Below are 112,227 nucleotides of genomic sequence, written 5' to 3' on the forward strand. Positions count from 1 at the left end.
CAGGAAGATTTGAGCTCTCTTTGGAGGAACCAGGTTGACATTAAAGCCAAAGGGACATTAGGTCAACCTGGGCACATTTTAGCCAAATAATTCTCTTTAATGCCCTCAGGGCGGCGCTATCTCACGCCTCCAAAGAGATTAAACAAATATACAAACTCTCTCATTCCTTCTGCTATCAGACTGCTAAATGCTGACAACTGTTCTTGACAGATTGTTCCTGTAAACGTTTTTATTTGTAAACTGTATTTTTAGAATTTATTTCCTTGCAGTTGTGCAAATTAATTCACTCTTCTTTTCTTTTTATGACAAGCTCCTTTCTTTTGTCACTGACATGTTGAGTGCTGTGACTGTTGTTAGTTTTGTTTGCTTGAGTAGCTGTAAACCAAATTGATCTTCTGGGATTAATAAAGTCTGCTGAAATATGATAAAAGGCATCAAGGATCTGAATAATGCGAAGAAATTGCTGCAAAAAGTTTGTTTCAAATAAGATTGACCAGAGTTTGTCATTTATGCATCTGGTATTTCTTCCATTGTAGTAGAGTATAGGGAATCTAGCAAAGTAAAAATTATAACAGTGAGTTAATCCCAGTAAAATACATGTCATATTTGTGGTGGAATTCATCAATAAACTGGACACTAGACACAGAAGATTCAGGAGACTCTGACGGCTTACGTTGAAATAGTTTATGTAGAACTTGGCCAAGGAGAAATATCATAACAGTACACAGGCAGGAGAGTGCAGTGTAATGCCAAGTCAGTTCTACCAGACAAATCCTCAGGCATGTACCTTTATTCCCCCAAAGATGACACTAAAGTTAGATACACATATTTTGACAATAGGAAACAGTACAATTGGGAACAAGAGCAGTGCTGTAGTCTTGAGACACTACGTCAGTCTAAACATACAGATAAAGACAGGAACAGGGAGAAAGACCTTGATTACTACAGTGACCCTGTCTTGCCTATCACCCAGTAGTCTCTGCTGACATTGGAAGGAAGTTACTCTGCACCTGAGACTTAGACTGGAAAAATACAAGTGTTAAACATTCCTACATACATATATATTAGAATATGAAAAATATCATCTGTGGAGGAATTAACTGATCTAAAAAGTCAATTTCCAATTCCCATTGTGTTTCTATTTGCTCTTCCTGATATATGTCTCTATGTTTCTTCACTCCTTGGTCCTCTGCCAACCCGGAAGTAACCATAGAGACACTTACCTACTTGTTAGAGAGCCTCTCAAAACTCAAACTGCAACTCATGTGAATTCTGGCTCTTTTTAGTGAACCAGATTATTTGGCTCAGCTCAGTAATAAGAACTCTTTCAGTTCCCAAATGGCTCCATCATAGCTTTTAATAAAATTGGCCAATTGTAGCAACATTTTGACCTGTGGTTGATGTGTGTGCATGTAGTTAAATGACTCACTGTACTTAGAATAATACTATTTTAAATTATGTTTGGTAACATTAATATTGTACCATCAAGCACTGGTCCTCATGTCTGTCGAACTTGTTTTGAAGGCTGAACATTACTGTTTCACATCAAACACCAAACACAGTGCAATAGGTCAACTGTAATATCTATGTCTACAGCCTACTGCTCCTGTTGTGACTCTCAATCTGACATGTTTTTTACGTCGGCTCAGGGTGTTTGGTGTAAATCAGCAGGCTATGTTTTTGTTTTATTAGGCTGTACTGGAGAGTATTATTAGGTATGGGATGACAGCATGGTATGGTAACCTCTCTGTTTAGCTCAAAACCAAGCTCTCTCGCCTGGTGCAGACTGCCATGAAGGTCATAGGGAAGACTGGCAACCCTTCCCTACAGGCCACTTATGAGCAGTGTGTTATTGGGCAGGCTCAGAGAATACTTGTAGATCCACTGCACAACCTTTACTCTGAGTATGAACTTTTACCATCTGGAAGAAGGTGCAGAGTCCACAAGTGTAAATTGAATCATTTTAAAAACTCCTTTGTGCCGATCTCTATTAGAGTTTTAAATACTAAATAGCCTGTTAGGGTTTGGACAGTGTTATGGTGCTCTCTCTCTTCAGATTATGCTTTGTGTTGTATGAATGTGTACTATTTATTGTATTTTTTCCTATTTATTTATGTGTTCTTGTGTCATTGTGGTGATTTTTGAAAGAGCAGGTAACGTGTGCAGCACTGATGTCAAAGACAAATTTCCCTACGGAGACAATAAAGTACATCGTATTGTATTGTATCATATCGTATCATATCAATCATCTCTTCAGCCTCATCTGATTGGTTGCATGGCACACACTTTGAGACAGCTGCGTAGTATACAGTACCTGTGGCTGAGCGGTGTGTAGAGAAGATCGTCCCTTTAGTCTGTCCTACAAAATAGGGAAAGAGGGAAACTCACACAGTTTACGTACAAAAGCCGGCTATTAGAGCAGAGTCGCAACTGACACATTACTAGTAACTTAGAGGAAGGAGGATAGAAGAGAGGGGAGGTAAAATAGGAGGAGCGATGCATGAGGATACAGATATGCCTTCATGGAAGTCTTTTGACTGACATGCTCGCCGCATTGGACTTCACTTAAACTTTACATCTCCTGAGTTAGAAACAAAGATGGAATTCATAGTTACTTTGAAAAAGATCATAAACACACATTGGTTTCTTTGTAGTTGGTATGCGATGAACTTGAATAAAAAAGGGCTTGACATGAATATTGAAAACGAAATATTGATCATAACTTTTATAAAATCAGTAAAATAGAAGATCCCTTCTGAGTTGTATATCTGTGATAATTAACAGTTCAAACGAAAAGGAAGATAAAAATAAGAAAACAAGGTAAATAAACTATAATAAATGATAATATTAGATATTTTTAGATAATTTCAAAGAAAAAAACATTCTGGAAGATGTCTCGCGACCCCCATTTGTGTCTCGTGACCCCCCCAGCGGGTCCCAACCCACACTTTGGGAACCCCTGCTGTACAGCAATATAATTTTGCTTGGATGCTTATATCCAGTAAAATATACCAGTGATACCTTCTGTTTATGAATCAGAACATCTGATGTCTTGAGTGTATCAGTTTATCCATATACCATTTACCTTATTAGCAGTCATATCATAGAAGAAAAAGCATCAATTGATTTACACTTCTAAAAACGTAACTATTATTATTATTGTTGTTGTTGTTGTTGTTATTGTTGTTGTTGTTATTTTTCGTTATCATTCATATCTGACCTTCACAAATAGCTTGTTATAGTAACAACCAGAAGTTCACTGTGCTGTTCATGTATTATCCACCAGGGGTCTCCTGTGACTTCTCCTGTGAGGGTTTTCCCCTCAGACTAAACTGCAGTCTGTCTCCCATTCATCGGTCGTCTTTTATTCATGGTGACAAAAGAGACATCAAACAGGGAGGAGTGGGAAAACACAACAATACATTTCACAGCACAGACACTGACTAATATATGCAAAGTGGGAATAAAGAGTCCAGCCCCCCAGTGTGTGTTTGTGTGTGGATAACTAAGCTTTTGTAATTTCATTGCCCTTATATATATATATTTTAAGATTAACACAATTTCACCCCCAAATTTCCCAAAGTAAATAGATTTAAACACAAAATATTTGAACCTTTCGGCAAAATGCATTTCATCTTTTAAGAAATTCGTGACTTGTAAAACTTGGGCAAAGACTTTAACATTGAAACACAACTTTCAGACCACTTTTGATCCAAAATATAAACCCATTTCTTTCTCTTCTTTCTATGTGACACAGGCTCTGCAGACACAGTCCAAAATCTGACACTGAAGTGTTGTCCCTCTCTCTCCTGGCTGCTGCTCCCTGTTTCCCACCCAAATCAAAAGCAGGGAGTCGTGGGGGGTCATGTCTGGCCACCCCTCAGGAGAATAACGGGGTCTCTGTCTGCCCCCCAAAACCACCAACGGCTCTCCACCGTCCCTATGGCAACAGCCAAGGGCCCTGGAAGGCCCCCAGACTGGGGCGTCCGAGCAGATGCCCATAATTAACGCTGCTATACGGAGGTGTCAGTCCTGCCAGTCTGCAGAGCCGCTCCCAGACCTGTCAGAGGCCCACAGGCCGGTGACAAATGACTGCCCTGAGGTGTGTGTCTTTGACTGTGTGTGTTTGTGTGTGTGTGTGTGGTATGTGGTGTGTGTGTCTGGTGGGTTGGAGTTGATTGCCTACCAGTTTCTGCCCAGTCCTGTTTAAGACTATCATCCTTGGGCAAAAAAATAGAAAGGATTATTTAACTCAAGGCCACCTGCACGAAAAAATTACATCTTAATGTGTCGGTTACACAAAAGTTTGACTGTAACAAAACACAAAAGACAAATAAAAAATAATAAAAACACTTTTTCACCATAAAGCTTGAATAAAATAATTTACATATCTGTAATAATAAAAAAGTGACCATGGTAGTATATGTATAATATAATATATGTATAAATCTGTATTTGGACATGCTGTTGTTACACTGACTGGTTGTCTGGATCACATGGTCTACTGAGGATGAGATTGTGTCTCAGACGTCTGACCTAAAGATATTGGGGGGCCTCGTCAGACATCTCTGTACGTCCTGAAACAAGCAGACCTTGGTGATACACATCAGACTATGATGTGAATCATTTCACAAGCAATATTACCAAAGATCGTCAATGCAGCTTAAAACAGAAACACTTCTGCCCACTTAAAGATGGAACGCCTGCTTAAATAATGATAATGAATATAGAATTTCAATTAAATATTTATTTTAGACAATGTGAATGAATTGAATATCTGTAACACAATATAATGTATGTCTTTTATAATCAAAACATTTCCTAAGGGTTTCATAAATGTATGTGTCAACTTTAGAATGCCAGTCAAATACCAGTTACCTTTGTGCATGCACATATAAATCATTTATAACAACAACTTTACACGTGTTGTTTCATCTGTTATGATCCGTCTTTGAACCCTATACTACTAAAGACTTATGAAAGCAATGAGCTGAGGCTGGAAGCTCTGGAATAAATATATTCCTATGTCAAAAAACATCTGAAAACACTGCCACAACACCCTTAAAACTGTATTTACTGTCAATGAAACACACCATGGATTTGTCCATTTGTTCTCAATATTGTGTTACAGTTTGTGAACATTGATACATTTGATATTTACTGTTTATACCAGATTTGAATGCTTCAGGATTTGCTTAACCTACATTGGTAAATGATGAAGTATTGATTTGTTATATGTGCTCATAACATATGCTTGTTGGTCTCAAGCAAATTAATATATATATGGTGTTTGCAATAAAAGTGTGTGAGTGTGCTCTTGCATATGTAGTGTCCTATATAGAGAAATTTCCTGCTGGTTTCCGGACATCAGTAACCAGATCAGAAGATCAATGATCCTCTGCATCACCACCGTCCCTCACCTGATCAGTGCTGATCGAGATAATAACACGTCCGTCTTCTGTCCACACTGTGACACCAAAGGTCACTAAATGTACTGTCCACCAGTCCTCTAGTTCATCAACCTCCCTGTGGTCAGCGGCACACTCCTCCGCTCAGAGGGGGGTCAGAGGTTCAGCTCACCTCTGACCTGTCCGGCCCTCCTTGTCGTCATTACATAATGAGATGTTTCCCAACACGCTGATCAATCTGATTCTGTTTCAGGACCACAGAGAGGGAAACTTTTATAGGGCTGTTCAGCCATTAAAACTAGAGAGGTCTGTAAAAAGAGCAGTAGTTAAATGGTGTATAGCTGTTAAATGGTATATGGGCTTGTAAATGTGGAACAAAAACTGAGTGCTGCATACAGGCTCTATGAGATTCAGATATTTGCTTAATTTTGTTTGTTATTAGCTGAAATTAAAGGTTGCAGTTTTAGTAGATAAAATTTAAAATGTAGCTGTTAATCTTTAAGATATTGTAAAAGTAAGTTACTGAATAAAACAGGAAAGAGGGCACATTTTAAAACAAAACCGTGGAGTACAAATCTGAAACAGGAGGATAACTGTGCAGTAACTACCTCAAGTGTGAAACTCTTCACTTCCTGATCACAGACAGATCTACAAAATCATGAGTGAGGGATCTTTTCCCTCGGGAGTCGTGGGATCAGCGAGCCAGACTCTGTTTTTATGGGATGTCTAATGCAGGAACATGGGGAGGTGGGACAGGGGCTGTCTGAGACCGAGCCAGCCAATTATACTCTGGCCAGACACATCATCACACATGCATGTCATACATGTGGGAACATTTTTTCCTCTGACATAAGACTTGCACTGAGCTGCTGCTGCTTATGCAAAGTGCCAGTCTGGACTTGGCTGGAGTTTTATTGGAATGATGACATTTTTTAGTTAGTAAATTAAAGTACAGATCAGCAGAATTTTAAGGCTTGTCCTGCAATTTGAACTTTGACAAAAACTTGCCTTTTAGAGAGTTTTGTACACACAACACACTAAGGCATTTTACTTACATTTTACTGTCGCATCATACATATTAATTTGATTAAGCCCATGAGAAGTCTTAGGAGGCCATTCTCTGTCTGTGAGCTCTGATGTGTGAGCACTAGTTAGTGATAGACATTCAAAAACATTTATGTAGCATATATATTTGGATTTTCTCAGCTCAAAAGCTCCCCAGACAGAGTTAGTGTCTTCTACAAAAAGTGTGACCATAAAAGTTGAACACATACAAATTTATGACATCCATAAAATATGATTTAACACGTAACACATACTGAATGTTAAGACCTTCAACATACAAAAAATACAGCACTTTAGATATTCTACTGTTTATGTGATCATTTTTTCTTATACAGTAATAAACAAATGTGAGATCCCAAGTCAATCAACAACCCATACAAATATTACTATAGGTTTCTTTTTTGAATAAATATACAAGTATCATTATCATACGTACTTGAGTAGTAATTAAGAGCCCAATGTCTTGCAGCACAAGCCCTCTTGAAAACTAGTACAGGACTTTTTAAAATCCAAAAAAGTCCTTACTACTTTATTTTCTGTAACACTTTCAAGGGTTCTAAATTTTTGTTTTTCAATTGAAACCAAATATAATTTATTTTTAATTGCAATAAAGATTTTATATTACTGTCTTTGTAGTCTGAGACACATATGAACAACAAAAACACCTGAGACAACAATTCATGGACATTATATGGGCATGATTCAGGACTCAAGATTTTGAAGACTCAATTGTTTATTGTCACTGTGAAGACGTGAAACACTGGGGCCTCTTTCTGAGCAGTTTAAGTGCAAAAGAGAATAAAAGCAGTATCAGAAATAGAATAAATAAGACAAAAAGTAGCTATTGTGTATGGGTCATGTGAATCGTGTTTTCCAGACTGACTTCTGTTATTACATGTTGCAAATTTGCATTACCTCTTTGTAAATTGCAGCTCAGCATTTTAATATTAAAAAAAAAGACATTTGTGTGTTTTTTTATGCTTGTTTTTTCTGGAAATGTTGCTTTGTTTTTAAATGTATTTGCCTTTTATCATAAGTCTATTTTGCTTGCACATGTACTTTACAAGAGCTGCTTAAAATATTGTAATTCTTCTGAAAATAAAAAACGAAATTAAGTATTGCTCAATTCTATTCTTGTGTTTTTAATTAGCCACGATTTTACTCAAGAATCATCTGTCTGCTACAAACGTTATGCCTGCTTGAAAAAATATAGAATAGACTTTTAAGAAATTAAATTAGAAAAGGGGGCAAAATCATTAAAAAATCTGTATTTTGAGGGCACAAACAGTTATTTCAACAAAATTGTATTTTTTCGTTTGAAGAAACTGTTAAAAATGACACCGAGTGTTTTTGTGTTCATAACAGCATTTCAACCTTTCTGAGTTGTTTGTTTCACATTGTTGTTGACAGCAGCAGCAAAGTGGCTCTATCTATCTGCTGCTGCATCTGAATACATGTGACAAACTCTCCCACGGCGGGGAGCGCGCGCCTTTCTCTGAATTAGCCACGCGGCACGCCTTGCATAGTAATAGGGGCTCGCGCTTTGAGCTTGAACTTGACCGGAGGAATGCGGCTCGTGGGAACGCCAGCTCTGTGGTGCCCTCCTCTATTCACCGAGCACAGGTCGGTGTCAACTCGGATTAGCATAAAACCCAGCCTGCTTCAAATTAAGGCACGAGGACGGAGGCTCGCGGTCCTCCTTTCACACCAGGCAGAGGAGGAATGAACAGGTCTCTGCTGCACGAGCCTGCCGGTAAGAACTTTATCTGTCTACTGCATGCAGACTTAAAGCTTATTGCTAAATGTTTGTTGTGCAGCACATGTTATATCCAATATCATAACAAAATATCTGCAAAACGTCTGACTTACCATTTGGTTTATTGTTCGGGAGAAAGTTAGGAGTTCAAGTTTTTTTCTGCAGACATTTTACAGCCTCACAAAGAGCTGGCTTTTTTATTTCTATTTATTTATTTCTATTTATTTATTTATTTCTATTTATTTATAACCTTTATTCAACCAGGAAATGCTCATTAAGATTAAAAATCTCTTTTCCAAAAGAGTCCTGGTCAAGATAGGCAGCAGCAGCATGTTACAGAGTTACAAATAGACAATACACAAATAGCAGATGCATACAACAGTTACACAACAAATACCTCAAGAAAAATAGCATGTTTAGTTTAGTTTAGCATGAGTGACATTTAAAGAAAACATCTGCAGACAGATGCATCAGCCTCCAAGTCATTTAAGGATCGCTTAAAAGCATTCAAAGTTATCCGACCACAAAGTTTCAGATCCTGTTATTGGAGTAGACTACATCATTACATAATTTTAACTCGTCTTAAAAATAAATGCTGTTGACTATTTTTGCAATATAAAATGCTACAGGTAATTGAACACTGACTGAGCATTGTCACGGTGTTTCAAACGATAATGAGAATTTGAGGAAAAACTTTCTCCTGTTCTTAGAGGACATTTACAATTTTATTTTATAAACTACATTATCTGTTGAAGTTAATACGTTATTATCAAAAAATGTGCTATTTTATGTTATATAAGTGTTAATTGATTTGTTGGCATCTCTACAGTGTAAATGTGCACAAATGGGTCAAGCTCTACAGGCCATGAGTTGAACTATTATTAACATTAGCTCTTAAAAAACCTGAAGAACAATGGAACACATACATTTACAATTTTAAATTAACATTTTATTATTATACATTTTTAAAGTATGGCTTATATTCAGAAATATGTTAATCCTATAGTTCCTTATCTGCAATTTAAAAATACAGAAACACAAACTTATGTAACACAACAAATCCAACTGGGTTGTGTTCACTTCAGTTTTCCACAAAAATGTTGATTCAAGATTTTTAATAAAATAAATCATTCTCAAAAAGATAAAATATAGTTTTATAAACACATCCTCATGTATCTCACACGTCTTCACTGAATTGTTCTCACACAGGCCAACTTTGAGCCTAATTCTGTATGTCTAGTCTCATAAGAGGCCTACGAAAGATGTTATAAATATTAACATTAAAACTGTCTGCCAACGATTCATAAAAAATAAACGAGCCTTTAAGGAATAAAGAAATAATTATTCACATATATACACATTTTTTACGTTTCAACATATCAGTAAAGGAGTGTTTTCAGTTTTTCTTGGAACAAATTGGCAGAAAAACAAGACATTTATTGGCATAAATGGCATAAATGAGGAAAAATGTTTAAGGAGAAATATTACGCTTGTCAATATTTTCTGTACCAATAAAGGCTCATCTAATTTAAGACCTTACTGTTGCATGACTTTTAGAGAATAACAGAATAGCACACAACTAAAAGCTGGAAAAATACTAAATCCCTTATGTTTGTCAGCTTTCTTTCCTTTGATCAAAGTTACAGTCATTCTGAAAATGAAAAAAATACTTTCCATTTATGGATCAATCCCTAAACAGACCTCAAACTTCAACAGCTTCAACATATATGAAACACTTCAGTCAGATGAATAGTATTCTTCAGAAATAGAGTTAAACAAATGACACACACAGTGTCAAATATTCTTAAAAACCCTCTTGGACACCAAATTAAATCAAAGTGGACTGTCCTAACAGTTAAAAAAAAGTGTATAATCAGAATCTACAGCATTTTGTATTGACATCTGATATAGAGATTTAATCTTGATCAGATATCAATACAAAACAAAGAAGAAACTAAAATAATGAACCAAGACTTTTGTAAAATAAAATAACAGTTTGTCATAGAAATCATAGAAGGAGATGCTAACTTAGTTCAGTTTTAATTAGATTAGATTAACATATATCTGAGGCTTGAAGTATTGTTTTACATAAAAGTATAGGTATAAATGGAAATATGAGGATGTATCTTCAAACTTTTATTATAGAGTAATCTGCACGCTCTGTGTTCAATATATAGTAATAATAATAATAATAATGATAATAATAACAATAATAATGATAATAATAATAATTATAAAATAATAATGGACATTGAAATCCTAAGTATTTAAACTTATGTCTCAGTCAGACATTTAAACTACTTTATTCAGGATTTAAAAGGTAGGTTTGTCTAACAACTAAATTAGAAAGTCAGAAAACAGTTTATTTTTCTGTTCCTAAACTTTCTTAACTTCTGCACACACACTTCATGCAACATACTGCATGGTTACATTCACTTCACAATAAAGATGGTCTCTGAATGTCTAAATGGGTCAATTTATTTTCAAAATGGTCATCAAATTTTCTATTCGTTACATTTTACAACCTAAATGTATGGTTTGGTTATCAGGAGGTTATTCTATCAAACTTGATTAAAAAAAAAAGATTAAATTAAATTGAGTATTTTGTTTGCAAGAGAGCACCTTTAAGGTCCAGCTCTTCTTTTATTTAATTCTACTTATATTTCCGTGCACACACACCAACACTAACACCCACACACACACGAGCTTCATTAACTGAATCCTTATCAAACAGATTGAATGTGCAATAGGTTGACGAGCCTCACCGACGTGTGGCGCTGTTTCGCATGATCATGGATTCATTTTATTGTACAGTCTACTGTATTTCTTTACGTCGCCTCGTGCATATTGGCAGATTGTCTCTTTTTTATGTATGTGTCTTACCTGCTACTTTATGATTTGCTCCTCACATAACCTGTGTGTGTCTATTGCGTTGAGGCTGAGAGAGGGACAGTAACACCAATGACTGCATTTACATACACTATAAAAAAACTATAACAATTCAACGAGTCAGAAACAGACTGGGAATACCTGATTACCCAGCATGCATCACTGTAAAGCAGCCATATCCATACGTCATATTGAGCCTTATGTGCATTTCATTCTTATTGTTGCCTGAGTGGTATTTTTCTAAAACAGAGAAAAGGCCAAAAACACTTGTGAGGTCGTTCTTTTTCTTAAATTGGCAGAGTCTATTTGTTATTTAGAATATATTATCAATTAATAATCTAAGTTCATGAAGGACCAAATTAAGAGTGTGTTTTCTGATTTAATCTGACATGTTGCTGGTCAGATAATCTGTCTGTAGCTACATTGTGTCATTATGTCAGTGGAGGATATAAAAACAGACATGTTAAGGTGCAGCATGGGGAATACAAGAAATGTTAAAAACCGTAATGATGCTAATAGCTTTCATTAGAACATACACAGGTGGTTATTAGTCTATATTGCTGACCCTTGAGTAGTACACATACATTAAACAACATCTTTCTGGAGTGTTCGTGGAGCTGTGGGTTTATTCTCGGTCTAATTCTGACTTTATAACAGTAACCTACTTTCAGCTTATTTTACATTCCCGTTTATTCCTCACAAATATCCCAAGGCCTGTTTGGCAATTTGATAGGCCGCGAGCCGGCTTTATTCCCTCCCCCTCCTTCCCCTCTTCCTCACCGTCATCATCCCCATCCCTCCTCTCACCTCTTTCTCTCTGTCTGCTGCCGCTGCTCTCAAATCACACTGACGCGCTTTGCATCCGGTAAGAAAGGATTTTTATGCACAATAATGGAGCCAGTTTGTCGTGAATGTGGCAGGGAAAACACGCAAAGATCTCAAGGGCAAGAAAGCAGCTGACAGCAAGAGCAGGAGCTGGAATGCAACTCTGAACGTATAGGATACGAGGTACATCTCTATCTCTCTCTATCTCCCTCTAATTGAGACTACTGTATTTGCATGGCGTATAGCCTACTACAAGTAAGCATTTGGAGAGGTGTGATTAACATTTCTTAGATCATTTCTGTCAACAAGAGTCAAGCTGGATTTATCATTTGTGGACTAAACTCAGTAGTTTAAGGGTTTTCTAACACTAATAGGTGCAACCTTGTGCATGTAATCTTAGCTTGTTGCAGTTTAATTATAAGTTTCCCCAGGATAGTATGATTTTATCACTATAACTGAATGGCATATAAATGTGCATGTAATCTCAAAAACTGAAGATATATTAATCTGAAAAACAAGCCAAAGTCCTAGCCTTATCTCCCCTTCCAAAAAAATCTATTTGCTATTCTTTTATCACTGATGAATTATTACTAATGTCATTTTCACCCATAAGCTAATTATAACTGAGATGTTATAGTAACAATAATATTGTAAAAAAAATCCTATAAAGTGTTATAAGGCCTTTTGAGAACCAAATACTCCAGACACGTGTTTTCTCATCCAGGCAATAATCAACGTTAAAGTTTCTGCAAACTGGAATATTTAATGGGACCATGTGCTCATGTCAGAGATATTCGTGTAGTAAGAAAAAAAGGAGGAGAGGAGAAGAAGGAGGAGGAGGAGGAGGAGGAGGAGGAGGAAAAGGAGGAGGAGGAGGAGGAGGAGGAGGCCCGGGCTCCGCTGCAGTGCAGAGTTCAGCAGAGATATTGTTGTGAGCCTGGGAAAGTGTAGCGGGGCTGACGCCAGACTCTGTCAGGCAGGGAGGGGTCGCCTCGAGGATCCCAGACCGGATTGTAATGCTAATGTCTCCCCGGCACGTTGTTGAACTTGATGTTGACTTCTTTCTTTACTGGGGTGAGACAGAAGGGGAGGAGCGGGGGGGGTTAAATTTTCCCTGTCACTTGTTTGTGGGAAAATCCAACTGAGGACACACACACAGACACACAGACACACACACACACACACACACACACACACACACACACACACACACACACACACACACACACACAGAGAGAGGGGGGGGGGGGGTTCAAAAGATTTTTTGAATCATTTGACCTGATGCAGTTCATTGGTCAGAAGTATTAAAGTGTAACTAACATTTTTTTATATATTGAGATATAGCAAGCAGCACGAGGTTTAACTTCTGAGGAAGGAAAAAATGTAGACTAGTCAAAGTAGTTGAAGATTTTCTTTTTATGGTTTTAAATTGATGGCCTATAGGTGCTAAGATTTTATAAACCGTATAAAACAATTAACATATTTATAGGAAACAAAATATGATCAGAATGGAGTTGAATGCCTGTTTTACATTTTAAAATGTAATTTTAGATGTTATTTGAATTTGTTGGCTTGATTTTATTCAATATTCACTGCACCTCTTTATAATGTTAGTCGGTAAGGCTTTAGTTTGCAAGCAGAACGGCTACACTGGTTTCGCATGCTCATGGCAAATGAGACATGTACATCCAATCTAAATGAATACTGCTCTAATGCTAGTGCACCAACAATGTGTTCCTCCAAAGGTTTGTGTGAAGGTCTTTTTAAAGCGTGCACAGGATAGTTTGAGTTCAATTACATGACGACAGCAGGTGAGTCACATGCTGATTACATCTGCCTAGAAATGATGAAGAGTAGAGATGCTTACAAATGATGAAGAGTTGAACAGCATTGATACAGTATATAGAGGGTGAGGTCCATGTGCGGCCCCTCCATGATACTAACAGATTGCTCATGCGCATTAATCAGATATGTAGCTGCTATCTGATGCAAGCTTCGTTTGGAAACCCGGACTGTAGCTCCCTGCTCTGTTATTGGCTTACCTGCGCGCGCGCGCACACACACACACACACACACACACACACACACACACACACACACACACACACACACACACACACACATACCTTTTTAAATATCCTTTCAAACTTTGAAAGATATTACAAGTTGCTATTCTCGTCTCTGTTTGGCTTCTTTTATCGAACTTTGTGATTACTATCGCGCGCACTATCTCATCTCCTCAGCACAGATATATTTCATATCATAACATCACTATCGATAAGGCTGCATATTGCCTGAATATGTTATCAGGGTTTGCTAGCAGAAGGGTCTTTTCTGCACCAAGGACAGAAACCAGGAATTCCTCCACTCAGTGTGAATTTATAGGCTACATTTTATAATGCTGTACCACTAACAGTGCCCTTATTGCAGCATCTTTCCATCCTTCTCTGCATCTTAGAAACACCACAGACCGGAAAATAGCCCACTCCAACAAGGCCATTAAAGGTGCATATATTTGGAATCATAATGTAAAATGGTGGGAAAGTATGAAAAAGCAGCTTGAATTAGGTAACATGGAGAGGTAAGGCGACTTGCCTTAGTATGTATTTGATCACATGTTTACAATTTCATAACATACAACAACAACAACAACTTATAGGACCTGACATTTTAATTTAAAGTCATTTTCGTTAGAGTTGATTTTTTTTCTTTGCTTTTGATATTATCTTTGTTAAGCTTCCTAAAATGATCTAAAATATTCTTAACTATATTAAACATTAAACATAACGAAACTTCAAGGCTATATTACCAGTCAATAAAACACAATTCATTCATGCACTTTAAAGATTACTTTTTGTTGCTGAACAATACACATTGTAATTTGTCCTGAATTAGCAGGATATCTCAAGATCTAAAGTTTGTACTCCCACTCACTAGAATTATGAAGTAAAGGTGGAAATAAAGGAGCCACACATGCAGGTGCCAGTGACATTTTTCCCATATATCTAAACTTTTTTAATGCCAAATTAATTTATCAAATAATACTCTTAAAATTTAAAATTTGACGTTGCTTCACATCGTTCCCCCTTAGTTTTTGATCACTTCACGCACATCTCTGTGGCCTCTTCCACGGCCTGACTAATAAGGATAATTGGTGGAATAAACTCCTGATTGACGCACACCTGCTTTCATTTTCAAATTGGCTCTAATGATTTCAGTTAAATCCCCCCTCCTACCCTGCCTCCCCCCGCCGGTGCCTCTCTCTCTCTCTCTCTCTCTCTCTCTCTCTCTCTCTCTCTCTCTCTCTCTCTCTCTCTCTCACTCTCTCTGAGGCGGAGTTTCTACCCTCTCTGCTCACCGTGTGCACGCTCTGCACTTGTCAGTCAGTCGCAGCTCTCGCGTGTGAGGGAGAGGACACATCTTAAGGAAGCTCCTACGACAATTCAAACCTTCATACTTCTCCTCTTTGCGCAGTTTTCTCTCATTGGATGCTTTCTGACCAGGGATTGAAATAGTTGGAGGATATTGACTGAAGTGGAGTGAAGTTATAGCTTAATATACAAGTAAGTGGCATGCTACCTTTATGTGATTGGTATAGAGTTGCTGTTGGAACAACCTATTATTCTACATATAACCTGCTTTTATTAGATGATCGAATTCATCCTCCAAATAATGCTGAATTATGGTGTTTCTAGATGTAGCCTACTGAAGCTGTGACATTATCATTGAAGGCTGTTTAATGGGAACTTAGTTGTCTCTGAGGCCTGATGCTGTGTGCGTAAAGATACCCTGACTCCTTCAAACTGGTTTATTTATCACTACACGTTTAGGGAGTTTCAAATGAAGGGGTCGTGTGTCTGACATGAAGCTTAATGTGTTTTTAAGAAAAAAAAAAGAAGCTACTTCACGACTTTTGTTGGGCATGCTTACTTTGGCATCACCGTGTTTCTTAATAGCCTATGAAGCTGGAGTTGAACTTCATGGTGGGCCTACTCCGTCAGTGAAGCGTGAGAGAGAGAGAGTGTGTGTGTGTGTGTGTGTGTGTGTGTGTGTGTGTGTGTGTGTGTGTGTGTGTGTGTGTGATAGAAACTAATACAACATGCGTTTTATCTTATCTCCCCTCCTTATAAGGATTTGTATCTTTTCCATCATTTTTTGTGTGTGCGTGTGAGAGAGTGTGTATGACGAGCTCAATGAGAGCACAGGCAGTCTCTCTCTCTCTCTCTCTCTCTCTCTCTCTCTCTCTCTCTCTCTCTCTCTCTCTCTCCCCCCTCTCTCTCTCCCTCTCTCCTCCTTCATCCTCTCCTCTGTGTTGGTGTCGGAGGGGCGGCCCCTTTAAGAGACGACGGGTGTTAGTTTGTGTCTTTGGTTATCTAGCTGTATGAGTTTTAATTTCATAAAGCTAGAGAACCGAAAGTACGAACTGACGCCGAGCACTTCGGAGCCCAGGTGATGGGGGGTCCTCTCGCTCGCTCCGGCATGGAGGAGGAAGAGGAGGAGGAGGAGGAAGCAGCGGCAGGAGGAAGCAGCAGCAGGGACGGATGCTGAGGGAGGCTGCACGAGGCATGCCGATCAGGAGTGGAGGTGGTGGGGGATTCTGGTTTAGCCCATTTAAAAGACCGGTACGATTGCGATGTCGTGCGTCCACCTCAGGTTCAAGAGAGCCACCCCGCGTGTCTGTCAGCGCGTGGATGTTGCCGTGTTTAAGGGCTCGTGTTTTGGGGGAATCGCGGGGATCCTATAGGGCCTATTGAAGATCAAGATAAATTGCCATTTCGTTCAACTTTGTGACACAAAAACGTGTTGTATGTGGACAAAACACACTGAAATCCCTGTTGTTGTCATAACTGTGTGGGTGCTGTTACATTAATATCTGGAGGGGTTAGACAGAAATAGTTAAAAGATTCCTGTGATTGGTCCAACCTGGAATCACGTGATAGTGTTGGCAGCAGCAGTAGCACGGTGTTAAAGATCTCACATGTTGGTTATTATTGTGATTTTGTTTCAGGTTGAGAAGTTGGCATTGAGCTGCCAGGCCTAATTACTTAAATGAATTGATTCAATAGAGTTGGTTCCAGACTCCCTGTCTCCTCTGATACTGAGTGTGTTTCCTTATAGGTTCTAAGTGATGTCTCCTGGCTGTAATTAGGAGTGTTTATTAGTGTATTAGCCGATTAGATTGGATGTTTGTAACTTGGTGCAAGATGAAGCCTTAGAAGAGTCTGATCAGGTTGTTTATCATTGTAAATTAAAATAGATTTGTGTGTTTCAGTGATTTCAGGGTCACTTAATGCGGGTTGTTTGGATCTTAGCTTCCAAATCAAAACATGCAGCAAACAACACATCCATATCATACGGCATTAGTCATTCAGTGCAAATGATGTACCAGGCCGTATACGCGACCATCTTTGTCCTATTTCAAACCTGCTCTCATCACTGCAGCTGAATCCGGGTTAGACATGGCAGATGCGTTCAAATTTGTGTTTTGCAGGGTGGATTATTTTCGTGTTTGCCTGCTAGATAAGAACAAAATAGGACATGGGCTTAGAGTTTGATCTATTCTTGGAGCGGAATCAGCGAGCCTCGGAGATGACTGAATATCCCTGAAGTCCCAGCATGCTCTATTTAGACCATGACTGACAATATTTGATGTGCGCCGTTAGACAAGAGAGCCTGGATGGTGTGTGAATGTGTGTGTCTGTGTGAGAGTTGTTGATTCTTGGATATGAGAACCAGTATGTCAGCTTATGATTTGACCACCATGTCCTCCATCTTGGAGTGATGCAAAGAAAATCTGCATCGTTTGCTGGTTAAGGATTCCACTTTAATGGCGATAGTTTTTTTGCAAATACGCTGCTTAACAAGTATGCTCCCACTGTTAACTGGTATAGTTTCCTTTCAACCGGGAAGCCTCTTGCCTAACTTAACTATTTTGCTTTCTTTACACTCTTGACTCATTGTTGAAGCAAGTGAAAATATATATATACTTGCTCATAAGCAAAATAATTAAAAAGGCACAGGGAAAAAATAAACAAATTTGGTGAAGTGCTTTCAACTGCAAGGTCAACAACGCTTCATTCATCTCCTCATTTTTTCCACTGCACTGAAAACCTCTGCTTATTTCTTAAAAGACATCATACCCTCATCTTCTTCTTTTCTTCTCTTTCAGAAGGAAAATGGCAACATCACCAGCTGTTCAGTTGGCATCAACTCACATTGAAGACAAACTGCCACCGGACAGGATGAGCCTCGACAGAGATCCTACAGGTAAAAATTTTACATAATACAACATGCATGACGAGACATTAATCACATGTTGAAGCAACATCGATGATGCTGCAAAAAGCAGATCTTTCTGTCAGCCTTGTATTTTTTGTTTTCAGAATAAATCAGTATTATCCAGAGCCAGATTCAGATAAAGATTGTTTGCTTTTAGGGGCTTTCAGATGGTTCAGGTTCAGCAGAGTCTTGTCTGAGTGATGGTGCAACATTTCCGGTGCTTGATTTTCTTCCATACTTGTTGAGCTGTGAGGAAGGAACTGGTTGTGTGAGTGTGTAGGTGTTGGGTGTGGAAAATCTTCAATATTTCAAAATTTAGGTTCAGACATTTTTTATGATGCATCAAGATTGACCTAATGTGCATAGCTGTGAAAATCTTAACCATCTCATTCAAGCCAGAGGGAGCATTAAGAGGATATTTACAGCTAGTTTTATTTTCCCACAGTCTAAATGTTGGTTTGATATCATTCATATTTGTATCAAAAATACTGTGTGGAGCTACAGTAGCTTACAGCCACAGAGAGTAAAAGCTCTGATTTGAGCGAATGAAGTAAGACCTCCATGTTGAATCCCATCATTCCTTTGAAGTATTAACATTTTTTACATTGTACATCACCTCCATCTTCCTCCACACACACACACACACACACACACACACACACACACACGCACACGCACACGCACACACACACACGTCTCTCTTTCATTCTCACACGTCCAGCATTTTATCCCTTTAAACACTGTGATCCTATTTGTCAGGTAGAGTGTGTGGTAGGTGCAGGGGAGGTGGCCGTGTAATCTTTGCTGCGGTTCTTTATCCCGTTAGGAGAACGCGGGCAACGTTTGGAGCTGCTCATGTGGAAAGAGCATTTGGGTGGCTCTGTCCTTTTCGGCCCTAATGCCTCCACGAGTCACCCTCCCCTCACACAAAGTCTCCTGATTATAGCGAGAGAAGTGATGGGGTGCACAAAGGTATGCACGGTTTAGCAAAGGAAGCGTTACGTCAAACTTGAAATATTGTAAATTGCAAGGCAAAGATATTGTAAGAAGAGAGGTATTGTGAGATGTTTTGTTTTCACTTTGACGTCAAAATTAAATTCCTAAGTTGTGAGGGTCCTTAGGAATAAATATGTTATTTTCGGTTATTTTAGCAAAGATTGAAACAAACATTCCTCGCTTTTCGGTTCTTTCTCTTTCCTATCCAATTCGTTCTTAAAAACAGTCCCGCGTTAGGAATTAAACAATAAGTACACATTGTTAGCAAGGTCAAATCTTCATGGTTCCACAACCTTGATGCTCAATCTAAAGCTCAGTTATTCAAATTTAGTGTGGAGTTCTTTGAGGCGCCCAGATTTTCCCAAGCTTTCGATTAGCATATGCAAGGACCGGCCTGTGCTGCTGTTTTCTAAAGTGGATGTAAATTATAACCTCAGTATTATACAGGCTGATGGGAGATAAATCTCTGCAGTAATGCATTGCAGGGAGTGGGGGTAGTGTGTGTGTGTGTGTGTGTGTGTGTGTGTGTGTGTGTGTGTGTGTGTGTGTGTGTGTGTGTGTGAGAGGTACTGTACAATAGCTGGTGGCAGATGGAATACAGACTAGCAAAGCGCTGGCTAATAGCATGCTAAACTCCCTTTTCACCGGCTTTAGTTTTTTCAGATTTTCCTAGATTCTGGGGGAAAAAAAGGCAGATTTTCAGATTTACCTTTCGAAATACAAATTTTAAATCAGCTACATTACTGGTGAGATGGATTTGCAAGTGTGTACACATCGTTTTAAAACAAATATTAACACAGGGAGATTACTAAGTCGAAATCTGCACTTGTGCGGTCCAAAAGGCTGAGAGGCTTCAGGCCTCACGAGCCGAGTGCAGATCTCTTTGGAATCTCTATGCAAACTAGGGCTTGAATAATGAGATGTATTTATGAAGGGCTGGGAAGGGGGTCCCTGCTTTTGAAAGCAAGTAGGCCGGAGCCTGAATGGGATGGAGGGAGGTGGGGTTGAAGGAGAAGGAGGGGGAGAGATGGGGTGTGTGTGTGTGTGTAAGAAGAGGGGGTACAGGGGGGCCCCCGGCAGCCCGGGCCTCGGCTGAGGCAGCTGTGAAAAGGGGTCCCGTCTTTTTCCCACGCCCAGCAAGACGCGAAACACTGCCGCGGCTCGCTAGGGTCAAGTCCCATCGCTAATATATACACGCATACATACACACGCAGGGAAAGCGAGGGAGAGATGTGTGTGTGTGTGTGTGTGTGTGTGTGTGTGTAAAAAAAGTTGTGCAAATTAACAAGCTGTCTGGGAAGCTCTGTGACATGGGGACACCTGCTATACTCCCAGAGTGCTTTGCAGGCTCATCAGGGGCCATTAGGACAACAATTAGGTCATATCTTCAACTTGAACTTAAAATTCAGTTTGGATTGAAAAGAGTCGGGATTATGTTTCCTTTGTTTTCTCTTTTTTTTCTTTTGTTAAATGTTAAAACCGCTGAATTGATTCTGCTCTCACTAAAATTAAAAAAAATACTTCAAAAATTGTGGAAATTGTAAACAGTTTTAAAGGAAATTCTGCTTATTCCTTTCTTGCAACCATGATGCAAAAAAAAATTGGATAGATAGGGTGATATTAACTTGTGCAATTGTTGCTGTGTCCTTTCTCTCAGAAACAAACTTGGCCTTGTGCTTGATCCGAGACCCCAACTGTCAACTTGGCATTGTCTGCCTGCACACCCACACACACACACACACACAACTTTTTTCAGAGACACACAAAGGAACAATTTAAACATGAAGTGGAGGAGGGTTGGAGGAAGATATGGAGGAATGTTTTAGAGCTAAACTCTCAGTGTGACCCTTTGTGCCTCCTTTAAATAAAAAGTGCATGAAACTGAAAGACAGGGGCCATGTTTTAGACCGACAATACTAATCACCATCTCTTTTACTGGAAACAATAATGAGAAGAAAAGAGAGGCAAAAGCTTCATCAAAGAATTAGCTGCTCTGTTGCAAGCCTCGTGCTCAATCGTATCTTTTTGTTTAAATATCAGCTCGTCTCTGTGATCGCCCGTTCTTGTTTACGGGCGGCGTTTCTCACTCTGCTTTACCGCACCATGCTCTTTTATTCTCCCTGAAGCTGCTGTCACACCCATTCCTTCCCTCTAGATACTGGCACACCAATCAAATCGGTGCATCACTCTTTTCTCTCCCCCGCTCCCCACCATAGCTGCATCAGAGCGGTGTCACACTAATTCTGTTCCCCCTGCCTGCTCATGCCCCTTCCTTTAATTCCACACAGAGACTCTCCTGCTATCTCTTTGAGAATATTAGCAAAAGCGTCCAATTTTTCTTTTTCAGTCTCCCACCTTTCACCTCTTTCTGTCCCTCCATCTCCATCTTCTTCCCCGCCTCCTCCTCCTCCTCGTCATCATTTTCCCTCCTATTCAGATGAGTCTGAAATAGAGAGGGGGCTCCTTCTAATTAGCTCTGTAAAGATGCTTTGTGGCGGTCAGTGTGGCCACCAGTGTGTGCAGGGAGAGGGGATGTGTGACAGCTAGTGTTAGCATTAAGAACGTGTGTATGGGCCCTTAATGAGGTTTGTTAGCTGAGTGTGTATCCTGCCGTTTGAATGCACCCTCGGTAGCCTTTGAAGGAACGGAGATGAAGAGAGCGAGGAGGAGGAGGTGGTGGAGGAGGAGGAGAGAGGAGTCTTTCAGCGTGGCAGGTTGCAGAATACAGATTATGCATTATACTCAGTGTGGTTTCCATTTGAACAGCAGATGAGGGGAGGATAATGCTTCACTTGCATGCTGTCTTGCAAAAAATGTGGGGAATATATGCGGGTCATCTTGCTCATCAGACGTTAAGGGGGTTATTTTCCTCGCCTTGGAAATTTGCAGTGACTCCAATAAGACCAAAAAGAATGAGAGATGAGAAAAACAGGAGGTCGAAAATGCTGTTTTCCTGGAAATATAAGATCAAAATTCATCCACATGATGAGAAAACCATCCTACAGAGGTATTTTAGTTAGCTTTTCAAGTTTAGGTGTACTAACATACAGTAACGTAAAACATTGGAGAACAATAAATGACTATTTAACATTAACTAGAAAACAGATGATGAAAATATTCAAATTAAAGTGGGATCCGATGCACAAATATGCAGATACACCACATTTAAGTTACCAAACAAACATCTAAGGGGACAAAGGTCTTAGTCTCTCCTTAAGGGTCATATAACTGCACATCTTCAAAACAGATAGACCAGATTATGTGGAAATATAATCCAGAAAGCTTTGTCATATATTGTGAAATTGTTCATTACTATCACTCAACCATCTTACTGTTTTCTGGTTGATGAGAGGCTTAATGCGGATTCACTTATTCAATTCAATTCAAAACCTTTACTTATTCTGGAAAGGACATCATTTCCAATGTCGTCAAGATCACAGGCACATTACAAACAGCAAACAAACACACACAATCATTCACAAAATAATATATTAATTAAAACTGATACAATTTGAAACACAGTGGTCAGAGATCCAAGTAGTAAATTCTGCAGGAGAGGGAATGGATGTCAGCTTTAAAGTCTGTTGGAGGGTATTCCATGATTTAAGGGCATCAATGGAAAATGCTGATCGACCCTGCTCAGTGTTAACTCGAGGGACTTTCAGAATGAGCCAATCAGAAGAGCGAGTCCCGTAGGATACATAATTCCATTCCAACAAGTCTGTAAGGTAGGTTATACATTTACATATACAAAAGACAGGTACCAGCTCACTCGAGAGGAAAGAGCCTGTCAGAAATCTGAAGTGTTAGGTAACCAGATTCTTCTTAGTTTTATTTTCAACATCTTTACGACGAGGAAACACACACTGTGTTCATCCACGACAAGACAATCAACAATAACGGGTGTTCTACTGAGGAAGATGAGTGGGAAAAAAAACATTAGAGACAAAATGCAGAGGAGATTTGGTGGTTGTCCTGGAGATTAGAGATGTCTGGCAGCAGATGAGAGCCAGAGGTGGAAGGTAGACGCAGAGAAAAAACAGGTTGGGAAATGAGGGATTGTATGGAGGCAAAGAGGCGACCTGCTGGGCCTGCCTGCTGCCTCACAGATTGTAAACTGTCACTCAGGATGCACACAGACAAGCAGACAGACATCATTTGCCCACATCACCCTCTACTACTGAAACTGTCGCCCTGCAGCCCCCTACTGCTCCCCTTCTTTTCCTTTCCTTCACTCCATTTCCAGGCCCTTTTTTCTCTTCGGCGCATGCACATGCATTTATATAAACTCTCTGATCTATTTCCTCTGTTTTCCAGCTCCTCTCCTCTACTTTTCCCTCTGTCTCCAGGTCTGTTTTCCGTTGATGAAATGAGTCAGCTAGCAGCATACTCTCCCCTCTCATTGTTCGCTGGTTCGTTGCCTCTCCATAGGAGGTAGAGAGTGTTTGGGCTCTTTCCCCTGTTTTACCAGTTTACCAGTGTAATCCTTTACAGCGGCACAATGAGCTCTCACTCCAGCCGCAGGATTCTATTAGGCTCCCAGAGAGACACGGGATCTCCATAAACATTTTCCATCTGCCCCCAAGCCACCCCCATACACAACCTATACCGCCTCAACCACAGCCAAACTGATTCTTTCCTTTTATACATTTAAAGCAGAACCCCTTTTTTTTACCTGTCTGCAAAAAAGGAGGTAGAGTAAAAGCTTTACACACTTACATTACAAACGGCTTGTTAACGCTGTCAGCTTCACTCCCAAAACAGTGTTCTTTTACAACCGCAGAGCGAATAACAAGCAGCCGGGAACAAGCAAATGCTTGTTATACGGTCTTTGGAGGAACACAGAAGATGTTTAAAAAATGCTGGAGTCATTGGAGGATGTGATTCGTGCTCTGTGCTGCAAACACGATGCCATTAAAGTCTGCAGATAAACTCCTCAATCTGTCATCTCATGCTTGTGGTGCAGATCAGAGTAACAGCTGGATGTGTGTTTCAGTGAAGCCGTATAAAAATGCACTCAAGAACACCCCACTATATTTAATCGGTAAGAGAGGATAACAGGTCAATAAGTAGGGAGGCACCTCCTTACATCTACGCACAGAAATCAGGCAACCCTTTGGACAAAGCTTTATTTGCTAATGTTGTCCAGTTCACGTGTCAGCGGTGTTTTCATCCTTTAAGTCATTGTGAATCTTCCTTGTTGAAAATGTAACAAAAGCATGCTGTTTAGGCAGTGTAGCGTTAATCACTTTGTTTGTTGTCTGTCCCACAGCAGCAGTTTTTATCCATCCTTAATAACAATGTTAGAAATTACCTTGTTGCTGATGCTCTTGTTTGCTTTTGTAGATCATAAAGAGGCATCAGTGTTACTCTCAGAGTATAAAACTCCCCAGAGGAGCTTTAAGATGTGCTTTTTGTTATGATTCGATTAGAATAGAACAGCTTAGAAATAACTACAGCATACCTTGCAAGCAAAAGGTAAAACTTATGTCTTTGACTTGCTTAGGGAAATGTATGCCATTAGAAAAAACACATCAGAAAACACATCACACAAGTACAAGGTTTTATTAAATCTGTTATAATTTTCCCCAAAATATTTTTTCATAGATTTCTTCTGCATTCTGTGTTTTAAATTTTAATAATGCGACAGGAAAATATCCTGAATGTATTTATTAATTTCAACACAGTGATATAGGACAACTCTCAATTATTTAGAAGTATGATATAGACATTGGTGATTGGTGTCCTTGACTCACTCAGGAAGATCCAATCTCTCATGTCAGTCTTGTTTGTGGCAAACCACTGACATTTTTTCCCACGGACGATATCCTCCATAAGCGGGTCTAAGACCTACTTGTACTCTCATGCTCTGGCAAAGCTCCTCCTTGTTTACAATTTGTCACCAGAAACAAACGTAGCTTCTTAATTTTTTTTTTACAGTGTAATGTCTGAGTGCTCACATACAGCCACAACATATTTGATTGTGGTCATAACATATATTCATGCGGGTCCAGTCAGACGTATGTTGACAAAAATTACAGAAAAGTTGCTCCCCCGATTTATAGAAGTCGTTCAGATATTGCTCGGCTTTAAACTTAGCATTTTGTGTCCCATTTCTTCATTTTCTATGACTTTGACGTCTCATATTGCCTCTTCACCATGGTTGTCCATGTGGGGAAGACTTGAGCCCCACCTGAGGTGAAAACAGGTCACACTCACAGGTTGATGGGAGCTGTAGTTGCCAAAATAGGGTAGAGGCTCTCAACAGTTTTTATTGGTTCATTATAAAGCACACCCACATTTCAGAAAGTTCCAGGATATTCCATGTTTTACAGCGGATTCCATTTTCGTTGTCAACTTAAGTGACTGTCCATGTTTTTCACATGGGACATGTTTTATACCTACTTGAAAAACACAACATATTCCTCATTAAAACAGACATAAAATACGACTTAAAAGACGTAACAAAGTAACAATGTGAAGTAGCAATCAGAGGCAGGAGCAGACCCAGGCCATGACTAGCTATTACGATTTTGTAAACTATAAAACAATGAATCTGTTACCTTGAAGTAAACAACATGTCTTTATGTTCATACTGACCCCTGTGAATAAGAGTTACTACATTTATCATCTTTATTTCATCTTATTTTGTGCATGAGTTAACACGTCGAAATAAATATGCCACTATAAGCTAAAAGGTTTGTTTTAGATCTTGTTTATATGAAGAATGAATCCTAAAATCTAACTTGAGTAAAATCCTAAAGAATAATGATCGTAATAATGCTTCTCTAAAACTCTGTAAATATTGAAGTCTGCATGCAGCCTGTTGCTGCTGCTGTGTTTTCTCAACGTCTCCCTGTTTTGTTCAAGTCCAAAGCCACGGGTCACAGCGCTCCTTTCTCCCTCCCTCCCTCCCTCCTCATACACAAACATATCCCTCCATCTCCTGTCCGTCTCCCTCCTCCTTCCCCCTCCGTCCTTCCCTCTCCTCCCATCTTGATAATGCAGCTCTTTTCTCTCTCTCTTGGGGTGGAGGGCTGCCCTGAACCAACATTGTCCCCTACGCCGGCTCTAGTGGGGGGCCCTATTGTGTGTGGAGGAATGGGGAGTTAACACCCATGTCTGAACCCGCTCAATGGGTGCATTGTGTCTGAATCTTCCTTCGGCTCACCCAATCTCACCCCGCACCCCCCCCCCCCCCCCACCCACACAGGCCGAGGCAGGGTCTACTCTATGTACTCAACCATTATATAAAGAAAACTTCTGCATTATTCAAAATTCACAAACACCACAACTAGTAGCTTCAAGCCAATACTTTGTGTGTCTGGTTGTGTTTCCAGCAAACTGCAATGAGCTGAACATATTACTGCACAAAAATGGGGGTCAGTGGATGCACAGTCACTAAAGGAGGCCCCTGCATTTCGTTTTGCTTATAGAAAAGAACAGAAGGAGGCATAAAGGACGATATGGTATTATCATGATAACAAGATTCACATGCTTTTAGAATGTTTTGTGAAGGAATCCACGCAAATCATTTCATTACATTGAGAAAAGTCGTGAAGCAAATTATTTGGATTAATATGACCCATGGTTAAATAAGTCACTGCACAATATTGCATCATACATTTCTTCAGGTTTTACTGGTAATTATTTATATTTCAGGTTAAACATTTAAAACAATGAGCAGAAATGGATGCATCTGTTTCATACAGTATTCAGAACAGTTATTTGTTTCTGTAGCAGCGAGCGCCTTGGGGCAGGTTACAAAAGAGCAAGTTGGCGTTTTCTTCCCACATATTTTTAATCAAAGTGTTAGTGTTTACATTTGCATTTGCATTGAGCACAGGGAGGCTGAATGCCAAAGGTGAGATTTTGAAAAACACTCTATTTTCCTTTTTTTGCAGATGGAAACAAGGGTGGGTGGTTGGAAGGCTGCATAAAGGCTGCTGGATGACTGAACTCAGAGACCCGGCACAGCTCATCATCATTGCCACGGGCTCTCGTCTTCCTCGTCTTCCTCCCATGGCCCCGTACCTTTCCATCCAGGGGTCCAGCGGAGCCAGCGAAGCCCGGGCGGGGAGCTTGTGAGTGGGCCGGGAAACATGGAGAAGCTCCCTGAAGGCCCGGAGCACCTCTGGAGCTAGCGGCGTGCAGGAGAAATCAATATAAAACACAGAGCGCTGCACAGCTCTGAGTGGGGTTTCCTGTGTTAGTCTGTGGCCTCGGGCCCGCAGACCTCCAAAGGACAGGCCCTGCGTGGCCCCTCTCAGCTGCAGAACTGGACCTCAGTCCCGATCTCCGCTGGCTGTGTGTGGTTCTGCTGAAGGGGATCGCTCCCCAAATAATACCCAGAATGTGGAGAGACCGCCAGGAGGGCTATTTCCTTTTCTCTTGATTTTCATTCCTTCATAAGATTGACATATCCCCCACCTCCTGCCTCCGGCTGCTCCAAAACCAGTTTGGGAGTTCTGCTTTGGACTCGCTCTCCATTCTCGACTCACCCGCTGTTTATTCCCCAACCAGTTTTTAAATTTGACAAAGAGACAGTACGATCTTTATTTTCTCCTCCACTTTCTCCTGACTTGCTGTTACCATGGTGAGCCGTAGACATGTGTCTGTTAAAACCAGAAACACTGGCACATGAAGTTTGAGCATGTTTCTTTTTTTTTCTCCATGATGTCTGTTATTCAATGCCAGACTGTAAAAAAATTTACTAAAACTCCAGAGAGGGAGGAAGATCACAGAACGGAGAGACCCTGACACCCAGTAGAGGAGATGGTGAAATGGCAAGTATCTCTCTTTAGCACTTCACATTTTCCACTCTATGAACAGCTCTCAATGTCCTCTCATTAAGTCATACCCTGCCTCATATAGTGCAAGTGTGTGTGTGTGCGTGCGTGTGTGTATGTGTGTGTGTGTGTGTGTGTGTGTGTGTGTGTGTGTGTGTATAACCATGTGCTTGCTGGAACCCTGTATGGTTCAGAGGGGATCATTTTTCGATGTCAATTACAGCTTCAAAGGGAAGCTTCTTAAACTCTCAGAAATGTTTAAAAGTTTTAAAAGTTAATTGATCAAATTTGTTGCAAACCTTTTTGATTCAGAAGTTAAATCTGAACGGTCTGTAACTTCCCTCAACACAGATCTCTGTTTTGTGTATGAGTGGTCGGTATATGCTCGGCCTTGAAGGTGTTTGCCAGTGTGCAGCAGCAGCAGCACCCACAGCTCGTCGTCACAGCAATGCAGTGCGTGTGTTTCCATCCAGATGGGCACAGATTCAGACAAAATGGCTGCCAGTCTTCCCCCTCTGCCAAAGATGGCGGGCGCATCTCTGTCGCCTGCCATCTGTGCATCCGTTAGCTGTTGTCGAATGCAAATCGGGGCTAATTGCATTTGCATAACCTCCAACCATCAGGTCGTTTGCATGCGCTTATAATTGCTCATATGAAAATGGCGAAGCAGCGATCAAACAGAAGCGAGTTAATGTTTTGAAGCAGGTTTGGTTGCATTTTATTTTTTCTTAAAGGTTGTAGGTTTGTGCACCCTGAAACATGTCTGATAGGTGTTTGATTGCTCCCAAGAACAGAAGTGTGATCGTTATGTTCCATATGGCGTGTTTGCATGTGATTCCCCAGCATGCAAATGTGACACTATACAAAAAGATTAATCCAAGGCTGTTTTGCAATCAGATAGGGCTCTGTCACGCACACACATCATTTTTTACACACACACACACACACACACACACACACACACACACACACACACACACACACACACACACACACACACACACACACACACACATACACAAGTACATAATGCACTGATGAAAGCATTAAGCAAACAGAGCAGCTCAGACATGCACACAGGCTCTAATTAAAAAGGGAACCATAGGCCCAGTAAACTCCAGACACACAGCCCATAATAGTCTCATTTTCATGCATGTTGGTGTCTGGTTACCATGGTGCTGAACAAATGGTGGAGATGGCTGAATTAGCCACACATGAGACAATAAATAGGTGATAAAATTTAACAATTACGTCCATGTGAGGATTCATATCAGTGTTTTTACCTAAGAATACACGGTTCAACAAAAATCAAAGATCTGTTTAATGAAAATATTCAACATACAGACCTAATGACTCTGTATGATACTGATCACATCTGTTTATGTAGTCAGATTGAAGCGCTGTATAAATGGATATCTCACACTTCTGTGTTTTCACCAACGTGTCGTTGCAGTAGTCATTTGATTGAGCCGGTCTTGTTTTTGGGGAGCGATAATTCATGAGTCGTTTTCGTAACAATGTGGCTCTCGTATTTGCATTTGCCCATCAGGGCAGCTGCTGTGCTGTACAGTTATGTCTACTGTGGGCAGCAAAATGGCGGTCACGCAAATCACAGGGTCTGTCTGCTGGTCCAGGGAGCTGAGGAGAAGAGGAGGGGGGGAGGAGGAGGGGGAGGAGGAGGAGGATTTCGGGGCGTCTGGTTCCAGAGAGAGAGAGAGAGAGGGTTGCAGGGTCTAGACTGAGGGGTTGGGGGGGGTCGTGCATGAGGGGAAGATGGAGTGGGGGGGTGTTTGTAGAGAGGTTATTATTTGAGAAGAGGACGGGGGTGTCTGGTTTTAGGAGAAACAATTAATGACGGAGTGAAGAGGAGGGGGTAGTTTGTCTGCATTTGTGAACATGTGTCTGCGTTTCAGACATTTGCATACAGCGAGGAGGGCGTCCATATGCTGCGCGGCGGGGCAATGCTGGTCTGTCCTCTCAGGGTCTCTCTCAAATCTGAAGAAAGACCTTGACAAACGTTGAACCCCCAAAAACACACATCACCACATTTCTCACAATAACTCTCAAACGCTCCCACTAAAGCCTCGTGTCAGCTGCATCACTGTTTCTGTCCTTTACACTGGCCAATAAGGAGATGTGAGGCTGCTTCTAGCCAATGACAGTGTGTAAAGAATCAGGAAGAGGAAGGGGAAGGCGAGGAGAGTTTACCCTTCATGTGCCGGGCGAGGGAGAATCAACAACGAAACGCAGGGAGGAACCAAAGAGCAGAGAGCAGAAGTGAGAAAGATAATACGCTTTATTCTCTTAATGTAAGTCAGTTGGGAAGCACAAAAATAGAAAATAGAGCAGTAAATTAGAGGAAAAAATAATAATTAATGTTGATTTTGTTTTTCTTTGTACACCAGACACATGATCATAGACTGACTATACATCAATATTAGGTGTACAAAGATAAAGGAAGAAAGAATGAAGGCAAAATAAGAGTGGTAAGATTTTGCTCAAACAAACAAACAAAATTCTCAAAGAAAGCAGAGAAGAGAAGTTTCGTTTTGGCTCCAAAGCAACGCTGTTAGAAAGAACAAATATTGGAAATGAAGCAGTTTACAGTAAGAAAAACGATAATGGCTGTTTTGCAAAATCAGACAGATTTGTGCACTTATGATTCCATTTGTTCCCACACTAACAACCACACAATGTACAATTTTCAACCTTAAAAAAAAGAACCAAAAGAAAAACTCAAGATTAACAAATATGAATAGCATCTCTACATTCACAGTGTCACACCAGTAAACAGTGAAAGGACTTGAAGAAGTTAACAGCCCTTTAAATATACGTTCATACAAAAACACTATTGTAGTTCAAACTGCATTATTTTTAACAATTGTTCTTAATCTGATTTTGAGATTGATCTTACAAGCAATCCAGGTTTAATGTAGTCTATTTTTATCTCAACGATAAACACTGCTTAATTAATTTAAGGCGGAAGAAAGGGAAGAAAAGCCTCTCCCCGACTCATAAGAAATGAAGTCACATGTAGACGAGTCATGGCCGTCAAGAGGCCTTAAACATGCAGACATCCAGACACAGACACAATGCAGATCTCCATAATGTGGTGTATGAATACAGCCATGTTTGAATCCTGATCGTCTCGAGGTCTGAGCGGAGCGTGGGAATGTGAGGGAAACATATGCAGATCAGTCCGGCGCTGGCGAGACAACCCTGCTAGCATGAATGCTGGCGTAGCAGGTGAAAAGAGGACCCTAGAGTTCAGGGGTCAAGGCCAGTGCAGGGGCTGTCTGGCTCGTGTGTGTGTGTGTGTGTGTGTGTGTGTGTGTGTGTGTGTGTGTGTGTGTGTGTGTGTGTGTGTGTGTGTGTGTGTGTGTGTGTGTGTGTGTAGGGCCACTCTGGTTGTCGTCTGGGTCTTGTAGGATGCTAATGAAGCAGCCCGGCTGTTTGATAAGCACTGCTGTCTATTGTTAGCTCAGTCGGGTGCTTCAGAGAGGACTAGACTGTGTGTAGACTCGGACAAGAGCTCCTTCATCATGTTAAAGTCGCAGCAGAGCAGCAGACAGGCGGATCGACAGGCAGCCTGAAGTCAGGCCTCCCCTGCTGAAACTGTGATTGTGTTGTCTGGTAGACTTCTATGCCTTCTCTGACATTTCTTCTCTGAGTGACATGCCGGTGTTGAGCTCAGCAGTGTGGTGCTGCTCTTTCTTTCTGCCTGGGTTGATGGCAGATTTGTACGACAACTCTGCGTTTCAGCAACTGCAGAAAATTGTCACGATCAAACAAGCTTATAGCAGATATTCAAATATAACAGATATGCAGTTTTTCTGCAGCTGTGGTTTCTGTCAAATCAAACCTTGAATACCCTCCGACTTCAGAACTTTGAAATTGTCCCAGCATCAACTAATCCCACAAAAGCACCACACCAACAAAAATTATTAGTCCTCGGATTAGCAAAGCTATAAACAGGACTATTTAAAGCAGAACTATAGACGTTTTTCCACCGCAGGAACTTTACCCCGAAACTAGGGACTTTACCACTGAAATGCGTGCATTTCGACCGGAGGAACCAAGGTCTAAATTTAGTTCAGGGGTAGATAATCACCCCCCTGAAAAGCCCCTGCTTGGGGGGTAGTACTTTTCAAAGGTCCTGGGACTTTTGGTTGAACGTAACGGTGTTTGTGGAGTTTACACAATTGTTGAAACACAGAGGGAAATCTATACTAGTTTATTTTTTTATTAAGGTTTCAAAATATGGGGCGCTGGTGGCCTAGCGGTCTAAGCGCCCCACATACAGAGGCTACAGTCCTCGTTGCAGGGGTCGCCGGTTGATTCCTGGCCGGTCGACCATTTCCTGCATGTCTTCCCCCACTCTCTACTCCCCACGTTTCCTGTCTCTCTTCAGCTGTCCTGTTAATTAAAGGCAAATAAAATAAAAAAAGTATAAAAAAAAAATTAAAAAAAGAGATTTCAAATTATTATTTAATAAAATGTTTTTTCCTCCTTCCGTCACTGGCCTGATTTGCACAATCTACCCGGGACTCCAGCTCCCGTTCGAAATGCAGACAACAATGGGGGCACAGGAACCTTTTAGTTCTGGGGAAAGTAGTTCTGGGGGCTAAAAGACCCTGGAACTCTTGGTGGAAATGCACCTCATGAGCCAAACAGTAACACTGATGCTGGCTCCTCCATTGCCATCAACCTGGGCACTGAAGTTTAGTTTTTTTTAACGCACTGTCTGAAATTAATTCCTATCACACATTAAATGTGTACTGATCCACTGCTGAAAATAGTCCCGGACAAATGCCCAGGTTGTTCCTGTTTGAGCAAGGTTTGCATGAAACTATAGTGCTTAGCTGTTTTAGGAAATAACCTTTAACTTGTATATAAAATATAATTTTGATTTAAAAAAACACTTACTTTTAAAGAGGTATATTTTCTAAGGGTGAGTAAATTGTGTTGAGGGCTAAGTGTAACAGAGTGAAAGTAAAGTCAGAAACTATCCTCCACACTTTAGTTTTGTGTCATTTTAAGGGATTTGTTAATAAGAAGATAATGATAGAGCAGAGGAAGCCTTATACTTTTACAGCTGTATCATAGTCCTGTCACATGATCACATCCAGTCGTCGGAGCAGAATCGTGTCTAACAAATGTATTTCTGACACCTCCTGTAGTTGTAAAGGTGCGTTACCCCTGGTGTCTCCCTAAGAGTTAAAGCATTACCTCATCAGGAGCCGTGGAAAAGCAGGAAGTGAGTGAATGGGTGAGGGAGCGCCGTGCTAACTCTCTCTCTCCTTTATGCCTGTGGCTGCAGGCTTCATTAGCTCGACAGAAAGGCACTGCTCGCTCCCCGTCCCCTCAATAGACCCATAGACCTGTCTCACTGGCACAGGCTCGCCTCAGCGTGCAATGCATGCTTGTGTGTTTGAGTGTGTGTTCCTGAACCATTCACACACCTCCAGGCTTCATACTTTTTCACTCATGCCTAAAGGAAGCTCGGCATTGACACTTTTTTGAGACTCAAATCTTTGTTCCTCGTTCTCTTGTTTTCTGTCACTTGCTCTCCATTATTCTCCGTTTCACTTTTTTACTTATTGTGTTTCTTCTTTCAGCTTCTGTTTCTTCAGAATGTCTCAGATCTCTAACAGAACTTAACATCTAGTAAAGGACCATATGCTGTACTCGACTCAGACTGTAGTTTCCCTGCAGCAGTCTGTTTTAGACGTTTTTAACTGGACTCATGTTACTTTAGTATTAACTATAAGTCTGCGTTCATTTCACATTATATTGAATGTTAAAGAGGCTCTCAGACACAACACTCCCTTAAACAAAAACTCTCATGGCATGGTCAAAATGCTTTAAAGCAGTCAGGAAATAAATCAACCATCACCCTAATGAGATGGGAACATATCATTACAGGTCTTATGGATGCGTATTCCTCAAAACTCCACCATGGCGCCTCTGTTTCCCATCAGGCACTGTGCTAAGGCAGCTACTCGAGGTAGGGGAGGAGACACAGGGTGTGTCTCAAAGCTCTTAAATTCAGTCTCCTCTCTCCTCGCTCCTTGGCCGAACCAGAAGTAGTTACTGACCCGCCATATTAAGTGGCATCCCAAAGCTCTGAGATCGGTTGGAGGAGAGAGGAAAGAGGACGGAGGAGACTGATCAGGGGAACAATACTCGAGGAAACAGAAGAGCAGACTTTGCAGAAAGTCTTTTCTCTGACAGACACGCCCCCTTATTGAATACCTCAAACTGATTGGATGCTGCAGTGGCTCAGACTTCTCTGTAACTTCACATCACATGAGTTTAGTAACAGAAAAAAGACAGACCTTAAAACAGTCGCTAAGGGTGCCCTGAAACAGACCTTAAAACAGTCACTAAGGGTGCCCTGAAACAGACCTTAAAACAGTCACTAAGGGTGCCCTGAGACAGACCTTAAAATAGTCACTAAGGGTGCCCTGAAACAGACCTTAAAACAGTCGCTAAGGGTGTCCTGAAATAGACCTTAAAACAGTCACTAAGGGTACCCTGAGACAGACCTTAAAACAGTCACTAAGGGTGCCCTGAGACAGACCTTTAAAACAGTCACTAAGGATGCCCTGAGACAGACCTTAAAACAGTCACTAAGGGTGCCCTGAAACAGACCTTGAAACAGTCACTAAGGGTGCCCTGAAACAGACCTTAAAACAGTCACTAAGGGTGCCCTGAAACAGACCTTGAAACAGTCACTAAGGGTGCCCTGAAACAGACCTTTAAACAGTTACTAAGGGTGCCCTGAAACAGACCTTAAACATACGTTGGTTTCTAAACAGTCTGTATGTGATGAGATTAAAAAGTGTTTGAAGTGAGTTTTAAACACAAAATACTGAACATGAAAGCAAAATCCTAAATTCAGTATATTAGAGGATAGATTATGTTATATCTGATTGTTTTGTCAGATTCACTGTCTAATGAAATAGAGTAATAGAGTCTAATATCATAGATAGAAAATATATTAATGATCAGTTATTTCTCCTGTTAGTTTCCCCGTTTGTTCTTGTTTTCTTCATGAAGAGAATTAAAGTCTGACAGGAAAGTTTGTCTGTTAGTAAAAACACTTGTTATATTTCCTGTCAGGTTAATAAAGTTTCATATGAGGCTGATCATTAATGAGCACGGGGTTGGAAAAGAGTTGCATGGTTTATATTTTCCCTTGAAGTAATAAATAATTTAATAATGAGGCATTTTAAAGGTAAATCGTTCCTTGATGCTTCAGGACAGAATGAACAGAGAGCAGATTCTCTTCTTCTGCTGGTGTTTTTTAAACAGAGTTATTACTGTGAACATGTGTGCAGACACAAACAGCTGTTAAAGCTGTCATCACAAACTGACGTCGCTTCACGTGATGCTCTGGAGGAGAGGACATCTCATTTCTCTAAATACAAATCTCCTCGTTTCCTCTCTCCTCTCGTTTCATTTTGTTCTCTCTGGTGGGCGGGACTAAGACGAGAGTGAACGATATGAGAAAAGGTGCTAGCATTCATGGTTAGCATGAGCAGCCGCCATCATGTGCTCTGCTCATTGTTGTTGGTGTTGAATTAATGAGCCCAGTTTGAATCAGACAGTCTGTTCGTGAAACACACACGCATGCACACACACATGAACAAACCAGACAGCCTGTGAAGAACACACAACAGCGTGCTCTCAGTCCCCCTGCTTTTAGACTACACATGAATCAGCACTTCACACACATATGCTAAATAATTTCAGAGCTATTTTTTTGTGTTCAACAATTACATTTTGAATAAAGTTATAAACGAAAAACGACGAGGTGGACATTTAGACATCTGCTAGTGATGAACTGTTATTCAGTTATTGATCTTCGGCTGACTCTGTCATAGCTCTGCAGTAAAGAAACTCTGATGAAAGTACAGTGAGGGAAAGTTTGTTATACCCGTGGAGAGCTGCACGCTTTTACTCAGAAATAGAAGCCTCGATAGAGAGAGAGAGAGAGAGAGAGGGAGAGAGAGAGAGAGTACAGCACTGTGGCCTGGTTTGTGGTTCCAGAGGGAGAGAGACACTGCTGCTTTCCCCCTGCAAAACGAGATAGGACGAGCTCTTTTAACACACACACACAAATACATACACATTCACACACACACACACACACACACCTTGTTCCCTCTTTCTAAGTGAGCCCGGTCTACATTCGTACAGCTTTGTTGTCGAGGCAGCAGGAAACTTATTGCCCCAGATTTAAGCAAGCCTCGTGCACACATGCAGCAGTTAGCTGTCGACTCTTAGAATGACTCCAATCATCTTTTTTTTTTCTTGACGTTTTCTGCATCACTTCTTTTTGCAAGGGTGTGGACTGTTTGTGTGTAACAGACAGCCTGACCTCTGACCCCGCCCTGCTGGGAAGCTATCATTCCCATAGGTTGGGGGGCTGTGGTCATCTCTCTATCTTTCTCTCTCTCTCTCTCTCTCTCAAACACACACAACACACACACACACACACACGCACGCACACACACACACACACACACACACACACACACACACACACACACACACACACACACACACACTGCCGGCTCTATTGGTGAAGCGGTCCCTCGGCCACCCATTCAGGGCTCAGTCACGGCCACTTAGAGCGCAGCAGACTCAGGGATTCAGACGAGCTGTGATCCAATGACATGTATTTATAATGAGGGGGCTGCGGGGACGTCTTTGTTTGACAGACACAATGTCAGAACAAGAGTGTGTGAGTGTGTGTATTTGGAGGGAAGGAGTACATTTCTGTGTCTTTTTTACACCTTTCCTACTTTTCCAACTCTTTCACACACTGTCACACTTCTCCTGTCTTGCCGTTTTTAGATCAGCAGAAAGAACTGACTTCGGCGTTTAGCATGAAAATATAATCTGTAGACTGACCTTGTAGAGTGGAAGAAAGCAGGATGTTGGTGGACAAGTTGCTGGTTAAAAGAAAGTATTTGCCATAACTCAAATTTCTTGACATATGAATAATGTCTTCATTCAAAAAAAGTACATTTTTTATACTTTCAGATTTTTACACAAGAAAAGCAACCGTGGTCGTATTCTTGGCTTGTAATATCTTGAAACAAGTCATTTATCTGGACTTATCACTAGAATATAGTTCAGTCTAATGAGATGTTTTTTTAAATTAGAAATAAAATGAAAACACTTGCTTAGTGTTGAAGTTTTGTATTGTGACCGTCTGATGTCTACATTTTCTTCCAAGTTTAAGGGCCTGTGTCCACTTGCAGTGGGTTTTTTTGTGTGTGTGTGGGGTGGGGGTGGGGGGGGGGGGGGGGTTGCCCTGGCAGCACCTTTTTTTGTGGAGTGGGACTTAGGGAAAGTGATGGTGCTGGACAAATTTCTAATTTGACAATGCTGGTGAGAAGCACTGCCAGCTGCCAGCACAAAAAATACCATTAGTGGACACAGGCCCTAAAACTTAAAGTCTGTATATATCTGCTAAGTAGTGTAAAGTGACTCAATCCTTGCTACAGTCGAAATCTAAAAAATAATCAGTTCAGAAAACAAAACATGTTGAGGACATCAAAAATAGGATATGTTTCTGAACAACCACTCTCCATGGGGATGTTAAAAACAGAGTTCAACATCATCTTAATTATCCTTTTCAAACAGCTAAAAACAGAGGCAATAAGATTGTAACTGTTCAGTGAATAAAGTATTTAATTTGATTTTCTAGCTATACTTGTATTAAAGCTCACACTGGTCTGCGCCTTGTTGTGTGTATAAGGCAGTATAAGAGAGAAGATTGATAAAGTGATGTTAGAAATGTTCACTCCACTTCCTCTGACTTCCTGTACCTGCATCATCATACTCTTATTTCTGACACAGATACAGCATTAAGAGTCACAGTCATCTCGCTGAAACTTTAACTTTCTCTGCTGCTCATATTGAAATAACAAAATCATTCACATTACACGTATTGCAATTTAGTCTGGATGTGCTGAAGGTGTGGAGTGGAGTGTGTAGTAGTCTGCTCTCTGCCTACATTAGTCAGTGGTTGGGACAGCGTGGGCAGAGGAAGAGGAGCCCTGGAGGGTTCTGTAGGCTGAGGAAGGCCCCTCATAATGACCAGTGTCTGAAACGCTGCAGTTACCTAGGGACTGATGTCTGATTCTGATCTACTCTATCACACCCACAATCACAACCCCTGTCTCTCTGTCACACCCCACACACACCTTCATCTCTACTGTCCACCAGTCTCTGAACTGTTGGAGTATGTCGGAAATTTTAAAAGGTATGATTTAATATAACACAAAGAAGTTTGTATTTATTAGGTCATCACCAAAAACCTTCCATAAAATCTCAAATTGTATTGTTTTTAGGATCAAAATTAAAAGTCTAGCCAAATTAGGATTAACTCCATAATCTCTGCTTTTGAGTCCTTATCTTCTCAGTCATGACGGTGCAAAACCAGACATTTGAAGTGTGTCTGCTGTGTGTGTGTGTGTGTGTGTGTGTGTGTGTGTGTGTGTGTGTGTGTGTGTGTGTGTGTGTGTGTGTGTGTGTGTGTGTGTGTGTGTGTGTGTCTTTTCCCCGGCGTAATCATTGGGTTCCCTGCTGACTGTGTGTCCCGCCGTTGCTCCAGACTTCAGAGGTCAGAGGTCAGAGGTCGTTCAGTGTGGGCTCAAGCATAGACACGTATTGTAGTCATGACGAGGGACCCCCTCCTGTATCAGCAGCACAGCCTCTCCAAAATGAACTAGCACTGTCTCTGTGATGGGACACACAGACATCAGTTTTCATTGAGAGCTGATTATTATTTTATTAATGTAAAAAAAAAAAGGAGCTCTGTATACATTTATGTCATCTGCGCTCTCTAATATCCTCTGTCATTTTTTTTTCCTGCAGATTCAATGATGTGGTGAGAAACATCCCTGATTGGCTGAAGAACATCCGACTCACAGGAAAAGGTTTCAGGATGGACTGGATTGCACAACTGAACTATTTTGATTTTTATCGGTTCAGTTATGGACTCTGATTGGATGGGGGTTTTTTATTGAACATAAACTTCTTCATGTACCTGTAAAAAATAAACTACTGAATCTGGACTGAATCATAAAAGACAAAGAGCAACCTTTAACACCTGATACTATTTTATTTTTCCACCAGCTGTGCCTTCTTTTGAACGTTTAGACAGTAAATAAAAATGTTTGAGCTAATGATCAATGTATAAAATGTATGATGATCAATGTAAAAAAATAATATATTTTTACACTGTATTAATGATGCTGTAACGTCATGTAAAGTACTGTTACTTTATTAATTGCATCTGTTCAGGTCACACTGCTGTAATTGATCCTGTTGTGTCTGCTTTTCAGAGTCTAAAAAAAGACACTTCCTATAATTGTATTTTGATTTCAAAGTAAAAGTCAGAAGAGCTATCACTCTTCTTACTCTGTCAAAATTGAGTGCACTGAAAAATCTTTGAGACATGATCATTCGCTAATATCTAAATGAGTGTCTTTTGATTTATTTGAGTGAATGTAAAAGTTTGTCGGCGTGACTTTGTGTTTTATGTGATCAATAAAGAGAAGATTGACTTTGACTTTTTTCTCCCTGTTAATTTCTTCAAATTTTTAAGCTAAATAAATGTTGTATAAGCTTTGACACACCTCCACAGATACAATGAAAAGATCAGATTTGTATCAACTTTATCAACAAACTTGAGGTCATTTTAAAATCAAGATCCATTGTGTTGTAAGGTGGTAGGAATTATTAAAAGAAAAATATTTATAGATATAGAAAAATGTACTACTAAGACCTCTGCTTTCATCTACTATTTTAAAGATAGGTTTTTTTTCTGCTGTTATAGAAATTTCTGATGATGAAAAAACCTTTCTTTTTTCACACTTTTTGTTAAAACAATGAAATATAGTCTTTAAGTTCATAGGCCCAACATCAGCTAACTGCCTCTGTACAGGCCCCAATCCTTCACATGGCTCATTAGTGCTAAATGCTAGCTAGCCCTTACACTTTTAAGGTGTTACGAAAAATTTGAAAAAGCTGAACTTAACTTTATCTCAAGTATTTTTTACATGAGAATTTTGAGTTGAGAACAATTCTGAATAAGACCAAATTAGGCCTACATGAACCTAGCTGACTCACTAGTGAACTGCATGTGTGCAGAGTAAGATTCTTTGTATCATTTATTAAATAAGAAAATACATTGTTAGGTTTGTCCTTAAAATAAAGGAAATATAAAAGCCTGGATTTAAAGACTAAATCCTTAAAATTAAATAACCAAACATGGTTTAAAAAATTAAAAAGAAGCCAGTTGTATCTCAGTCAGAATAGCCCTTTTTAATATCATGTTTAAGTAAGTTTATGTTCTATTTTGTTATTTTTATTGGTGTACACTAACATTAGAGTCTTAATCATATTTGTTGTAGGAGGAAATAATTTGAGTTGAGACTTCATTTGAAAAAATTAAATAAAATTAGTGATTTCACTTCAGACAAAAAGAAGGAAAGAGAGCAACCATCATCTGAATATATGCAAATTGCCTTTGCCTCCACTTGGCATCATGCCAAGTATCTATAGCAACCACATCCTTTGACAGCCTCTCTCCATCCCTCCCTCCTTTACTCTCTAATTACTCCTCTATCTTGCCTGTCGTTCTTTTCTTCTGCTTTTTCCCCCCAGAAATGTGTGCAAAGAGGCGGGACTGAGCTCACTGCCCAGTTCAAGAACCAAAAAATAATACCTGATACTACTCAGACAAAATGTGGGTATATTTTACTTCTAAGGAATTGTATTATTTTAATGCATTATCAAATATTCTGTGTGGTTTTATTAATTCAGAAATATTTATTAAGAACATCTGATTTGAGTTCATTCAGAGTCTTCTCTCTAGGATTTCTGTGATGCTGTGTTGCGTTCACGGTCAAGTTCAAATCCTCCAGCGGGGCCTCGGGCAGAGACGCAGCACCATCTGACCCAGCTCACCTCCCTCGCCTTAAAGCGCTGTGCTGCAGCGCTGCCTACCGGCTGTCAGGTGAACTACAACCACAGAGGTTCACTGATGTGTCATTCATGTTGATTGAGCCCCCTCTAGCGGTCACTGCTTGTCATTACCAAAGGCTATGGTCACTCCAAATGTCATGTCTTGTATCCAAAAGGAGACGACTGAATTGAATTGAAAATTGAAATGTTGTTTTGAAGATTAAAAAAAAAAAGCAAAAACAAAGTGATTATACAAATGCAGACAGACATAAAAAAAAAATACATATGAAGGAGAGCAAACAACAAGAACACTTAATGCTTTGGTTTACAGTGGTGGACAGTAACAAAGTAAATTTACTTGAGTACTGTACTTAAGTACATTTTTTGAGTATCTGTACTTAACTTGAGTATTATTTTTTGAAGAAACTTATTACTTTTACTCCACTACATTCAGAAGACAATTATAGTACTTTTAACTCCACTACATTTATATCAGTGCTCTAGTTACTCACTACTTAGCTTTGAAGTCAGCTCATGAATTTGTGGAGCAAACACAGAGCAGATTTCACTCAGATCAGACAGTTCATGTAGAGGTGGTAATGATGGCTATAATTCTCCACCTGAGCACCCATGGTCATATCTTCAGCCCGTGTTAGAGGTTTTTGAAATGAAGAATGATACGTATCATTTGAAATGTTCTCCCTGTTTCCCACTCTGCCCAAACATACAAACATTCACTGTCCAACCTGAGAAAGCGTGTTGAGCTACATAATATTTGTTCCATTCCAGATGAACATTTCAAACTAAGTTGTCTGTGCTTGGAGTAACTTAGTTTCTGTTTTTGTTACATGGTATAGTTTTTAGAGATTTCAAGTAATGGTTTCTAAATAAACAGAATGTAACCGAATGTACTCCTATGTATTCTTGACTACACTCATGCTTTGTGAAAATGCAAAGTTTTGAGATATTTTAAGAATTGCTTTGAATACTTAACTATTTCTAAAAGCAAGTATTTCAGTAATTAAACTTAAGTAATAATTTGACGGAACAACTTTCACTTGTATTGGAGTAATATTTGACCAGGAGTATCTATACTTTGACTTAAGTAATGAAGCTGTGTACTTTGTCCACCAATGTTGGTTTACATATTCGAAATAAGGGACGGAGGAAATACATCTTGTTTAATCTCACCCATTCTCTATACATTAATACTAGTTAATTATTTAGCTTCCTTGCTGATATAAACCCAAACCTGATTTCTTTATCCTTGGCTGTTATCAGTTACCCTAAATACATTTTCAAAAAACATATTTCTTTGTAATATAGATTTTTAATAAAGTTACATATTTAAGATACCTCTTATTAGTAATGTAATGTTGACTCACTCAAAGCCACCCAACTTCAATTGATTGATAATACCTAAAGCTAGTAATAGAAAGAATATGTTTTCTGAAACATTTCTTAAATTTTCTAAAAGTGAGTTATCTGTTTTTGCAAATGAACTCTTCAATATATCCAAATGTATGATTATTTACAACATAAATAAATCATTTTATAAAGATTTCATATAATGTGAAATGTATGATAAATAATACATTAAACAGTACAGAATATGCCAAATATGGTCATACATTTCCATTTTAAATCTGTACATATTTACACTGACGTACCAAAAGACAATCTCAATGATGTCAGTAAAACACCTTTTTCGTCCTCGAGAAAATCCTCTCTTCATACATCTTTTTAAACTGATACCTGTTTGACAGTCCTTCAGATTCACATTCAGACTGTTCTTTAGTTTAACTCCTCAAATAGAAATTACAGAAGTTAAATATATTCTGTTCTCTCTTATGCATGCAATGAATGTAATGTACTTTTGTAATTTGTGCCCTAAACCTCTGCACAGTAACTTAAATATGGCAGAAGTAATGCACAGTAGTGAAAGAGCGATATAGTGTTTATAACCTGCTGTGCTCTGTTTAATACTGCCATGCTTTGATTCGTTTTGTTCAAGTTTAACAATAATATGTTTCGTTCAAAATGTGCTTTTACTATGTTACTTAAATTCTGTAGTGACTCCAGCAGTTACTCCTTGAACAATAGATATTTGGATCATCAGCAAATAATACCAGTTTCAATACCTTTGACATTGATATAAAGAATAGGGAATGTAGGGCCAGACACTGACCCCTAGAGGACACCTTAAGTAATAACATAACATGCTGAGTAATGATCTCTCAACTTCACAAGCTGCTTTCTATTACTTATAAAACGTCTTACCCAGTCAAACACTACCCATGATGCAATGCTGCTCTAGCTCATTGAGCAATATGTAATGACTGATTGTAATCAATGAAAACTCAACTGCATATTCTCTTTAGTCTGGAGTTTATGATTCCCATAATTGAATCTATCTGTCAGTGACATTGATCTGTTTGCTCTGACTCCGTGTTGACTTTCAAGGATTCAATTCAAGGATTCAAGGTTTTTTATTGTCATACCAAAAAAAAAAAAAACCCAAAAAAACCTTGAATCCTTTCAATGAATAGTTAGTGTTTGTCTATAAATGTCCCTTCAGTTATTGAAAAGTTTTTGTAGAACTTTTGATAATCGTGTTTCTATACTGAGTACATGATTTTTTTTCACGTTTTTTAACAGCTGTTATCATTTCTCTCTCATCCACTGCTGTAATTAACACTGAACTCAGATTTCTATCAGCAACATTACCATCCCACTCTCCAGAACTCTGATCTCTACTGAATCTGGGATTTCCCCACTAGATCAGGTCCAAACTTGAATCACAGTGTATAACCCGACCAGGATCCTTAGGTCAGCAGGTGGAAGTCCTTTAAATGTGCCCAGAGTCAAATCAAAGTCTGGTGAAGGGGCCTTTAGTTACTGTGGTCCATCTTTTTGGAACAAACTGCCTGCTGACCTCAGATCCATCACTACTGTATTTTCTCAAGCGTATGAAATATATAATGACTGTTGTGACTGGATGCATGTGCAGCAACACTTGCTGTTTGTTCGATTGCTGTGTCTGATGTATGTTGGGTGTATCTATTGTTTTTATGTTTTTATTTTTTCTATTTGGAAAAATGTTTTAATGTTTTTAATTCTCCATGTAAAGCAATGTAATGAAATGTGCTTTATAAATAAAATTGCTATTGCTATTGCTATTAGTCATATGTACTTCCCATTGTTGTTCTACAATAAACGACATCATAACATGTTCCATATTACTTTAACCCTCCTGTTATGTTTGTTTCTCTGTAACAGCAATAATGTTCCTGGGTCAATTTGACAATATTCAATTATCCAAACGTGTCAGAACCCCAAAAAATCCCAATACACATTTTTTTAAATCTAATTTTTAACTCCATTATTAACCATATAAATCAAGATTTAGTCCATTGTTGTTCTTTCATTTTCACAGATCATGGTTCAATGAAGATAACTCACTCGTTTTTCATTCAAATTATTATTAAAACTTTTTTTAATGTACATGAAAAGACCTAAATATAAATGCAATAGTTTTACATGACAGATTTTTGTTTGTTTTGTTTTAATTTTTGAATCTTTGTATTTTAATGAAGTGATGTTGATAAATTATCACGACTTCTCTTCCATCACATTCTGCCCAGATTTTGATGCTGGATTAAACTGGTTTGGAAGGCATATATTGCCTAAAATAGACTTTTAAAAGGGTCAATTTGACCCGCAACATAACAGGAGGGTTAATGTTGTTTATGTCATCATCAAATATTTTATTGTAGTACTCTGTCCTTCTTGTCCTTAAAATATTAGTTCACTTATTTGTATATCCAAAGACATTTAATAATTTCACAAATTAGGACAATAAATTGAAAGTAAATATTTCATGTTGTCTTCCCTCATGGTTTATTTATTTAGTGAGAGGAATAAAGAATGTGAAATCATTTTTTTAACCCTCCTGTTATGTTCGTTTCTCAGGGACAACAATAATGTTCCTGGATCAACTTGACCCGGGGCATATTTAATGATCCAAAAGTGTCAGAACCCAAAAAATCCCAATAAATTATAAATTATAAATTTTAAATCTCATTATTAACTCCATTACTAACCATTTAAATCAATATTTAGTGCAATGGTGTTCTTTAATTCTCACAGATCTTGGTTCAATGAAGATAACTCACTCATTTTTTTATGAACACAGTTGCAAAGAAACATTTAGTATTTGACACTTCACAATGATTCACTGTCATTTTTTTTTTCTGACCACTTTTAGCCTCCACTTTAACTGCAGGGTCAAATTGACCCACAACCAGTATCAATGTAATATATACATGCAGGGGGTGTGTGCAAATGTGTGAAATGAACAGTTTTCATTTTAAATTTTAATTGTTAAGCTAATTAAGCCAAGCAGAAGAAGTTTCATAGCGAAAAAATACATTTACTTTTAGATTTTTGAACTATAAAAAGGGTCAATTTGACCCACAACATAACAGGAGGGTTAAAGTATGAAAAAAACACCCCATCAATCTTTTTCCAACACAGTTTTATTTGAGAATTTGATATTTCAAAACATTCCTGCAGGAACACCATCATCACTAGAGACAGGACACAGGGTCTGATGTTAGTTGGTACATTTACATTCAGTTGGCACAAATCACTCCAAATCACAAAGCAGCCGTCTCACTAGTGCTGCACTGAAACACAAAAAACACGAGTTGATCTGTTGTTGCATGCAAACACAGTAGCATTAAATGTCTGCACATTGATGTAGTATTACCCCAAAAACAAGGCGAGAACAATTCGACTTGCTTTAACAAGAGCAAATAAAAATCACATTTTCACCAGTTTTTCGTTAGTGTTTCACTCTTTAAGCCACTGTCAGGTTCTCAACAACAACAACAACAACACAATCTTTCAAAAGAAAACACAGAATTGTTTGGCATTTTATGATTGTCTGGGTTTTCATCAATTCTCCTTTTATTGTGTTCAACATTTATTTACCAATCTGCTTTGATTTGTAGGTAGGCCAACAGGATGATTTAAACATCACAGTATTGTTAATGTTCTTACTCTAATCAAAATCTGGTACAAATAAGCATTAAACATACTTTCAATAGCTTCTCCTACAATAATCAGATTAGTCCTCATCTGGTTGGAATGGATCGATAAAGTCTGCTAGGGAGCTAAGGAGCACGTCTCTCACCTACGCAACAATACCCCGCAAGGCGGTTTTAGTTTTATAAAATTCAAATACAAAAACTGAACCTGAAGTTCTACATTCAGACACAGAGGTTCCTCACATCCACAAACTTCAAAACCACCTTCTGTCCTGTGAATATTCAAAACTTCAACCAGAGCAAGGCTAGAAAATGGAAGCAACCTTCAAACAGGTTAGTAGAAGTAGCTGAGTCATAGTAAGATCATTACTACTCCTCGCTAGGCACTTATGAGTCAGAAACTAGCCTTGGCTCAGCTTTCAGTCAGCGTGTACACCTCACTGCACAGCATACCTCAGCAGACTTCAGGCTGTCAACACCTCAGCTGCACATTATTCCATCCTGCTACCTAAGGCGAGATATCACATGTTAGATTGATATTAAAACACTCATCTTGTTTTGTTAACCACACTACATTGTGGTTTACTTGTTTGATGATTAAAATGATACTACAGCGACTATGTTTAGGTATCAGTCAACAGAGCACTGCTAAAACTCTCCTGGTTCACACGACAAAGAAAAAACAACCACATCTGCAATCATCTGCAGACAGACAGCAGTCACATTACATGGTGATGAGACTGGGGCACGGCAGAGGGGAGTTACCTCAGATAAGTGTTGTAGCAGTCTGACTTCACTTCTTCTCTGATTAGTTATAATTTAAAACATGATTACATTACATTAATCAGCCACAGAGTCCATGTGCTTAACGTTTGAGATGTTTGGGCTGTTTTGCAAAAATGTGTATTGCTTATGAGGAATAAAAAACACACAGTAAATTGTTTTTAATTACTAATGTGAATTTTGAAAAGAATGTAAGAGAATATTTTAAATATTTTATACTGAAAAAAAGTACAGAGTTTGAATTTATAGGAAGATAAATGTTTTTTTTTTGTTTTTAACATTTACAGGCAAATATGACTTATTTAACTCAGATTGCAGAGTAAGATGTTACTGGGACTGACTGCATACAGAATATTTAAAGTATAACGACTTTACCCAGATTCCATGCATATGGTGGTTTTATATGACTTGATATTGTTTAAAAAAAATATATCTGATATATTGCCTTTCTAAGAGCATCACAATTAGGGTTGCAAAATTCCAGGAATTTTCAAAGTTGGAAACTTTCCATGGGAATTAACAGGAATTGATGGGAATAAACCAGCAACCTCAATTGAAGTTTGGCTCCTAATAGGGAACTTAAATATAGTTGGGGAAAATATATTTTAGCATAATCCTGACTAAAACAACCAGATTTCATGTAAGTACAGTTGAATATCTGTGCTATTCCTCAATCACATGCACACAGCACACTGCTTGCTGCAGGGCTATTGAGACCATGCCCCCTACATGCACTGTGCATTCCTCCATCACATGTACAGATGATTTCTATTTTTGATGTCTGCTTATAACAAATCAAATATTTATACTTGGATATGATACCTTTTCCATTTAATTGCCATCAATCCCTATAAATTCCCATAGTTCTCATGGGAAGTTTCCAATTTGGAATATTTCCAAAATTCCCAAGCTTAACTTCCCATGGAACTTTACTGGAAATGTCCCACACATTTGCAACCCTAATCACAATACATCGCAATATATTAAAGCAGAACTTCTGTGTCATGGTCCACTTTGTAATGTAATGTAATCCTAGCCAACACAAGTTGAATCAATATTGTACCTTTGAATAAAAATTACTAATTATTTTAGAAGTGGACAAAAATGTTCTCAACTCTAATTTTAATGATCTGTAAGACTCACACAATGTCTATTTGTGATAAAAAAAAAATGTGGTTCTATTGCAGACACTTTGTCTGATGATATTAAAAAATATAGAGATCAATCAATAATAATTAATAGGTGATAAATCTCATTTCTGGAGTCTGAAAAGTTCCTGTTTTATTTTGATAAAGGTGACACTGGTCTCCTGCCCTCTGCTCCACTTGGCTCTGCAGCAGCTGCTCCCTCAGCTCAGTCCCCTGCCTCAGTATGTGCGCTCTAACTATAGAAACTATGACTCTCTTTGTAGACTTTGTGCCTGCATCAATGCTGCTGACACCGTCTCAGATAGTGTTAAATCAAAACTAAACAACTCGCCTCACGCTTGAAACTCCTACACATACAAAAACAACATGTTAGATCATCATGGACATTTGATTATGTGCTGAGGTAAAGAACAATACTGAGAACACTTTCAATAATGCCTCTAAAAAAAAAAGAAATCCGATGACTTCTTCAGCAGGTGTGTGCATATTTCCAGTCAAGTCAGACCATTGGCATGAAATGCTACAGCTCTACAACAGGAGTGTCTCAAAGAAAAATCTATAGTTTGTTTTTAAAGGAACAGTCGAACTCTCGCAGTAACACTTGCAGCAAAATGGAAGACGACATCTGTAAACTGTAAATGTGGATATGTGATGGTGCAGTGACATGAATCGGACAGATCAACAGAAACACCTGTAGATAAACTGGAATCCAAAATCCCTCAAAGAGGGCTTAATCAACACTTTGCCCACAACAGCAGCAGCAGCAACACAAAGCTGTAAATGTAAAGGTGGCATTCACTGCAGGGCGGCTGTTGGATTACATTAGATCTCAGACTGAAGGTGTTTCTATCCAAGCTGTCGAATCAGTGAGTGTATGATCTCACATAAGATAAATAAATTTAGCTTTATGAAGGGAAGGTGTGTGTGTCTCTCAAGAGGAATTAAAATTGGAGCTTTAAGATTCTCCATATACTGAAATCTGTTTGATCACCTGTACTAATACTTGCAGCTTTGTCGAGAGCGTTATACTGTAGAACTACAGCGTACACAAACAAGAGAATCGGGGAACTCTTAACACTACTCATCACTTGGCACTGGCATCAAACAGAGTGTGTGTGTCTGCTGTCAGCACAGTCGCTAAACAACAACTAAAACTAAAACTAAAAGAACCTGAACTTTATATTCCACTCAAACAAAAACTGACCATGTGATCACATGTGCTGGGCAAGAGTTTTCCTCTACGGTTATCCTTTGTCCTTAAATATTCTGACATTATATAATCTGATACTAGCTTATTTACTAACCTTTGGTAAAGCTGCTTAAAATGTGCTCACTCTAAACTAAACAAATCTCAAAAGGATCTTATTTTACTCCTTTTTTTAATCCAATGCTTCTTAAAAGCCAAGGAGTGGCAACCTCCATTGCATTGTCAGTGTTAGGCAGACACACAAGGCAGTTGGGAGGCCTGCACGTGCGTGTGTGTGTGTGTGTGTGGGTGTGTGTGTGTGTGTGTTTGTGTTTGTGTGGTTTTTTTGTGTGTGTGTGTGTTTGATGTGAAATTCTCTGATTGACAAAGACACTCACAGGCCCGTCCCACTAGGACAGGAGTGTTATCATGTATTTGTACACACATAAAATCACATATTGCACTTAGATGTTCATGAAAACAGCGTGTACATGTACTCGGTACCATCCAACACACCTCACGCCAGCAGGGACTGTTGCACCCCATGTTGCACACAAATAAAGCAAGAGAATACAACTACTATATTACCCTTGCATCCTGAGCCTGTGTGTGTGTATTTGCTTCAATCCAACACACACTAATCACTCTCCATTTTCCTTTGTTTCTGTTCAGGGGATGATGAAGAACTTGTCATCCCAATGCCCCCCCTTTTCTCCTCTCTCAGAGTATCAGAATTATCGGTTGGTGTAGCCCATCTGATGCAGCTTCCTCAGGAGGATCTGAGTGAGGTCAAATGTGGTGAAGCTGATCCCCACTGCAATGGGTCCTTTGACCCAGTTCATGCTGAGACCTTTGTAGAGTCCACGGATGACACCCTCCTCAGACACTATCTCTCTCATGGTGCCCAAGATCGTACCGTAAGTGTGACCCGTGACTCCTGCGGTCTGCATACGGCGTCGGACCACATCCAGAGGGTACGAAGACGACTGGCCGATGAGACCCGCACAGGCTCCGAATGCAAGACGTTCATAGGAATAGGGCTGTGGACGCCCACTGCGCTCTAGGTGGGAGAAAGAAGTAACGATTAAAGCACACTGAACATATGCAAAATAAAGAACGGGTGTGAGAGAGATGGCTTTAAGATCACTACACATTCTCTACTGTTCACTTGTTTCCCAATATCTCAGTTACTGTACTGGGGTTTAAGGAAACACTTATAAAAGCTCACTGTAACCACTGTGAGTACTACAGAAAGAACCATCAGAATAGTTCACTATGTTGATTTCCGTGAACACACAAATTCACTGTTCCTCAAATCCAAAATATTGAAATTATTTGACCTTGTGGATTTTAAAACTGCACAAATTGTGTAAAAGGCAATGAAAAGTCTCCTGCCAGGAAATATTCAAAGATTGTTCTTTGAAAGAGAGGGGGGTTATAATATAAGATTAAAGATGATGAGTGTTCAGACCACAAGAGAAGTTTTTGTATTTCAATCTGTGGAGTAAAACTGTGGAACAGACTCAATGTGGAGCTACAGCAATGTTTGAACATAATCCAGTTCAGGAAGAGGTTTAAAGAAGTAATTTTCATGAGGTACAAGGAGGAAGACAAGTGTTGAGAATCACAAAGGGTTTGCTTTTGATTGTAGGTACTAATATGAAGAGTGCACTAGTATAATGCCAGATAATAGTGGATAAAGGGGTAGGATTAGATAAGTTTAACTTCTTCCTAGTCCTTTTCTCACATGTAAAGTAAAATGTTTCAGTGTTTGCTAATGGAACTGATTGATTTTGTTTCTTTTCTATAACTATTTCTTCTTTTTTACTTGTATGTTTTCTTCTATTTTACTTTTTCATGATCAAAATAAAGACATCAAATCAAATCAAGATAAATGCACTGATTAGCTTTAAACTCACCAGCATGTACTTTCTTCAGTGTCTCATAGGTGAAAAAGCTGAGACCAGCATAGGGCATAACACCCAGTATGGTGGGAGTAAAGCCTCGGTATAAAGTCTTCAGACCCTCTTCTCTGGATATCCGCACAAACACGTGAAGAATGTTACCGTACCTAAAGAGAATCCATCATCAGACATCATATCAGTGAGAAACTGATCGAGCAGACATGCAAAAAAAAAAACATCCTGCTCATAATACCAGCCTGCTAGAATGGATTAAACTATGTGCTTATCAATTATTCATAGTCAAGTCTGTTGTTAATCAGACAATCCTACTGTCCCTCCACAATCCACCTCACAACAAAGACCCAACTATTAAGACCCCAAGCTTCAAGAACAGGACTGCCAACCAGCTTACAGGCATGAGATGTGGACACAGACTTGTTTACTATAACTGTTGTAAACACCTTGTTTACTTGCTTTAGCAGCTATAGATGAGCTTACATTTCCTTTGGAGTTACAGCCATCCTAGCTCGTACCATGTCCAGTGGATAAGTCAACATGGCGGCTGTGATACCTGCCAGCGACCCTGCAAGTATCCTTGGAACTGGAGGTAGAGCTCTGGAACACAGAGACAAGTAAACATTTCTTAGCCTTTTACTTTTTCATTGCTGCGCAAGAAATGAAATTCAAACTAAAAAAAGACAAGACAGATAAACAAACTGACACCTACTTTCCCTGAAAGCCATAGTAACCTCCCAGCAGCCCCTTGTACTGCTCGTGTGCACAGAACTGGATGGCAGCGTACGGGATGACTCGCACCATAGTGGCAGAGTTCCCCCTCCACAGACTGAGGAAGCCATCCTTCAGGTAGGTGCGGTAGATCAACCGGTAGGCCTCCTGTGATTCAGTGTGAACACACAGACACAAACACATGCTCAACCTCAATTTGCAATGATGTTTGTATAAATGAGAAGTCAACATCAACAATAAATACAGGATCAAACTTACCTTGGCTGAGAATCGGGCTGAAGACACTGAAAAACAAAGTGTGAAAAATAAACAACATGTGGGCAGTTGTTTGTTTTAGTCATCACATGTTTCTCATGGCTATGAATTCAGTAGAATGTTCCATTTAATTAAATTACATCCATGTGGGTCGTTCCTATTCTAAAACTGGATTGACAGAGATTACCTTGAAAGATAATTTTGGTTCTGTCCAGTGGGGCAACAGCTGTTTTGGCCACAGCTCCTGCTAAAGCCCCCGAGAAGAGCGAGTTGAGGACAGAGCGAGTGGATTTCAGTCCCTGAAAAGGGAGAGGAACTATAATTAGGTTCACCAACACTAACAGAGAGGATCCTGTAAAACATGAGTCCTTACAACAACAAAGTTGTGTTTGAGATGCTGTTGATCATTAAACTGGAGTTATACAAGAGCACATCAGCGTAACCAGCTCAAAGCGCAATACAAAGGAGAGCAGCTGCCTTAAATGAACCACAGAAAAAAGCTCCATGAAACCACAAAGGTCAGCTCAGTTCAGCTCTTTCACTCACACTACAGCAGAGCAGAACAGTTTGACAAAGTGAACATTTATACTGATGTCCCTATACAACGTACAAAAACAAAAGTGATCATCAGCCAAAAAACTGGTCATTACATGATGTTCTTATTAATGTTTGAATCCAAAGGGTAGGTGTCAGAAAAACAGATACTGCTGAATGAGACCTTGTTTTTAATATTATCCAAAGTAGGGATCATAGACTGTATAAAATATGGACGTAGTATCCGTGACGTCACCCATCTGTTCCTGAGAGCTGTTTTGAAGCAAATCGACGGCAGCAGCCATATTGGTAATGCGGAACTCAACCAGGCAGAGTGTGACGTAGTGTGAGCCTCTTAGCCAATGGCTGTGTGTTCCCGACCGGGAGTCACGTCAGTCATGTCCTTATTTGGGCAAAACTCGTAATCCTAATATCTTCTGAACCGTCACGTTAGAAAAAAATTCACTCCCCGTACAGTGTGTACCATTAGAGAGATTAGCTTCATAGGGCCAAGCCGTTTTTTGAACCAGGCTGTAAACATGTTTATTAATGCTGCAAAGATCGTCTTTTTCCCATTCATATCTATGTGGTTTCCGGTGTTTCTGCAGCCAGCCTCAAGCGGATTTTCGATGTACTGCAGTTTATAGCACTTCCGCATTGGCTTCATCGTTTGAGACCGGAGTTTGCCGCTTGGTAGGGATGCACCGAAATGAAAATTGTTGTCCGAAACCGAAACCGAAAATGAGGAAACCAAGGCCGAAAACTGAAAACCGCAACACCCAAATCAATTATTATACCAATTATTAGTACCATTGCATTTATGGCTGTGACTGTGTACTAGGGATGTCATGTCACTAAAGGTGTTGCGCACAGCAAAGACGCGCAGCTGGGGCCTGCGGCTGACTGACAGGTCTCCACGTGCGCTTTTTTTCTCCACCGTTGGACTGATTATGACCCGGTTGCACTCCCAGCTGCATCCCTACGGTGTTCTAACCTCAGTAAAATCAAGGCAAGCGGGTTCTCCAAATCCATCGCGACCTGGATAATTTCTTGTGCGCGCTGCTTTATCCCCACATCCAAGTAATAATCTTTATAACGCAGATCAAGTACAGTCGCAATGAAGTGCAGAGGATCCGAATAAATCGCAGTGAAACGTGTGCTGACAGACTCTAAGAGTGTACTTTTCATAGTTTTCACTCCGTGGTCTGTCTCAACCTCTTTGCTTAGAAGACACTTTAGTGCTGCAGTTAAAGGAAGAACAGATGCATGTTGGCTCTTATCCAGACAAGCTGGTACTGGCCACGGTTTTTGATCGGCCGTGTTGTTTCGGTAATAAAAGGATTTTGGCAAAAAAACAAAAATGGACTTTTGAGCCATTTTTGGCCGAAAATTTTCAGTGGCCGAATTTCGGTGCATCCCTAATCCAAAGCATTAATTCTTCAGACTGTGAGAGGACAGCAGGATGAGAGTTTTTGTTTGTTTAAAACTGTTCCAGCATTCACCATCACAACAGCAGCTCTGTCATTTGTGTTATAACATGAAAAAGTGTTAATATTCACAGGTTAATAGAGTATAAATGACACTGTCCAATGTTTTACCTCATAGCTGGATTCTGTCTGAGTTGTGGAGGCCAGTGGCAGCACTTCTCCCTTTGTGAGTGATGCCCGTTGTTCCTGGACTCCATTCCCCATTCCCAAGGACTAAGCACGGCTGTCACTAAGAGCACTCATGAATTCAAACAGCAGGGTGGGGTGGGCAGCACCAGGCGCTGAGAGCTACGGAGGAGAGAGAGAGAGAGAGAGAGAGATAGACAGAGGTCAGAAGGAGAAATTGAGGTCAGTTTAAGGTTCAAATTTGTCCTAAATTTAAAACAACTGACAGGACATATAGGTGGCTCTTCTCTCGTTTCTCTCAGGGTCAAAGGACAAACAAGACTCTGACTGAATGAGGACCAGACATATAAACACATTTAAGATTTCTGAGTGTGATTTTGACAATCATTAAAAGGTAATCAAAGTATTTAAATGTAGCACTGTGTACACCTGAGAACAAAAGTCGTCTGCCTAGTTCTAGGAGTGTCAGGTCACGTGACGAAGGCTGTTTACCTTTAAACAAGAAACTATAAATACAACGTCCACCAATAGTTAACAGTTGCCTGAAGGATAATCCAGTTACCTTCAATCAACTGCTGCACCTTTGAGAGCTGAATAAAGACACCGAGCAAAGTAGAACTACAGTAAGTTACACCCACACAGACACAGCACCTCTCTGTAAGGACGGCAGAGGTGAGGAGTTGTAGGTGAAAGGTGTCTGTCTAGGCCCAACCCTCACTTACATACAAGGTTACCACTCCTGTGTCAGGACACTGTTCCCTCTGTATTCAGTTAAGACTCTCCTGATATGAAGTTTAGAGGGAGGAAATTATCAGCGGTAGTTTGATCGCATTTACAAACAATGATGTCTGCATGTTTTTCCAAAGAGCTAATCATTTTACAAGACTAACCATCCGTTCATGCTACCTTCAACCTTTCACAGAACCAGCAGTCTGCTAGGTAAACTTCCACAGCAAAGCAATGGCTGAACCAACATTACCTTTATACAGTCTCAATGCCAAAGCAGTCAGGTATGTACACCTTGAACTAAAGGAGAACAATTTACGCTCTTTTTTTTAGCCTTAAAGGCGTTTTTTGTCCGCAGGAACTTTACCACGGAACTAGGAACTTTACCCCTGAAATACGTGCATTTCGACCGGAGGAACCAGGGTCTAAATTCAGTTCAGGGGTAGATAATCTCCCCCCTGAAAAGCCCCTGCTTGGGGGGTAGTACTTTTCAAAGGTCCTGGGACTTCAGGTTGAACGTAACGGACGTAACGTAAGAGGAACCTTTTAGTTCAGGGTAAAGTAGTTCTGGGGGCTAAAAGACCCAGGAAATCTTGGTCGAAATGCACCTAAAGTCTTTGATTTGAGGTCAGGAATATTTATACTTAGTTTAGGTTTTAGATTTGTTTCCAGAAAGATATTGTTGACATTAAACAGTAAGTTCTCGGTTATAAACATGCTTGTTGTAACACAACACATTACATACACTTATATGTTTGATACATGTGGTTGTAAAATTGTGCTTTCAGGTTGTTACAGCAAACAAAGGATATCTAGAAAGACGTTTAAACGTGGATTTACACATTTAAACGTCTTGCCAGATATCTCTGTCACACGTTTGTTGTAACCACCTGAAAGCACAATTTTACAACCCATGTATAAGGATAGCCACTCGCACTAGTTCCACAGTAACTGAAGTATAAATTTGCCGTTTCTGTTCTGATTTTATTTACCTACTTTGAAACCAATATATCTGCTAAGAGCTGAGAATGAATGAGGCAGAAAACAGAGACACTTGAAGTAGCAAATATTGTTTTTAGTTCAATCACTGAAATAATCCATAAATTGTTGCACATGAATTGATTTGACGTCCACTCAGCTGAGGTTTTAGATTCTTTAGCACTATTTTTATCCACTGCATGATTCCCTGTCCCTTTGAAGGACAGGAGAGAGCACACAGAGGCTCTGCTGAAAAGCCGGGCAGTCATGGGCAACCAATACTGGCATCAGTACAACAAGGCTCAAAGCCAGATCCCCAAATGAGCACTGAGACCCCTAGACGATTCCTCCTTTCACTTCACACACTGTCCTCACCAACAAGCCTTCCCTTATCCTCCCCAGCAGCCTCCTTCCCAGTATGTATCATTTTACATTTCCTTGTTCCTGAGTGAAAACGGTGTCTGTTTGATGTGCTGCAGACTTGGCTTCAGATACAAGATTTTCTCCAATAGATCCCATTCTCAAATGTCATTTTACATACACAACAATCTGTCCCTCTGCATTGCCTTATGTCCACTGAGCTGACTCGTCTACTGAGTAACCTACGTTATCCTTTAGTAAATATATTTAACGGCATATATAGTATTGATTAAGTATTGATAATTATATAGAATTGATGGCACTGATGGAGTGCGTGTCAAATGAAGTGGACAGTCTAGGAAGACTACTTAATGATCCGATTCCCTCAGTTAGAACTGCCAAGCAGAAAGAATAATCTCTGTGAAACATAGAATGCCAACCATTTAGAGCTAGAGCTAACAATTGGCTTGTGTGCAAATGCTATATTGATTATTTGATTCCACTAATAGCTTCCACAGTGGGGTATAAAAAACTGACAAATTTAAGAGTGGATGGAGATTTTCAAACACACAAAAAGAAATTTAGTGGCTGGTGGCTTGGTACTTTAATCTTCAGTGTCAGTGATCAAAAAGTCAGTTTTGAACTTGATTTCAGTTGATAAAATGTTAAAGAATAGCAAGCAGAAAAACACCCTGAGAAAAATAAGTTATTTAGGCATACATTTTTAAACACAAAGCTATTGTTTTTGCAATAATATTGAAGAAGACAAATCTTCCCATCAGCCTTCATGCTTTAGAAACATAATCAATATAATACATGCTCTGTTATCTTCGTTTCTTAGGGACAGCAATAATGTACCTGGGTCAACTTGACCCGGGGCATATGTAATGATCCAAAAGTGTCGGAACCCCAAAAAATTCCCAATGAACATTTTATTTTTATTTTTATTTTTTTTAAGTTATATTTTTGGGTCTTTTTCACCTTTATTTTATAGGACAGCTGAAGAGAGAAAGGAAATATGGGGAGTAAAGAGAGGGGGAAGTCATGCAGGAAATGGTTGTAGTGGAATCGAACCAGCGACCCCTGAAACAAGGACTGCAGCCTATGTATGTGGGGCGCTTAGACCACCAACGCCCCCAATAAACATATTTTTAATCTCGTTTTTAACCATTACTAACCATTTAAATCAATATTTCGTGCATTGGTGTTCTTTAATCCTCACAGATCATGATTCAATCAGGATAACTTAGAGACACCTCTTCTGTCACATGCTGCCCAGATTTTGATGCTGTAGTTAGCTAGTTTGGAAGGTATATATTGACTAAAATGGAAGGAACCTCTGAATGCCTCTAGCCTTTCATCCACTGTGACATTAGGGCCTGGGTTACAGAGCAGTAGAAGTTACTCTACCCACTTGTCCCTCACTGTTCTAAGGGCTGCCAGCTTGACTCTCTTCGATCCTAGCTCCTGCAGTCCAATGGCAAAGTGTCCTTGGGCATTTTTATTTTATATGTTTTATATATTATTTATGCTATTTAAGCCAAGCAGAAGAAGTTTCATAGCAAAAAAAAAATACTTTTTGGAACTTTAAACTGGGTCACAGGTCAAAGAGTTGTAACGAATTCATGTCATGTCTTTGTGTTTTTTTGTGTTTTCAAATACAGGTCTGCACTTTGCATTTAGCATTTTTTGGAAGAATCTTGTGTTTTTTAAAAAAGGGTTCCTACACTGCATTATATGCATTATTGGGTGTTACTGCTGTTTTGTTCTAGCTTCAGATTTTGTAACACAAGCCTATAATAGCTTTTGTAACAGCCTAGTGTCCCATATGCTACCACTGAACATATGAAATGATCTTCATCAAACACAATAATGATTCATTAACACTACACAACCCCAACCAGGACGTGTTTTCAAAACAGTTATGATTGGAAATTGTAGATAAAAATAATAATTATGCTTCTCTCTTTATATTACGAGCTTCTGGTTCTCTCTACAGTTTGGCTGAAACTTGTCCACCTAAAAACACACACTGCCACCCTTTGCAGACAGCCAGTCAGCTGTCACTGGGTAAAAACATGTCATTTCTTACCTTATGAATGTAGCACCGACTCAGAGCCTCCCCGAGCTTTGGTGTCCCTCACTTGTTCTGTTACAAGCTCCACAGAAGCTGTTTCCAAGTTAGCCACAAACAGCAGGTCAAGTAACGATAGCCAGCTAGCTGTTAGCTTACTGCTACATAACGTTTTTGTTAGCGTTACGAGGATTCCGATGAGATAAATCTAGATATAAATATGTCTTCTGTTATTAAAGGCACTGTCTTTCACGCAGTTCCTTGACTCATGGGCCCTGCACTGACTTTAAGTGATTGGCAGTGTCCATGCTGTATTTCTACTACTCCTGTCAAGTCAACGGCGATAGCCTGACCACTGTAAGGTTTGACAAGGACGAGCGCAAAGCATTGTGGGAAATGAAGTTTCCACGAAGAGGGGCATGTTGGGATAGGTCCGTTTGAGGGGCGTGAGTATCTCTGTATACAGTTTAAGGGAGTGGGCAGAAGATATACTGTAACAAGGAGTGAGCCCACTGTTTTATCTTAGATGTGTTTACTTCAGTGGTGGACAGGAACAAAGCAAATTTACTTGAGTACATTTTTTGAATATCTGTACTTTACTTGAGTATTATTTGTGGGAGGAACTCATGACTTTTACTCCACTACATTCAGAAGACAATTATTGTACTTTTTACTCCACTACATTTCTATCAATGCTCTAGTTACTCACTACTTTTGCTTTGAATACAGCTCATGAATGTCCTTCTCTTTTTGAAATCTGATCCCTAAGACAGTAAAATGTGTTTGTGTAGTTCTGTTTGTCTCAGTGGTTTAGTCATACCTGTATGTCGTGCGTCTCCACGGTTGAACATGGAGCAAACACAGAGCAGATTTCACTCAGATCAGGCAGTTCATGTAGAGGTGGTAATGATGGCTATAATTCTCCACCTGAGCACCCATGGTCATATCTTCAGCCCGTGTTAGAGGTTTTTGAAATAAAGAATGATCATTTGAAATGTTCTCCCTGTTTCCCACTCTACCCAAACATACAAACATTCACTGTCCAACCTGAGAAAGTGTGTTGAGCTACATAACGTTTGTTTAATTACAGATGAACATTTCAAACTAAGTTGTCTGTGCTTGGAGTAACTTAGTTTCTGTTTTTATTCCATGGTATAGATTTTAGAGATTTCAAGTAATGGTTTCTAGATACGCATAATGTAACAGAATGTACTCCTATGTATTCTTGACTGCATTCATGTATTGTGAAAATACAATGTTTGAAGATTTTTTAAGAAGTACTTTGAATACTTAAAGCTGCTGTGAGGAACTTTTGTTTTGTATCGATTCTGGCGCCCCCTTGTGGACAAAGCGATACCTCTTATCTCTTGTCCTATACATGCAAAAGTAGTGTTTTCAACAAAAACCTCATTCTATTGTCTTTTAACAGTCAACTTTATCAGGCAATGTGATTATTTTCCATGAAAACAGCCAAATAAAGGCTGTTTCTGAAGCGAGATATCCATCATCTGGTCTGACAACCTACCCCCTCAGGGCAGTTTCAGGCATTAAAAATGACAACAGAGGAGGTGTCAGTGTTGTTGCTGATGGTCTTGTTTGCTATTGAAGGTCATAAAGAGGCATCTGTATCATTTTCAGGCTGTTTCTCAGCCAGTTCAAAACTCCTCACAGGGCCTTTAAGTATTTTTAAAAGCAAGTACTTCAGTACTTTAACTCAAGTAATTATTTGACAGAGCAACTTTCACTTGTATTGGAGTAATATTTGACCCGGAGTATCTGTACTTTGACTTAAGTAATGAAGCTGTGTGCTTTGTCCACCACTGGTTTACTTGTCCTGAAAAGTATACTTGGAGTATTTCAAAAGATTATTCTCAGTGTGAGCAGATACAGTGTTTGATTATAACTACACAGCCACACAAAGGGATAGCAGTGAAGAAAAGAGAGTTTTATCGTAATCATGCAGGGTATAGTGTATCAGTGGTATGCCTTTATATTATATTTTCCAGTTGTACATAATAATAGGGCATAAATTAACTTAAAAAAAAGTTGAATATGAATAGGTGCTGATTAAGGCATTCTATACATGATGAAATTGGGATCAGAGACTAGACAAGGAACATAAATCTGAAAATAAAAGTGCTGTTAAAAAGTATATGCATAGCAGTAAATATATTTATATTTACCTATGGCACATAACCAAAATACACAAAAATAAAAATTTACATCTGATAGTATTGAGAACAAAATAGTAACAGATAGCAAAACAAATATGCTTCATTACATTGAAACTTTTGTACTGGTGGAAAAAAGGAAAAGTATATTCAGCCTCTTAAAGGGGTTGTGTCAGACTGATGGCTTGCTCACATGCCCTTTCTACATCAACTACTTCTTACATATACGTCTGGCCGGGGAGTTGCATCTGCTCAAACTCTTAGCTATGTATCTCAGAATTATAATATTTCTTCTTGTGTAACTCTTCATGTTAGGAACACCCATGGTATGAGTAAACACTTGTAGGCGATGCTCTCTTCTTTCAGTTTGTAAGGCTGCCATGTTTGCCAGTCCACAGCTCTCTGAGCTCCACCTGGCATCCCAGATCTCGGAGGGCTGCTTTACCCACATCCCCACAGTCTTCGTGGGTGTGCAGTGCTTGGGTTATCAGGGGCTCCGCTCCCATCTCAAGGATTAGCTGACTGTAGTTTTGCATTCGTGCAACCAGGTTTCTCATCAGCATACATGCCTGTTTCTGTTCATAAAATAAGAAAACATGGACATGGGTAATTATCTTGCTGGCACTGGGCCTGCTTTTAAAAGTGACTCATTAATTATAAATAACCTTATATTACCTGCACATTGACCACATCAGCGTGCGTCTTCATTGCCTGCACAGCTGCCAGGGCTCCTCCATTCTCCATGATGACTTTGCAGTTGTTTGGTTTGCGCAGAGCAAGGACAGAGAGGCAAGCACAGCCCTGCTCACATACCTAGAGCAGAACAGCATGACAGTCTCAGGACATCTGCAGCATTTGCTTATTGCTCAAATATATTTTTTATAACAAAAATCTTTGTGTGATCAAATGTCTATGCCTCTGGTGAATGATCAAACCCTATTTACAGTCAATACATGTGTAGGAATGACATTAAACTCACAGCTGGGTTGCTAATGTGTCTATTCATGGCAATGACAATAAGCTGGACCCCACCAGCATTAACAACAGCATCTTTCACATCATCATTTCCTGCCACAGCTCGTATTGCACTGAGGACCTGCCGCAACAACTCCTGTGAGGAACAGAAGATTTAATACGCACAGATAAAACATGGATGTTGAATGTTGAACCAGTTTGTATCAAAATACTTTGCTTTTAAAGTTTCCTACCGGTCTCTCGTAGCCGTCTGAAAGGAGGGTCATAATGAGTTTCAACCCTCCCAGATCACAGATGTCTTGACAAAACTCATTCCTTACTGCCAGACGGGACAGAGTGGCACACAGCTCACTCAGAACAGAAGTATCACCGAGGTGAGCTGTGAGGGGAGAACAAAAAAGGACAGCAAATTCATGGATTAAATCAGAAAGTGGTTGAAAAAACATCAAAGAAGCTGAAGTTTGTTGCCCACTAACTTACCTTTTGCAGCCTCAATTAAAACTTTTAGTCCGTTATGCTCCAGGACAATCATCTTTGCATGCTCATGGGCATGCCCAAACGTAACTCGCACATCATCGTCAAAGGTCATGACTCTGAGAGCTCCAGAGGCCTCTTTAATCACCTCAGGACATCCACTGTGTTGTGTAGTGGCTCTGGTCAGCAGAGGGAGTATACCACCCTTCACTAAATCCTGCCTGTTCTGTTCATGTTTTAAACAGCAGTGACGAACAGCAAGGATGGCCGCACATGTCACAGAGGAGTCTGCCTGGTACTTCTTAAGGACATCTAAAAGGAACTGTCGGCCCTCTGCATCCAACAGATCCGGCTGTCCATCTGTCAGTGCAACTAGAGCGGACAGGGCGGTCAACACAGCTTCCTTCTTCTCCATACTCTTTGTGCAATAGGAGAGGATGACGGGGTAGGCATCTTTCTGGGCAGCCAGGTACCTTTGGGCGAATCCAAGTGAGCAATGCTCAGTGAAGCGTTTTAAGTCTGCCATCGTATCGGTAACACCAGCAGAGTCTTTCCCAATCTGGAGGGATTCTAAAACCTGCAGGAGAAGAACGGCATGTACAGAATCAGAGCGGTCTACGTTTACAAAGCAGATACCTCTCTCAGAACAGCTCAAGATTTACCTGAAGCACTTCATGTGTTTGCTCCTCTTGTTTATCCTCAGATGATACAGCTGGGACAGCTTTCACTATACAACTGAGGTCCACACCTGCATCCACACAGAAGATCAGGGTTAATGCTTTGAAGATAAGAAAATAGAAGGTGAAAAAAGGAAATGGTAAAAGACATTCATTAAAGGATAAATGATATGGATAGGTTTTGTGTACTATATCCTATCAAGTTCATTAATGATATAAAGATATTTATGCAGCATTCTGTATGGCTATTGAGTGCAGTTTCATAGATTAACAGGTTCAAGATAAAATGAAAAATATCAACATAGCAAAAAAACAGATTGTGAGTAATGGTATAAGATTGCTGCACATTATTCCAATATGAATACCAACGATGTGGCTCCAGTGAGAGTCAGGAGAGGAGGAGCTTCAAAACTTCCCAAGGGGAATTTTTGCACTTTGAGGGGGATTTTATTTGTAAAATAATCCATAATAGGGTGACTTATAGGCTGGTTGTAACTGACTCAAATTTATACTTCTGCCCCTATATGATCTATTGATCAGACCGACATGTATAACAATGCAGTAAGGTAAAGAAACTTCTTTTCAACAGGCAGAAACCTCGAGCAGAACCAGACTCATGTGGAACAGCCATCTGTCGCGGCTGTGTCAGACTTGAAAAGTTGGACAAAGGGAGATACAGAGAGAGGGATGGACAGAAACAAACATAGAGCAACAACATCAACAACGAGGACAACAGTCGCAGTTGCGAAAATAGGTTTATGGTTACAATGCAAATAGTTATGCTTCAAGTATGTAGCAAACAACACTACCACACTTTCAAATCAGCAAAACACAGGGGTGGACAGTAACAAAGTAAATTTACTTGAGTACAGTACTACTTAAGTACATTTTTTGAGTATCTGTACTTTACTTGAGTATTATTTTTTGAGGAAACTTGTTACTTTTACTCCACTACATTCAGAAGACAATTATTGTACTTTTTACTCCACTAAATTTCTATCAATGCTCTAGTTACTCACTACTTTTGCTTTGAATACAGCTCATGAATTTCTTTCTCTTTTCTGAAATATGATCCCTAAGACAGTACAATGTGTTTGTGTAGTTCTGTTTGTCTCAGTGGTTTAGTGATACCTGTATGTCGTGTGTCTCCACGGTTGAACATGGAGTAAACACAGAGCAGATTTCACTCAGATCAGGCAGTTTATGTAGAGGTGGTAATGATGGCTATAATTCTCCACCTGAGCACCCATGGCCATATCTTCAGCCCGTGTTAGAGGTTTTTGAAATAAAGAATGATCATTTGAAATGTTCTCCCTGTTTCCCACTCTGCTCAAACATACAAACATTCACTGTCCAACCGAGGAAAGAGTGTTGAGCTACGTAATGTTTGTTTCATTCCAGATGAACATTTCAAACTTAGTTGTCTGTGCTTGGAGTAACTTAGTTTCTGTTTTTATTCCATGGTATAGTTTTAGAGATTTCAAGTAATGGTTTCTAAATAACAGAATGTAACAGAATGTACTCCTATGTATTCTTGACTGCACTCGTGCTTTGTGAAAATACAACGTTTAGAGATATTTTAAGATTTACTTCCTTAAGTATTTTTAAAAGCAAGTACTTCAGTACTGTAACTCAAGTAATTATTTGACAGAGCAACTTCCACATGTTTTGGAGTAATATTTGACCTGGAGTATCTTTACTTTGACTCAAGTAATGAAGCTGTGTACTTTGTCCACCTCTTGCCAAACAACACACGAGGACAGGTATAACAACTGTGCGGAAGTACCAGAATAAGGCTAATTTAGTGTTTTGCGCACAGTTAGAGAACATCTATAGCTTTCCATTCATTTGTTCATTAAGCTACATTACCTTGAGACTCAAACTGCTCCACAGCCTCCCTCAGAGCCTCCCCAGGCTCCATCTCAAATTCATCCATGTTTTCTTTGACAGCAGCATCAAAGGTTTCCTGTGTGATCCTCCGCTTTGCCATTTTCGACATAGTACTTTCTCCAGTCTAAAATAAGATTGTGGTAATCATAAAAAAAACACCAACAGCGTTATTGATCTGTGATATCTGGTAACTGAGTGGCTTTTGTTAGCCACGCGATGATCTGTTTCTGCTCTTGTTGATCACATCAGCAGTTCAAAAAGTCCAATTTCAAATAAAGCTAACCTTGTGCGGGATTTGTCCAACTTGATAATAAAATCAGTTTGAAAATGATAGAATATCACTTAACTGATACCACCGCCCAGAGACAATCAGTCTGCTCATCTGTTATGAATGAACCGACCAACCCTGTCGTTTTACGCACTTTACGCATAAACTTTACGTCGTCGGCCAAGCAGGTGTCAGGTCAGATTCTATACAGTCTATGGTCAGAAACGAGCGCGGGGCGTGAAACATGCGCATCAATTTATGTGAATAGCAAAGTGCGCAACTCGGTCCCACCAATAAATAATCTCGGTCGGGTCATAGACTGCATAGACATTAGTTCCACTCTTATAGTTTTTCATCTGGAGCCAAAGAGGCATTATCGCCTGGGGGGAAAAAAAGTTGTGAGAAGCAATACAAAGTGAGAAGCTAGAATGTTTCTTATCAGGACGTGATTAACAGTTATATGGGACAAACATATGCACCTGAGAGTGAAAGTTTTATTTTGACGACTTTACCTTCAAAATAAAGGAAGAATTTGGGGACTATATCACAAAGAATCAGAAAGAACTTTAAACACAATGTATCTCAAGAATACAAGGAATTTGATACCGGTATTTTTGCGTACTCCCTGTACAAACATAAATAGACAGACACTAAAAATCAAGTACTAATAAAAAAATATATAAAATATATATATAAGTACAAAAGGCACGAGTGCAATAAAAGAAACAATAGACAAACATGATAACGTGCAATAGTGCAAGGATGAAGGTGGCTCTGTTCATGAGGTAGCTATTTCTGGTTATATATTCTCTCTAGTGTGAAAATATTGTTTAATGCCCCATAACATATGGGGAATATATGTTGTTGTTACTACCGATATGTTACAAAGACCACTTTTATTTTTATTTTATATTTCTTTACTTTATTTTAGATGTACATAACAAACAATGCGTACATTGTAGTTGAAGTAGCATCATACATAAACAATCATTAAGGACACAGAAACAATACAGCTTCAGTTGTTAATTTAAGGCAAATGAGAAAATTATACATACATAGAAAATAAATAATAAAATAAGTTGAGTAAGGAGAGGGAATAATTTTACAAGTCAGTGGGGAATTCTTTAAGGGAATTGTATATTTTAAGTGCTTTAGGTCCTTTCATTATTTTCAATGATTTTAGGTATAACTGGAATTCATTTAGAAAAACAACAAATTTGGGGGGAGATTTTATAGTTCTGTTTTTATGAATAAAGAATTTTGAGAGGAACAGGATTATGTTACAGTAGATTTCATCACTTTTATTTTTGAATATCAAACTGAAAGTTATGTAATTTATTGAAACGGAATTTGGAATGGATTTAATTTTTATTTTTAACCATTCATGGATTTCAGTCCAGAATTTTTTTTTTTTTTTTTTTTTACAAAGACCACTTGACATACACGTAAAAGTTATGTAGCCTATGTGACCTGTGCTTTTATGTTGAAAAGAAAAACCGGAAGTTGTTCTTCCCCCTGCTGCCTCGGGGGTGTGGTAATGATGTACACAAATGTTTAGAGCTCGCTAGTGGACAGTTGTATCCTGATTGTACCCTACAAGTACTTGTCCGTGTACTTGTAAACATTGTGGTTAGAATTAGGATGGAGGCGAGCACAGAGGACCAGGAGCCCTGGTACTTAGCCCTGCTGGGCTTTGCAGAACATTTCCGCACGTCGAGCCCACCAAAGATACGTCTGTGCGTCCACTGCCTGCAGGCGGTGTTTCAGTTCAAGCCACCACCCAGAGTCGAGGCCCGGACTCACCTGCAGCTGGGCTCGGTCCTCTACAGACACACAAAGAATAGCGAGCTGGCCCAGACTCACCTGGAAAAAGCGGTAATAAATTATTACACTTTAAAAATATATATTAATAATAAGCATTATAGCTCCACCAGAGTGTAGTTTGTTTTGTGCCAGCTTTCTGTCTAAATTAATCCTCAGTGTGATCCTTAAACTAACTTCATCTTTTTTTTTTTCTACAGTGGTTCACATCACAGGAAGTATCCTTTTTTATGATGTGAATTTAAATAGCAAGGGTGTTACCAGTGCAGAAATGAGACTCTGAAATGCTTTATATCTTTGATTTATACATTTTATCTGGCTTTTTTTTAGCATTCAAATATTTATCAAAAGATTAACTACCAATCCTTAATGACTCACATCAGATTCCTCAGTTTGAAGATGTGACATTTGAAGCAGGGAGCATCCTCTCAGAGTTTTACTGCCAGCAGGTACGTGCACACGGTCATGCTGTCAGAATGGGATAACTTTGAATAATGCTTCAATAGGTTTGAGTACATATAAGACTTAACTTTAAAAAGAACTGTCAGTAGCGGGTACTGCTTGGTTGTTTTGCTGTTTCAGTGACTCTTGTTGTTTTCTGTTCTAGATGTTGGTAGACTCAGCGAAGCCAGTGCTGAGGAAAGCCATCCAGACTTCTCAGCAAACTCCCTACTGGCACTGCAGGCTACTTTTTCAACTTGCAGTATGAACAAATCATGTATTTTAAACAACTTTATAACTGAAAAACTGATAAAAACATGTAGTATTTACTTCTAAAATGTATTTTCTTTCATTTACAATACTAAGTAAATGCTATATTTTGCCTACACTCTATTGATGCCTAGTTTCCTATAAATAAAGGTCACAATGGCTTGTATCTTCTGTCTCTCAGCAACTCCATGCTCTGGAGAAGGACTTGGTATCTGCTTGTGATCTCCTTGGAGTTGGGGCTGAGTATGCAAGAGTGATGGGCTCAGAATACACAAGGTACAAACATCAGATTCATATTGAACACATTGATCTGTTGGTTTGTGCTTCATGACTCTTGTCCTTTTCTTTTTCTTACAGAGCTTTATTTTTACTCAGTAAAGGAATGGTATGTATGATAATTATCTCTGCTTTAGTGGCTTTTCACACACCAACTATGCCATTGTGACAGTGTACACCTCTTAATACTGCATTTGTGGCTCTGCAGCTGCTTCTGATGGAGCGGAAGCTGAGCGAGGTTCACCCTCTGCTGACACTTTGCGGGACCATAGTAGAAAACTGGCAGGGAAACCCGATCCAGAAGGAGTCGCTGAGGGTGTTTTTCCTTGTGCTGCAGGTTACACACTACCTGGATGCTGGACAGGTACACGTGTATGTGTATGTCTCTGTAGATCATTCTTCAGCCCATAACTTTAACTCATATCATATAAAGGTTGTTTCAGTTTCATCTTTAGATTGCAATTACTCACCTTCAAAGTACACAATGATCAGACTGAGTCCTGGTTTTTATGTTGGTTTCAGGTAAAGAGTGTGAAGCCGTGTCTGAAGCAGCTCCAGCAGTGTATCCAGACCATCTCCACTCTTAATGACGATGAGATCCTTCCCACTAATCCAGCCGATCTCTTCCACTGGTTGCCCAAAGAGCACATGTGTGTGCTTGTGTACTTGGTGAGATTTTATCACATGTGTTATTATACATCATTTCTGAATGAGCGTATTCTATTCAACATATTCCATGTTTTTGTATGTGTGTAAAAGGTGACAGTGATGCACTCCATGCAGGCAGGCTACTTGGAGAAGGCACAGAAGTACACAGACAAAGCTCTCATGCAGCTAGAAAAGCTGAAGAGTACGTTTTTTTTAAATTATGCCACCTATCACTTCTATGTGTCTTGGTGACTGTGATCAATAGTTATCTTTCTGTGTTCAAAGTGCTGGACAGCAATCCCATCCTGTCCACCTTTCAAGTCATTCTGCTGGAGCATATCATCATGTGCCGCCTTGTCACTGGACACAAGGCCACAGCTTTACAAGAGGTGTGTACATCAGCTGTAGACCTCATCTACATTTACCTTTTGAAGAATAGCATGGATACAGTAACACTGTTTTGCTCAGGAGGTTTTCTTAACCTTTTAAACGTAGTCTAAGATTGTGACAAGTCTTTCTGTGTTTAGATTTCTCAGGTTTGTCAGCTTTGCCAGCAGTCTCCACGGCTGTTTACAAATCATGCTGCTCAGCTTCACACACTACTGGTAAGTCTTCAGGCAGAAATAACCCTTTTAAGTGTTTATCATTATACTGCCATATTTCCTTTTTTTTGTCTAAGTGACTTTTAAGTTCAGTTGCTGCAGAAGTGCTCCAGATGCATCGTCCCAAATAACAAGAAACTCACATCTGCTTCTTTTTTTCCTCTGCCAGGGCCTCTACTGCATCTCAGTGAACTGTATGGACAATGCTGAGGCTCAGTTCACTGCTGCTCTACAGGTGAGTTCATATATGTGCTGTTGAATCAAAACGTTTATGTGTTGATTGCAATCTCCTACTATCAAAAGAACCCATTTGCATATGAAAAAAATTTGTTTATACATCAACAAGTCTGTTCAGATTGGTTCCTGGAACCTTTTTGAAGAAGTCTGACTACAGTATTTATTTATTTATTTAAAGGGACAGTGCATATTAATGAACATTTCAGTGTTTTCATCAATGTAAATATGCCAGAGTTAGCCATACGGCTAATTTTCATCCGTAGTCCCCGGCAGGTCAAAACAGAGTTCATGAAAACAGTACATCATGGTAGCATGACAAAGAAAACAATAATACATCACAAGAGCATAATAAGTTATACTAAAGTGCAAGTTAGTGCATTAAAGTGCCATAGAGCATAATCACGCTAATGTCCGGAACTGGACCAGGTAAAATATGGACCAATAAATCAGAATATCACACAAGTAAAAATACATACCTTAAACCCGTAAAATAACACACGCACGCACGCACGCACGCACGCACGCACGCACGCACGCACGCACGCACACACCTACACGCACACACGCACACACACGCGAACAGCAGAAGAGAGGGACAGGGAGAGACAGCAATGGATATAGATTATCTAAGTGAATGTGATATTTAAACAGAAAACAGTTTGGGGTTTAAAATCTATGGCTGTGTGAAGTTTTGTAAATATTATTTTTATCTTTCTGATAGCTGACCTCCCACCAGGAGCTGTGGACATTTATAGTGACAAACCTGGCCAGTGTGTACATCCGGGAAGGCAACAGATATCAAGAGGTCAGGCAGCTGTTTGTTCCCTCAGCATCTACACAAATAGAAACACACTTTCACTGTTTTTTTCTTTACTTTCCATTCTTATTTTTTGACAGCTGTACAGCCTTCTGGAAAGGATTAATCCTGATCAAAACTTCCCTGTGAGGTACATTTTTTAGTTATGACCTAACTTAGTTGGAGTTTGTTTTGAGTTTTTTCAAACTTTTAAAATCCTATTTCATCTTCTTCAGCTCTCATTGTCTTCGAGCTGCAGCGTTTTACATCAGAGGACTCCTCTCTTTCTTCCAGGGACGGTACAACGAGGCCAAGTAATAACATTCTGCGTTTAGTAACTAACTTCAAAATAGTTTCCATTCTGTCAGTTCTGGCGTTATGCTCAAAGCAAAAGGGATTTCACAGTGTAAACTTACACCAACAGGAGGTTTCTACGGGAGACTCTGAAGATGTCTAATGCTGAGGATCTAAACAGGCTGACTGCCTGCTCACTGGTACTGCTGGGCCACATCTTCTTTGTCCTGGGGAACCACAGGGTGAGCGCCGCACATCTTAGTGAATATTTTCTCTGTCCCACCGCAAACAGTAGTGTCTGTCTTTGGGCTCAGTTTTTAAACTTGATCACTTTCTGGGTCCATGGTTTCTTTTCAGGAAAGTAACAACATGGTGGTTCCTGCCATGCAGCTGGCCAGCAAGATACCCGACATGTCTGTGCAGCTGTGGTCCTCTGCACTCCTCAAAGGTACAGTGTTTACCTAGCTTTAACTTGCATTGAGGTCTTTGTTTGGTATCGTGTTAAGGGCAAGTATTGTCTCAGATACGGTCAAAGATGTTATAGCTGAGGTCACAGTTTGGCCTGATGGGGGCGCAATTGTAAAACTTATGGAACACTGTACCTGTTCTTGGATGAAGACATAGCATTATGCACTGATCAGCCATAGCATTATGACCACCTGCCAAATATTGTGTAGGCCCCGTCTCGACTTGTTGAGACCAAAACAGCCCTGACCTGATGAGAGATGGACTCCACTGGACCTCTAAAGGTTTGCTGTGGTATACGGCACCAAGTTATTAGCAGAAGATCCTTTAAATCCTGTAATTTAGAACTAAGATCAGAAAGTCACTGTCTGTCTTTGCTTTTTCAAGTCAACTATACAGTAGTTACCAGATCCTGTGTACTCTATTCCTGTCTTCCTCTTTTCTTTTGGTTACAAGCTAGGCAAGCTAGTTAGCGAAGAAGAGTGCGCAATTAGAAAGATAGGAAGTTGAACATTTCAGCAGTATGTGATTGATTCATAATTACAACAATTTTGTTTCTGTGCTGGCTAATAGGATTATTTTTGTAGCAGCTGCAAACTAGCGGATGATAAAAAGGCTGAAAGGATGAAATAACATCAAAATAACATAATGCTGAATCCTCTGAACTCAGGATTCTCAGGTCTATTTGCAAGACCAGAAGGAAACAACTTTAAAAATGTTTCTTTTTTTAATGGAGTTTGGTTTGAATTTAGTCATTACTGCCAAATAATAAAATGCTTCTTTATTTTTGGGGGAAAATACCTCCAGTGTTTTTGTTTTAACCTGAACTAAGGCTGTAAACAATAGGTAGCTAGCTGGAATGTGATTTGCTGAAATATGAGGGGGGAAAGAAAAAGAAAGAACAAGAAATACAACTAGATATGAAGCGTGTTATTAGTAAATTGACATCCTTTTTTGTGCGGGGGGTTTCACTTTGGATAGCTGGTCACACAAAAAAAGACTTGGTATGTTTCTAGTGGATAAAAAAAATCTCGGTTTGAATCAAACCCTTCATCTTTCTGTCTGTCCATTTAGCACCAATATACAGGGAAAAATTTCTTGTGGAGGAGGAGGAGACACCCATTTTCTCATTTAGTTAAAACATCAATGCATCACAGAGTAACAAAGCCACAACTGAATTAGCAGTGAAGATCGCTAAGGGAGAACTACAAAGTGGTTGGAGGAGCACTTTATCACTCTGCATTGACATGATTGGTCGGAGCATATTCAGAGGTGGTTCTGACGTTAGGAAGATTGATTATAAGGATAACATCACAGGTGTGGTCATCAGAACTCACTTCTTTTCCCTGCAGATCTGAACAAGGCTTGTGGAAACACCATGGAGGCCCATGAGGCAGCTCAGATGCACCAAAACTTTTCCCAGCAGCTTCTACAGGACCACATCGCAGCCTGCAGCCTCCCTGAACACAACCTCATCAGTGTAAGCACAGCTTATATCAGGCATTTGTGAACAATAAGCTAATGCACCTCATTTAGAGGAAGAACTTTTGTATGATGTGTTTGTGTCTGTCTCAGTGGACAGATGGCGTTCCTCCAGTGCAGTTTCAGCCTCAAAATGGACCTACTACCAGCCTGGCCAGTCTGCTATGAGGACACAACCCCTCTGTGGTGGAGAACAATGAGACACAGGAGAACAATTGCTGAGGAAATGACAAAAGAAGATGCAGCTTATTTTGGGGTAGGATGAAGACAAGGCAGGACAACAAACCAGGAGCTGCTGCTGCTGCTGCAGTGAGTCATCTGGCAGGTTTCCACTTGGTGCATTCTCTCACTGGGGATTGTGACTAGATTTTAAGCACATTTTCTAAAAAAGCATAACAAGTCAAGGGCACACTTTGTATTCCACTGACACACTCTGGAGGTAATGTAATGCTGTGTTCTACCTGCTCAAAAACAAATCAGAGTAAAACTGAGACATCTTGGGGAATACACTATCTACTTTGCTGCTAAGAGTTATATAAGATGACTATCATCTTATATATCACTTTCTGTCTGCAAGGTAAATATGAAACTACAGCCAGTTAGCTAGCTTAGCACAAAGACTGGAGGCAGAGGGAGAGCCTAGGAGGTGCTGGTTTACAAATATTGTTTGGTGTTGATAGAGTAAGCAGCCTACAGTGTTGAAAAATGAAGCAAACGCCAAAGTGCAGCAAACAGCAGTTCCTTGAGTCTCCACTTGAGGCTGGTTTAAAAAGCCAACAATACCTGATGGAGCCGATATTCAAATATCAATTTTTGTACAGCAGAATTAAACATAATTGGTCTCTTTATCTAATTCCTTTCTCCATAGCCATTATTAGACACAATTAGGGTGGGTGCATTGTAGCTGTAGGGAGACCAACAGGTGATGTCACTGAGACCATGTCCATGCTTTATACAGCCGATAGAACAGGTTGAGGCTCATGCTTGCACCATGTTTCCATTTTTGTCTTCAGCTACGTCTTGTTGGAGTTTTATATTTGCAGTGCAGACTTAAACGTAAAAAGACATGGACACAGCCCACATTTGTTTTGCACATATCCTATTTAGAGTGAAGGTGATCAGAAAGTAGAGAATGGCTACCTGTGGTCTGTTTAAAAACTTGCTATTACAGTGACTTATCACTAAGGATAGAGGTGTAACGATGGATATCCACCCTCATGTTTTAACATAGTCACTCCTGACTTTTAGAAAAAAAGACGGGAATGCCAAAATGCTTGATTGATGGCTTCAAAACTGTAGTTCATTTATAGTGGGGCAAAAAAGTATTTAGTCAGCCACTGATTTTGCAAGTTCTCACGCTTAGAAAGATGAGAGAGGTCTGTAATTTTCATCAGAGGTACACTTTAACTATGAGAGACAAAATGAGAAAAAAATCCAGATAATCACATTGTAGGATTTTTAAAGAATTTATTTGTAAATTATGGTGGAAAATAAGTATTTGGTCACCCACAAACAAGCAAGATTCCTGGCTCTCACAGACCTGTAACTTCTTCTTTAAGAAGCTCTTCTGTCCTCCACTCGTTACCTGTATTAATGGCACCTGTTTGAACTGGTTATCTGTATAAAAGACACCTGTCCACAGCCTCAAACAGTCAGACTCCAAACTCAACCATGGCCAAGACCAAAGAGCTGTCGAAGGACACCAGGAAGAAAATTGTGGCCCTGCACCAGGCTGGGAAGAGTGAATCCACAATAGGCAAGCAGGTTGGTGTGAATAAATCAACTGTGGGAGCAATTGTAAGAAAATGGAAGACATACAAGACCATTGATAATCTCCCTCGATCTGGGGCCCCACGCAAGATCTCATCCTGTGGGGTCAAAATGATCATGAGAACGGTGAGCAAAAATCCCAGAACTACACAGAGGGACCTGATGAATGACTTGCAGAGAGCTGGGACCAAAGTAACAAAGGCTACCATCAGTAACACACTACATCGAGAGGGACTCAAATCCTGCAGGGCCAGGCGTGTCCCCCTGCTTAAGCCAGTACATGTCCAGGCCCGTCTGAAGTTTGCCAGAGAGCATATGGACGATCCAGAAGAGGATTGGAAGAATATCATGTGGTCAGATGAAACCAAAATAGAACTTTTTGGTAAAAACTCAACTCGTTGTGTTTGGAGGAAGAAGAATGCTGAGTTGCATCCCAAGAACACCATACCTACTGTGAAGCATGGGGGTGGAAACCTCATGCTTTGGGGCTGTTTTTCTGCAAAGGGGACAGGACGACTGATCCGTGTTAAGGGAAAAATGAACGGGGCCATGTATCGTGAGATTTTAAGCCAAAACCTCCTTCCATCAGTGAGAGCATTGAAGATGGAACATGGCTGGGTCTTCCAGCATGACAATGATCCCAAACACACCACTCGGGCAACGAAGGAGTGGCTCCGTAAAAAGCATTTCAAGGTCCTGGAGTGGCCTAGCCAGTCTCCAGACCTCAACCCCATAGAAAATTTGTGGAGGGAGTTGAAAGTCTGTGTTGCCCAGCAAATATTTCCATAAATGTGGAAATGTGTCTTTAATGAGGCCCTGAGTATTTGTACCAAGAATACATCATGTTTATCCTTGAGCGCTAACAAAAATGCTTTTAATTCATCATAAAACATTTGAAAAGTAGATTTTTTTAAAGTATTTTAAATCTGGTACATTTTAAATCCAGGCTCCAGAGCCTGTAGTCCTCCTCTTCCTCTTATTTTCCGTCTTACCATCTTTTTATCAGTTGAATAATGTGACACTATTAGCATGACTGTATATCCTACCACCTGTATTCCAACAGTATCCCAACAGGGACTCACAGCTTCATAAGTCTACTATGGGAACCTCCTAACAGAACATTCATATATTTAAATGCAGCTAATGTGACCAACACATCAAGCTCACTCTTTTCCCCTCTCTTTCAAACTGTGCTCTTCCTTTAGCCAAACAGACAAATGCAACTCAGACTGTTGTGCATGGACTGAATATTTGTACCTTTCAAGCACTGGTTGTAAAGTTCTAATACACAATATTTCACAGAATGCACTTAAATATTCAATACACTGAATATGAGTAATAATTCAATGTAATACTGCATATGTTTGATTTGTACTTGGGGGGTGGTATTTCAGTTATTCACTAATGATGAAAGGTGAGTGTTTATTTGGTAAAGACACATTTTATCAGATCAAGTGGTAATCACTGGTCAGTTTTATATAAATACACACACTGGCCTGCTTGACTGTTAATTATATTTTTATAATTGTAAGTTTTAATGTGTCCCTTCACATGTTTTGAGATCGTGAGGCACCAAAAAAATGTTTGATTTTTTTTTTTCCCCAATTCAGTTGGCTTGTACTTGGGTTTAACATTTCACTGCTTCACTCCGCTGTGGTGAGTGTTTCTATGGTGTAAACATTTTGCCTGAAGATAAGAACGAGTAATAATAATATTGACTGTTACCTGTTTGCACATATTATATAGTTGTTTTCATGTTTGCATTTTAGAGAAAATGTTTTCTTACTCACACTTTTCTCATTTGCTGTTCTTACTCAAACCTTCCAGATGGTGGCAGTGTAAATCTTTCTTTGAATAGTTATTTATTTCATGTTGCATATCAAAACACCAGATTCATATGTTGCCTGCCATTGTCACTGATACCCATTCAATGTATAGCGAATAAATGGCAGGACTATTTTCAGGTTACATAATGCAGAAATGGTACACTTCAATTTTATCTATATAGTAAAAAACATTTTGTTACATTTCCTGCTGTGAGTGTTTTTATTTTTTCAAAAGAAAATTCTGAAATATTAAAAATAAGGTTTTTATGCTATTTGTTGTGTTGGCATTTCACAGTATATTATATTAATAAAAGTTTGATGTATTTCCTCCATAGTCATTTAAACTTTTACGCGTGTATTGCTTTTTATGTAGAGAAAAAATCTAAAGTTGAGTCACTTCATTATCTTAATACTTCTTTAAGTAAGCTGCATCTCAGTGAAACATTAACAGAGCAGGCCCTGGTCATGAATACAGAGAGGAGCTGATGCTCTGTGTTCTGCAGAGTCACTCATTGTCACCAATGACAGACACTGCATGGTAAAACAAAGATTCACCACTGATGATGGATAGCATGATTATCATAAATTACAGAAGGTTGAAGAACTAAAATTGAGGGTTCTAAAACGCCAACTCTGTTTACTATTTGATTTGAACTAAAAAAAAAAAAAAAAAAAAACTCTAAAACAAAAGTGCTGACCTGGAAAAAAATGTTCCAGAGTTTATGCAAGCTGTAGCACATTTTGGGCGAAACCTGTGTTGTATTTTAAATCATAGGCAACTTTTGTTAACTCTAAAAGAGTTATTATTAAAAAATGTAACTAAGATTTAAGCAAGACCTTCAATACTTGCTTATAGGCACTCATAGTGAAGTTGGCAGTAATCAATGTGAGAGTTGATATATACAGTATATTGATGATGCTTGCAGGCTCCAGTTTACAAATACAGAACCACACTACAGAGTCATTTTTCCTTCAAGTGTTTTTGCATTCAGAAATGAATGGAAAGCAGAGTGTACTGTTAAGGATGTAGAAAAACATTTTTATTAATTCTTGATCTGATTGGAATTTATTCACTAAGGGTAAAAACTGTCTTGCTAGACAACAGTTACTTGCATATTATTATTGTCATCTTATATGCAGGATATAGAACCAAAGGGACAAGAAATCATATCTCTTTTAAAACTCTTGAGCCCGCCCTGTGGATGTGGACACCAATGCAAACCACCAAGGAGTAGCAATAAGCTGTGAAGGGCATGACACATGTCACTGAAAGGCTTTTTTCAGATCTCAACTGCTTGCATCAAACTCTGTCTTCTCAAATCTTCAAAGCTTAGATGTTTTGTAATTACTGTGATTTGAATAAGAGAGGTACAGAGAAAAAAAATAGCAGAAAACACCAGGGCTAAAGAGTGAATGACTTGTCGTTTGTCACCGCATATTCAAACATCAATATTCTGTATGGAAAACAAGAAATTGTGTTTGAACACAAGATAAACCATCAGGTCAGAGTACAATGTTAAAGATAATTTGGGTGATGTATTTGCCCATGTATTGCACCATATTTTGGAGGAATCGATTATAAAATCTGTTATTTGCCTTGTCCACCGTGCAGGACAGGCAGGTAGGGTGAATAAAAGGAACCAGGGACTGAGATGACCCTGCTGAGCTGACAGAGCATTTCACTCCTCAGTAAGTAGAATGCAAAGTCCTACCATAGAGGTAGACAGACGGACACATTGGCAGTGACTTTTACATGTATATCTAATTATCTGTTTATCTTTGACATGTAACTACACCAGAGTAAACTGATCAGAAGAGTTTTTACTATGATCTATAATAAGAGCCCAAGTCTTAGAAAAGTTCACTTTAAATAGGCACCACTTACATCCAGCCTCATTGCACGTGTTTCATTGTCTTGTTCTGTCTACCAATAACACTGTATCTGTACACTGAAAGGAATGCAATACCATAAGTCACTCCTTCTTATAAAGCTGATTCTGATAAAAGAAAGACAAACATTTATATCACTTGTAAAGCTACCAACAATTTGAAAAATGCTGTTTCAGAGTTGTTCTAAGGCTTACATTTTTTATTTGATTTGATGTCTTAATTTCAAACATGTAAAAGACAAATAGAATAAAAAAAATACAAGTGCAAAAGAAGAAATAGTTATACAAAAAAAAACAAAATAAATAAGTTCCATTAGAAGTCACTGAAACATTTTTACTTTACATGTGTTAAAAGGAGTAGGAAGAAGTTAAATCTTATCTAATCCTACCCCTTTATTCACTATTGCCTCACATATACAGTGGTACAAAATAAGTATTTGGTCACCCACAAACAAGCAAGATTTTTGGCTCTCACAGACCTGTAACTTCTTCTTTAAGAAGCTCTTCTGTCCTCCACTCATTACCTGTATTAATGGCACCTGTTTGAACTCGTTATCTGTATAAAAGACACCTGTCCACAGCCTCAAACAGCCAGACTCCAAACTCAACCATGGCCAAGACCAAAGAGCTGTCGAAGGACACCAGGAAGAAAATTGTGGCCCTGCACCAGGCTGGGAAGAGTGAATCTACAATAGGCAAGCAGGTTGGTGTGAATAAATCCACTGTGGGAGCAATTGTAAGAAAATGGAAGACATACAAGACCATTGATAATCTCCCTCGATCTGGGGCCCCACGCAAGATCTCATTCTGTGGGGTCAAAATGATCATGAGAACGGTGAGGAAAATCCCAGAACTACACGGAGGGACCTGATGAATGACCAGCAGAGAGCTGGGACCAAAGTAACAAAGGCTACCATCAGTAACACACTACGCCGAGAGGGACTCAAATCCTGCAGGGCCAGGCGTGTCCCCCTGCTTAAGCCAGTACATGTCCAGGCCCGTCTGAAGTTTGCCAGAGAGCATATGGATGATCCAGAAGAGGATTGGGAGAATATCATGCGGTCAGATGAAACCAAAATAGAACTTTTTGGTAAAAACTGAACTCGTTGTGTTTGGAGGAAGAAGAATGCTGAGTTGCATCCCAAGAACACCATACCTACTGTGAAGCATGGGGGTGGAACCCTCATGCTTTGGGGCTGTTTTTCTGCAAAGGGGACAGGACGACTGATCCGTGTTAAGGGAAGAATGAACGGGGCCATGTATCGTGAGATTTTAAGCCAAAACCTCCTTCCATCAGTGAGATCATTGAAGATGGAACGTGGCTGGGTCTTCCAGCATGACAATGATCCCAAACACACCACTCGGGCAACGAAGGAGTGGCTCCGTAAAAAGCATTTCAAGGTCCTGGAGTGGCCTAGCCAGTCTCCAGACCTCAAACCCATAGAAAATTTGTGGCGGGAGTTGAAAGTCTGTGTTGCCCAGTGACAGCCCCAAAACATCCCTGCTCTAGAGGAGATCTGCATGGAGGAATGGGCCAAAATACCAGCTACAGTGTGTGCAAACCTGGTGAAGACTTACAGGAAACGTTTGACCTCTGTCATTGCCAACAAAGGTTATGTTACAAAGTATTGAGGTTGAACTTTTGTTACTAACCAAATACTTATTTTCCACCATAATTTACAAATAAATTCTTTAAAAATCCTACAATGTGATTTCCTGGATTTTTTTTTTCTCATTTTGTCTCTCATAGTTGAAGTGTACCTCTAATGAAAATTACAGACCTCTCATATTTCTAAGTGGGAGAACTTGCAAAATCAGTGGCTGACTAAATACTTTTTGCCCCACTGTACATGGTATAAGAAGTTGTGGAGACAGCATGGATTAAAGTAGGAAGTCACATTTACTTACTTTGCAAGTATATCTTAAACTTAACATTGCATCAAAGCAACTTTAATTTATTTTGATATTGAATGGATAATTTTACTATAACAAGATGTAAATTGTATTTTTCATCAGTCTGCTGAAAGATGTACAGTAAGATATTAAACAGTGACTTGATCTTTTTTTTAAAGATCTTAGAGTGTACATTTGAGAAAACACAAATTAAACATGCAGATTACTGAGATATCAACTGACAAGACCCTGGAAAAACAAACTCACAACATGAAACTCGATATTGTACGATTAAAAACAATACAATTCAATCATGATTTGAAAGTGAACACAGCTAAATTGGAACTTAAGTTGTTTTTTGCATGACTCATATTTAAAAAACAAACCTGAATCATGATATTTTAAACATAAATGTCTGCACTAAAGTTTGAACCCGAGGATGCGCAGCCTATAAACACCGGTAGGCTACTCGATGAAGCTCCTAGGAGGAGGGATCGATTTTTCAATAAAAAATTAAGCACACTGTCCTGCCAAATTACGGCGTTTCTTCTTCTGTATACTTTCCATCACGTCCTGCAGTCAAGAAACAATCCTCGCCAAAGTAGGGATGAGAAAAATGAAAACTTTTAGGGCCCTCGCGTTGTCTTGGACGCAGCTGAAAGGAGCCACTTCCTGCCAAATCGTGAGCCCGTCCAATCGTGACTGCAGCAACCACTTCCTGCATTGATACAGCTCTTAATGAGGATTAAGTTGAAGCTGTCATGTTGCAAGAGGCGGCCATTACGCCTCCTCAACATGTAGAAAGAGGATGGCGAGGCTGCATGAAGACTCACCTTACCTCTGGTTGATGTAGAGCGGGTTCCCTCATCAACAACACTGCAAAGTTCAGCCCATTCAGCCCTTAAACAATAACCAGTCTCATTACCTAGTTTTTATTATAATCATGTCCTTTGTTGTTGTTCTAGCTAAGTGTTCCTGGCACCATTTGTTCAATTTCTTTAAATAATACCATATATTCAGGATTATTTGCAGGGCCGTAGTCAGTATTTTAGACACATTGAGTCCATGCCCCTTCCACCCCTGCATTTTTATGTTCAATACATTAAACGGTGAATTCATTCTTTTCAAAACATTTTTCAACATGAAGTTTCAAACCATATTTCTCTACAAAGCAAGAAAAAGTATTCTTAAAGGGAATTAAATTTGCAGGCTCTCTATCACTCAGCTTAGTAATGGTTATATAAATAGTAATAATTTGTTATTTTTTCCGACCAATAATTCCAAAATACTTCGAACACTTCAGTCACCTGATGAATTCTATTCTATTCTATTCTTTATTCAGATCCCAATTAGCTGCCACTAACGCAGCAGCTACTCTTCCTTGGGTCCACATAAAACAAACATAACATACAAAATATACATGAAATACAAAACTAAAAATGCTACAAATATAACAAAGAAAAACTGTGAATGCTATATAGAAATAAAATACAAAAAAACAGAAAACTGCTACAAACATGAAGTAAAAAAACAGAAACATGCTACAAACATGAAATACAACAACTGAATATACGACAAATGTAAGATGCAACAACTGAAAATGCTGAAAACATAAGATAGAAATTGCCATGCAATTCTGTACAGACAGTCATGGTTCCAAGAGAATAAGTTCCTTGCTAATTCAAAAGTTCTCTTTATGCTCCACAACAGGTATGACTTTTTTAGTATCGGAAATGACCCGACAGCCACGTGATGGCTAGCCTTAACATTTGTTACGTAGTTGCCAGATCAATCTGCAAAGGCAAATTAGTCTTAAAAGTATTTTTTTCCTCCCACCTCAAGGTACATCATCAATATATCAAGACCATAACACCTCTGGACGCTACAAGCAATCAGAGGGACTAAACCTATGAAGGAGAGATAAACTCCTCGGCTTATGGTTCAACATGACAGACATTTTACATGACGGTCAAGTTTTGACTATTGATTCATCCTTCAATGATATACTAATTACAAAAATTACAAATTAATCCCAGACTTAAATATACCTTCATCATGGACAAACCAACTCTCTACTCTTAACAGTTATGATAAGCATTACCTGCATCAGGCAGGTCGGAATCGAGGAGGCGCAAATGGAATGTCCACCAAGTATAAAATATGAGCTAACAAATTAGTAAATGTTTTAAATTTCCAATTAGTTTGGTCCCCAGGCTAGAACAGATGTTCATGTCTTGTTTCCTTCTAATTACTTTCCCTATCATTTATCAAGCTGCACCAGCGGGCTAAAATAATCCAACAGAAAGTCTCCCCATCTCTGCAACACAGACATTTATGTTCTCCAGAAGATGAACCCTATGACTTTGGTGACCCCCTGTACATCTGATTTGACACTTACTACATCTAATTTGTTTCAATTGTTGTGATGTCGTCAATGCATCTCTAAGGAGTTTTCTTTGTGGATTTCACTGACCATCTGACTTAATATGTTTCTATTTGACTCCAGATACATCAGGATCATCTTCAACCTGTTGAAATCTTGTCAGAAACCTTCAGTTTTATGATAATGTTAATATCTGTAAATGGATATCTCCAAATGAATGCAACTTTAAAGGCAAGGTACAAGACATGGGTATGGGAGTGTTTTGGTTCTGTATGTTGTCCATGCGTTGTCTATTTGATACTGACCGATTGTGTTTGAGCTTGCTTTGGTTGATTTAAGTAAAACAGTTAATGTGGAGACCAAATAAGTTTCATCCTAGCTAAAATGCTACTTTTGAAACCTATTAGTCTCTATTATGGAGAATAGCTTCAGAAAATTACCTAAAACACTACCTCAGTATCCTGCAGTGTAGCTGGTTCTGACAATATATTAACAAAGTAAGTCAAGTCAAGTAGATATAAACTGGGTGACATCTACCTGTCTCAGGGTTCACATGAGGAGAGTCAATATTACCAGAAAGAGTCATGATAACCAAGTCCTACCTATTAAAACATTTTCCTTGTTTGATCGTTGCCCCGGGCTGGGTGATTATGAGAAGATGGCCCCTTGGTACAAATTTGAGTGCATTTATTTGAGACTATCTGTGTCCTCAGGAGAAGGAATGAGAAGAGGGCATAAACAATCAGACCTGATGACACAGCATCATCTAAAGTGTTTCTTGTTTTTGTCATTTAAAGAACAGCAGGATAACGCTGATGATGCACTCAAACACTCCAAACCCCCCCCCCCCCCCCCCAGCTGTTGTAGAACAGCAGCCCCTGCACCCACTTCAGTCTTTATGAGCGACTCTGAGATCACAGAATTTCAAACACATATGCATGTGTACATGTGTGTGTTTGTGCCTTTCTCTGGGTGTTTGTGGAGGACAGGATTAGTTCAGTTCACAGGGATGCTTTGAAGGTCTTGTCATGAAAGAGACAGCCAGCTGGATCCTTTATGGAAGCAATACTGCAACTTCTGACGTGTTAAACCTGCTGTGGCTGCTCTGGACTTGCATGTATGGAGCTGGCTGCAAATACAAGCCTAATGCAATATTCCTCTTAATCCCTATAAAACGTAAATACTGTATGTTTAGATTAATTCAGAGTTAAGAGGTTGATGTAGCAGTCTTGAGCTAAAGGGATGCTGGAATGTGACTTTTGTGGGTTTAAATGGGGAAGTGAGTTTTGGCATTGGATGAATTTAATCTTTAGCAAATGTTCTTGTAGTGGAAGTTCTTAATGATATGATGTCGATGTTGGGATGAGGGTTCTAAAACAGGCCCCTGTTCAGTGCCAGGCAGTTAACACAATGCTTGAGATTGCTGGTGTACAGTTTGGGGGATGCAGACTTTGTGTTTACATTTACAAATACTATTCTTTGCATTTTTGCAATTCAGGAACCATATAAATACATGTTGCAATTGCAGGTTCTTTGTGCATGATTGTATTGACTATTGATTATTGACTATTTTTTAACTATGTTAGTACATTGTTGTTTTCCCCTGTCCCATGTTGTAAGCTACTGTAACAAAAGAATTCCCCCCAATGGGGGACCAATAAAGTATATCTCGTCTTATCTTATCTTAGAAAGTCTCTTGCAAAAAAATGTCTGTTGGGCCCATGTAAACTCACCTCTCACCACTGGTTCACAAACTATGTTGCCTCAAAGTTTCCATCAAGACAGAAGACACAGTAGGCTTTGCATGGCCTAAGTTCTACTGTGTGTCAAGTATTCTAAAAATCAAATTTACACAATCTTCATGATTGTTTTATATAGTAAACACATTAATTCAGACTCTGAGATACAAACAAATCTTTATTGAATGCTTTCAGGACCAGCTTTAGCCGATATGCTGATTGGGCAAATCCCTGACAATTTTAAAGTTGATCATATTGCTAAAAAAACAATTAACAATAAGTAAACACAGGACTTTGACATCCTGAATGATCTCAAAGGCAATTGAACAATTCTGTGACCATCGGTGGGTCATGCACCCTGACTGTCCCATCCACAGTGGCGGTTCTGGGGAGGGGCCAACAGGGGCCAGTGCCCCGGTAAAACTGAACCTGGACCCCTCCTGTGGCCCCCCCTCCACACCCAAATAATATTATACAATAAAAAAAGCTTTGGTATCGCGCCGATGTTACAGGCGGAACACATGCGTGTGGCACTTGGTTCCAGTCCCTTAGAGCGCTAAGGGACTCATGTTGAATGTAAACAGCCAAACAGCTGCTGTCAGTCTGCATTTTGATATAGTACACAGTAGTATATATGTCTAGTATATAGGGATGCACTGATGTTTTGCCAGTTTGTTCTCAGCCTGTCCTCGCCCTTCTCAGTCTCTTTTGTCAGGGTTGAATGTGTCCCTCTGACAACACCCTTGGCCCCAGCCTGGCCCCCCCAGTAAAATTGTTCTAGAACCGCCACTGCCCATCCAGTAATCAATGTATCAACAAAGTTCATCTACAATACTAAAAGAAGGTTGCACACCATTCACAGTGTATTTGAATATGTTAATGCTTTCAATTCATGTCATGCTTAAAGTTTTTGGTGTAAAGCCCATAGACAGATCCTGTGTGCTCGCCACACATGCAATAAGATGATTGTGTGGTCCCCCATCAGGTTGGTTGTTCAACACCTGATGGTATCTCAGGATGGAATCATAATGCTGGTGCGTGTGTTAAATGGAAGGGAAATATGTGATGTCTTTAATTACAGGTCCTTATTGCAACATGTGCGTTTCTAAGTGTGTGTAAATGAGTGAGTGTGTGTTGGAGAGCATCTCTATGCATTCTAGTGCAGTCCTGGGTCAACCCGAGGAGCCTATGGCCCCTGGCACGGTCACCCTGCCTTGGCCCTAGGTGGTCAGTGGATTACATGATGTGATCCGGTCGCCCTGGTATGCCGAGGTGCGCATGCCCACTGAGAGGACGCAGCGGCTCCATGTGTGTTGAGGCGCATTATTTGGCAACAGACGCGGCAGTGGGGAGGGCCGAAAAAAAGAGGATATCCCCTGGATTTCTAAAAAGCAACGATTTATCGAGGTTAACTGCAGATTTAACACTCCCTGGTCGGCCATCGGCGAAGAAGGGGCAACAAAGCGACCGAGTAAGTTGACAGAGGTGAAGCCGAAGTTTTTTAGTTGGTGGATCTGGGGAGCCTTTTATTCGGAGTCGTCGAGAGAAGCCAGGTCTTCCTCCACCTATCTGTGACGATAAAGAAGCTGATGGGCTGTTGAAAAGTAACACTTCTCCGCAGAGCCAAAGGTTGAGCACCGGGGAGAAGAGGAGGAGGGGAGGGGGGACGCTTACTCAGCCCAAAAAATACCTTATTGTACGTTTCTGACACGTGCCAGTTTGTAACTATGATCCCTGTTCTTGATTTGATGCGGTAGAAGAAGTCCTTCAATGAGGTAAGGATTACAACGTTACATGGCCAGCGGCTCTCCGGCGGCAGCAGGCTCAGTCCGTGGGCCGGTCGATGAAATGTATCCGACTTGGTTTGTCTACTCGGGAGAGGACACAGGTAAACAGTCCCGGGGAGGTTCGGAGAGTCTCACTTTTTTAAAAGGAAGAGGGTTTAAAGTTATTGTCCCATTTTGGGCTGATGCCTGTCCCGCATCGGGGTAGAGGCAGGTCAACGGTTCGGGCTCGGTTCTGACTGTTTGGGTCACGTTCAGGAGAGACGAGGGACTTTTACTACTTTGACTTTGGTTCAGCCGTTGGTCAGATAAGATCCGGTTTCTCTCCAGCTGAAGTGGCTTCGTGTTTTTGTTTGTGCGATGCAGCTAATGCTAACTAATAACGCGGTGTCAATAATGACAAAAAGCCGGCTTTCTGCACATGTAGTGTGGGCTGGCTTTAGTTTTTAAAGGGCTGAGGGTGCTTTGGATGGTGTGCTGGGCGGTGTAACGTTAATGGTGGACGCTTCTGCCAGCTTTAAGCCCCCCTTGGCACCAGTGTTGGTTCTGCTATCTGGTAGCTAATCTTCCTACTTCTCTCTGTGACAACCGTAGTCTTCCTCCTCTTAAAGCTGAACACACACACACTGACACACACCACACACACTGACACACACACACTCCCTCTCCCAGACTAGGCACGCACACACTTCCAGCCACCACAGCCACACGAGTACGGGACAAAGCTGTGGCTCAGGATGTTTTCCCATTAAAACCAGTTAATAATATAATAATGTAAGAATAATTATGCCTCCTGTTATGTTCGTTTCTTAGGGACAACAATAATGTCCCTGGGTCAACTTGACCCCGGAGCATATTTAATGATTCAAAGGTGTCAGAACCCCAAAAAAATCCCAATTTACATTTTTTAAATCTCATTATTAACCCCATTACTATTCATTTAAATCAATATTTAGTACATTGGTATTCTTTAATACTCACCGATCATGGTTCAATGAGGATAATTCACTCGTTTTTTAATGAAAATTCATGTCAAAGCTTTTTTTTATGTCCATTGGAAAGTGATTGCGGTGAAATATGTAACACAGTCGCAAAGAAACATTCAGTATTTGAGACTTCTTACTCCTTTTAGCCTCCACTTTGATTGCAGGGTCAAATTGACCCATGAACAGTATGTGATGTAAACATACAGGGGGGTTGCAAATGTGTGAAATGAACCCTTTTTATTTTACATGTTGTTCAAGCTGATTAAGCCAAGTAGGAGAAGTTTCATAGCAAAAATTACTTTTAACATTTTTTTTTTTAGATTTTTGAACTTTAAAATGGGTCAATTTGACCCGCAACATAACAGGAGAGTTAAACATGAAGGCTGGTGTTTCCTCTGGGTGTGTTGACGTAACCACAAACAGCCTTTCACATTGTGTAGTGAAGGCATTGACTTCTCTTGTGATGTTATTTTTTAAGTAGTTTAGGGCTAAAATGAAATACTTATTTTGATTTACAATTCTAAAGTTTTATCACATCATGTACTGTCAATGGGGATGAACTACTTTCTTATCAAAGTTTATAACATTGGACTTTAGTGCCCATAACAAACTAAAAAGCAAGTAAGTAGTTTTTAACAAATAAAAAGCTTGACGTTGTTACATGACTGAGCTGATATGCTGGATTATTTTGCAGAATGCATGATTTAGAGGTTTTTCTTTTGTATGTGCTGCAACCATGGATCTTATTGATTTTAGCATTCATTTTAGTAATACATTTATTTACACCGTTTACACAAAATTTAAGAAAGTTCTGGTTCATTGCAGATTACTAGTGCATCTATTAAAGCATCTTGTTTTGTCCAGCTACACATTCCATAATTCAAACATTTATATAAAAGTAAAAAAGTGGAGAAGCAAATTTGCCTGGAATTCGACTTAAGCATTTGTTTTTCAGAATGATGACTGATGAACATTTTCTCAATCTACTCTCTATTAGACCTTTATTTTTTTGCAAAGTATGTTTTACAACCTACAGTTTACAGAACTCAAATGCTCTCAGTGTGAACATCCCAGTTCATATAAGATGAAGCAAGTGTGCCTTCACTGTAGAGGGGTAATAGTATGGGGTAACGAGATCTGCTGTTGGGAGACTTTATTGCCTCTTTGTGCTGCTCTGGAATGAACCCTCAGTTGTTCATGAAAACAAAAGCCTTGCAAAGTGTTATTCGCATGTTGACAATATGCGGCATTGTCATTAACCTGCTGTGAAGAAAGGACGTGTTCTTTCATGATAGTGTTGTCTAAAACTGGGTAGAAAAGAGGAGAATGTTTTGACACAAGGGCTGCAGAGCTACCTGTTAGGTTACAACACAAATGGTCTACACACCCCACTGTGACTGTACTCATAGTAATTAAAATTACAGGAGCGAGTGAGTCAGAAAGTGATCCAAAGTTTTATAGAGAGCACTGTTGCAATGATCACACACAAGACTGATCCAGAGTAGTTGTGTAATCAGCCACTGTTCTGGAAAAGGGTTGTCTGCTGGCCACATTTTAGGCTGCTGCACATGATTGCAGGGGTCACAGGGCAGCTGTTTGGTTAGGCCTCATTGACTTCATTAGATATATATAGGCAATTATTTACTGGCAAATTGACATATACTCCCTTTTTTAAAAAGTCTGTATTGTTAGTTGATGAGTTAAAGTTGTTAAGACTTTAAGGTGTTTTAAATAAGCAAGTCTTTTCTTATTCTCCCAGATGCACCCATGTAATTGATGAGAATGTATTACTGGTGTAGCAGTTTTACAAGATAGTGTGTCTGTAGGGTTGCAGTGTATAAATATGTTTTTACAGGTTTAAGGTCCGTCACTGGGTAGATAAAATGCCGAACACATGCTGTACATGCAGCCAGACGTCAGTGATGGTTGAGAGTTAGTCTGCCAGTCTGAATAAAGGGGGGAATTGAGTGACTGACAGTTGACATGATCCATGAGTGACTAGATAAATAACTGCCTACGGGCGGAGAGGAAAGACACTCAGCAGAAAACAAGATAAACTGTAGATTCAGGTGAGTGACACCCTGATAGTGAGAGCAACGTGATACCAGATTAAAGTACAGTATGCATTCTGTGTCGGTGAAATCTAGAACCTCAAGAACGTGCACCCGACGACACGGTAATGCGATGATTGTGATTTAACTACACGGCAGGTGGGGAGGATTGATTAAACGCTTGGCATAACGGTCTGCAACATTATTGCCAATATGACGCGATGTAAAGAAGCAACTGAGATTATATTTGTTATTCAATAAGTTCATGCATTTTTGCACCCTTTAAACCCTTTTGCACTAGAGTTCAACCTTAAGCAGCAGTAGCTATGAATCATTTCTTGCTTTGTTGTGCTATATTTAGTTTGATATTTACCTACAATGAAAATATGTTTTAATTAAAAATTGAACTGTAGATGCAGAGGTTGTTTTTTTAATACAACTTTGAGTTACTTTCAGACAGGGGGCTCCTTTTTTTACACTGTTTATTCATGCTCACTTCCTTGTCAGTAAATTTAGGCTATGTAAAGTTTTTCTTTATCTCCCCAAGCCACCAGATCTCAGCTTAGTTTATTTTTCTCACACTCTGTGGACTAGACCTGGTGTGTAATGTGCAGGTGCAGTGGAGCCATCACGCCATTTATGTGATATTACAAATACAACTTCATGATTATAACAGTGGAAACAGTGCAGAAAAATATGTGATACAGGACTCAGCAAGTGAGCTGTTTTTACCTTACACACAGAAATGTCACCCACTCCTACTATGAAGTACTCAACTGCATGCTGGAAAGAAATAATGGAAAACAATGCGTTACGCTTGCAAAGACAACAAACCATACTCCCCCCTGTTGAAGGGTCGTTTACAAATAAGCCTCAAAAAAGTTTTTTTTCTAAAAAATATTTCCAGAATGGTTGCAATGCATATTTTTGTGTCTGGTATAATGTGTTCAAAAAAGTCTTGTTTGAACACATTACGTTTTTTTAAGTGTTTGAATTGGGTTTTTTTTACCCTTTTTTCTTAACTTGAACACCCAAAAAATGTCAGGTGGCACAACCAGGTATTTGTCAAAATATATGTACTTGCCTTCATTTATTATAACTAAAAGTTTTAGGAAGTATCCCTTAGAGTGGTTACAGTGCTTTACACATTTGTATTTTGTGAGTATATTTTTTATTTACAATATATTAGGATTTTTGCATTCTATTGGCAAGATATATAATATAATTTTTACAGTTTTAGGTTGGTTGTACCACCTGACATGGAAAGTGTTACCTATAAGTTGATAAAAGCTGTTCTATTATTATTTAAGAGACATCTACAAACCTTTTAAGTCAGCCATGACAATTAGTAGGGTCCTCTGAATGATTTAATATGTTGAAGTCCATTATAACTACTTACTTTCAAAATAAAAGGTCCATGAGTACGGTGATGCCACCCTGACATTTGAGAAAATGCAAATTGCTGGACAAAAGTTTTTAAATAACCTTAGGTGCATTTAAACAATTGATATTAATGACATTATGTTTATTTCAAAGCTCTTAATTGTAAAATCATGCCATGGTGTTTTAATTTGAATTTATTGTTCTTAAAATATATATTTTCTATAGTGTTTTAAGTCAGTTCACTTGCTCAGACGGTTGCGCCACCTGACATTTTCAGGGTTTGAGATACTAAAAAATAAAATAAATCTTAATATTTGAATGTACTGAAATTGTATTCAAAATAAGCAGGTTTTATAGAATTAATTGATGTATGTCTTAAAAATAACAATTTGTTTCAAAAGAAAATAATGGATTCGGACACAAAAATATGCACGTCATGTCAATGACCCTGAAACAGTTTTTTGTCCACGGTGTGTTGATTTAATTTTAAGAAGTACTCATGATGAATCATTGTTCTGGGAAAAGAAGGATAAAAAAGTGACATTTAAGCACAGCAGTAGTCTTACAAAATTAATGACACGTCACCATGACCAACGCCCCAATGCGCCGCACCATAGCATCTTCACAGTGTCGTTAAATGGAGTTTTAGGATTTCCATCTCATTTGAATATTTATCAGGATTAAATTGTGTAGTGAGATGATTGTACTGTGAAACTCTAAGAACCACACATGTAGACTGAAAGCAGCATCCAACAGAAATAGACTGTGTGGCTCTTTTTTTTCCTGTTATGTGTGTTAGTTAACAGTCAAGTTACTGGTATGTCAAGTTTGTGTCAGAGTAATTTGCTGGCCTGACGTGTTGAGTTTTCTCTGTTTGAGCTGCTTTCTGAGGTTTGGCACTTGCTGCGTGTGATGTGGAGTGTATGGGTTGGTGGGGGTTTGAGGATCCACCGTGCGTGTGTGTGCGTGTGTGTGTAAGGACTCGACAGATATGTGTGTAAAGTGCCATGGAGATGAAATGCGAAACCTGTCAGCCATTCAGATCCCTGTTACAAAGATAGGGTCAATGTCCGTGTAAGGTTTGGAGTGTGTGGAGGGGGGTTGTTCCTGTGTCTTAACTTTTTTTTCCCCAGCATCATTTCACAGCTTTATGCATCAGAACTGCCCCCCGACCCTCTCCCCCTTCTAACCAACACACCCCCTTGCCCCCCCACCCAGGCAGGCACACACACAAACTCACTGTATAATGGCCGTCAGTGTAACGTCTGCTCCAGCACCTGAAGGGTTAAAACCAGCTTCAGCTTCTCTCTCAGTCATACACACACACACACACACACACACACACACTGACAGTCTCACACACACGCACAAGTCGACTGGTTTAAACCGGTTCTCAGGAAAAGTGCTTTGTGTGTCCCACTGAATCCTGGGAAGGGTCATGTCATGTGTGTCTCAGTGATGTCAGAGTATTAAAAAAAACTTGGTCAGCTCTGCGTTGTCAGATAGCTGCTCTGCATGCTCCATTGAGATGCTGTATGTATATTGTAAAGGTACATCATAGATACACTGTGTGCTTTATACTCTCCGCCATCACCATTCTGAAAACAGGAAGGGGAGGGGGCTGAAGCATGTACAGTGTGTGTGTCACTGAGAAGTAGTAGGTTGTAAGGGTTAATTGTAGTCCGTTTTCCTCCCTCAAAAAAACACTCCTTGCTTCCTGTAGTGTGTCGCTGGGCAGACGGAGGGCCTCCACAGACTTGGCAGGACTGGCCTCAATTTTGTAGCATACATGCAGGAGCGTGATCCCGGACATGATAGAGCTGTGTGTCTTCTTGGTGGTCATACAGTATATAGTGTGAAAATAAGTGTATGCCTTTGAATTACACTTGCATTTTCTATTTGAGAGTCTGTGAACTTTGAGTGCAGGTTGTTTCCTGGAGCATGCGTCACAGGCCGCCAAGTGTTTATCTGAAACAATCTCTTAATGACCAAGGTCAATCATATCCTGGTAATGCTCTAACTCTGGATAGTGCGTTGCACATGACAAACCCTGTCATCCACATTCTTTAATGAACCTAGTCATGACTTGTATGACAGGTCTTGTCTTGATCCTTGAAATATGAAGTGCTATGTATCATTTTTACACCTGTGCCGATGAGAATGAACTCTATCTTAACATGGAGGATTGAACATTAGAGTGAGTATTCCATTTCTCCTCTGTTTTACTGAAGTCATTCTTAACTTTTATTTCAGCATAGTGGCAACATTCAGATCATTACCTTTACTTATTTTAACCAGGACCTGCGACTAACTGGGACAGTGATACAAATGAAAACAAAGTCATTGTTGAATTGTTAAGTCACTTTATTTTCTTTAGGGCTGTAAAAGACTTAGAATTTGGTCTGTCACAGCAGATATGGATGTTCAGTATGACGCTTAGCCTACTAGTTCCTGTGTTCATACCAGTATCACATTCAGGTCCTTTATCAGCCCACATGAGCCCTGAGTTTTACTTATGAGACACGTCTATCAATAGCCTTTCTATACAAAGATTCTGTAACAGCCAAGCGGCAACCTCCGGTCTCAAAATATGAAGCCCATGCGGAAGTGTTATAAACTGAAATTCATCGAGAATCTGCTTGAGGCTGGCTGCAGAAACACCGGAAACCACATACACACCAGTTCAAAAAAGACGATCTTTGCAGCATTAATAAACATGTTTACAGCCCGGTTCAAAAAACGGCTTGGCTCTACGTAGCTAATTTCTCTATCGGCACACACTGTACAGGGGGTGAATTTCTTTCTAACGTGACGGATCAGAAGATATTAAGATTAAGAGTTTTTGCCCAAATAAGGACATGACTGACTTGACTCCCGGACGGGAACACATAGCTGTTGGCTAGGAGGCTCAAACTCTACCTCTTTACACTGGACCAACATATGTGTTAATGTTATATGACGCTGTTACATCTTGGCAGCGCTGGATTACACAGGCACTGTTTTGTACATGATACAACAGTCCCCCCCCCCCCCCCCCCCCCCCCCCCACACACACACACACACCACTCTTCTGTTTTACATGGAAGATGAAGCGTTACAGAGACATGTCAGTCCCAACTTTGCAGTGGCCATGTAAGATGAACTAGTGTTACAAGAACAGCTGTCAACAAAACATCAAAACATTTCTAGCTTGCTACTTTCCCAATGTTTCAAGCATTGACTGTATAAAATATGGACGTAGGATCCGTGACGTCACCCATCTGTTTCTGAAGCTGTTTTGAGGCCAATCGCAGCCATATTGCTGCTGTTAAGCGATTGTGACGTAAAGAGGCGGGCTTTGAGCCTCCTAGCCAACAGCTACAGTGTTCCCGCCTGTCAATCAAGTCAGCTGTACCTCTCATTGGTAGACTTGTAATCTTAATATCTTTGAAATTGCCGTGTTAGAAAAAAATTCACCCCCCTCAGTGTGTGCCGATCAAGAAATTAGCTATCCAGACTACACTAGTAGTCATATTGATCCTGCAGTGCCACAAGATTGGTGTCCCAGTGTTTGATTTAACATTGTGTTATAATGTTGTAAGTATGAGAGATAAACACAAAGTGGGAGCATCACATACACCCACAGAGCTTCATGTGTGTGCTTCCCCCCTCCCTGCTAAGACAGCTCACAATGATCCCATTTCGCCTCTATAACACCTCTGTTACTAACTCAGATGCCAGCACAGCGGTGGGATGATGTCCAGCCATTACACCTCTGTGACATTCATAAAGAAGACATTACAGCGGGGCAAATATTGTGCATAATGTTTTCGATCTGCCGTGTACTGCTTTGCTATGTGTGCAGTGATGCAGATTCACAAAAGTGCAAATACCGGTCTCTGGCTGTGCTTTGCTAGAAAAATACTGCTTTTTTTAAAGCTTTTATCTAGAGATAGACCAATATGTTTTTTTCAGTGACCGATACCGATTATAAGTAGTCAAGGAGGCCGATAACCAACATTCAGATGTGCCAACTGATGTCTATTCTACTTTTTTTTACCTCATGTTGTATGTCACACTGTCTGTCTAAAATGTTGAAAATTTTCTACAAATAAAGTTGAAAAAAAAAAAAGGAGGCCAATACCGATATTTGGAGCCGATATATATATCTAGAGTAAACATTTACAGTAAAAGGGAAATTATTGGCGTCAAAATTTTGAATTATACAAACTCCAACACTTAACTTTGTTTAAATGCCTTTAAGCATATATTTATTAAACAGCTTTTCAGATTTGCAACATGTTAAAGGTTTTTTTCTTATCTTAGACAATAGACATCTTTGTTTTTAAGTTCTAACACAAAGTGCAGGGAGCTCCCAGGCTCAGCAGCATGTCTTCTAAAGTTCAATGAAAACTTAAACAAATAAATAGATCTCTAAATTTTCTCCAGTAATTAAGTTTTCCAAAATATCAATATACCTGAAATGTTAATCTTTCACTTATCTTTGTTTTATGGGGGTATTTCAGCTTTTTTGAAGTGGGGCTGCATGAGTTTTACATCACTAGAAATTGTAAACGGATGCTGCTCAGCTCGTCCCCTGCAATGAGAAACTGCAGGGAGAAATGGAACGTATTTTCGTGATTTAGCGAATTTTTAAAGATACCGACCCGAGCACTCACTTCGGTTTTGGTGTATGCTCTACTTGGAGTTACCTTGTGGTGCGGCTGCATCAGAGCCAAAATAACCCCGTTTTTAATTGATCTCTTACCGGCAGTCTGATTTTTAAAAAAGGCTGATGCCGATATGCGTCCAAATGCAGAATATCGGCACTGATAATCGGTCTATCCCTACTTTTATCTTCCTGCCATGTGAGACTCTAACAGAGATGTACCTGATCTTTGTGTGAAGCTGTTTTTTGTTGAGCACTTTGACTTATCAGTTGAAACCATTACCCTGTCAGAAGTATATTATTAACAACACAAAAGTTAAAAGTATATGTTCTCATGTGCTCTATGGGTGATGCTGTATGTTTACAGTGTGGTTATGATAGTATTTGACTGGTGTGTGTGTGTGGGGGAATTTACTGCCCATGTATACTATTTTTGAAAAGTACGATTGACTAACCAGTAGTACACACATTTATTGTTATTGCAGAGGATTATGAAGTCATGGGATCATGACGAATGCATCTTTAAACTCTGATATGGAAAGTGCATTAGAAATGCACACACAACAATGTAATTGGCCATTATCAAACCATAAAAGTAAAGCTGTATTGACCCATGTGGTCTACCATCTCTGTGTCTCCTCTTCCATCTCTGACCTGACAACAAGGGATTCACAGCAGCCAGGGGTTATGGGTTATGCTTGTCTCTAATGGTGCAAATCTGTGACAGGACAAGCAGTTGTATCTCTCAGTATCCACTCCCACAGCTGGCATGGCAACCTCTGAATGGGCTGCATTTGAAAGTAGTGGGTACATCAGACTGTATAGGATCTGTTGCTCCTTGGTGCCTGGCTCAAGGAAAGTGAAATTATCCTCAATCTTGAGTAATAGATTTATATTTTTAAATCATTTCATGAAATACTAAAACACTTGGAGTCCTGGGTTGTTATGAATAGTTTAGCAGAAATCAAGCTCCAGTTCATTTTGGATATCCCTGCTTGTAGTGCTTCTGTCATGCAGATGTCATGTTCTCTGTGGTGTTTGATGTCTCAATGTAGGATTTTTTTCTGAACAAGTCTTTCAAAAAGTTCTTGTTTTTGCAGTGGTTCGGACTGAAATGTGGATAATTAGATGTTTTGGAGTCCCATTTGAGTCACCGTCATCATCATGTGACCTTACTAATCCAACATGTTTTGTCTGGGGGGCATTTTAGTCACCCTGTGCCCCTTACAGTTGATTCAAGGTCAGTTTTGTCTACTTTTGTTTACAACCACACTTTGAGCATAGTGGGTTATTTCAGTTTCCGTGGCTCCGTGCTATATAAAGGAATACTTTCATAAAAGTAACATTCATCCATCCTGTTAATCTAAAAAAGTGTGTTTGAACAGTGTGCCGTGTAACTGTACATTTCTAGATACTGCTATCAACAACATGTTGGTCTTAAGCCGCATGTATTTGCTGATTGGTTTACACATTGACATTGTTAGTTGCTTGCATCTCTTAAGTCAGGAATTAGACAGGAATTATGTCACTGCTGAATCTTGAAATTGAAATCAACAGTCTTTGACATGAGCTTTGTTTAGCTTCACATATTCCAGGTAAAAAGACAGCCAGCTAACTTAAACAAACCTTTTTTTCAGTCATAGTGTTGGTTTGAAAATTGCCGTGTGTATATCCTTGACATCTAACAAATATTCCAATTTGCTCTTAAAACATTTACAAGTCATGAATGCAGCTTTTGCAGCAGAGCTCCATTTATTTTCATGAAAGTTACTCATTGACACGAAAAGAACAAAAAAAAGGATCTCCCTCATAGCGTTTGTATTGTGCGGCCCATAAATCAAGCTCACTAATTTCCTTGAACATTGCCTTCCGAGACAAGTCTCTGATGCACACTCATTATGTCTAGGATATGCCTCTGGATTTGGCCAATACAGGATATTGCTTTCATAGGGCCAATTGATGCTCTTACTTTGGAGTTGATGTACCAATTGGTTTGTGAGGGAATTATACCAAGGTTTCTTTCCATGGCCCAATCTCTCCATCCTGAATCCACACCCTCAGACCCTCATCTGCATCAAAGCTCCAGTGCTTATTCAAAGTTTAGTTGACCATATAACAGTGAGGATGCCCTGAGACCTTAGTGGAGGAAATTGACTTAACCCTCCTGTTATGTGGCGGGTCAAATTTACCCTTTTTAAAGTCTATTTTAGGTAATATATGTCTTCCAAACCAGCTAAATGCAGTATAAACAAATCTGAGCAGCATGTGACAGAAGAGGTGTTGTGATAATTTATCAACACCACTTCATACAAGAAAAAAATTCAAAATTTAAAATATAATAAACAAAAATCTTTGTCATGTAAAACTATTGTTTTTATATTTAGGTCTTTCCAATGTACATTAAAACAAGTTTAAACATTAATTTTAATGAAAAACAAGTGAGTTATCCTCATTAAACCATGATCTGTGAGAATTAAAGAACACCAATGGACCAAATCTTGATTTAAATGGTTAGTAATGGAGTTAATAATGAGATTTTAAAAAAAATGTATTGGGATTTTTTGGGGTTCTTACACTTCTGGATAACTGAATATGGGTCAAATTGTTTTTCAACATAAGCCAGGCAATCAATACTGTCTTGAGAAAAACGGTAAAGTTAGGGCCTGTTTCTACCAACAGCATTTCTGGGTGCTGGCAGTGCCTACAATCACAGTTTCAGATCACTTCTAACAGAAGAAAAGGAAGGAAATCATGTCCTAGCATGAGCAGCACTTTAAGGCCTGAATATTGTACCATCTAAAAAAATGAGTTGGGTGAAGTTCCCCTCCGCCATTGTTTTTGACAAAGTTGATATCAGAAACCCTTCTTGATTTTGATTGACCAGTAAGGGAGATGTGACTTTGATGAGCTTGGCAGTGTTCCAATAGTTGAACTGTTTTTTTACTGAGAGCGCTGAGAGCACAGTGACAAAATCCAGCTGATTCACTTAGCACTTCAATCAAAAAGCTGAAGTGTAATGTTTTTGTATGGAAAATAGGTGCCAATTTTCACACAGGTTCTTACAGTTAACTAAACTTTTTAATTAAAAAGTCATGATTTCTACAGAAGACCAAATTTGCAAACTCTAGTTTGGGTTAGATCAGTGGATGTTGTCATTGAATGTGAAATAATTCCATGTAGAAGACTTAGTTAATTAATTTCTGAATCATCTCCGGGCCAGAACGAGCAGACTGAGGGACAGTTTTATCCACCAGGCTGTCAGGATGCTGAACTCTCTCCCTGTTTTGCCCCCTATGTTTATCTGTTGTCGTCGCGAGGGTCTGAGAGAGAAACGCAATATCAAATCCTCAGTATGTATAGTGCATACTGCAGTTTATTTGACAATAAAGAAGACTTTGACTTTGAAATTTCAGCTTCAACTTTGATCATATTTAAATGTATAACAAAACTGACTGTTTATTTTTCTTTTATCTGCAGGGGATGTCTGAGGAGGTTGTCCGCCAGACACGCAGCCAGAAGAGGGCACTGGTGAAAGAGGTTGCTCCTCAGTCCATGGAACCAACGGATGATGACAACGAAACTAAAAAGCCTAAATTGGACTCAGAAGCTGAACCCACAACACCGACACAAACCAAACCTAATCCTGAAGCAGTACTTGCACAGGACGATGAAAACATGACTCGGGACGAATCAGAATCCGAGAAGGAGCAAAGCCCATCACCGTTATCGTTAGTGTCACCTCTGGCCTCTGAGCCGGTGAAGGATGATCAGATGCAGAACCAGAGACATCAGACAGTTGAACCTGGCTCTGATTATCGGACTGACAGCAGTGACAGAGCCAGCAGGGCGAAGACAGAGCCGGCTATGGATACAAAGAGTCAGGTCCGACTGACGGAGCCTAAAGTTGCCAGTGGCATGCTGGCTGCAGGCGAGGTGAAGGCCACCATCAAAGTGGAAGTTCAGACAGGAGAGCAGCCCGTGGATATGAGCACATCCAGAGGGTGAGAGGCAGTTTGATGTGACAACTGCTAAAAGTACCTGAATCTACAGAAAACTTCATATGCCTAAAAGTTTTCAGGTTTATATGAAACAATGTAAACAACTTGAAAATACTTTTTGAAAATACTGAAGAGAGTGTAAAAGAGCAAACATGTCACTTAATTTAAGTCTTAAAAGACTCAAAATGTTAAAAGTTTGTTTTATGGTTGTTTTGTTTTTGAATTTTGTGTTGAGAGGAACAGGGTGAGAGTTTTTTATCCACAAAGGTAAACTTTTATCTTCCAGTCCACCTCCATTTTCCCCCCACTCACCACCTGAACCCTAAAAACTCCCCTCACACAAAATGAAGCCGTGTGTCACAAACCGGTTCCAGCCGGTTGTTGCCATGGTTTCCACAGTGGAAGGAACGGTGAGGGGAGGGGAAGGGAGGGGGGGGAGTCAGTGTGTCACGTGATGATGACTTGGAGGTCATGTGACTTCTTTGGAAGAGTAGTGATTAATCCACAGGAAGTGATGATGGCGCTAAGCCCTGAAGAGAGACTTGCACACACACACACACACACACACACACACACACACACACACACACACACACACACACACACACACACACACACACACACAAATATAGGGAGGGCTGCTGGGAGAGACTGACCTCATGTTGTCATATGTTGACTTTAACGACTTGATCCGCGTCAGAGAAATACATATCCTGTGTGATCATAAGGAGGAATCGTTTCTAGGGGGACTCTACCTTTTGCTCTTCAGTTTTCCAGTACCACTAGTCAATTAATTTAGGTCATCCACTCTTACACCTAGTCCACAGTTGAACTAGTCGCTTTGCAGGAGAAGCTATACGTGTGCATAATCATGTTGACAGAAGAGTGGCTCCAGCCAAACAACCTCAAAAACTCCCACCATGCTTTAATGTTCTTAGCATCCTTTCATGATGTATGTACATATGCACCTCCCATTTCACCCTTAAACAAAAAAAAAGTCTTACACACCTTCATGCCTTGTTACAACAGGAAATATGTGCCCTTAAACCGCCATTGCATTCTAAATAGAAGACCGTTTCTTAAACTTTAAGTCCCATCTTGCTCCTCCACGATATTTAGGACTGTTCTGCTGTTGGCATTGCATCAACATGAAGAGAGGCTGTGTGGAGAATCTGTGTCTGGACTTGCTTAGATTATATAGGAGTTGATCAAACCACTGTCAAAAACTGTATATCAGGTTGAATATAGACGCTACTAAAGCATGCTAATATTTGACCCATGTGAGGTGTACTTCTCCAACTCACCTTTACAGACATACAATGTTTTATTGTCAACCCCACTGAATCAGGCAGCAGAAAGCTTCTGATCTTTGTTAAGATAACTTTTAAATATATTTTCTAACTCAAGTGAAAATCCAAATATTTTGATAGTACTGACTATTTCTGTATTTGGTTGGAAATGTGTACAAAAATATGCATGGGGCCAATGGAATATATTATTTAGTTTGAAAGGGTTCAGGAAAACCTTAAGTCTTGTATTTGATGTTTCTCATAACGTTCATGCTAAGAGTTTGATTAAGTGAATAGAATATTAATAGTAATATTAGGGGAGATATGAATAATAAGAGTTTGATAATTATTAATTGCTTTTTCTCAACTTTGGTTAATGTGTGTATCCCATTCGTTTTTTAAGTTTTTGATATGTTTCATGATATGCTCTTGTGTCTTATTAATGCTTGATTTATCATACGCTGTGATATAATATGTTTGTGTTCAGGAGTATAAAAAGAGAGAAGCGCCCCCCATCCCCTGAAGATGACGATGTCATCATCCTGTCAGATAATGACTCCCCGAGTCCACCGATGAACGGCTTGAGTCACTTTAAGGAGCTCGACACAGACTTGCTCATGGTGAGACACAATTGCATTTAGTTTAAAATTGTTTATTTTTTAATGCAGATACTCTAAGTTGGTTTCAAAGAGACATGCTAACCTAAAAGATGAACATGAGACAGAAATTAGGTGTTAAAAGCCCCAGTGTTATTATTGACTTATGGACCAGTTTGGGTGTCATCAGTGAATATTGTAGTTAGCATGAATACTTTTTTGTCTTTTGTAATGTGAGTGTTTTAAAACATGTCATGATCTATTGAGTACAGAAGAGCAGTCCAGCTGAGAGGGAGCACATCATAAAGCAGCTGAAGGAGGAGCTGAGACTGGAGGAGGCCAAGCTGGTGCTGCTGAAGAAACTTCGACAGAGCCAGATACAGAGGGACACGGTCCAAAAGGTAACAGTGACCAAGATCAACACAGTGTCACTCAAAGAGTATCGATACACTCTAAAACCCTAAGGTGCATTTCGACCAAGAGTTCCGGGGTCTTTTAGCCCCCAGAACTACTGTCCCTGGAACCAAAAGGTTCCTGTGCCCCCATTGTTGTCTGCATTTCCACCGCAAGCAAGAAAGTACTTACCCCCAAGCAGGGGCATTTCAGGATGGAGATTATCTACCCCTGAAATAAATTTAGACCCTGGATCCTCTGGTTGAAACGCACATAGTTCAGGGGTAAAGTCCCTAGTTCCGGGTTCCTGCGGTCGAAAAACGCCTATATGCATTCGCCTGGTTTCCTTGTTGAATGCACCAAAGAGTCTTTGCAGGTGCAATGCGATACATTCAAAAGTGGTGTGGTCTGCATTTGCCACATTGTCTTGCTAATGCTAATGTTGTTGGTCTACCTACTCTTAGTTTCCATGGAAACTATCACGTGAGGTGACAGACACCATGCCTACATCTTTGCTGTGTCATACGGCGGACATTACAGGCTCTGCTCTCTGATGGTTCCAGTCCTACCTCTCTGATCGGGGTTTCCCTGTTCAGCTAGGTGAATTCACCTCATCCTCAGCACCTCTCAATTCTGGGGTCCCTCAAAGCTCCATCCTTGGGCCGATTCTTTTCTTGCTTAATATGCTGCCATTGGGGTCAATTTTCAAGAAATGTCATATTTCCTTTCACTGTTATGCTGATGATGTTCAGATCTACCTGCCTTTAACTTCGAAATCCAATGATTCTGTTAGAACATTGCTTGACTGCCTGAATGATATCCTGAATGGCCGCAAACTTTTTGCACTTAAATGAAAAAAAAAGGCAGAAGTCATTATGTTTGGGTGTGGTCCAGCAGATTTTCCAACTGGTTTTCTGGGCCCCTTTACACCAAACATCCGGTTATCAGTTAATAATCTCGGTGTAATATTTGATGACAGGCTGAAATTTGATCGTCAGGTTAATTCAGTTGTTATTATTTGAGGATTTTATCAAAAGTAAAGGGGTACCTGCCACAGAGAGATCTTGAGAATGTAATCCATGCTTTTATTAACACACGACTGGATTAGTGCAAATCACTGTATTTTGGCCTGGACCACTCACTCTTGCACTGCCTGCAGCTGGCACAAAACACAGCCTGTCTCCTTACTGGCAAACGTAAGCGTGACCACATATCCCCTGTCCTAGCTTTGCTGCACTGGCTCCCGGTTGCTTTTAGAATAGATTTAAAAATTGTATTGTTTGTCTTTAAAGCTCTTAATGGCCTAGCCTCCCAGTACCTGACTGAGCTTCTCCAGTATCATGTCCCTGCCAGGACATTGAGATCATCTGGTCAGTTGTTATTGACAGACCCCCAAAACGAGGCTTAAAACCAAAGGTGACTGAGCCTTTGTGGCGGCTGCCCCTCAGCTCTGGAACAACCTGCCTCAACATATCCGCTCTGCGGGATCAATTGAGGTTTTTAAATTTTGTCACCTCTTCTGCCTGGCTTTTGATCGAGGTTGAGTGGACATCTGGCAAAATCTTAACTGCATTTTAACTTATCTTATTTATAATTTATAAATGGTGGTTAAATTTATAATTTATAATTTATTATATATTTGCACTATATGTTTATGTATCTTAGTATTGTATCTTTGGCATTGTTTGGGTTATTTTTGTCATTTGTGCTGCTTTTGATCTGTACAGCACTTTGGTCAACTCAGGTAGTTTTAAACGTGCTCTATAAATAAAGTTTGAGTTGAGTTGAGTTGATATGAAACTTTCCTCATTTCAAACATGTGTAAAGTATTTATTGGTTAGAATGTGATATGAACCAAGACATATTTTATCTTGTTTCTGTTTCTCAGTAGGAGGCATGCATTTATTATTTTATCATTATTATTATTATTTTACAACAAGGGCAGGAAGAGGGCAGGACAGTGCCAGTGGCAGGATGGAGAATTGACTACAGTTCAGCATAGTTTATAATAACGCAGCCCTTTGAGGATGAAGGAGACGAGCATAAACCATGTCTAATTTTTCTGTAATTCTCCAGAGAGATGCCAGTCCTTACTTTAGGTTATTCACTTTTCAGATTAACCACAGGCCTGTACAATAACTCTAGACTTCATGATCAAAGACAGTTTTTATTTTATAATTAAACTACTGTCTGTCATCACCCAGGCCCTCTCTCTTTCTTATTCACCAACATGAGTGCTTCTTTATTCTCTCTGTCTCTTTGCTCTTATATTGCATAACATGGTTATTGGAGATTCATACTATAGTCAGGTGTAGTTAGATGTGCTCAAAACTGTCAACCTGTGGTTAAATCTATGCAGGACTCAAATTCACACCATGTGTAAACAGGTTACTTGTTAAAACTTATCCTCCATTTGCTTTTTTTTTCTTCAGTCCTCTGGTCTGTCTGGCTCCTCTGCTCCGCCTCCGTTGATTCGTGGTACAATTACAAGCAATAAAGGCTCCCAGCAGGTGAATCAAACATGCATTTATAAAGTATATCAGTGTGTCAGCTCCTTCTCTCTGTAGACCGAACTGTTTCTGAATTTGTTTGTTTTTCTCACCAGATTATGACAGCAAGGAGTACAGGCACGGTCATACCTCCGCCTTTGGTAAGAGGAGGGCATCTGGTGTCATCCAAACATGGCTCCCACATCATAATGCCACCTCTGGTGAGAGGGGCACAGGTGAGCATGAGGAAATGTTATCAATGTATTTACCATGCCAAGGCATTTGAACAAGAGAGGGAAAAAAAATACTTGAAAAATTAGGAATTATCTCTCTTTTCACCTCTCTCTCTCTCTGTGTGCCCTTTGCCTTGGTGTTTTTGATGCCCCTTCCTTGTCCACCACTACCTATGTCTGTGATGTCCCTCCGTGTCATCCCTCTCATTGTCCTGGTTAGCCCATCTCTGTATCTCCACAGCAGATCCAGGCTCTCCGCCAGCAACAGCAGCAGCAGTTGGCTGCCTCTGGAGGCTCAGGACCCCCTCCTCTGCTGATGGGTCCAAAGACATCGGCCCCTGCAGGCCAGGGCCACAGGGGAATGATCCAGCCAGGTTTCATCAGAGTTGGCAGTAGTGCAAGCACACTGGTCAGTATCTCCAGTAAAAGTTTAAGAAAACAAAAACAAAAAACAAATATGCTTTATCACCAAGGATGAAAAAAAAGAACCACAAAGTACTTCTTATGTGGATGTATTTCTTCTTGGCCTGAATATACTAGTAATTTGTGTCCTGTTAATTTCACGAGCATTAAATTAGAAAAAAATTACTAAATTATTTCATCATTTAAAGCTATATAAAAATGTTTTTTGTCAATATCAAATACTTGATTGTATGTACATCCAATTAACTTAAAGCTGGGGTTGGTAGTCAGATTTAGATACACTTTTTGTCATACTCATTTAAATGATCTTTATGTCCTGATGGCAATCAATACATCATGTGTTCTTAAAAAAGAGTGAAAAAAAGCTGCTATCTCCAGCCAGAGTAAACCTGGGAAAACACCAACCTGCCATCAGGAGCCAAAATATGAAACCAATCAAATCCGGTCCTGCCGTTCTGCCCGCCTCCTCCGCGTACATTTCAAGTTGACGTAGTGCAAAACACAAACTATGTTCTGAGGACTGGTTTTTAATCAGTCACGGTTATATGGTCTCGAATCAGCGATTTTGAGGAGCTCCGAGGGGAGGGGGGGAGGGGTTAGACAGAGTCCTGAGGAAATGCTACATTCAAAATCGTGCTAGTTTTCCGTGACTACCAACCCTAGCTTTAAGTTCAGTTAAAAGGCTTTCAGGTCAGTACATGAAACATATCAGTTGAATAAATAACACAAAATAACCATTTAATATATTCCTACAATAATAATAATAATAATAGTTTCATTGCATTGCATTCGAAATGCAGGTTAGCTCGTAGTGTCACACTATTAGGTTATAATCATGGCAGGTGTAACGTCAGCTGTACTGACCGTTTATTTGTCGTCGTTAAATGTATTTCGTTCTCACAGTTTGCTGCATTGTGTTCAAATTGGTAGCCCAAAAATGGTATTAGCTGAATGAAAGAAACCTTATTACAACATAGTTACATTACGTGTTTAATTGGTACAAGCTAATGTTAGCATTTAAATAAGGTCTAACGTTAGCTAGACACCGTCAAGCTACTTTGCGTCTCGTTCACGATCTTACCTTTTTCTCAATATGACACAGTTACCTACTGTATAACCTACTTTTTACAGAGATCTGGCGGACCACACCTGAAGGTAGCTTAATGTTGCGAAAAATAAGTTGACTCTGAATGTAACTCGTGTTAAACAAACCTATGCGTCCCACAAACAAATCCAATTAATTTGATCTGATGAACACCTGTCTTACTCTTTCCTGTCTTTGCTTGTTTTCAAAGGGCTCGCCATCAAGCTTAAAGGGCTCTTCCTCAGGAAGCACCGGCCTGTCTATGGTTAGTATGAATGACTCTCCAGCCAGTCGCCAAGCAGCAGCTAAACTTGCCCTGCGTAAACAACTGGAGAAGACCCTTCTGGAGATACCCCCTCCTAAACCGCCTGCCCCAGAGTTTAACTTCCTACCCTCTGCAGCCAATAATGAGTTCATCTACCTGGTGGGATTGGAGGAAGTGGTACAGAATCTGCTGGACACCATCCACAGAGGTGTGTGGAACTTCATTGATGTCTTTTTGTTGTTGTTGTTGTTGTACAGATTAATAGGTTATTAATCAGTTGATCAAAGGTAAATAACTGACTTTTGTTTTTCTTGAAAATAATGTACAACATTCTTTGATTACAGCTGTTGAATTGAGAAGATTGGCTGCCTTTATTTATGATATTGAACATAATATTAATTGTTTTTCCTGTTGGTTGTACTAACAAGCCACTTTGTGTCACGCTATTGGACTTTCAGAAACAGAGATGTGTATTTTTAGGGTATAGACAATGACATCTTAAGATTGGTTGTTGTTGAAAATAATCTTTAGTTTAACCCTAGATGTTATTCTTGAATGTTTGATTTGTGATTAAAAAAGCTCTGGCAATTAACCTGCCCATTTAAACAAATATGACTTCCCTACTTTCAATCAGGCTCCAAATTTGAAAGTAAGTTTTGAATGTCCATTTGCAATCGGTGTCTCTGTGTTCCCCATCTCTCTTCCTCCAGGAAAGACAGGTGTTTCGGCGTCCAAGCCCAGTGTCAAAGACCCCTATATCTGCACCCAGTGCAACACTGACTTCACTAGCCGCTGGAGGCAGGACAAGACAAAAGGCGGGGCAGTCCTCTGTGAACAATGCATGTCATCCAATCAGAAAAAGGCTTTGAAAGCTGAACATACCAGCAGGCTGAAAGCAGCGTTTGTCAAAGCACTTCAACAAGAGCAGGAAATAGAGCAGCATATTATTCCTCATACATCCTCATCATCATCACTGAAAGCAGAGCAGCTGGTCTCTCAGCAGCTGAAGCAGGCTCACGCTAGAGCGGCCTCCCTCCAGCACCACCACCAGGCCAGCCGGGGTACCAACATTCTTCACCATCACTCCATCAAGCAGGTTGGAATCAGTTATTTTTAGGGCTGTCAAACAAACGTTTTTTTTAATCACAGTTAATTGTTGAATTTCTGTACTGTATTGAGTTGAATCACATTTCAATTGCATTTTTAAAATTCTATTATTTTGAATTTCAAAACAGTTTTAAGTCCAGATTAAGATTGTCAAGCATTTCTTACCAGTTTCTTAATTTCATAATCCAATAAATGCAATGAAATGTTCCTGACATTTAGATTTATTATTCAAATAAATGCTGCACTGCTACACCAGTGTGGTCTGAAACTATGTCTTAGAGGAAGGAGACGGCTTCAGATCAAATAAAGTGTTCATATTTTAAAGAACAACACTGTTACATATCAATAGATATGCAGGAGTGCATGTAGCAAATGTGGATTTAGTTACATCCATAGGTCTGTAGCGATTTCCACACTACAAAATAGTTCTCTGCTGGCTTTTTGTGACGTGATTCCCGGATGACGTCAGTTTGATTAGCTGCACCTGTATGCATGTAAGTGGTAGCTCAAACTTAAAGCAGAACTATTTCTGTTTGACACAGGGTGTATGTTTGACTGGTCAACTGAGCTGTCTGAGAGAATAATAAAATATTGCACCTTTTAAATGTGTAAATATGAAAGTAAAGCAATTAACTTGTTAATTCTGAATGCACTAGTTATTTTATCACTAGAAATGCACTCCCAGGGCCATTGTAGCTGTAACTCTAATCCTCTGTGTCTCACTCCTTCCCTTAGAGCTCCCAGGGCCACCTGTCCCACGGTGTCTCGTCACTAGGGGTGAGGGGCGTCCCCCACTCCTTCTCCTCCTCCTCCCAGCTGCAGAGTGCAGTGGCGGCCGCGGCTTTGGTTAGCCGGCCAGGTAAGCACGCCAATGTTTCCCACCGCTCTGTCCAGAGTTCAAAGGTGAGCAGCAGTGGGATCGGCGGCGGCCGGAATGTCAGCGGAGGTAGTTCCTCATCCACTGCATGGAAGAAGCAGAGCAACAGCAACACAGGTAGACTCACATTAACACCAGCCTGACTCTGACGCCTGACATCTGCTTTATTTCAAATTCCTGTCTGGTGCGAAATCAATTGTAGAACTTACTAGTGCCAACCTTTTTGTAGTCCTTAGGTTTCCTATAAACCATTACAATCTAGTATATTCTCCCACACTACTTTAATGTAAACAGAGACAAGAAAAGACATGTAGGAGAAAATGTTTGTGGCCAAGTCAATCCCACCATCCAGTTCTCTCCCAGCCTATGATCTCAGTCTTCCTGATTGAGTCCCTCCTTTTGGTGCTGAATCGTTTATTCCTCAGTGTCACTGTTATTCATTTGACTACACACCCAATCCTCTGTCCTTGATGTCTGTCTGGGTGTTCTCGGGTGGCTATATGTTCAGTGGCTCTGTCCAATCATGCTGCTTTTTCTCTACAACTGAATATACATCAAACTGATTAAAAGCTGCCCCTTCTATACCTTTGACCTTCTGCTCTGTGTTTTGATCACAGGAGTCACCATGGCCTACGTGAACCCCAGCCTGACAGGTCATAAGACGTCTGCTACTGTTGATGCTCGTCAGAGGGAGTACCTGCTGGACATGATCCCCTCCCGCTCGTCAATCTCACAGACTGCGAACACATGGAAATAATGTCAACTGTAGTCTTCTTTCATTGTTAGTTTTTGTACAGGTTCCCCAACTTTGATAAGTTGGTCAATAGCTACCCCCGGAGGACTGTTAAGCAAATACAATCTCCTAAAGTGAAGAAATGTTTCTTCCTTACATTTGTTATGATTGTTGTTTTAGTTTTCTTATTTCTTGTTGTTTATTTTGGGATTCACTGTTCTCTGGTAATTGTGCAAAAACTTTTTTTAATTTGAGTGGGGCTAAAAAAATCCAATACTTGAAGGGCTTCCCCTGGTGTACCCATGTTCTCCAGACTGGGTGGTTAAATTTTGTGCAAGAGGTTATATCTGCATTGAGTGCTTTGGTATAGTATGAGTACTCTGTTTAAGTCCTTTCTGCCATGATGTGGGTCAAACTGACACATCTTTCTACACTTGAATGGTTATAGTCACGCCCAAGAATTCATATTTAACAAAGTACACATTTGTTATAAGCAAAAAAAAAAACTATTTGTAAAGTTTGAGTTCAACATCCTTGTCATTATGTTAGGCTTTTTTTAAAGTAAGTTATTTTTGATTTTTTTTTTTTTGTTGACTGATTTTTAAGATCACTCAAAATATTGTGGTTTCACAAATTAGTTTACTCTAGCTTTTTCTTTTTCTTGTTCAACAGCATGCCAACTTTGAACCCCTCCATTCATGTTGCACCTTAGCTGAAAAAGCATGGTGTCATTGCTTAATTCATCTGTAATTACCATTTGTAATGAGCTTATTTTATATTGTCAACATTACAAGATTATTTTGAGGGTCAAGTCAATGCTCACAAAATTCAAACTCTGAATTTGTCACACTGGGGCTGGAGATCTTGATTCTGTTTTATTCAACTATAATCCCCGCTATATGCTGAGTATATTTGTTTAGAAAGGAAATCTTACCCAGTTACCAAGACCCTGAAACACAACCGTCATGATCCATATCCTCGCCATATTGCATAATTTCTCTGCTCTTCACTGCATTGTACAAACTTGTGTTTAAGTTTATTTGGTTTACTTTTTTCCTAGCTCCCAATGACATAATAAAAAAATATACATTTTAAACATGTTTTCATTTATTTTGCATGCAGAACAGTGTTTGAAAGACAAATCCTTTTCAATACAACTAAATGGAAAGACTTCTTTAGTGCTCCAGCTTTCTAATGTGATTCTGGGAATCACATGTTGCAGTCACTTACATCTCAGCCATTAAAAAACAGGGCTGTCATATTGCTAGGGGAAGGGAATAAAATACAAAAAAGGATGACAAAGAATTGCTGTACAAGGTCTTGTCTGCACAACAAATTGATGTGTGCCTCACAACCAAAGCACCCACCAACATTAAACATTAAAACAAACTTCCTCTCAGACCAAAAGCCATCTTTTATTCAAATATATATATAAAATAAAATATCATGATAGGGTAGTACACAATCAAAAAATAAAGATATCATATTATCTCCAAAAGATTCAGTCAATATTTCTATCAGTTTCTATCAGATAAAACTCATTCCTTCTCATCATCTGACAGCTCAATACTTTTCAAAAAGGCAGTAAAGGGTCCAAATATCTTTTCAAACACGTCACTTTTTCCTTTTGTAATATATGTCACTTTTTCCAAAGGAAGTGTTACAAGCATTTGTCTAACCCAGTGTGATATACTTGGTCTGTTTAAATTTTTCCAAAATATTGCGATGGATTTTTTGGCGTGCAAAAGACATAAATCTATCATTATCTGGTCATTTTTAGTAAACTTGTGATTATTTGGGTAAAGTCCTAAAATAAAAAGCCTGGTATCCATCAGAATATCTTTTAAAATATTTTTTTCTATCATCTTTTTAATCTCTTCCCAGAACATTTTAATCTTAGTACACTGCCAAACACTAAAATTACAAAAATGGGTACAAAAAAAACTCCATAAATATATTGATTGAAAAAAAGGTCATGTCTGGAAACAGCTGTAGTTGACAAGTGAGACGGAAACTGGAAAGAAAGGTTTGAAGGATCACAAATAATTTTTGAAGAATACCAAAGATTAACTGACAGAAGTACAGACAATAAACCAACCAGAAGGTAAACTGCCCTATATGACTATCTCAACAGCAGCCCTGTGCCTTTGACATTAAACAGTCTGAACCACTGCGTACATATATTGTATACAGTCTATGATCCAAGCTATATTCAAGAGAGCTATGTTTTGATAAGCCAGAGAAATGATTGCTCCCTTTCATTAAAAAAAAGTCAGTCCCAAGCACATTAAGCTCTATCCTTTTATCATTTTTTTATTGACAACATGTAAACTAAACAAAAATCTAAATCCATAACTCAACATAAGGAAACACAAGCACTTAAGCTCACACACAATTACAACCCGGGATGAAGGGTACAAATCAAAAATAAAATTCATCTAAACGCTGTGTTAAGGACACAAAAGCATACATGATATAATATAACACAATAAGGTAATCAAGGTAACCATTCACAATTATTTTAAGGTAACAGTACACAATTATTTCATTATGGGAATTAACTGAGAATTGAGGTTTATTTAATGGAAAGGTATCATATCCAAGCATAAATATTTTTTTATTATAAACAGACATCCATCCAAAAATAATACAATTAAAACAGATTTATTTGTAAGTAGAACTTTATCAAGTGTTAAATATTTTATTGAACAATCTATTCTTTCATTGAAGAACAAAATATGAATGTTGAGTTAAATATTACTCATCCCCCGACCCAACCCATTCAAAACTTAACAAAAATGCAATCCCAACAAAGTCCCATTCAAAATGTTAAATGAAAAGAGACCCTCTCCCTCCAAAAAAGTCCCATTCAACATGCAAATAAAAAAGCATCTTCCCTCAAGCTTCTCAAGCCTAGCCTCTGCATTTTTGCTAAACCCTTTTAGGCAATTGGCACTTCCTGGGTCTCATCAACATCCTCCATGTAACCTTCCTCAACATCCAACTCCAACTCCTCCTTGTCAGTGTCACTGTCCAGCCTGGTTGAGGATGGCTCTGCATAGATATTCAACTGTACTTGCATGAAATCTGGTTGTGTTAGTCAGGATTATGCTAAAATACATTTTCCCCAACTTTATTTAAGTTCCCTAATAAGAGCCAACCTTCAATTTAGTAAATTCCTGGTTTATTCCCATTTATTCCCATAAATTCTCGTTAATTCCCATGGAGAGGTTCCAACTTTGAAAATTTTCCCGGAATTTTGCAACCCTAATTATTAGTTGAAAGTGTAAAACATAATTTGAACATGTTACAGTTTTTCTCAGTGGCTTTGGTATATTTCTCAAATCATCCTCAACATTTGCAAAACAGTTAGTGCATTTCTCAAAACAACTCATACAAATAGCAAAACACCATGGATTACCTGCTAAAGCCAGTATCTCGCTCAAAATCCTTAGTTCATCTCTCGAAAGTAAATATCTGTGTCAATGAACGTGTCAGTGCCATTAGAATGACAAGTCCTTGTGTCATTGTGTACGGATAAGACAGTCAAACTGCTTAGTCATGTTGTAAATACAACTGTACTCTGTAGGAACGTTCTGATGTAAACTATGGCTAAAGTTTTGATGGCAGTTAGTGTAAATTGTAAGTTACACCTTAGTGTATTGTGGCTCTTATCTCATCAGGAACACACATATGTCCTCTGCCTCTTCCCCTGTTTTGCCTCCCAACTCCACCACGCCGCCTCACTCATCTTCCTCTTCTTCTTCTCTCTGGCTGTTGACCCAGTCCAATTCCTCGTCCTTCCATTGTCAGACATTGTAACATTGTGTTATGCTCCGGCTATATATATATATACAGTTGTGCTCATAAGTTGACATACCCTGGCAGAATTTATGGTTTCTTGGGTAGTTTCTGTTGTCATTATGATGTAAAAAGAGTAAACACAGTTGTTTGATAATAATTTTGCTTCACCCAACCACTAACCATGAGTGAAAAAAAGTTCATCATTAATTTTCTCTGAAAAATGGCCCCAAAAAATCTAATTCTGCCAGGGTATGTACACTTATGAGCACAACTGTACTTGCCAGTTGATGGTTCATGGGATGCACCTTTGAGCTATTTCAGAAAACTAGTTGATAATCGGTTGATCTAATGCTTCACACATTTCCCTTCGTTAGAGAAAGTCAAGATTCACCTGGGAGCAATTTACCAATTCAGGACAGATTTAGAAAAACAGTGTAATGG

At 39.6% G+C, this 112,227-nt stretch overlaps 4 protein-coding genes and 2 long non-coding RNA genes across 31 annotated transcripts; 4 read left to right on the forward strand and 2 right to left on the reverse strand.

The window, feature by feature from the left end:
• The first annotated feature begins 15,301 nt into the window (after nucleotides 1-15,301).
• LOC117826975 lies at nucleotides 15,302-27,863 on the forward strand. Of its 2 annotated transcripts, none has more exons than XR_004634118.1 (3): nucleotides 15,302-15,506; nucleotides 18,113-18,210; nucleotides 27,123-27,863. It is a non-coding gene; the product is annotated as an uncharacterized LOC117826975 (long non-coding RNA). The 2 variants fall into 2 exon arrangements; XR_004634117.1 differs by lacking the exon at nucleotides 15,302-15,506 and adding an exon at nucleotides 16,380-16,565.
• Nucleotides 27,864-45,517: 17,654 nt separating this feature from the next.
• LOC117826764 (mitochondrial coenzyme A transporter SLC25A42-like) lies at nucleotides 45,518-58,734 on the reverse strand. Of its 10 annotated transcripts, none has more exons than XR_004634088.1 (10): nucleotides 58,375-58,728; nucleotides 54,204-54,380; nucleotides 52,259-52,370; nucleotides 52,075-52,100; nucleotides 51,797-51,963; nucleotides 51,568-51,684; nucleotides 51,085-51,236; nucleotides 49,754-50,225; nucleotides 46,502-46,556; nucleotides 45,518-45,685 (listed from the first exon to the last, which is right to left on the reverse strand). XR_004634088.1 is itself a non-coding variant. In XM_034703077.1 (10 exons), the coding sequence occupies exons 2-9, from the start codon at nucleotides 54,294-54,296 to the stop codon at nucleotides 46,540-46,542; spliced, it is 828 nt and encodes a 275-aa protein (XP_034558968.1). In that variant the 5' UTR covers nucleotides 54,297-54,380; nucleotides 58,375-58,728; the 3' UTR covers nucleotides 45,518-45,685; nucleotides 46,502-46,539. The 10 variants fall into 10 exon arrangements, 5 of the variants coding, with proteins under 5 accessions (XP_034558968.1, XP_034558969.1, XP_034558967.1 ...); XM_034703077.1 differs by having other exon boundaries at nucleotides 50,082-50,225; XR_004634084.1 differs by having other exon boundaries at nucleotides 46,502-50,225; nucleotides 58,375-58,734.
• Nucleotides 54,737-63,581, forward strand: LOC117826765. Of its 2 annotated transcripts, none has more exons than XR_004634090.1 (5): nucleotides 54,737-54,841; nucleotides 55,141-55,228; nucleotides 62,222-62,421; nucleotides 62,680-62,793; nucleotides 63,243-63,581. It is a non-coding gene; the product is annotated as an uncharacterized LOC117826765 (long non-coding RNA). The 2 variants fall into 2 exon arrangements; XR_004634089.1 differs by having other exon boundaries at nucleotides 62,680-62,777.
• Nucleotides 60,287-65,033, reverse strand: armc6 (armadillo repeat containing 6). Of its 3 annotated transcripts, none has more exons than XM_034703070.1 (8): nucleotides 64,890-65,033; nucleotides 64,523-64,667; nucleotides 62,639-62,724; nucleotides 61,983-62,553; nucleotides 61,736-61,881; nucleotides 61,507-61,638; nucleotides 61,203-61,340; nucleotides 60,287-61,102 (listed from the first exon to the last, which is right to left on the reverse strand). In XM_034703070.1, exons 1-8 carry the CDS (start codon nucleotides 64,923-64,925, stop codon nucleotides 60,890-60,892), a joined length of 1,467 nt encoding a protein of 488 aa, XP_034558961.1. In that variant the 5' UTR covers nucleotides 64,926-65,033; the 3' UTR covers nucleotides 60,287-60,889. The 3 variants fall into 3 exon arrangements, with proteins under 3 accessions (XP_034558961.1, XP_034558962.1, XP_034558963.1); XM_034703071.1 differs by having other exon boundaries at nucleotides 64,827-65,033; XM_034703072.1 differs by having other exon boundaries at nucleotides 62,639-64,667; nucleotides 64,891-65,031.
• Nucleotides 65,034-66,293: 1,260 nt separating this feature from the next.
• mau2 (MAU2 sister chromatid cohesion factor) lies at nucleotides 66,294-72,996 on the forward strand. The gene is made up of 19 exons (XM_034703232.1): nucleotides 66,294-66,686; nucleotides 66,833-66,850; nucleotides 67,016-67,081; nucleotides 67,240-67,335; nucleotides 67,525-67,619; nucleotides 67,701-67,728; nucleotides 67,828-67,983; nucleotides 68,142-68,288; nucleotides 68,379-68,469; nucleotides 68,553-68,656; nucleotides 68,795-68,872; nucleotides 69,039-69,104; nucleotides 69,828-69,911; nucleotides 70,004-70,053; nucleotides 70,139-70,216; nucleotides 70,327-70,438; nucleotides 70,554-70,644; nucleotides 72,014-72,141; nucleotides 72,237-72,996. The coding sequence occupies exons 1-19, from the start codon at nucleotides 66,453-66,455 to the stop codon at nucleotides 72,309-72,311; spliced, it is 1,797 nt and encodes a 598-aa protein (XP_034559123.1). The 5' UTR covers nucleotides 66,294-66,452; the 3' UTR covers nucleotides 72,312-72,996.
• Nucleotides 72,997-84,878: 11,882 nt separating this feature from the next.
• Nucleotides 84,879-109,078, forward strand: LOC117826768 (transcriptional repressor p66 alpha-like). 13 transcript variants are annotated; one of them, XM_034703086.1, is made up of 11 exons: nucleotides 84,879-85,114; nucleotides 97,973-98,496; nucleotides 100,270-100,402; nucleotides 100,651-100,779; nucleotides 103,204-103,281; nucleotides 103,377-103,496; nucleotides 103,735-103,902; nucleotides 105,212-105,473; nucleotides 105,976-106,361; nucleotides 107,108-107,231; nucleotides 107,867-109,078. In XM_034703086.1, exons 1-11 carry the CDS (start codon nucleotides 84,908-84,910, stop codon nucleotides 108,004-108,006), a joined length of 2,271 nt encoding a protein of 756 aa, XP_034558977.1. In that variant the 5' UTR covers nucleotides 84,879-84,907; the 3' UTR covers nucleotides 108,007-109,078. The 13 variants fall into 13 exon arrangements, with proteins under 13 accessions (XP_034558977.1, XP_034558972.1, XP_034558976.1 ...); XM_034703081.1 differs by having other exon boundaries at nucleotides 84,893-85,114; nucleotides 103,714-103,902; nucleotides 107,108-107,366; XM_034703085.1 differs by having other exon boundaries at nucleotides 84,893-85,114; nucleotides 103,714-103,902.
• Nucleotides 109,079-112,227: the final 3,149 nt, after the last annotated feature.

This window comes from Notolabrus celidotus, chromosome 15 (genome assembly GCF_009762535.1).
Source record: "Notolabrus celidotus isolate fNotCel1 chromosome 15, fNotCel1.pri, whole genome shotgun sequence".
Taxonomy (NCBI): domain Eukaryota; kingdom Metazoa; phylum Chordata; class Actinopteri; order Labriformes; family Labridae; genus Notolabrus; species Notolabrus celidotus.

Bases quoted from the DNA above. Each gene is read 5' to 3' on its own strand.
- mau2 (XM_034703232.1), top strand. From the start codon at position 66,453: ATGGAGGCGAGCACAGAGGACCAGGAGCCCTGGTACTTAGCCCTGCTG. The intron at 68,470-68,552 runs GTACGTTTTTTT...CTGTGTTCAAAG, and splicing joins GCAGCTAGAAAAGCTGAAGA to TGCTGGACAGCAATCCCATC. The intron at 68,657-68,794 runs GTGTGTACATCA...TTCTGTGTTTAG, and splicing joins AGGCCACAGCTTTACAAGAG to ATTTCTCAGGTTTGTCAGCT.
- LOC117826768 (XM_034703081.1), top strand. From the start codon at position 84,908: ATGCCGAGGTGCGCATGCCCACTGAGAGGACGCAGCGGCTCCATGTGT. The intron at 85,115-97,972 runs GTAAGTTGACAG...TTTTATCTGCAG, and splicing joins AGGGGCAACAAAGCGACCGA to GGGATGTCTGAGGAGGTTGT. The intron at 106,362-107,107 runs GTTGGAATCAGT...TCCTTCCCTTAG, and splicing joins ACCATCACTCCATCAAGCAG to AGCTCCCAGGGCCACCTGTC.
- LOC117826764 (XM_034703073.1), bottom strand. From the start codon at position 54,296: ATGGGGAATGGAGTCCAGGAACAACGGGCATCACTCACAAAGGGAGAA. The intron at 52,371-54,203 runs GTAAAACATTGG...CTCCCTTTTCAG, and splicing joins AGACAGAATCCAGCTATGAG to GGACTGAAATCCACTCGCTC. The intron at 51,685-51,796 runs GTAGGTGTCAGT...TCTGTGTTCCAG, and splicing joins TACTATGGCTTTCAGGGAAA to AGCTCTACCTCCAGTTCCAA.
- armc6 (XM_034703070.1), bottom strand. From the start codon at position 64,925: ATGAGCAGACTGATTGTCTCTGGGCGGTGGTATCAG. The intron at 61,639-61,735 runs GTAGGAAACTTT...TGTTCCTCACAG, and splicing joins CAGACGGCTACGAGAGACCG to GAGTTGTTGCGGCAGGTCCT. The intron at 61,341-61,506 runs GTGAGTTTAATG...GTTCTGCTCTAG, and splicing joins GACACATTAGCAACCCAGCT to GTATGTGAGCAGGGCTGTGC.